At 44.2% G+C, this 144,179-nt stretch overlaps 2 protein-coding genes across 7 annotated transcripts; one reads left to right on the plus strand and one right to left on the minus strand.

The window, feature by feature from the left end:
* The first annotated feature begins 17,756 nt into the window (after positions 1–17,756).
* Positions 17,757–113,024, plus strand: LOC147896221 (zinc finger CCCH domain-containing protein 28-like). 6 transcript variants are annotated; one of them, XM_087382741.1, is made up of 12 exons: positions 17,757–18,168; positions 70,080–70,172; positions 93,495–93,558; positions 93,693–93,794; positions 98,374–98,472; positions 98,853–98,948; positions 99,114–99,212; positions 101,828–101,878; positions 109,310–109,427; positions 112,078–112,172; positions 112,285–112,489; positions 112,665–113,024. In XM_087382741.1, exons 1-11 carry the CDS (start codon positions 17,873–17,875, stop codon positions 112,483–112,485), a joined length of 1,314 nt encoding a protein of 437 aa, XP_087238867.1. In that variant the 5' UTR covers positions 17,757–17,872; the 3' UTR covers positions 112,486–112,489; positions 112,665–113,024. The 6 variants fall into 6 exon arrangements, with proteins under 6 accessions (XP_087238867.1, XP_087238865.1, XP_087238868.1 ...); XM_087382739.1 differs by having other exon boundaries at positions 112,706–113,024; XM_087382742.1 differs by having other exon boundaries at positions 112,709–113,024.
* An 18,591-nt stretch (positions 113,025–131,615) lies between these two features.
* Positions 131,616–134,336, minus strand: LOC147896222 (calmodulin-binding receptor kinase CaMRLK-like). The gene has a single exon (XM_087382139.1). It carries the CDS (start codon positions 134,128–134,130, stop codon positions 131,845–131,847), a length of 2,286 nt encoding a protein of 761 aa, XP_087238265.1. The 5' UTR covers positions 134,131–134,336; the 3' UTR covers positions 131,616–131,844.
* Positions 134,337–144,179: the final 9,843 nt, after the last annotated feature.

Below are 144,179 nucleotides of genomic sequence, written 5' to 3' on the forward strand. Positions count from 1 at the left end.
TCAAAGGAAGGATACGAGGAGCCATCTCAACACCTTAGATGCTTTGGACCCCGGGACTAATGGAAGGCTAGGCAGTGAGGCCTTGGTGGTCAGTCTATTTCTTTTATAATTTTTTATTCCATTTGTTTAATTACCCATATATGGTACTTCATCTGACTCTCTTAATTTAGATTGACAATGATTGGCTAAAATCCTACAAATGAGGAGTACATACATGCATGGGCAGTAGAAGCAAAGCCATTCCCTAGACAAATGGAATGCTAGAGACACCCCATTGATTGGGGGATGCGTCAATTTTACGAGCAAAAACCTATGAGCAGGTTTATCCGAGCGTGTTTTTCAAGAGATTTTTAAAAATGTTTTTCTTTAGGAAACATGGTTTTTACAATTTTATTTTCACTAGAACTAGATCCCTTTATCATAAAAATATACAGACTAGTCACTCATTCATTTTTACACAACATAATTTTCTTATTTAGAGACATCCCTTTGTACCCCTGTTATTACCTTAAAAAAGTGTTGATTCCTTTAAGAAACATTCCTCATAATCACTCTCAATGTAATAATACTATGCATATATAATTACTTATTAACACATTTATATCATATGGCAATATCTTTTTAGTGTTTTTATAGCATATTTATGGACATGTTTCTAAAGAAGTTTAAATTACTATAAATAAGTATTAACTTAGGCTTATATATCACTCTCATAAAATAAATGCAATATTTAATACTATATATGAAAGATTTTCCAAAATATAACTCCATAGATGTGCTCAAATGGGGTGTTCTGATCAATTTGAGTGGTTGAATGACTATATTTGGACATTGGATATGAAAGTTATGTCACTTTTAAAAGTGTTGTCCAGCGAAACTACCTTGGGAGACTTGCTTCAAAGGGGTTTCGCTGGCGAAACTACCTGGATGGCTTGCTTCAATGAGTTTTCTTTGAAGAAACTCTTTCATGAAGATAGGTTGAGAGAGGGTTTTCAATGTCACCCCCTATTAAGTAAAAGTTGTAAGAAGGATCATAAGGGAATTTTCATAGAGAAGTCTACTCTACATGTGGGTTTCTTCAAAATCCATCCCATTATGCTCTCACCATTCCTACAGATTCACCTAAAGATATTTGTATAAAATAGGCATTGCTATAATACTTTGCATATTTCTAAGTGAAACTATGTTTTCTTCTGATCGATTTTTGCCATATTTATGCATAGTTGGAAGATTTTTTTTTCCTTTGCTCGGACGCTCGGAAGATTTCGCTCAGAAAATGCTCGTCCCCTTGATTGGGCTATGGTGGCCGTTCATCACGTAAGTCTACTCCACCCATTGATTGGGCTATGGTGATCGTTCATCATTGTTGTTCATAAGCATGTATGCTTGTATAATTGATCTTATGTCAATTAAGTTGTAATCTCATTTTTTAAATTGTTTCATTCTTAGGGTGGTAGTTTCGACCCAACCAGAGCCTAGGTGATGTAGAAGAGGAGGAGCTTGCAAGTGGGGATGTGGGGGAGAGAGACATCAAGGGATCAGGTGGAGGCAAGGATGTGGGCTAGGAAATTCAGGGTGAGGATGCGTCTTACTAGTTTACCTTGAATTTAGCATACCTTTAGCAAGTTTACCATTTTGTATCTCATATTCAAATTTTGTACTACCCTCTTCGAAAGGGAAATTTTGTAATAAGATAGGATTTGAGAGTTTAACATAAAAGAAAATTGCATTACCTCAGATGGCATGTTTTAATACTTACCTTGTAATAAAACACATATAATAGTGGGGCTGAAACAAGCCCCATTTTGCCCCCATGTGTTTGCCCCACCAAGTTTTCTTTTTTGTCCTATTAAGCATTCGTTTATACCAACGGTTTATTAGTGTCAACTAGTATATACCGACGGCTTGGCATGTTGATATATACTGATGGTGATGTTAAATTATACGATGCAACAAAACAGAAACTGAACAAAGAATAGAAAGTACACAGTAAACTGGAGAGGAATAAAATTTTCCTTCAATACTGATGTAGTACAGATGATGGCTCCATCCACGCATGTACTCCCACAGTGGAGTAGATGGCGATCTAGATAGATACTAAGTGAAGAGCTACTAGCTGGAAGATTTGATTTGATCTGAACTGATCTAATGCAATGGACTGGAGAGGTTGCCTCTTTATAGCTATGAGGACGATAGTTGGATAATGTAGTCGGTGGAACCGACCAGTCAACCTAGTCGGTGGAGTCAACTAGTCAACCTAGTCGGTGGAACCGACTAGTCATTCATGGAATATTCAAGGAATATTCGTTATACCATCACCTCGGGGGCTCCTACCCCCAAACCCCTACCAGGGGGGCTGTTGGCCCTTCTAAGACCCCCCAGCTGGGGGCCAACTAGCCCCCAAGCCCTAGTAAGAATAAGGGGCTCCCACACAATCACCTTTCTACCATCAACGGTCTCATTGATAGACCTCATTTGACATGCAAGTCAGGATCCATTCAATGTCCCAGGCTCACACATGGCTTCTCCTCATATGGGGGCCTTACAACTTGAGCATCTTGGACCACTGCTCATTACTAGGAGGGTGGGGTGTGGAGCATATGTAATAGGTGATACTGACTAATCTTTACTGATGGTAATTCCAAAGGTAAAATCGACGCTTTTTCCTTTGGGAAAAAAATAAGTGTAGTTCCTATTGGCATTTGCATTGAAAATCAATCAATACCTTGTAGTGTAAATCTAATGCTTTAATTGATTTTGGGGTCATTTATTTACTAACATACTTTCATATTTTTCATGCCATTCAAAGTTGACCCTCAAAGAAATGAGCAAATTGCTTGCATGGAGAAGTCAACAAAATGAGAGGCTAAGACAATGCCAAGGATATCTTCAACAAATTTGTGTCCAAGCAAGTCACAAATTTGGCCACCGAGTCTTCCAATACCCATTGGAGTGCAATTAGAATTCAATAAACATTATATATATTCAATAGAAGGCTTTACAATTCTAGGTATAGGAAAATGATTGTTTATCCATTCCAAAGGTGCAACAAGGTGTGGATTTGTTTCCATACTATGGAGCACGGTTTGACTTCCATGCGTGGAAATATTTGGTCAATGCAATCCATGACTAAAGAAGTATCCACTTTGTGAGGATCATTGAATACAACCAAATGCAGAGAGGGTAATGATTGTAGGAGAGGTTGAGAAATTTAATGTGGCAAGTTATATTAGTAGCTCCAATAATTGTGTAGAGAAGACAACTGCATGTGGGAAATGTGTTCCATGCTTGGCACCATGGAAGCATTATGTAGGCACAACCTCAAATGACATTGGATACATTATAACACCATACCAAAAAATTTAGCTCTGAGAGAGGAGTTGTTTATGAATATGATTTCTAGGCATGTTCATGCCACTTCCATACTATTATATCACTGCTTTGTTATTGTTGTGGTGCTCATTTATTTTGTTTTTTGCCTTTTCTAAATGACCTTATGAATAATAAATAAATGAAAAATAGACTCTACATGTGTGTGAAATCATTTTATTAATACAAACACAATCTATGAACTTTCATAATTTCATCTCTTTGAAATACAAATAGATAAGATTTAATGCAATATATACAATATGAATAGGTACAAGTGAAATCTAGCATATATCTAGATTGAAGATGTGGGAAAAAGTGAAAGCCAAGCAATAATGAAAAGGATTTCTTGTATCTCTGAAGCTTTTTGGGCCAGTGGAAAGACAGGTTGTGTGCATCTTGGAAATGACTATGAATGTGACATAGTGGGAGCAGGTGACATAAAGTTTTCTTTTGCAAATGGGTCTGCATTTGTTTTGAAACATGTGAGACATGCGCCTAAGTTGACCAAGAGTCTTATTTCAATGGGTTAGCTAGATGATGCTGGTTTTCACACCACTTTTGGCTTTCAGAGTTGGAAAATTCAAAAGGGCTCTATGCTTTTGGCCAGGGGTGCCAAGTGTGGGACTTTGTATCCCTTACATGTATCAGGGGTATTTGATCATGTTGTTGCAATAACCGAGCAGCCAAGCACTTCTTTGTGGCATTGTAGGTTGGGGCACATGAGCCAGAATGGAATGAAACTCTTATGCCATTTGGGTTATGTACCGCATTTGAGTTTCTCTAATTTTGAATTTTGTGAGCACTGTCTCTATGGGAAGCAGACTAAATCAGCCCATAAAAGAAGGGGAAAGAAAGAGTTTGAAAAGCTTGATTTGGTGCATTCAGACGTATGTGGTCCCATGCCTACACGGTCATTAGGCGGGGCTGAATACTATGTGACATTCATTGATGATGCAACTAGGAAAGTGTGGGCTTATGCTATAGCTCGGAAGAGTAATGTGTTCCAGGTATTTCAGAAATGGCGGGCCTTGGTTGAGAATCAGTCGTGTAGAATGCTTAAATGCCTACGGACTAACAATGGTGGAGAGTATCTCTCTCATGACTTTCAGCATTTCTGTGATACACGTGCGATTAAGAAGGAGCTCACATCCCCTCGTACTCCAGAGCAAAATCCAGTTACAGAAAAGATGAACCGTACCATTCAAGAAAGGTTACAATGCATGCTTTCCAATGCAAGTCTTTCTGGTGGTTTTTGGGCTGAGGCAATGAAGACTGCAGTGCATGTGATCAATAGATCACCTAGTAAGAGTTTGGATGGTGGTATTCTTGAAGAGGCATGGAGTGGCAAGAAGCCTTCTTACTCTCATTTGCATATATTTGGGTGTGAGTCATATGCACATGTGCCAAAAGAGCTTCGAAAGAAGCTAGATCCTATGTCTAGGAAATGCATCTTTTTGGGTTATGGTGAAAGTGCAGAGATGGGCTATCGTCTCTGGGATCCAAAAGCAAAGAAGATCATACGCAGCCATGATGTGGTCTTCAATGAGAAGAAGATGCATAAGGCACCCATGAGGGATGTGGAAATGAGGAGAATCACTTTCCAGGATGTGAATCCACCTGCCTATGTTGATAGACAGCAAGCTGTCCATGCACCAAATGTGCAAGAAATGGTACCACCAAGTACTCCCATAGGTATACAATCAAGGGTAGATGATGGATCATCTATTGGTGGAAATGATGAGCCAAATGTGGCTGATATGCAAATGGGACAACAAGCTGAAATGCCCTTGAGAAGATCTTTTAGAGTGTGTAGACCACCTGATAAGTTTATTCCAGGGGTAGACTATGTGATGGTTACTGATTGCAGGGAGCCTTCTTGCTACAGAGAGGCTATGATGCGTGAGGATCAACGCAAGTGGGAGTATGCTATGCAATCAGAGATGAGTTCACTTATGAAGAATAAGATTTGGGACTTGGTTTCTTTGCCACATGGAAAGAAAGCATTGCCATGTAAATGGGTCTACAAGATGGAGGTCACAGGTGATGATGTACCTAGGTACAAGGCCCATTTGGTTGCTAAAGGTTTCAAGCAAGAGAAGGGTGTGGACTTTGATGAGATACTCTCTCCAGTTGTGAAGATGACCACACTTAGATGCATGCTTGGACTAGTGGCATCAGAGGATATGGAGCTTATGCAGATGGATGTCAAGACAGCTTTCTTGCATGGGGATTTGCACGAGGAAATTTACATGGTGCAACCGGAAGGCTTTGAAGAAAAGGGCAAAGAGCATTTAGTTTGCAAGCTAAAGAAGAGTCTCTATGGTCTTAAGCAAGCACCTAGAGAATGGTATCAGAAGTTTGATGCTTTCATTCGGTCCTAGGGTTTTAGGAGGAGTGAAATTGATCACTGCCTCTACACTAAAAGGGCTAAGGATAATAGCCTAATAATCTTGGCACTATATGTGGATGATATGCTATTGGCTAGCAAGAATACTTATGAGCTAGATGCATTAAACGCCAAGTTGCATGAGGCCTTTGATATGAAGGATTTGGGACTTGCAGGTCATATTCTTGGTATGCGCATCATGTGTGATTGGAGTAGGAAACTCCTTTGGCTTTCACAAAAAGAGTATGTTACAAAAGTATTACAGCGTTTCAATATGGAGGGGGGGAAGTCAGCGAGTACTCCATTGCCTCCATATGTGAAACTGAGTCATACAGATAGTCCCAAATCAGATGAGGAAAGGGCCATGATGGCCAAGGTTCCTTATGCATCAGCAGTTGGGAGTCTTATGTATGCTATGATAGCTACTAGACTAGACATTGCATTTGCAGTGGGAGTTGTTAGCCGGTATATGGCTAATCCAAGAAAGAGGCATTGGGAGGCAGTTAAGTGCATCATGAGGTACATGAAGGGTACTAAGGAGATGTGCATCTGCTTTGGTAAAGGAGACATGCGTGTACTTGGGTACATAGATTTAGACTATGCAGGGCATGTGGATAGTATGAGATCCACTTCTGGTTATGTGTTCACCTTTGCAGGTGGTGCAGTGTCGTGGATGTCTCACACACAGAAGTGCATTGCTTTGTCTACCACAGAGGCTGAGTATGTTGCAAGGAGGCTATATGGCTTGATCGGCTAGTGGGAGATTTGGGGATTCATACAAGTGTACCGACATTGCATAGTGATTCCATGAGTGTTATTCAGCTAGCACGGAATCCGGTCTTTCATGCAAAGACCAAATACATTGAGGTCAGGTACCATTTCATTGAGGACAAGCGCATAGAGCTTGTCAAGGTTCATACAGATGATAACCCTACAAATATGCTAACGAAGAGTCTACCTAGTCAGCCGTTTGAGAATTGTCATGTATTGATGGGCATTGGATAGTATGCTCACTGGTTGTTCTCCCTTAAAGATACATTGTCCTTTAAGTGGGAGGTTGTGGGGGTTAAAGGTCACTGTGTCTTTACCCCAGTTATGTACAATACTCAAACACATATATAAATGAATGAAAAAGAAGATTAGGGTGTTCTACACCCACCAAAACTTGTGTGGCTCTCTGTTTCTCTCTCTCCCTCTTTCGTTCTTGCTTCCATTGAGAGCACTCTCACAACCCCTTAGTTGGACTCATCTGACTCCTAGTCAAAATCGCATTCTATCAAACCTTTTAGGCTAGGTTGTGTCTATGAGGGCCTTTTTGGCCATGCCATATATCAAGTTAGACTGCCACCATAGGGCATTCTTGCAATCAGTAGTTCAAAACATCTCTTAGTTTACACGCCTAGCATCGCCCCTTGTAAAGTAGTTGTTGGTGGAAAAGCAAGAATATAAGGTGCATCATCCCTTGTAAAGTGGTTGTTGAACTCTAATTATGATGTAATACAAAGTATTCTCAGCTTTGTGTCTCCAGACATTGAGTGGTTAGACTCCACAATAGCACAGTGGTTGTATGAGTGATTAGACTCTGTAGTAGCACAATGGTCATATTCTACATGCATGCATCTAGATTTCCTTCCAGTTACCTGCTATATTCTTTTTTGTTCTTTAGGTTCAGCATCTGAGATCATGTGTTTTAACTGTGACTTGATCTGAACGTGTTGAGTTTCGCACTCTGACTCATTTGCTTCATTTTTGACTCACGGCATTGTAATTTCTACAAACATTATATCAATACACTAGTTAACAAAGTATAAACAAATACTTTAGCAGCTCCATGGTTTGTGATGCAAGCCCAACTAGCACAAGCCCAATTGTTTGCATCACCAAGCCAAAGCTACTACCACATGGACCGGAAGGACCAGTGTATGATTATGATGACCTTGATGCCAGTGTATGATTATGATGACCTTGATGGGAGAAGCTATTCCAAATGTGTTGCTCCATGGTGGCTCCAATGTGAACATTATGTCTGATGATATGTGTTCACAGCTTAGATTCTTTTGATGGGAGCTAGTCCAATTTGTGATTTCAATGGCATGTACAACCGATGGGCCTTCTCCATGGGATTACCATAATTGTTGCTAACCTCCAATTTGTCATTGCCATTGTCATGCTATCAATATAGTATATTAGTGGTGAAAGGTGCAAATCTTAGTCAAGGCAAAACACCTTGTACACATGCACATACAGGCCTTATACAGCCTTAAGTTGCTGAAGGAGTCAACATGATCACAATGGTTGGTGGATAGTGATGAAGAAGATGAGTTCCTCTACAATAAGCCCAACCTCATCAATCAACAATGGCTTAGAGTTAGCCTAGTTCTTGGGCCAGGTATGGTGGCATAGCCGAATGCTCCAATATCTTGCAGATGTGGCTGCACCTCTACACACCCAAGTACATACAAAGCCCTTCATATGGACCAAGAAGTGTCAGGTATGGTGGCATAGCTAGATGATCCAATATGTTGCAGACATGGCTGCACCTCTTGTTGAGAGTTGTGGTGCCATGAGCACTTGTAGAGAAAAGGTATGAGCAAAGGGTAAGCTGCCACATGGCATGGAGGAGATATCCCACATGTGAGCAAGCAAATGGATGTAAGTACCCTCACCTATAAAAGGGAGGTTCATTTGAAGTAATATAAATCAAGCACTTTGTACTATCTCAAGATTCTCTTTATGAGTCCAAGCTAATCTATCTTGGAACCTAATTGACTTGAGATACATGTCATGAGCACTCTCTTCATCATGTTTCCACACAGGTTTCATCCACCTTAGAGCGCTCCATAGATCCTGAGGCACACATGTTTTGTCATGGTATCAGAGCTTAGGTCTAGTCTTCTAGATTAGTTGTAGGCATGTCTTAGGAGCTCATGTTTTTTCTCCTAGGTTAGTTTTAGTTGTAGAAGGAGAGTTCTTATGAAACTTCCGTCTTCCCATTCTGAAAGAGAGCAATTCCTTCATAATCTTCTGTGAGAGAGAGAGAGATAGAGAGTTCCTTTTAAAGATCTATTTTGTGAGATAGATCTGTGAGGAGATTGTTGAGCCTCAGAGGGTGTCCCAGCAAATAGACAATCATGAAGGTAGCGTGAGTAGAAGCAATAGAAGAGCAGCGGGCTACAAAAGCAAGCTCCCACGACTGAGCCAAGTAGAGTTTGAGAGTTGAGCAAGAAAGCTTGCAGGGAAGCATGGGCTTGTGGAGAATGCAAGAATAGCCACGAGTCCATCAAGACACACATGCAAAACAAGGCTTGACTGGGAACAACTAAATAGAAGAAGCCTCAAACAACGATGGACAAGAAGATCTGAAGCACTGAAGTAGAAAGATCCAAATGATAGCAGCGACCAAGACCGTGAAAGGCAACAGTGGCTCTATCATTACCTCCCCAAATTTTGAACTCAGGACTGGCTTCCCTACGTGTGTAGCGAGTAGGCGAAGCTGTTAAGCTACCAATATCCTCATCCTTGTTTTCAAAGTTCAAGCTAGGACTCTCTAGTAGCAGGTGCTGTCCGCCATAAGATAGCCTACGACCGTCGGAATTGTACGTCGACAGACTGTTGCGAGTCTTTTGGGTAGCGCATCCAGCCGAAGAGAGAGCACGGTGATGATGGACATGTAGCATCTCCATCAAAGAGCTTCTCCACAGCTTTCAACCACAAGCTTCAACGTCAACAAGCTGGCTCAGCAACCTCTACACAGAGGGGTCTCCAACGACAATCAGCCATCCAGACGAGCAAAACGACTTGCAAGGGACCCCTAAGCTCCTCTCCCACGAGCATGCGCTTCAGCCCAAGTTCTCCGTTGCCATGCCCACGCCTCCAACGTCGACGCAGAGAAGCAAGATTTTCTTCTTCTCTAAGGTTCACCACATTTTGACACGTGGCAGATAAGTTTTGACCTGGGTTAGCTCCAAGCAACCATGGGTTAATTGGTTTGGTCAGTGCTCATTTGCACACGCTCCAAAAAGGAAAAGTGACCGTCTTTTCGACCTCTACGCGTCTATCAAGTCAGAATCATTGTATGCAATTAGACACTGCCAATATTGAAAGAAATCAATTGGTAAGACCTTTGCAACAAATGGATTAGTGATGCATGAATGCAAACATCGCTGTCATAAGCATGCCGAAAGCATAAGTGCATGAGATGACCATAGCACGAAGCATGGCATCCACACATACAGCATTAAGGCACATGAAAGAACAAAGCATCATGCATCAAGCTACATCGAGTAAAGATGCGAATGCCATCGACAACATGTATTGAGAAGAAACATCCTTGCCACCTTGAGCCCACACATTTGTAAATCAAACCTGACCACCTGAGAGTAGCTATGAAAGCACCCAGGGGAGGTATTGACATGTAAACCACACTTTACCACCTTAAGTAGCAATGCAAGCACTAAGGGGAGGTGATGGAATGTAACTCACATTTGACCACCTTGCAGTAGCCAAAAGATTATGGCACCAAGGGGAGGTGTTGAGAGTTGTGGTGCCATGAGCACTTGTAGAGCAAAGGTATGAGCAAAGGGTAAGCTGCCACATGGCATGGAGGAGATATCGCACATGTGAGCAAGCAAATGGATGTAAGTACCCTCACCTATAAAAGGGAGGTTCATTTGAAGTAATATAAATCAAGCACTTTGTACTATCTCAAGATTCTCTTTATGAGTCCAAGCTAATCTATCTTGGAACCTAATTGACTTGAGATACATGTCATGAGCACTCTCTTCATCATGTTTCCACACAGGTTTCATCCACCTTAGAGCGCTCCATAGATCCCGAGGCACACATGTTTTGTCACCTCTACATGCCCAAGTGCATACAAAGCCCTTCATATGAACCAAGAAGTGTGATCATGCATTCCAATACCTCAATATATCATGCTGGCAAAAGCTCTAGTCATTTAGCCTCCAGATTGAAAATTGTCCTTTGATGTGTTTGTGGATGCTTTTGATATAGCCATGTCTTGATGCAATAGAAGACAAAAGGGCGGTCTCGACCCCTTTACTATGCAAGTCAAGAGTTGTGCAATGCCCATAGTAATTATGCACAACCGAGACAGAAGCACTAAATATTATTTATGCCATCAATAAGTTTTAGCATTATCTACTTGACAACAATTGGTTCACATTCCATATGGACCACTCAATTCTGTTGTAGCCAAATCTGATAGTTAAGGTAGCTTCTTGGATGTTATTGTTGCAATAATTTGACTATCCCAACTGGAGAGTGGCAAACATGCTGGCCTATTTGTTTATGATTTCTTAGATGCAAACTTGTATGTAGTTGTAGCCATGGAACTTGAAGCACCCGCTGAGGTATCAAATGGAGCACCACTGTAATGACACCAGATGTGCACAAAATGCAAGACAACATTGAAGCCTTCATCTTGACATGGTACAAGGATATGTTCTAGTTTGTAAAAACCAAAATTCTTGGTAGACACTTGTCCGATGACAGGTGCAAGAGACTCGCCCTTTGAAGTCATAGATTTCCAATTATCACAAGTTCTATCCATCATCTTGGTTCCAAGAAAGTTCTCCAACACGTCAAAAGAGTGACGTTGTGCACAACAAAGATAATAAGCTTCATGCACCATAAGGGTAGAGGGAACAATTGTGAGCTGCATCCACAGGAGTGATTTCCTTTGGGTTGGTGTAGGCAACTTTGTAGGACCCATGATTTGCTTGCATAGGTGTTGGCATAAGGTTGCCACAAGATTGAGTAGTTGTTGAACTGACATGCTAATCTTTGCATTCTTTAATGCTTCTCATAGTTCAAAATCTAGATGCGAGGTTGAATCATCACCCACATGACTGGGCACACTTGGGGGAGTGCACGTTTGCTAAACTAACATGCTGATCTTTGCATCCTTCAATGCTTCCCATAGTTTAAAACCTAGACTTGAGGTTGAATCATCACACATGATTACCTCTAAATGCTAATCTTTGAGAGAGAAAAAATGGCTCTTACTACTTTCTTTTTTTGCTGGAATCATCTTTGTAGATCTGAAATCTCTTCTTACATTGCATATGGTCTCCATATGGTTTAAGAAATGATGGTGGAGCAAGGGACTATTCTATGACCTTTGATCCCTCCACACGCATAGAGCGAATCCCAAGCTTTGTTGTTGAGCTTCCGTCATACCTTGAAACTTGAAATTGCCAAGCACAAGGAGATTTGGAGAACACTTATTAATAAAGGGGAGGGAAACCAGATCGCTTTGGCTACAATCATCATGATGATCATCAAGCTAGGTGCATCCCACAACCAAAGGGATGAACTTTTCACTGGCAATGGGCATTTGGCAGATGATTTGATTCCTATGAGCTCACTCTCTTGGAAGATTTTATGATTCTTTCTTCTGTTATCATGTCTTAAATTTGTTGAAGTCAAAAACTAATTGTATCCTCCTCAAATCACTTTTTGGAGCAATCAAAAATCTGGTTATATTAAGGTTGCTGAGAAATTCAAGACCTTCAGTGAGTCACAATTAGTCCTTCAAAATGTTGGTTGTAAGAGGAACACTATGCATGTCGCTTTCAACATGTTGGATGCCCCAATAACTGGTCCCTTGAAAGACCCATCCCTCTCAAGTTACCTCTCAAAGGTTTTCTTGACCCATATCCAATAGATCAGATATGGAAACCAGGCATGTCATTCTCTTAGCTACTTCCTAGTGAATATCTCCTTGTGTCACTTTAATTTCTCACCATGTTTCCATCAATTTCTTGCATGTTATTTCTCCCTATCATTTGTAGGTCAATGGTACACTTACAATTGTAGGCGTAAATTCACAAAATATTCAGGCAGTTGGAGAAGGTGTCATGCATGGTCTATGAAGAAAATTGTTTTTCATAAAATACCCAAGCTAAAAGCCCCTGTCACAACTTTTGGAAGGAGCCAAAATAGAGGTCATTCTCAAAGACACCCTAGATGAAAAAACCCTTCAGCTTCAATCCCCATTTGTCTTCTTCCTAGCTTCTTGAAGAAAACACCCAATTCTTGACATCATAGATGTACAACTAAAAGGTGGAGGGGTGTTTCCTCACAAATATGTATGGATTTGTGAGTAGTTTTGTTCCAGCCAAGGCTAAGGTTGTTTATAAAATATCACATCTGAGATTGCAACATTTGTGTGTGAGAAATACATGTTGCAAAAGTCTTCTCTTCCATCCAGTATGTCGTTATATGTATTTCAAGTTGATTTCTTGGTGTGTTTCCAAGAGAAGTCTATTCAACTAAGTTTACTCAATTACAGAGTTCAGTATTGATGTTTGAAAAGTTCCAATAAACACTTTTGTAGATACCCTTTCATGTCTAGATTGTTGTTGTTGCTGTAAGAATATTAAGGCACATATTTCAAGTATATGCTTAAATGTGTATATAAAATTTTCCTTGATGATTCCAAATTGGTTCTCTCCACATTAGAATTTTATATACCCTTTCATGGGCTGATTACTGCTGATGCAATCAGAATTAAGGCATGTCGTCTTCTATACCTGAAATGTGCAAGGAAAATGTGCCTTGATTTGTACCTTTCTTTATTTCAAATTCGTTATTTTCTATATTGTTATTTCTACATTTTAAAAGTATAGATGCCTCTTTTGTACATAATGGAGAAAATTTTATTATACATTTGTAGTGCTTCTACATCTCGTTGAGATCAAACATGATATCATGAGTGTTCCATTTTGGTAACTATCAAAAGGATCATCTTTCCTTGCTGTTGTGGTGGTGTCGCTAAGAGCAGCTTCACTCCAAATAGTTGTTTACATTTTAATCCTCATATTGCTCAACATACTTCACTTTTTCAAGGATAGCTTCATGGTTGTGAAGGCCTATTACAAACAATAATAATTGATGGGACAAGATTGAATACATCAATGGCAAAAAATTTCATGTCTTTTGCACATCACATGGACGATCAACATTTGCAGCTACTTTTGTGATAGCATTGTGTATCTGCTCTAAAGCAAATGACTGTTTTTCTTAATTCACTTGGGAACATTGGCCTTTCATGTGTTTTCATATCACTTTCAATTCTACAATTTGCACTACATTGCCTTTGCATGCGATTTTTGTCCAAATGCTAGTATTGAGGATATTATCCTACAAGCTAGTGTTGTTCAATAAGAGTGAAAAAATTGTTGCTTTGCATATTCCTTAAAAGATAGATCCAAAATGGATGTCAAGTCCAACATGCTCCCTCTGAGTTCCTGCGCGCGCATTCGCGCGTCTACTGTGTACACCCGCGTGCATCGCGGACAGATCACCAAGCATATGCTTGGATGAGTTGGGACATGTCCGAATACCATGGAGGTTGTGGTATGTTCACCTGCACAGCCAGTTGTGTGAGGGCTAAATGCCAAGACATACCTCTTGGACCGAAAGATGAGGCATTGTTGGGTGGGGTCTAGATCTACCTATAAATTTTGCTACTTACATAGAGCTTTGGGTGCCCATGGATAAGTCAATCATTGCCTCATTGAGCTTGTCCTTTTCATGGGTGAGCTGGAGGATCTAATCCCACTCCATATTCTCCATTTGACCATGAGGCTTTGAAGTAGGTGGGGATGGAGGCGATATCAGTTAGACTAGAGGTGGGGTCATCAAAGCTAGCTTTGGACCGGGATGAAGTTTGGTTGTAGCCTTCTATAACTACAACCTATCCTAGAGCACACATTAGACTTGCTTCAACAAAAATATCTCCTAGTCCAAATCATGATCTTGTTTTCTTAAGGCGTTGCTCTTCCAGTTGAAGTGAAGTTTAATTGCCTCAAGCTCTACTTGAAATTGCAGTGAACAGGCCATAAATGGCCTTCCTTTCGTGGAACATTCGAGGTGTTTGTTCAGTCTGAAAGCAACAAGCCATTAGGAGGTTGGTCCGACAATATAAGCCAAAAGTTTTTGCAATATAGGAACTGAAAATAGGCCCACAAAATGTTGAAGGTCTCCAGTTAGCTAGTTACTCTTGCATCAATAACAACCCTTTTTTGGGTAGAGGAGGAACTGTGTTGTTGATCAGTGACTCTCTCTCGATTCTTGCAGTTCTAAGGGACCCGAAGGGAGAGTTTCCTCTAGTTGATGTAAAGCATCAGGGAATAGACTTCTCTCTCTGCTCGATTTATGCACCCAACACCTCTACATGGAGAGGATGCTTGCGGGAAGTACTTTGACTGGCTTTGGCTAACAAAGCAGCAGTAGTAATGGGTGATTGGAATAGCATTAATGACATGTAGGACAGGTCTCATGGAATTGCAAAAATCATGGTAACTGAGAGGGATGCATGGAATTTACTAGAAGCTTCGAGCGGATTGATAGATGTTATCAGTTTTGAAAGTGTAAATAACATGTGTATCTTCACCTCGCATAATAAGCAAGCAGGTAGTTGCTGGGGGTAGCTCAACTAGACAGACTGTATTTATCTCAAGGAGGATTTGGGATCAAGCCTTATCCCTAGGGAAAGATGATTCTAGAGGTCTTCGATTTTGATCATTTTTTCATTTTGGTATATTTTGATCTACTATCATTGAAATCGACTTGTAGAGGTCCCATTCCCTTTAAATGGAACATCTCTTTGATGGGGAGGAAGCACTTCGATGACACAATTATAGAAGAGTGGATTGATGCATACAAACCTTCAGTGAAATGCTGGAATAAATGTATGAGTGCAGTTATGAAGATCGCTAAAGCCTATGGTAGACCAAGGGCTCAGAGGAACAGATTTGAGGAACAAAATGCAATGTGAACAAGAGTCTCTTTATTGTTGGCCCTACAGGAAAACTCAAAAGATGCCTACGTTTCAACTTTTCTAAATGAGGCTGATCTGTTTATTAGAGCGCATGAACATTCTGGTTAGTAGCTGCTCGTATTCAAGCAAGGATGAACTGGCTAGAAGAAGGGGACATACCATCCTCTTTCTTTTTCAGAGAAGTTGAAGAAAAGAGGTAGTGGGAAACTATTTCAATGTTAGCAGATGATTGCGGGAGAATAGTCACATATGAGGAGGAGATTGCTAGAGTGTTCGCAAAGCACTTGGCAAGCATTGTGGGTGAGAATCCTGTGTTGCTTGAGAGATTTGATGAGAGAATTTCAGTTTTTCTTCCTAGAATGCCAACAAGAGTACAAGCTCATGAGGCATGTTTATTGCAATGACCATTTTTAGAAGAGGAGATAAAGCTCACTGTCATGCAAATGGCTAAAGAAAAGACATCGTGGTTGGATGGAATGCCTGTTGAGTTCTTTCAGCATTACTATTACACGTGCAAGAGTCAAGTGACTCAACCAGTTAACTGGTGTTGTGACAAGGGTCAGATGCCTTGGGAGATTAATGCTAGGATAATCAAGCTAGTACCGAAAGGGCCGAACAGACTAAGACATTTTGAGTGGAGACCTCTGTCCATGTTGAATACAATTTATAAAATTATAGCCAAGGCATTGGCCAATAGAATCAAGTTCTTGCTTGGAATATTGATTCACTTGAACCGGTTTGGGTTTGTTGCAGGTTCATTCTATTCACAGTTCTTTACTGATAATAACATGAATTTCCTTGTTGGAACGAAGAGTAACATATGCAATTTCCTATAAGTCTTTAATGAGATTGCTGCTTTATCTGATTCGAGGATCCAACAATGCTAAAACAACAGCAATCTGGTTAGGTTGGGAAGAGATGCCTGAGTGGGTATGCAACTCTCAGTTTTCTTGTTTGCCTAAAGGCCAAATCCTAAGATACCTAGGATGCCCCAGTGGAGTAGCAATGTCCTTTGAAGAAAAGTTTGAGTGGGCTTTCCAAAAGTTTAAGGACAAGTTGAGGAAATGTGAGGGAAAATCATCTCTCCAGCTGGGAGGTTTACAATTGCAAAACATATGCTTGAGTCCCTTATGGTATATGTGTTATCTGTTATGCCCTTTGCAAATTTGAACTTGAGAAAAGTAGATATTAAGGCCATTGCAGACTTTGTGTGAGAGAAAAGATGGCATGCTATTTTGTGGGATATTATCACGTCTCCTAAAGAAGGTGGAGGGATGGGACTCGTCTCTACGAAGGACAAAAGTGAGAGTCTTTGTACCAAATAGATGCTATGGTTGGGATGTGAGCAACCATGGGCTATAATTGCAAGATATTTGATATGCTGAGGAAAAGGAGGGAGGAGGAGAAGAGAGGAGGAGGAGGAGGGGAGGAGGAGGAGGAGGATTTAGAGGAGAAGGAGAGAGAGAGTGTACAAAGAGTAGTAAATGCAAATGGCTCAAAAGTCAACAAGATGAATTTCATTCATGTGGTTGAGAGAGAGAGAGAGAGAGAGAGAGAGAGGAGAGAGAAGAAAAAGAAGAAGAAGAGAGAGAGAGAGAGAGAGAGAGAGAGAGAGAGGAAGGAGAAAGAAAGAAGAGAGAAAAGGAGAAGAGAAAGGGGAGGGAAGAGAGAGAAGAAGAGAGAGAGAGAGAGAGAGAGAGAGAGAGAGAAGAGGGCAAAAGAGGACAAAGTCATCAAATGCATGCATTAAAGCCTCTTACAAGGAGCATACTTGGACCAATCACCTTAAAATAAAAAGAAATATTAAAAAAAGTACCTATTTTACCTCTGGAAAGCGAACAACCTTTCTTATACCCTTCCAAAGATAGAGGCCAAAAAGTGAATCTTGCCCAAATTGAGAGAGGGAGAGAAATGGAAGAGGAGAGAGAGGGAATGAATGCACGTCCAAAAACATGGAAGAGGAGAGAGAGGGGGAATGAATGCACTCCAAGAAAGCACACCCAAATTTGAAAGAGATACTCTAAAGTCAACACACCAACCAATCGAAGAATTTGAAAAAAAAAACACATTGAAAAATGCTAGAAATTATTTTTGACTTCTAAAGTTGATCACTAAAGGCAGTCCATAAACAAAAAAGCACTGAATCGATCCTTCTTTAAGAGTGCTAACAATAGAGTAACCACAGATTAATCCAACGTTGGCAAAAGTTCAAAGCACAAAATTGAACTTACCACGATCTTCCAGTAGGTAGTCGTCCCTGTCAAAGTTAGGGTTCCAAGCTTCTTGTCTCCATAGCTCAAGCTTTCATGGCTGATTCCTCAAGCCCCGTCCCCTCCCCGCACCGTGCAAGTGATCGAGGCTTTCGTTCCCCCTCGCGCTCGCCATCTCCCTCTTCTTCCCGCTCTGCTTCTGACTCTCCTCCTCCCCCTCGTGTCCGGCATCATGACACCGATTCTCACCCCGACTCTGATGGTGATTTCAAGCCTGGGAAGAAATTCGACCTCTCTGTCCCCATCTGCAGGGACTTCACTCGTGGACGTTGCTCCAGGCCTCCCACGGATTGCCGATACGCCCACCCCCCTCCTAGCGTTGCGATTGACGGGTGAGGGACCCCATTGAGGACTCTTTAGTTGCTCATGATTGAAGAGATTGAAGCTGAATGACAAGTATTCATCGCCTCTGTTCGAATAAACCAATTTAGCTCTCGAAATTCTCGTTGTTACTGATCACGAATTTCGTACATTGGCTCATCCAAACTCATAATAGTTAGCACCAGGTTGACCACACCTTGCTCAACATGGTACTCGATTCCGCTTTAAAAATCCGCATCTCTTAAGAGTTCAATCTGAGATACAGGAAGCTCTCAAAGCTAAAGCAAATGCTATCAAGGCTTCTCTTAGCAATTCTACGTATTTACCATTTTTCTACGGAAATCCGCAAGATAATATAATATCAGATTACTCAATTCTTTACCATTATGGAACATAGATATGGGCCGACCGTGGACCCGAACTGCTGCACTTGGCTGATATATGATGATCCATCAACTGGCTGACATGTGGCTGCTGCCACATCGCCTGCCAACCTGTTTTGTCATGTCACTGAGTCTCGGGGCTGGACTATTGCCTTGGTCCAATGTCAAGAAGCTTCCGCATGTACTCATAAGTTTTCCCAACCGATTGCCTTTGTGAAGATACGTGAAGGGTTCTCCTTGGTTGGACAGTATATGAGATTGATTTCCTTCAGTGATCTTTTCTTGAACAAAGTAGGATGGTCGAATAGTCTGCCCCGGAACCCATGTTGTCCAACATTCACCTGACCTATTTTGCTTTGCATGTCGCAATGCAAGAAGCTTGGTACTCTTCCTTGTCGAAGTGGTTGCTTCTTACTCAACCATGAGGCACACTCTCTGTCACCATAAAACTATGCCTAGAAGTAGACCTGCAGATGTCGTGCCCAATCTGAGTCATAGAAATCAATGAGAATGGCCTCATGAGCTGTACTTGGTGTGGTTCTAGATGAGGCTTTCCAATCAATGGAACATGATCTCCAGGGTGTTGGGTGTGCCATTGGAAGAACAGGAGGAATCTGTCGGATGCTCTGTCGCTCAAGACCGATACAAGTACCGTCGAAAAAGCCCCTCTTGGCACGAACCATCTCAGCAGGATCACTGGAAAAACCTGGTATTGCTGCTTCTAGGCCACATGTGCTAGGCATACTCCTCTGGTCTTGTGTTGCTACAATAATCGAACTCGTACAACAATCCCGCTGATACTACCTGGTTCGAGGTCTGCTTCTTGCATGGGCACTGTATCCCAGAGCTATACAGCCGCCTTTGAAGCCTCCTTTCAGGTCCAAACTGGTACACTTATCCCATCTGTGCTCCTAAAACAATGGACATCCAACTGCTCACTCGGATCAACCTGTGGTGTCCGTATTCCGGCATTTGCAATCATCTAACCCATCCAGATCTTCAGCTGCTCATAAGGCATGAGACAATAGCTGAGCACAAGGAAGCCCTCCGGATCCTCTAGGTCATGACGTCCAAGCAAATACATAGTGGTAAGCATATTGCCACGTGAGTTAGCGGAAACAACTCCTCGTGGCTTGAGGTCTCGTCGGAAAGCCTACCGTGATCAAACTCTCCTTCACCATTGCACTTGTCTAGCAGGTCCTGTTGCCACAAGCAAGCTAGCAATCTTCCATCCGGAACGAGAAAGCCTACTGGCAGCGCATCCTACCTCATGATACTAGAAGGGTGGAAAAAATTGACGTGATGGCTCCAGAATTTCCTTTTACTCACGGGTCCCCTCACTAATCCTCTGAAGGCACTTTTTGGTGCTGCCAATAGTGACCACTTAGTTGACAAAGCCTCTGAGTGAATGTCATAACTATGATCGATAAGCTTTAATATCTCAACAAAACAACAAAAACTTTGATAGCAAAAGTAACAATAAGAAATGCAAAGATAAACCGCGCGGAGAGAGAGAGAGAGAGAGAGAGAGAGAGAGAGAGAGAGAGAGAGACTATATTAACGTCCTTGGAAGACCTCACGGGCCTATGGGACTAAGTACACACCAAAAAGCTGCAAATACATCTGGATACCCAGAGAGTTGAGGGAGCGCTCACGGCAAGTCAGCCCTAATTATTAGATGCATAACTAAGTACTAAATTCTATCTTAGAAAGCCGGATTGAATAACATCAGTTTAAGACTTAGAGTCTTTGGGTTTAGATTTGAAATCTCGAATCAAAGCTAGTCCATCCTGAAGAGTATATGGTAAAACAATTTATTCAAAAACATCAAAATTTACATGCAAGACTGCCCATTTACCCTCCTTGCGTGCTTCCTTTACTTTAGTGAGTTCAACTTGTCTTCGTTTGAGCTGGGTTGGAGTGAGCTCCTCATATATGCAAATTCTTGTACCTTTCAGCTTGTGTGTGTGTCTGAGAATCTTGACTCTTGCTGCTCTCTCATTAAAGCATTTATGCACTTGTGTTCCTTTTAGAGTAACACTGCATACGTCGTTTTCATCCCAATCAATCTGTGGTATTTCTTTCTTGAGGCATGAGAGAGAGAGAGAGAGAGAGAGAGAGAGAGAGAGAGAGAGATGTCCATGGGAGACCTCGTGGGCCTATGGGACAAAGTGACACCAAAAGGGAAAAAAACTCATGCAAGCCACAAAGGGTTGGAGGAAAGGGCGCACTAAGGCCCTTGCCGAGTACTATGCTGAAATAAAGAGAGCTCAATAGCTCAAGAAGTACAACACATATCATATCATATCATATCCAATCATATCATGTGTGCTAACTGCTATCTGGAGCAAGTTGAGAGCATGAGCAAGAACTCAGAATCTGAACCTGCACTGTGGTGGCCCATCTATGAGCGGTGAAAATGTCTTGGATGTGAGTCTATTTGGCTGTCTCATGTTGTGGTGTCGGAGGGGGGCATGGTCTCCTCGATTTCTGAACCCGTTGAGCTATGTTCAGAGTGACCCCTCGCATGTGATAGGGTGGACCTCAGTCCAGTGTACTCTAGGCGCTCCCCATCTCGTGGATGGTGTTTGCAACCGTCTCTTGGTAATCCAGACTGCCCGCATAGCAGCTAGCTCGTCCTCCTCCACTCCATTGTGTCCTGGAGCTGACTCAAATTAAAACCGTAGTTGACGAAACAGCTTTGGCTTTATTTCTACGATGGAAATTAACTCTCCAAAGGCTCTCCCTCACTCCCTCTCTCTGAACATACACTAGGGCCCAGGACAAATTGTCGGGCTGGCCCCCCCCGAAGGTCTTTATTCATTTCAGAAAATCTATTACAGAAATTCAGCTTCAGCTTGGAGCTATCTCGTAAGTCTCTCTCCTTCAACGTGAAAAGAAATTCCTTCTTTTACAAGAGCTTCAAGCTCTATTCAAATTGGCAACATGCCACTTGTCTAAAATCTAGACTAAATTCTTTTACAAGCCTCTAAGGGCCATTCTGGAGTCTTCAAAGCTCTCGGTCACACGAACCGCCTCCTAGATGCTTGTCAGGCTCCCATTTCGCTTAGGAAAAATAATCCTTCCTAGTACCTGCAACAATTAATTAAAAGCGCACCACCATGGTACCCATTAATTGTTAGCACTTTGCATGCAAATAACACACTGTGGACTAATCCTAGTCACGGTGGGCGTCCCCACTGAACACATGTGCACATCTAAACAAATATATATACAATTAAATATATATATATTTTCTCTGGTTGACCGGAGTCAACACTCTTGATTATAATTAAAGAGCTTTGACTAAGGGTCAAGGCGCCTTAATTATAGCCAAGTCTCTCCAACCAGAGTTGGCACATCTTGGTTAACCGGGGTTAACCCTCTTGGCGCATGCCAAGTCTTGTTGACCGAAGTCAACACTCTCTGACCGCAGTCAGGTTTACTTGACTAGTGTCAAGTATCTTTGACCGTAGTCAATCCTTTGACCATTAAAATAACTCTTTGACCATAATTAACACATATAAAACTCTTTAATTATGATCAAATAAATGGTCAACTGTACTTTGACTTAGGATATTTACATTGTGGTGACATCCCCTCGGCTTCTATTCAGTTGACCTCAACTGAAAAGCTTCCTTGTCAACATCCAAAAGCTGTGGATGATCGGATAACATGTCTTCGTCCATCCACTTGGCATCTAATGCCGTATAATTCTTGAATTTTACAAGATACCTGCAAAATTCCTTACCCTGAGGGCCTTTACGTACAGTATGGTACACAATTTGCTCTGGCTGAAGGACTTCCTCCAGCTCATCCACTTCTGGTGGATCTTCAGATACTGGTTCTGTAGGCTCTGGTCCCTGGAATTTCTTTAGAAGACTCACATGGAATGCATTGTGAATCCTCCAATGCTCTGGCAATGCTAATCTGTATGCAACCTCATTTATTCTTTCTGTAACCCTAAAAGGGCCATAATATCTGGGAGATAACTTTGCATACACTTTCTGTTTGCCTTTAAACTTGCGGAGCCTAGCTTTTTCAAACCTCAAAAGTATCCAGTCCCCTTCCTTGAGATCTAGCTGTCTCCTATGTTTATCTGCAGCCTTTTTATGTTTCTCTTGAGACCTTTCAATTGCTGTCCGAACTTGGCTGTAAGTTGTCTGGAGGTCTCTTACAAACTGATCAGCTGCAAATATTTCATCTTTAGTCCTCAATATAGGTGGCAAAATCACCTTCCCATATATGACTTCAAAAGGGGCTTTCCCTGTAGAGCTATGTACTGTATTATTGTAAGCAAACTCTACTAAGGGTAGGTACTTTTCCCAGTCTGAACTCTGGTCACCCACGTAGCATTTCAGCATATCCAAAATGGTAGAATTTGCTACTTCACTTTGACCATCTGTCTGGGGATGGAAAGAAGAAGAAAAATTCAGATTCGTCCCCATGTTATCAAATAAAGCTCTCCAGAATAGACTGGTCATTCTGGGATCTCGATCACTAACAATGGACTTAGGCATACCATGATGTTTAAAGATCTGTGCCATGAACAGCTTAGCCATATGATCTGCCTTTATGGTTTTGCGAACCGGAATGAAATGAGCTTGCTTGCTGAATCTATCAATGATAGTCCAAATCCCATCATTCCCTGACTTTGATCTCGGCAAATCAAAAATAAAGTCCATTGTAATACTTTCCCATGGTGCCTGAGGCACGGGAAGAGGCATAAGTAGGCCAGGTGCCTTCCGTCTATCGTACTTTATCTTCTGACACGTAAGGCATTCAGTAACAAACTGATGTATATCTTTCCGCATTCCTGGCCAAAAGAAATACCTCTCTAGTGCTAGAGTTGTTGCTGTAATTCCTCTATGTCCAGCATAGGGAGGTGCATGGCATTCCCCCAAAATCTTTTTCCTCATCTCCTGGGTGATGCATAGGCAATCATCTTTCATTAAATACCCATCTTTCAGGGAATAGTGACTGGTAGATTGTCCTTCTTGCATCTGCTGTAAAATTTCACCAAAATCAGAATCATGAGCATATTGTTCCCTCATGCCTTCCAGGTCCTGATGATAAGCAATAGTTACATTATTGACCTGGGGTCTTCGGGACAAGGCATCTGCCACTCTGTTCCGAATTCCTGGGGTATGGACAATCTGAAAATGATACATTGACAGCATGTTTGCCCATTTCATATGCTTCTCTGAAAGCTTGGTCTGAGTCAAAAAGTATCTTAGACTTTGGTGATCTGTTTTGACAGTAAAATCTGCACCCAAAAGATAGTGTTTCCATGTATGGATGGCATGAATTACAGCTAATAACTCTTTCTCATAGATTCCTAAATATCTTTCCGCATCCCGAAGTCGCCTGCTTTCATAGGCTACTACATGACCATTCTGATGCAATGCAGCCCCAACACATTCTCCACAAGCATCGCAATCCACATCAAAAGACTGATACAGATCCGGAACTACCAGAATAGGCTCTGTAGTCAACTTTTCCTTGAGTGTATTGAATGCTTTCTTCTGTGATAATCCCCATGTGAAGGCTGCATTTTTCTTAATAAGGTCATGTAATGGAGCTGCGATATCAGCAAAATGTCTGATAAACCTTCTGTAGTAAGAACACAGGCCTAAGAAGCTTCGAACTTCATGCACAGTTTTCAGCTCTGGCCATTCCTGGATGGCACGGATCTTCGCTGGATCCATTTGTATCCCATTCTTGGATATTATATGCCCCAGATAGTGGATTTCTTCCAAGAAGAACTCACTTTTCTTGCTGTTTGCATAGAGCTGATGATTTCTCAGCTCTTGAAACACTATAGCAAGATGTTCTCTGTGCTCTTCCTCTGTCTTAGAAAAAACTAAGATATCATCAAAGAAAGTACCCGTAAAATGCCTGTACTTCCGGAAGATGCGATCCATCATTCTATTGAATGTGGCTGGAGCATTTGTCAACCCAAAAGGCATCACTAAGTATTCATACAACCCGAATGTAGTGCGGAATGCTGTCTTGTGCACATCCTGAGGCTGTATCCTCACTTGGTGGTAGCCACTCTTTAAGTCTATCCTGCTGAAAACTGAAGCTCCATTTAACTGATCCAGGACATCATCAATGCGCGGAATAGGGAATCTATTCTTGATGGTCATTTTGTTCAGTGCGCGATAATCGACGCACATACGGAATGAACCATCTTTCTTCTGTACTAACAGTACAGGGGAACAAAAAGGAGACGAGCTGGGCTGAATCAACCCTCTGGACAGCAAGTCCTGTACCTGAGCCATAATCTCCTCTCTCTGAGTCGCACTGACTCTATAAGGGGGTCTGTTTGGTGGCTCACTACCAGGCATTAACTCTATCTGATGATCTTCTGGTCTCTCTGGGGGTAACTCCCCTGGCAAAACATCAGAAAAGCAATCTTTAAAGTTTACCAGAAACTGAAATCTATCTTTGTCTGCATCATTCATTTCAGCATGCATATCATTCTCTTTTTCTTTTACAAAAACCATGTATGCAGAAATTGCAGACTTTATTGCTTTACCGCATGAAACATCAGATACAATGGGGATAGTATCCCCTTTATTCCTGGCAATCAAACACTGATTTTTTCCCCTATGCACAAACTCCAACACTCTTTCAGGAAGAGTCAACTTCACTGCCTTGCGGTGAAACCAAGGCATCCCCAAAACTACATCATAATGTTTCAGTGGAGAAATGAAGAAGTCTTCCTGATCCACATAACTCTGAACATGTAGACGGAGCTTCCCTATCAAGGGAGTAACTGGCACAGGATTCCCACAAAACATTTGATTGGCATCCAAAGCCCTGCCTAACTCTTCCGTCTTTATTTCCAGCCTCAGGGCTAGATCCTCTGATATGAAATTATCAGTAGCCCCTGGATCAAATAAAATTAGCGCTTGCTGGTCTCTAACTTTGCCCCATGATAGCAGCAATTCTCGTTCTTCTGGGTTCAAAGCATGACCCAGTATATCAGGAATACCCCCCGCCATTGGCTTTTGCGGTCCTCGTGGCTTCTCTGCCTCTTTTCCCTTCGATGATGAAGGCTTTTCTGGGCACTGGGCAGCCACATGCCCCTCTTTACCGCACCTGAAGCATTTCCCATCTCTACGGAATTCCGCTATCTGTTCAGGGGTAAATATAGATTTGCCCTTATAGGTCTTTGAGAACTGAGTACCCCTCGGCTTTTGAGTCTGAAACCCTTTCTTTTCAGCCTTAGGGGACTCTTTCTTTTCTGATTTTTGAAAATCAGTTTTCTTTTTATCAGCACGTCCTGCATGCAAGGATGGCACTGTAGATGGATCTTGTAGCGGCACAAGACTCGCTACTGAGGCTGAATGCATAAGATCTTGAATATTCTTTGCCCCCAAAGCATTCACTACTGCCTGAATTCTTGGAGTGAGACCTGCTCTGTACTTCCTCATCTGGGTACCTTTGGAGATCTTTTTGAACGGTGCAACCTGCAAATAAGCATCCCAAAACTTTTGGTTGTACCCATCCACTGTATCTCCTGCATCCATGTGCAAGCTGTCCCAGTCTTGAAGAACATGGTCTCTAAACTGTTTAGGCATGAACTGTTGGTAGAAGGCTTTCTTGAAGCCCTTCCACTTTCTTGGGGCTGATCCATCTGTGGTCAGTGCACTCCACCATGCACTAGCCGTTGTTGTTAAGTGTAGGCTGACCATTCTTAACTTGGAGGATTCTGAAAATTTCTCAGTACCGAATGCAGCATCAAACTGTCTGATAAACTGCAATGCTTTGTCTGTATGACCATACTGTCCATTGTAGGTCATAAACTTAACAGATTTTCCTCCCTCTTTAAATTCCCTAGTCGCTTTGGAAGACTTTCTCTTCCCAGACTTCTCGTGTTTCCTTCTTTTCCTGGATGGTTTATCTGATGAGGAAGAAGAAGACACAGAAGTCGAACTCGAGGTAGACGGTGATGGACTAGGAGATCGGTGATGACGCCTCGATCTCTTTTTACTATGGGACCGTCTCCTATGAGATCTATGAGATCTCTCTCTCTCAGACTGTACACGAGAGTGTGCCTCTGGCATTGGCACGTCATATACTGGATTAGGCATAGCTTCTGCTGGAAACAAATGCTGAGCCCTGGGATCCCTTTTAAGATTTTCCAGCTCTTGTATACGAGTGCGTACCATTTGTTCAAATTCTTGTTGAGTTTGTGGCACATTCCTCTGTCTTGGATGCACATCCCTATCTTGAGAATCCCACTGGATAGGTGATTGATCCATATTCTGAGATCTGCAGATTTTCTCACACAGTGCGGGTAACTGATGCACACTACTTTTGCTTTTCCAACAGAAAAAAAAAGTACCTCAACAAGAGGTGTTTTGCATTCACAATCTATGCCAGTACTGGCTGTCAGTTCAAGGCATATACCCACACAATTTCCAAAGCATCAACAATTTATATTCCCCTTTTTCTGGCTGCTGCAGATGGCTTCAAAAGGCATCTGTTTCCCCTTTTCTGTGCACAAAGGCATGCATACTCTTTTTTCTGCAAATCTCTGTTTTCTCTGCTTTTCTCTAGTTTTCTGCTACTTTTCTGACAGTAAAAGTCTGACAGGCAGGAGAAAATTGATAGCCAAAACTGTCTCTGCAACTGTCTTTTTTTTTTTTTTTTTTTTTGAAAGAACAGTAACCAGATGGGTAACTACTGGTTACATTAACCAGATCAGTCCTGTTCTGGTCTGGTTAGATGACTGTAACTTGGCCACTAACTGAAGCAAACTGGTTAACTGCACCAGTCCAGTCTGGTTAGGCTGTCCTCTGACCAAATCCCTAACCAGGGTCAGCTAACTGCAGTTAGCTTGAACAAGGTCACACTAACCACAGGTCTACCAGCCTGGCTGCCACGTGTCAGTGTGCCACGTCAGCTCTGAGCTGGATGCCACATCATCTGCCACCTGGCTAGGCGCCACGTCAGCAGTTGCACGGTCTGCCACGTGTCCTGCGCCACGTGTCCCGCGCCACGTCAGCCTAAGGTCAGAGACCGGGGGGGGGTTGCAGGCGACGGAATTCGTAGATCGTCACGCATCGCGCGTTACGCCCCTGGTTCACCGACGCATCTCCTTCCGTGAAGCGTCACAAAAACAGCCATGGAAGAATTTTTGTTGCTCGCGTCTATTTCATGACGAACACCTCAGAAGCTCTTCTCTTGCGGTTCACCAGTCTACACCCCGCGCTGGGCAACCGTCACTGCTCGCGTGAGAATATTTCTTTGGGGTCGTTAGCACCGAATTTAACTTCGCAAACCTCCACGTTGCTAGAAATTCCAAACAACGTTGAAAGGTCTCTGCAGGTCCTTTCGGTCATTCAGCGTCGTGAGACCACCCGGAAATGCATGCCAAGGTATGTGTCACGTGAAGACTTTACTCCACGGAGAGGTGTGTTGCTGCGTGGATGTCTCCGTCATCCAGCTCTTCATCAGACGCGTAAGTCTCTAGTGAGGGCGTGTCTACACCTTCTCGAGGCTTGACCACATATTCGCACCCCCAAATCTCTACCTGCGTCACAATTTCCTGTGCAATACTCTCTTTTTGCATACAACCCGTACTTGAATCGTCACACAGGAATTGTTTTCTCTGATCGTGATTGCCATAGAAGACAATTCAAACCTTGCTCTGATACCAATAAAACCGTAGTTGACGAAACAGCTTTGGCTTTATTTCTACGATGGAAATTAACTCTCCAAAGGCTCTCCCTCACTCCCTCTCTCTGAACATACACTAGGGCCCAGGACAAATTGTCGGGCTGGACCCCCCCGAAGGTCTTTATTCATTTCAGAAAATCTATTACAGAAATTCAGCTTCAGCTTGGAGCTGTCTCGTAAGTCTCTCTCCTTCAACGTGAAAAGAAATTCCTTCTTTTACAAGAGCTTCAAGCTCTATTCAAATTGGCAACATGCCACTTGTCTAAAATCTAGACTAAATTCTTTTACAAGCCTCTAAGGGCCATTCTGGAGTCTTCAAAGCTCTCGGTCACACGAACCGCCTCCTAGATGCTTGTCAGGCTCCCATTTCGCTTAGGAAAAATAATCCTTCCTAGTACCTGCAACAATTAATTAAAAGCGCACCACCATGGTACCCATTAATTGTTAGCACTTTGCATGCAAATAACACACTGTGGACTAATCCTAGTCACGGTGGGCGTCCCCACTGAACACATGTGCACATCTAAACAAATATATATACAATTAAATATATATATATTTTCTCTGGTTGACCGGAGTCAACACTCTTGATTATAATTAAAGAGCTTTGACTAAGGGTCAAGGCGCCTTAATTATAGCCAAGTCTCTCCAACTGGAGTTGGCACATCTTGGTTAACCGGGGTTAACCCTCTTGGTGCATGCCAAGTCTTGTTGACCGAAGTCAACACTCTCTGACCGCAGTCAGGTTTACTTGACTAGTGTCAAGTATCTTTGACCGTAGTCAATCCTTTGACCATTAAAATAACTCTTTACCATAATTAACACATATAAAACTCTTTAATTATGATCAAATAAATGGTCAACTGTACTTTGACTTAGGATATTTACATTGTGGTGACACAAATGCATAGAAATCTGTGACATGCCGCTATGTTTGGTCAGCCTCCGTATCCTGTGGTCTAATCACGTCTTGCTGCTCTCTGATCTGTCCTAGCAAGGTTTCTTTGTGTTGGCGCATCTCAAGCAAGTAGAACCCAATGCAGACTTGGCCATGAAAGTGGATCAATTGTGATAGTGGGCCGCAACCACTCCCATCCTGATAGAGACAATGGTATTGCCCCCGGATTTCGTAGTAGGTTGCGCAGCCGTAGAGAGAATGTTCCTCTGTCTCAACCACTATGAGTGTGCATAGCGTGCAGGTTCCCTGCTCTCTGGATATACGTGCTGCTCTTCCTGTCTCAATCCTCAGATGATGGGATGAAACCCACATTTGGCCCAATGGCGATCCTCATTGCATGTGAGACTCAACACCCCCTCTCACCGTCACATCTCGGCCCAATGCCAACATGTCGATGACGATGCTCCAGTAACTCCGTGGTCATAGTCCTCTAGAACACTTGATGTTGAAATCTTTTCTTGGCTTTTCATCTAGTGGCTCCTGCTCCACCAGGTTTGGTTCCACTTCCGCACACCATCGTGATACATAGGTCCCATTTCTGGTAGCACCTCCTAGCACCACCACCTTCAGTCACGTTCTCGCCTTCGAACTCGAGCAATCCAGCGGTCTCGATCTTCCAGTTGTCCCCCTCATAATGAGTGAACAACCTAGAGTCTTCTAGGCACCATGCTTTGAGGGTCTGTTTCAACCCGTCCTTGCTTTGGCAATGTCCGCAACAAATGAATATCTCTAGATAACATGGACCACGAACTCTCACGGAGCTCTCAAGCAAGTACTCTCCTGGCTTCAGTACACTTTGTCCATCACCTTCCAGCAATTTGTGTATGAGATTTGAAGACGCAACCATACTTCTCCTTCTGCCTTTGAAGAAGGCCAATTCCTTCCAATCTCGCATTACCTGAGACAAATGAAGAGTAGAGTCTCTCCAAAGCACGCTATAAAGGCTCAAATGAAGAACATCAAGTAGATTGTCGTACTGCCTGTGTGCTTGCTTTGAAAGTAAACCATGCACCTCATCGAGGCACATGCCAATAGCCTGTGTAATCTTGTACTGTCCCCTTCTGAAGTACAGCGTCCATCTGAACATGAAACCCCAGGGCACTCCATGGAATCCCCCCTTGTGTCAGTGTCAACAGCCACACACTTGGAAGATACCAAGCACTCCATGCTGTCCATCACCTTCACAAAGGCATTTGACTCCTCGTTGACTCACATCTCAATGTTAGACATCATCACTATGGTTTCTAGGTCGGCATATTTGACATCAGTAACACACGGAGATGTCACCAAGAACAACTCTTCGATTATCACATTTGCTTCGGCTTTCGTGTCACCCTTTGAATCTGAGTTGGATTGCTTCCCCTTGTTTTTCTGATCCGCGTTCTTCTTTTTGCAGTCCTTCGCAAAATGGCATGGTGTGTCACAATAGAAGTGTCATGACAAGAGAAATGATTATTTAGTTAATTAATAGTCATTAGAACTTTACTATTGTTAGGCGCCAATTTGATGGTGCGGTTATATGTTTGTATTTATGATAGATCAAGCGGTGTAAATAGTACCGCCAAAACTATGTAACATTGGCCAATGATTATTAATAAAGATGTGCACACACGTGTCTAGGTCCTAGGGGCAATAGGAAAGGGAAAGGGTGCATTAGAGTGCATTGAATGGTAGGTGCATGGGTCATAGGCTAAGGGTAGGTGTAAATGGGAAGATGGAACTTGAGTGATCTCAAGGGACATTAATGAAAGGGTATCACCCTTTCATTGTGAATCTCACGTAGCATTCTTTCTACCACATTGCATTCATCCGACATCTCTCTCCCACCTTGCATGTAGGTCGAAAAGAAACAAGTACTCTCACGAGGGCGCTCTTCCCCATTGGAGGGCCAATCGGCATTCAAATTCTGCATGCATTGCACACATTTGCATTTTCGAAAAGCGTGGATTTTCACATTTGGTATCAGAGCGGCGACGATCCACGAGCGGAACGAGAAGAGGGCGACAGTTGTGAACGACGGAAGTCGCAAGAGAGGTTGGCGGAAAAGGATCACGATCGACCGATCTCGAGGTTCTGAGACAAGGGGTTTTTTCTGAAAAATTTTGGCCTTCAACGGCGAACGGCGAACGGGGTGTTCTCTTTTGCCCCCCCCCCAATGTGAATGTACCCTTAAACCGTGAGAAAAAGGGATTCCCGTTCTACCCAACCGGAAGTCGGATCGGAATAAGATTTTAAGGGAGTGATCCACCCATCAAGTAACCCCTATAACGGTATCTAGAGCTCCAATCCGCTCAAAACAAGTAGCCCAAATGGAGCGTACCAGTTTACAGCAGAAATACAAGAAGAAAAGCTTCAAAGAGAAGGGAAAGGAGGTCATTTTAAGTGTCTTCTCAACACAAACGAAGCGGGAGTCGGATAAGTACCACCACCTCTACAACACTTGAAGTTTGCTGTAAAATAAACCTTCTTTTTTGAAATTACAGCAAGACATTTTCTCTCTTGTATTAATAAAAGGAAAGAATGGAAGGGGAAGGGACATATAACAATGAACTTATTCCTTTTCCTCCATTACCCCAAGGAGAGAGAGAAAGAACACCTTCACCCCCTCTTGAAGAGGATGGATTAGGTGAGAGTTATACACATCTTGAGTATGATAACCCACAAATAGATTTACAGCAGTCTCTCCTTCAAGAACCTACTGATAGGGAGTTCTCCTTTCGTAATGAAAGAAGAAATGAGACCAGCCAAGAACAAGGTGATGAGTTCACGCCTTTAACTCAAAACCCAATACACATGGATTCTAATCCAAGTGCAAGAGGAAGAGAGGAGACTCCTGTTGATAAGCTGGTTTTCCAGCTTAGCAATATGATTGAGCAGTCCATTATGACAAGATTAGGGACTAAGAGGACTTTAAACTTCGGGGATGAAGAGTTGAGTAACCCTTCTAAGAGGTCCAAATTCCAACCGCGAGAGAGAATTGAGTTCCCCAAATATGATGGGGCAAGGGAGGCTGACAAAATCCTCAATTGGATTCGTCATTTTGAGCTATACTTTGCCCATCAAGACAAGACCGAGCAAGAGAAGCTTGCTCTTGCCACATTGCATCTGCAGAAGGATGCTCTAATGTGGTGGTCCTTGTCACAAACAGGAAAAGAGCCTATTCATGAATGGGCTAAATTTGTGGAGGAACTAAAAACCACTTTCATGCCACCGAGGCATGAAGAGAACCTAACCTTTCGTTGGGAGAGGTTTAGGCAGTTCGATAATGAGAGTAATGCAGATTTTACAGCCAGATTTTGGAAACTCTCTCTAGAGTTACCCGAAAAGAGTGAGGAAGACAGGAGAAAGAAGTATTTAGCAGCTTTAAGCCCAAAAGTAAGGTACGAGGTTGAAATGTTTAACCCGACCACGCTTAAGGACCTCACTAAGCTGGCTGAAATAGCCGAGAGAAAATTGAATCCTCGTAAACCCTTCAATAAGGAGTATGGGTCATCATCTAAGACCAATAATATACCCACTTTTAGGAAACCAAACCGGTTTAAGAATAATAAAGGAAAGGGTAAAGCTCTTGTAAGGAATGTGAATAGCCAATCACGTCCTGGATGGGTGCCATTTCCTTCTATGACTGACGAAGAGAAGAGGAAGTTGATTAAGGAAGGAAAATGTTTCGGTTGTAAGAAACATAAGCCAGGGCACGTATGGCATAAGTGTCCCGTTCTCTTGGCTAAGATTGCCAAGACGAATTCAGTAAAAGGGAAAGCCAAGGCATCCAAGCAGGAGGGTGAGGCTTCTACCTTGTCACCCTCGAAATCTACTGTGACTATTGAGCCAATAGTGAATGCTGTCCATTCAGCCAATACCTTTGGGCCTCATGATCTTTTTAAGGTGTATGGATTCGTGAATGGACAGAGAATAGTGGTTCTCCTAGATGATGGATGTAATTATGACTTAGTAAGTGATAGATTGGCAAAATTACTCCATCTTAAACCAGAACCTATAAAAAACATGTCGCTTTCAGGAGCTTTTAGGGGACACAATGAAGAAGACACATCCATAGTACGAAATATTCCTTTTCGTATACAAAAATATAGAGATTGAAGGGATTTTCTAGTAGCCCCTTTACAAGACGTTGACATGATACTAGGTAAACCATGGCGGTATGATTTTAACCCTGCTATTCATCCTCATACTCATCATTGTTGCTTTGTACATAAGGATGAAAACATAAGGATCGTAGGGGATCGGGACGTGTATACAATTCCATTGATTACTCCTACCCAAGCCAAAAGATTGGTAAAAAGAGGGGTAGATTGTAATCTTGTGTATATACGGGATTCACGAGATCTTCATATCTCAAAAGAAGATCGGAAGAGAAATGAGTTCCTTAGAGCTTATGAGGATCGATTTTCAAGAGATGACTCATTCGAATTGCCCAGGGAGAGAGAAGATGATCATGCCATAGACTTAGAGCCAGGAGCTTCCCCTCCATGTAGAGCCCCATATAGGATGAACAGGATAGAAATGGAGGAGGTAGAAAAACAAATTGAAGATCTGTTGCAAAAAGGCCTGATTCGACCAAGCAGTTCTCCATTTGGAGCACCTGTATTATTGGTTAAGAAGAAGGATGAATCATATCGTATGTGTATAGATTACCGTGCTTTGAATAAACTTACGATTAAGAACCGGTATCCGATTCCAAGAGTGGATGATTTATTGGATATGCTTAAAGGTGCTAAAGTTTTTAGTAAATTGGATTTGAAATCTGGTTATCATCAACTTCGTATGAAAGCTGGGCATGAACATAAGACAGCTTTTCGCACTCTCACTGGACATTATGAGTTTTTGGTCATGCCTTTTGGCCTAACTAATGCTCCAGCCACTTTTAGTAGGCTGATGAGAAGGGTTTTGCGACCCTACTTGGGAAAATTTGTCATAGTCTTTTTTGATGACATTTTAGTGTTCAGCCAGAGTGAGGAAGAGCATAAGGATCACCTTGCTAAGGTGATGGAGCTCCTAAGGAAGGATCGATTGTTCCTAAATATCAAGAAGAGTGAGTTCTTCAAGACAGAAATAGAGTATTTGGGACACATTGTGTCTGCCGAGGGAATTCGGGTTGACCCTAAAAAGGTCAAGGCCATAATTGAATGGCCAATACCCAAAAACTTACATGAGCTGAGATCCTTCCTAGGGATGTGTAGTTATTATCGCAGATTCATTAAGAATTTTGCACGTCTTGCTTCCCCACTAACAGATTTGTTGAAGAAGCATTCCTTGTATGAGTGGGGAGAGGTTCACCAAGTAGCTTTTGAGGAGCTTAAGAGAACATTAGTGACTGCACCAGTGTTAACACTTCCGGACATGGACAAAGAGTTCTTTGTTGTATGTACGGATGCTAGTGGTACCTCGATTGGGGCAGTGTTGATGCAAGGAGGGCATCCCATTGCTTATGAGAGTAGAAAACTTCAAGGGGCTGAATTGAAATATATCACGTATGAGAAGGAGTTATTGGCAGTCATTCATGCTCTAAAGTTATGGAAGCATTATTTATATGGTTCTGCTTTCAAGATTAAGACTGACCATCAAAGTATCAAGCACTTGTTCTCTCAACCCATTGTCTCTTCAAGACAAATCAAATGGGCTGAATTTATTCAATCCTTTGGGCAACCAAATATCGAATATCAGCCGGGAAAGGAGAATTTAGTAGCTGATGCTTTGAGTAGACGGCCCCAAGTTAATCACGTTTCTGTGATTAAGGAGAAATCATTAGGAGCAATGGTTGAAGCTTATCCTTTAGATGAGGACTTCGCTGACATTTATGGGAAGATTCAACGTAATGAGGTTGGGGATTTAGAGGCTTATTCCATCGTGGATGGATACTTATTTTTGGGACGTGCCATGTGTACCCAAAACATTTCGGTATCTAGTCGTGAGTGAGTTACATGCGAGTCCATATTCTGGACATAGAGGTATTAGAGGAACCATTGACAATATTGAGAGATACTTCCATTGGCCTAAACTTCGCAAAGAAGTTTCGACCTTTGTTCAACAATGTGACGTATGTCAGCGCATTAAATCTGACACAAGTAAGACTGCTGGTCTTTTGCAGCCTTTGCCGATTCCTTCGGAAAGGTGGGAACACATTACAATGGATTTTGTGTCTGGTTTCCCCAAGGTTGGTCAGTTTGAGCAGATTTTCACTGTTATAGATAGGCTGAGTAAACAAGCTCATTTTATTCCCTGTAAAAAAGAGTTGTTTGCTCCTGAAACAGCAAGGTTATTCATTAGGGAAATCTTCAGGTTACATGGGTTACCAAAATCCATTGTATCCGATAATGATGGCCGTTTCATTAGCAACTTTTGGACAGCTCTATTAGAGAATCTCGGAACCAAACTGAAATTTACTACAGCCTTCCATCCTCAAGGAGATGGACAAAGTGAGAATGCCAATCAAACCATAATTACTTTACTTCGAGCTTATGTCCATGACCAACCTAGAAGGTGGCCAGAGTTCTTACCCATGTTAGAGTTTGCTTATAATAACATTGTACATACTTCCACCAAGAAAGCCCCATTTGAAATCATCTATGGGCAATGTTTACCCACTCCAATAACACACTTGGGGGAGCGAATTTTTGCTGCTGACCAGTTTGCTGAGGATATGTCACAGGTTATTGAGCAGGTAAAAGAACATATTAAGAAGGCCCAGGTTCAACAATCCAAGGCAGCCAATAAAAAAAGAAAAGAAGTTTATTACAAGGAGGATGATTGGGTTTTATTGAAGATTGATAAAAGAAGAATCAAGTCAGTGAGAGGAAGTACCAAACATGTCAAGCTAGCACCGAAGTTTTATGGTCCATTTCAGATTTCAGCAGCTTTATATCCAGAAGAAGGATCCAGAGCATATGAGCTGAAGTTACCAGCCCACTGGCGTATGAAGAACATCTTTCATGTGAGCAATTTGAAGAGATACCATGGCGATACTTTTGCGTTTTTGGATACTCAGCAGCAAGAAGAACCTGAACTTGAAGATGGGACTGAAGTTCTTACTCCGGAACAGATCGTATACCATAAAGAGAAGAGTACTCGTGGAAAGAAGAGATATATGTATTTACTGAAGTTTAAAAACCAGCCAGCTAGTGATGCACAATGGATGGAAGAAGAGTTCTTTACAGATTTTCCACAGATACTCGCAGATTACAAAGAGGCGATGCAATAGCAGAAGTAACAAGAGAAAGTGCACATAAGAGGAAGAGACAAGCAATAATCCAGAAGAGGACTTCTGCTCATTCAAGCAGGAGGGAGTGTCATGACAAGAGAAATGATTATTTAGTTAATTAATAGTCATTAGAACTTTACTATTGTTAGGCGCCAATTTGATGGTGCGGTTATATGTTTGTATTTATGATAGATCAAGCGGTGTAAATAGTACCGCCAAAACTATGTAACATTGGCCAATGATTATTAATAAAGATGTGCACACACGTGTCTAGGTCCTAGGGGCAATAGGAAAGGGAAAGGGTGCATTAGAGTGCATTGAATGGTAGGTGCATGGGTCATAGGCTAAGGGTAGGTGTAAATGGGAAGATGGAACTTGAGTGATCTCAAGGGACATTAATGAAAGGGTATCACCCTTTCATTGTGAATCTCACGTAGCATTCTTTCTACCACATTGCATTCATCCGACATCTCTCTCCCACCTTGCATGTAGGTCGAAAAGAAACAAGTACTCTCACGAGGGCGCTCTTCCCCATTGGAGGGCCAATCGGCATTCAAATTCTGCATGCATTGCACACATTTGCATTTTCGAAAAGCGTGGATTTTCACAAGAAGCACTTCTTCTGCTTCCTCTTGGAAGTGTCCTCATCATCAGAGTCGTCCTTCTTGGACTTGCCACTGTTAGACTTTCCCTTTCCTTTGCCAGCGTAATCCTTTGCCAGCAACACCTTGTCATCTTTGTCATTGTTGTAAAGCTTCTCCCTAGCTTCTTCTTGTAGCAGTAATGGGCCCAACTCCTCAAAAGTCAAAGGTTTGGTCCTCTGTCCTGTTGTCACAGTCGTAACAAAGCTTTTCAAGCTTCGAGGTAGCCTCTTCAGTACCATCAAGGCCAAATGGCACGAGGCCACCTTCTGACCAACTGATGCCAATTGATCCCTTACCACCTTGACCTTCGTCAAGTGGTCATGTACCAAATCTCGCTCATCCATATCAAGGTTGTAGAGTTGATGTTGAAGAAGCAAGATCCGGGATGTGTTGTATGTCTCGTACAGATCCTTGAGAATGACCCATGCCTCTATTGACGTGTCAGCCAGTTGAATGTGAGGAAGCACAGAGCTCGCCGTAGTCACTATGATCAATGCCAGGGCATGGGCATCTCTGTCTTCCCAAGCTTTGAGCTCCTCTCCGTCTACTGCCATGAGTATATTCCCGTGTCTGTCAATGTCCTTCGGCTTCGCCTCCACCCCCCTTTGCAATTTCCACAGCTTCCGAGCTACTAAATGACTCGGGATCTTCACCTTCCAGATCGGGTAATTTGACCCATCCAGTTTCCCAGACTCTCCAAAGGAAAGAATGAAATCTGGGGGAGGAGGAAGGGAGCGCAGGGGTTGAAGAGGCTGAAGAGGTTGACATCAATGCTGCTGAACCACACAGCAAAGTCGAACAAACTCAAGCTTCAGTAGGCAAGAGCTCTAAACGCACCTGACTGAACCTGAGTCACCCTCCTTCTCGCAAGGGCACTGTCCTCCAGTCGTGGAAGTCGATTCCCAAGAGCCTCTAAATCAAATCAGGGTCGTCCTTCAGCAAGGTCCCTGCCTTCAGGCTCCCATACCTGTGAGCCTCCTACTTGGGCTTTGATACCATGTTAGAAATGACCCAACAGAGGGTACACACAACAAAAGACTGATAGAATAGCCCAAGAGCTCACACAGTGTGCTGTGGGGTGTGGAATCACAAACTTCTGAAACTTATGTGCATAGGATAGATGTGTAGACTCATCAATAGACAATGAACCAGCCAGATATAGAAGACACCAAAATAATATATTTCTGTCCAAAGCTATGGACACAATACAAAAGAGAGATCGAGAGTCCCACCAATGGTGTGGTCCTCGTATCTTACCACAAGGTCCTTCTACTATCTGCCGGCTATCTCTAGACTCGAGCCCGCGTGCTCCACCTCGAGCTTCTGTAGACTTTCCGTACACCTTGCTGTCTTTGCACTAGCCTAGGTGGGCAGCACTCCGCGGGTCTTTAGAAACCCAGTATAGCTGCTTATGCTTGGGCACTAATGACGACATAAGTGTTGCTTTGCTTGCTAAGTATGTCTTCTTTTTGTTTTTCATAAATGTTTTTGTTTACCTCTTTTGTCTTCTCTTTCATTTTCTCTTTTATTTTAACAGCCCACTTGTCTCCTTCTGGATAGAGGCCCACAGGTGGCTGATCTGCTGCTCCTTCTCCCTGAACTGCTGCTCTGTTGGATGATGAATGAGGGCTGGAGGCCCTCCTTTTATAGGCCCTTCAAGGGCTGCAAAAACTGACCAGGCAGGCTGCCTATGGCCGACCCAATTAGGCCGACCAGGCCCTGCCCTGGTCTGCTATAAATGCCCCTTTGGGGCTCACTTTTCCAGGACCTTTGGCCGACACTTTAAGGCAGGAGCACAGTCCCTATGCAGGCCGACTTGTGCCCTGCCTCCCCACTGCCCTGTGGACTATAAAACCAGGGCCATGCCATTAAACCTTGTGGGGTCCAGCCCCCCCATAGTCTGCCCTTGTTCCAGGCCTGGTAGGCTGGCTGTGACCAGCCCTATCAGCCTCCAAACAGGACCTGGCTGCTGGCTCCTCCGCCATCTCCCGCCATCTTGCGCCATGTGTTAACCATGATGCAGGTCGTGTACCTGCCTCCAGCCTCCCGCCATGCTGCACCATCTGTCCGAGATACCCCTCTCACTTTGATTCTTGCCCACATGGCAGCCATGCTGCTGCTCATGTGTCAGTCTCTCAAACCCTAGGTTCATCCCCCCATGCTCTCCTCATATGGGGGCTTACAAATGGGGAGGTGACCTTTCCAACAATAGGGGTCTAATGATGAATCCCTCTTCTGAGACATTCAGGAAGTGGTCGCGGTAGAACTGGGTCTTGGTGGGGAGCTCCTGATCGCCCCCCCAAGCCCGAGATGTGTGGAGCTGCAAAAGATCTAACCCTATGATACGGTTAATTTCATCTCACGGGATCGACTCAGGGGGTGCATCCATAGTATACTGAAAGGGATGGAGCCTGTCCATTTGAATCCCGTGTGTGGCACACCATGTGGATATCTGTGCACACCATGTGTCTACCCCACCCTCAGCTAGTCGTTGGGATCCAAAGAGTTGAGGTAGTGCTCAAGGCAACTCAGCCCCAATTATTTAGATGCATAACTAGCTACTAATTCTATCTTAGAAAAACGGCTTGAATAACATTGGTTTAAGACCGAGAGTCTTAGGGTTTAGATTTGAAATCACGAATCAAGGCTTGTCCATCACAATATACTGCCCATTTTCCAGCTTTGCGTGCATACTTCACTTTAGCAAGTTCAACAGTCCTTTGTTTGAGCTGAGTCAGAGTGAGCTCCTCAGATATCCATATCTGTGTACCTTTCAGCTTGTTTGTCTGTCAGAGACTCTTGGTTCTTCCTTCCCTCTTCGGGAAATAAACTTGTACGTGTGTTCCCTTCTGAGAGATACAACTGATGTAAGTTTCATCCCATTCTATCTGTGGTATCTGTAGGAGAAATGGGGGAGAGACAACGCTGAAACTGAAACTGAAATGGGAGCAAGACTAGAAGGAGACACAAAGCATAGAGATACCTTGAGATGAGTGTAGACAAGACACAAGATTGATACATTCATTGATGTGACACCCACAATATATAGGTGAGAAGTACAAGATAGAGTAGACTCACTGACTTATGGGACAATTATAGAGGTGCCACATGGCACTAGACTAGACTAGAAGTACACCTAGTGTGCACTTATCTCCAACACCCTCCTTAAGTGGACACTAGAAGGAAGACAGAAAGATAAGACTATGACATGACAAAAGATAAGACCAAGACAGATAGACTAGTCAAGGACTGAGAGACAAGCAAGAAGACAAGATAGACAAGATCCTGAGACACCCCTCCTCAAGTGATATCCTCATATGGGTCCACAAGGGTAGGGACAAGAGTGGATCATAGACAAAGAGAGAAAGAAAGACAATTAGCCAGTAGAGAGGTCCCACAGAGAGAGAGACTATCAGATAGACATGAGAGAGTCTGACATATAGAAGATAGATGGGGACATAGACAGAGCATGCCAAGAGAATGTGGGTAGCTAATCCACAAAAGATAGGCATATAGACAAAAGACAGAGTGTCAGAGACATGTGACTATAATTTCACACAAGACACATGAGAGTGAAGAGAAGACTGACTGATAGTAGACAGACTGGACCTTGCAGACAATCCCTCCTCAAGGTCAACCCTCTTGCTAGAATGTGTGATGCAGGGGTGCCTCTTGGATAGGGACAAATGGAGGTCCTGAGAGTGACTGACTGAGATAGACAGAAGATGAGATGGGAAGGTCTTACCATTCCTGGCAGTGTCTAATCCCGTACATGAGAGACAGGTAGATGAAGGGAAGGTCTTACCACTTGCTGAAATGCAAGGGCAGTGTCTAATCCCATGAAAACTGAAAAATAAATTTTTATATTTTGAGTTTTTTGAAAGTAGAAGACTGAAAATTACATCTAGATATCCTGATTTGATTACTCCAGCTTGAGCAGGTCTTCCCTCTTTCAAAACCATATCTTTGACAGTCTATCCAGAGGGGTAAACCATGAATGCTGAAAGTAATCATGAAGCATGAAGAACTTGCTAGTCGTGAAAGTAAGTGGGCATTAGTGCCAGGCTGAGGATTGTTAAACGAAGAGCATCCATACCTCGAAATTTGCAGAACCAGGAGCAGCCTGATAAACTAAAGATGAAGGGGCTGTCCCATGTGAGAAAACAACAGCATAACATGATCCAATGAGGATTCAGAACCGTAGCAAAGTGTCGAGCTGATTCTGACCATAGGTGAGGTATATCCATGGAGTTGTGCAGCCATGAAGTGAGTGGACAAGTTGCTGGAATTGAGGCAACAAAAATCTGAATGTATGCGGGCTGCTTCATGAAGAAAGGGAGCAGCAAATGAAGGCGATGACAGGCTGACTGAAATCGCCCTGAGCCCATGAGATGAGGCCCAAAACTGACGGCAAGCTGATGTAGAATGACGTGGAGCTGAAGCTTGAAAGCCACGAGCTAAAGATGAGCTGTCATGAGGAATTGCGCCACACTTTGAAGCTGAATATGAGCTGCCATGAACTGAAGATAGTTGTCTGGGTGAAGTAGAGTAACCACGAGCTAAGAAACGTTGAGGAATGAGGTCAAGAGAGCTGAAGTAGAAGCAGAGAGCTGAGGCGAGTTGAAGTGGGTTGAAGTGAGCTGAAGCTTGAGGCAAGGATGAGGGGAGCCAGGCTGAAACTGAAACTGAAATGAGAGCAAGACTAGAAGGAGACACAAAGCATAGAGATACCTTGAGATGAGTGTAGACAAGACACAAGATCGATACATTCATTGATGTGACACCCACAATATATAGGTGAGAAGTACAAGATAGAGTAGACTCACTGACTTATGGGACAATTATAGAGGTGCCACATGGCACTAGACTAGACTAGAAGTACACCTAGTGTGCACTTATCTCCAACAGTATCTCCTTCTTGAGACATGTGAGCTTTTCTTCTTCTATGTATCCCTCAGTAAAAACATCAAACGGACAGCCAAGGCAATCCCCTGGCAGCCCCACAATGCACAATATTTTATTATTTTTTGCTATGTTTTCCCGCTCTTTTACCTCTGTATAAAGACCTGCTTTGTTGATTTTGTTGTTGGCTATAATAGCCATCTCTTTCTTGGTTGAGCTGACCTGAGTGGTAATCATCTCTTTGACCATGGAGACAAGTGTTGGTGCTGGTGGAGATGAGCTGCATTTTTGTTGAACTTCAGCAATGATCTCTTGCTTACCATTATTTTCCATCTCCTTCACTTTCTTCCCGAGTGGTGCTACCATAAGCCTGAGCTCTCTTAATTCGTGCTATAGATAGTAGGTTTGCTCTTGCGGGTCTGATCCAATCCTTCGCTTAAAGTATAGTGCATATGGGCTGGGTGTCGCTGATGAGGCTGCAATATCAGAGTACGAGGGCTTGCTGATTGGTGTGGTGATGGAGAGAGAGAGAGAGAGAGAGAGAGAGAGAGAGAGAGAAGTAGAAGTAGAAGTAGAATTTATTAGCGTCCTCGGGGGGCCAAAAAATGACCCATGGGACCCGTCTCGATACAATGTAAAAAGAGTCTCCTCAAGGAGAGGGGTCAGGAGTCTATGAGTTCCCGACGACAGGTAAAAAGACGAGTGACAAAAGATCCCAATGCTGCCGGAGAGGCAGTGAAGAGAACTGATGTCAAGTGAGCGGAGTCCCCCAGTATTTTTTTTTGCCGAAAAAACAGTGCTAATTATATTACTTCGAGAACAAAATACAAGAGGTCAGCTTATAGCTGACGGGCTGCGTTCACAAACCGGACGCAGCCCTAAAAGGTAGCATAATAAATCATACTCTCACGGAGGGATATGCTGAGTGTGAATGAACAGCCATCGGGGTGGTGAGTAGTGCCACCGAAGGCCCTGCGTAGTCTGCTCGAAGAAGAGGCTCTGTGTGTCCCAAGCCTGGAGGAAGCGTCTCCGCTTCTCCTGACCAGCCCGGGAGTCTCCCTGAATCTGGTCCCACTGGCCTCTGAGGGTATGAATAATCTCACTCCATATCTCCGCCATGATCTGGGCAGTCGATAAGGAGGTGCCACCGAGGGTCTGCGCGCAGCGCGAGGTCCAGATGTGCCATCCTGTAATGCTGCTGATAATCTCCCAGACTGGCTGCCTCTCCCGAACTCCTGTATCAGCCTCTGCTAGGTGCTGTGGGATACCCTCGAGCGGCCCCCACGTCCCCTGTGTGATAAGGAAGGTGGGGTCCTGCTGGCATGCCTCGAACAAGTGATGAAGACCAGGTGCGGTGCTGCACCAACAGAACGCGCCCCAAGTGATCACTCCTAGCTCTGGTGCTGCGCGGGTAAGAAGCCCGAAGGTCCACCTCCACACTTCCTGGGCGCGCGTGCAGCTCCACAGGCAGTGTTTTGGTGACTCCTCATCCGCATGGCAAATCTGACAGCAACCGTCCTGGCCTATCTGCCTCAACCAGCTCCCCACTGGAAGACCTTTGTGGGCAAGAAGCCACAGGAAGTATGAGATCTTCCGCGGCCGCCAGCTCTCCCACAAGGCCTTCCAGAATGCCTGCAAAAAGAACCTGGAAATACCCTGTGCGTACCAGCTAGGTCGCTGGGTGGGGGGGCGGCTCTGCATCCTCCCGAGAACTCGCCTGCCCAGAGTCGTGCTGTAAGCGAAGAAGGAAGTCGGCCCCTGTCTTGTCACAATCTCTGGCCACCACCACTCTCTTGGGTCCCACTCAAGCTCTGACAAGGCCCGCCCCTCCCATAGCCAAAGACGCCAAAGCTGCAACTGGTCCTGCTCGATACTAGGGTCGGTACGCCAGACCTTCCCCAGAAGGCCTACGACCCTAACCCTCTGCCACGGGAGTAGGGGGTCGATGAGCGCATCCTCTCTCCTGAGTCGTCCATCCCCTGAAACCGCGAAGAAGGCGATAGAGGAGTCATCCAAACGTCCTGCGACCACCAGTGGGATGCCACGGGGGGTGAACTGTCCCAGCCAACGGGTGTCTCCAGGCATGAGGACCTGAGGCTCAGGTGGAGCCAACCAAGCGGCTGGGATCGCTCCGTCAATCTCCGTGCGTCTCGCTTGGACTCCATGTGCACCTCCAGCTGCGACTGCAAGATCGGTCATCTCCAGATGTCTGTACGTATCCCTCCAAACTCGAAGGGACCGGGCTGGCCCCCTCATCCAGCCGTCCCACATGATATGTGATCTCTCCCCCAACTGAAGGCCCTCGGCGTCTCTGACCTGCCCATTCCAGACGAGCGGCTGGCGATCGATCTCCTCCTGACAGCTGGGCTGGGACTGTATGAGACTGAGACGGAGCCGCCTCCAAACCATGAGGAGGCTACGAACGAGTGGAGAACGGGACTGAGTGAGCGGGGCAGAAGTGAAGATCCACCTGAGGGACGGTGTCCACTCTCCACCTCGGCGCGGGACACAAGAGCCTACTCCCTGCTGAAGTAACATCTTCCACGTCTGCCCCCCCGGGGTCAAACCGCGGATGACAAGCTTGCCTAACAAGGCCTGACTCTGAAGCTCTGGATCGATAACCCCCAGGCCACCCTCAGCCTGCGGAAGAATGACTGTCTGCCAAGCAACCCTGGCTCTGGTATCTCGAAGACCATCCTCCCCAGACCAAAGGAAGTTCCGAACCAACCTCCTGAGCTGTGCCACGCTGGATCTCGAGAAGCACCAGCATGAAGCCACATACCAAGCCGTGGCTAGAAGGACCTGGTTAACTACCAGGGCACGACCTGCAAGAGACAGCTTAGCAGTACTCCAGAAAGCCAGCTTCCGTCGGATGGAGTCTAGCACCGGGAGAAACTGCTGAGCTGGCGTGATGTCTAGGCCAACCTGGAAGCCAAGGTATCTAGCTGTCTGTCCTCGTGGAATCCATCTGAAACCCAGAAATCGCCCCCACTGAGAACACGCCCCAGGGTCTGTGAGAAAACCAACTGACTTGTTCCAGTTGATTTTCGCACCAGCGGCCGAGCAGAAGACCTCCAAGGCCATCCGCACCCTCTCTAGCATCCTCTCATCGTCCTGGACATAAAGGGCTGTATCATCTGCGTACTCCGAGTCCAGAAGCTCCGTGTCCTCCCGAAGTGGAAGGCGAACCCCCCGGATCCCGGTAGACCTCGCCCGAAGGTAGTAAGTCATGGCCTCGGCGAAGAAAAGAAACATGTAAGGAGCAAGGGGGCAACCCTGACGCACTGATCTCTCCAAGCTAAAGCGCTCACCCATCCTGCCTCCAATGATGACCCTGCTAGACGCTGTCCTGTACAAAGCTGAGATACCCTGAATCCATCCTGCCGGGAAACCTAGCCGCTCCAGAGTCCCCTCCAAAAAGGCCCAGTCCACGCGATCGTAGGCCTTCTCAAAGTCGAGAAGTAGAATGGCAAGGTGTGATCCACTGTGCTGAGCCCACTCCGCCGCCTCTGAAAAGGTGAAGACATTATCCAAGATACTGCGATCCTGGACAAAGCCTGTCTGAGTGTCATGAATGAGGTCTGGGAGTAGAGGCCGAACTCTGGCACTGATCATCTTGGCGAGGATTTTGTAGGCGGTAGTAAGGAGAGTGATCGGACGCCACTGGCGGATCTCCTGTCTATCTCCTCCCTTCGGGATGAGGCAAATCAGTCCCGAAGAGAGGCTCTCTGGCATCAAACCGCTGCTGAAAATCCCCTGCAGAGCTGCAAGGAGGGGCTGATGGATCTGGTCCCAGAAGGAAGTGAAGAAAGCTCGGGGAAGCCCATCCTCTCCTGGGCATTTCTGTCCGTCGATAGCCATTAAGGCCTCCAGCATCTCATCCGAGGTAAACGGCGCCAACAACATCGCCTGCATGCTAGGCTGGACCAGGGATGGAATGTGCCTCCACACCTCCTCACGGGCACGACTAGCACAAGGGGCAAGCGGCTCCTGCTGGAAGAGGGTCCTGTAGAAGTCAGTGGCCAACCCCAGGACCTCCCCCGAATCCGTAACGATGTGACCATCCGCTGTCCTGAGACTCCGAAGCTGATCACCTGCAGCTCTCTGGCCATGCGTCCTGAAGAACTCCCTGCACATCCGATCACCCTTCCGGGCCCAGAAGGAGAGAGAGGCGTGATAGGAAAACTCTGAGCGGCGCTGGAGTGTCTCCTCCAGGAGGGCTCTGGCGCGAAGGGCCTGGATCCGAAGCTCCTCCGAGCCCGGGGAAGCCTGCTGGAGTCGCTGAATGGATGCGAGGTCCCTCCGAAGAGCTCTCTCTCTACTCCACCACTCCTGTCGAACCTGTAGGGCTGCTAGCTGGCAGATCTGGCTGGACTCCTGCAGAGCCTGCGCAACTGAGTCCACCAAATCCGTGCACTCCCCCCAATCTCTGTCCCAAAGACTGCAAATACTGCTACGCACGTCCTCCCTCGAGAAAATAGAATCGGGAATCCTGCATGACCGGGGGGGAAGGGTCTGGGCTGCCGAATCTAATGAGAGGAGTACCGGCGCATGGTCGGAAAGTGTCGTCCCTGGAACTATACCCGCCTGACCGCCTCTACTGATGGCCCAATCACTGACATAGAATCTATCAAGCCTCTCCAGGAGTCTGCCTCCTTCCCTGCGGAAGCCGCAAGAGAAGTCCAGGCTCCCGTGCCAACGCCGGAAGGACGGGTCTCTCCAACTGTCCCTACCTCCTGTCGCGAAGATGGAGTCCCAAGCTGACTGCTCTGCCTGAGCCATACCTGTGAACTCCGGACCTCTGCCCTGCTGGTCCTCCAATGTCTCCAGATTGTTGAAGTCACCTCCAACAATCCAGGAATCCATGACTGGAAGAATCCCTGTAAGTGTCCTCCAGAAAGTGACTCTGCAGCGGAGGTCTGTAGGAGCGTAAATGTTGAGTATTCCAATTTTGGATCCCTCCAAATCCAGGCCTACCCAAAGGGCTTGGCCTGGGATCAACGTGCCATGACCGAAAACTCCCTGGGCTAACTGCTCGCACACGGAGGTACAGACACCCCCACTCCTCCCCTGTGCGCCGATCGAGGGCTCCCAGTAAGTGTAGGAACGTCCAGGGAGAACCTTCCCGCAGCTACGGGAATGAGCCGCAGAGAGCTTGTGCTCCTGGAGCAGAAGTACATCCAAACGACCAATCACTGCAGGCTGAAGTTCCTGTCGCAAAATGAGCTTCCTGGGACCACGGGTGCCAGAAGAGTGAAACCCGTTCACATTCCAGGATACGAGGTGTAGGCTCATGGCGAGGGATGGGGAGCTGCGAACAACTGTCTGCTCGCGGTCGAGGTCGATGAAGAATCAGGCATGTCGGAATGGAGGCGCTGCCGCTTATGAGAAGGTTTGGAGGGGGAGACGGGATCGTCCTGCCCGTCCTTCAACACCTTCAACAAAGGCGAGAGGCCTTTGGTGCCATGAACAAATGCTTTCTCGAGCCAGCTCGAGATCTCTGAAGTGGTCATCCCATAGAAGGTGCGGAGTTTCTGATGGGACCAAGCTCTGACATCCTGGGGGAGAGGCCATGACAGGGTAGGTCTGAGGATCACAATCAGTCGGAAGCGTTTGGCGGCGCAGCGCCACCGCAAGCGCACATCGCCCTCGGACCACTGAGTCTCGAGAAGCTGCCCACCGGACGGGCCTATCCAGGAACAGACCTGGGCGTGTGTCTGCTCTCTGAGCGCCTCCCAAACCGAGTCGTCTGTCCAGGTCTCGGTGCCATCGCTGAGGAACGTGAAGGCGAAGCTAGGGCCATCCCTAGGGGCCAAGGCGACAATCTTCCCATCCGCCCCTTTGCGGAGCAGGAAGATGCTGATGTCGAGATAAGCCGGGAAGGTCCCAAGGTCAGCCACGTCCAAGTAGTCCCAGGGGCCTGATCTGTAAAAGTCTCGAGGAAGCGCTCTCTCCTGAGGCTGAGACCCATCAGAGTCTGCCACTCAGGGGCTAGCGGCCATGGAAGCCTGCTCCGGTGGTGGTGTAGACTCCGGGTGTCCTGCCAGCGGGGGGGGAGGGGGAGGAGGCTGAGGGGTAGGCAACTCGAGCTCCACGGAGGCGACTGGCGGAGCAAGTGGAGGAGGCGGAGCGGGGGCTGCCCTCGACTGGGAAGCCGAGGGTGCAGCTAACACTGTAGAGGAGTCGAGGGGAGCGGAGGGAGGGGGGGGATGGGGACGCCTCTGGAGCTGGGGCTGAGAGGGAGGAGGAGGAGACTGAGGAGGAAGAGACGGAGGCTGAGGCTGCGGGTCGGGCGAAGGGAGGGGAAACTGGGGAAGGGACTGGGACTGAGTGGAAAGGGGCGGGGGAGCGGGAGAGAGGGGGATCTGAGGCTGTGAAGGGCGGCCTGCCGTCGACGAAGAAGCTCTCCCAGGTCCCTGGGGCGGCTGCCTGTCAGGTCTCTGGGGTGCTGCTGCCGGAAGGGTAACCTCTGCCTCCTTGCCTTTATCCGAGATCTTCTTGTTCTTTCCTCTTTTCCTTCTAACCTCGGTCCAGCCACCTACTAACTCTGGACTGGGCTCCGCCTGCCTCGTCTCCTCCTGACGTGACTCTCCGGGGGGGGGGCGGGGGCGGGGGCGGAGGAGGCGGGGACGGGGGGGGGTCGAGATGAGCTGGCGAAGCGTGGGCACGCAGCCGCCAAGTGCCCAAAGCCGTGGCACCTCAGGCACTGACCTGGCTGTCCGGTGACTATCATGCTCTGGGTGATGCTGCCGGCATCTGTCACAATCTCGATCACTGCGGGGAGGGTCGCAGGGTCTGCCACAGCCACTCGGACACGGGGGGCTCTTGCCGTGGTCACCGCATCGGCGAAAGTGTCGTGCATAACCCATCCAAAATGGGAGCCCAAGTCCCCGACAATCGGCCGCAGCTCAGCAGCAAGCCCTGGAAAAACTAGTGTCACTGGGTGGCGAGGTATACGGAACCGAACATCAAAATCTGCTGCGCTGAATCCACGGTACCACGGGACTATCATGATAATCTTTCCATCCACCGATGTGGGGGAACCGGCAATCAGGTTGCTCGCAGCTTTCTCATTGGAGAGTTTGAGCCAGAAGATGCCCCTTCCCATAAGGGCCACCTCCTCAATATGGCCATCCTCTAGCAGGAGAGTGGACTGGAGCCAGTCCCTGATGGCTGCTCTGGAGGGAGAGTGTCCAATGACTCTACCGTAAACAGAGGTACGGGCAAAGTCAGTGGCAACCTCCTGCACACGAGATGATTGTTGCTCTGTTAGGATAACGCGGTAGGCATTTGGAGAGGGAGGGTCCGACTGGGCCTCCGGATCCGGGCAGGGGGCCGCCATACCGCCAAGACTAACTGCAAGCTTCCGATGAAGAACAGGCTGCCACCACAAAAGGGGAGACGAAGCGGGAGGGTGGCGCCTGGGTGTGGAAGGGATGGTGGCGGAGGTGGAGGGTGGAGGCGGGGTGGGGAAGTGAAGCAGAGGGGCGGGCGAAGCGAGGTGGGTGAGGGGGGGGGGTCGGGCGAGGCGGGGTGAAGGGTACGGGGCAGGCGGGTAGCGTGGGAGGGCGGGGGGGCGGGGGTGATGTGGCGGGGGCGGAGGGGTGAATCGGAGGGCGGGGGAGCGGAGTGGAGGCGGGGGGGGGCGAAAAGGGCGAGTGGAGCGGAAGGAAGCGGGGGGGAGCGGAATGGAGGCGAGGGGGGGCGGAAGGCGGAGTGGCGGAGAGGCGGGTGAGGGCGCGGGGGACGGGGGGGAGCGGGATGGAGGCGGGAGAGTGAGGGGGTCGGGTGGGGTGAGCGAGGCGGGTGAGCGAGGGGCGGGTCGGGTGAGCGAGGGGGGCGGGTGAGCGAGGGCGGGCGGGGGGGCGAGGGCGGAGAGGCAGGGGGCGGGGGATGGGAGGCGGCGAGCGAGGCGGAGGGATGGGGGGCGGGTGAGCGAGGCGGCGGGTGAGGGGGATAGCGAGCGGGAGGCGAGGGCGGAGAGACAGGGGGCGGGGGGTGGTCGCGGCGGGGGGGGGGGGGGGGGGGCTAGGGAGTGGAGGTAGCTTAGCGATGGGGAGAGGGAAGCTCGCAGGAGCTGGTCACAAGCAACAGGCCACCACCTATCATAGCATAGACATTTGAACCATAATTAGTCCCCCAGTATCTGCTGGTAGTCCTCCCTGATATGTGCATATCGGGGGCATTGTAGAGCTACATGTGCCTCTGTCTCAACTGTCTGCATGTCACAAAGGGTACAGACTCTAGCATGTCTGGGCTGGTGTATCCAAGCTCCCTGCTCAATGGCAAATGTATGAGATCTGGTACGGAACCTGGCGATGTTTCTGCGATATAGAAGGGGGATAGGTGTGCTAATATAAGACTGAGCATGAGTCTCTATGGACATGTATGTAGACCAACGTGTGGGATTTATGTTGTCTTGGTAGTATTCCAGCTTTACCCTCTTTTCACTTGTCAACCAGTGATTCCGCAAAGTGCTCAGTAAAGACAGTTGAAACTCTTGCATGTTGACCTTTTCAGGCGGCATGGTCAAATATGCTTCCACTTTCCATCTGCTCAACCATTTTCTTATGTCGGTTGCCCATCCTGTGCAGATGACCTTACTTTTGTAGTTCTTTTGAAGCTTTGTGTTGGCATTCCATGCTTTATGAGGCAGCCTATCAGGTTGCATTTGCTGCACCTCTATTAGGTATTGCATAACTCTGATCAATGCATGAAATTCAATCGGTCTCCTTCCCGTTTCCAACAGAATTATTGAGTATGGAGTAGTGGGTTTGACACCAAGGTGTCTCCTTAAGAAAGCTTTTTGCATTTTCTCAATATCATTCCATGTAGAGGCTGAAATGCTGCCTCCCCATACTTCCACTCCATATAATACTGTCTGCACTACATATGCATCAAACAATACATTTCGAATTTTCCAGTTCCTAGTGTCGGTGTGCCTGCAATCATTCTCAAGCTGGTAGTACTTCCCCCAACCAGTGTCCATCCTTCTATGTATACATTGCCACCATCTGTGATCTGCCGGGATATCAACCCCTAAGTACTTGAAGGTGTTGACATACTCAATGATCTGTCCATCAAAGGTGATCTCAGGGGATGTTCTGGCTGATTGATACAGATTGCCATCATCTTTGTTTTTCCGACATTTACTTGCAGCCCGCTTTCCCTACAAAAAGTCTTAAGCACTTGTAAAAGTTTGTGCATAGATTCCGGATCGTATGCAAAAAGAACGACATCATCTGCGTATAACAACAATAGCACTGTCCAAAGCCCCAATTGTGGTCCTTGCAACCCTTTCTCTACTGCAAATTCATTGATGAGTTCCTCCAGTTGGTCAGTGCATATTCCGAACAAGGTAGGCGGTAGAGGGCATTCATCTAGGTATATGCTTCTGCCGTATTAGCGGACATGCAAATTTCACCTTGTGAAGTTTTCGTCCAAGTTGCGGCCTGCTGGTATTGTGATAATTGTTTCTATGTTAAATGGTGCGTTGCCCTATCAGCTAGATTTAGATTTAGATGCTCGTTGGGGAGAGACTAAAATGAAAATGTTTAGACTTCACAAGCAATTGTAGCTTGAATGAAGAGATTTTGGACTACCTTTTGATTAGCCTTCTCCTTTAGTGCTAGCCTTCATCATGGTTGAGTCTACCCTTCACCTCCGGAGTGCTGACAGAAACTCAGTACGAAGACTTTGTATAAATGGATGCTCAAGTATGTGTGGGTGTGTGGATTTTTATGTGTGAGAGCATATTTTTATACTATGGTCCACACCCACTGTTGGGCGCTGATGACGTCAGTGGGGATGTCATAGTAGCTAGTCCCTGCTATGCATGATGGAGTTTATGGTTTTCAACCTTGTGAGTGACTATCATGAGAGGATGAGTTTGGGAATGTTCCTGGATTCATCTAGGTATATGCTTCTGCCGTATTAGCGGACATGCAAATTTCACCTTGTGAAGTTTTCGTCCAAGTTGCGGCCTGCTGGTATTGTGATAATTCTTTCTATCTTAAATGGTGCGTTGCCCTATCAGCTAGATTTAGATTTAGATGCTCGTTGGGGAGAGACTAAAATGAAAATGTTTAGACTTCACAAGCAATTGTAGCTTGAATGAAGAGATTTTGGACTACCTTTTGATTAGCCTTCTCCTTCAGTGCTAGCCTTCATCATGGCTGAGTCTGCCCTTCACCTCCGGAGTGCCGACAGAAACTCAGTACGAAGACTTTGTATAAATGGATGCTCAAGTATGTGTGGGTGTGTGGATTTTTATGTGTGAGGGCATATTTTTATACTATGGTCTACACCCACTGTTGGGCGCTGATGACGTCAGTGGGGATGTCATAGTAGCTAGTCCCTGCCATGCATGATGGAGTTTATGGTTTTCAACCTTGTGAGTGACTATCATGAGATTGAAACTGCACTATGTTGTGTTTTTAGAGGATGAGTTTGGGAATGTTCCTGGATTCATCTACGTGTAAGGTAGGCGGTAGAGGGCAGCCTTGCTTCACTCCCATATTGCTCTCAAATACATCAGACATACCTTGTGTTTGTTTGAGTCGGCATAATACCTTTTCATAGATGCGAGAGATGCCTACCCTTAAGGCCAAAGGGACTCCTATTTCTTGCATTCTCTTCCATAATCCTCCTCTTGGAACTGTGTCAAATGCTTTCTTGAAATCCACAAAACAACAAAATAGAGTGCCTCCTCTCAGTCTGCATTCATCCATGAGGACCCTTAAGGTAATAAGGTGGTCGGCTGTCCTGTGCTCCTTGCGAAAGCCTGCCTGTCCGGTGGCTCTTTTCTGTGCCTCTTCTGCCCATGAGCTGATTTTCATTTCAAGCACTGTACTGAAGAGCTTGGCCAATGTAGAGCTGACCATTATAGGTCTGTAATTTGTGACTGAATTTTTGTCTCCACCTTTGTGTAAAGGCTGGACCCAATTTTCTTGCCATTCCTGAGGGAAACCATGGTGTAGAGCATGTGTTAGGATGTGTGAGAGCCATGTTCTTGCTCGGTCTCCTGTCCATTTCACAAATTCTGCCTGTATCTTCATGTGATCTGATGCTTTGCCATTAGCCATCTTCTTTAGTGCAACTTCAATGTCTTCGAAGGTGAAAGGACTAGTGTATGTGACCGATAGATCCTCCTTCCCCATTTCAGTAGCAAGTGCATGATTGTACAACTTGGTAACATAATTAAGCATGGTTGCATCTGATATATCCCCTATGACCTGTTTCCGTCTGCCTTTCACTTGTTTCCAGCCCTTTCTTGGATTTTTGATGAAAGTGACCAAATCAGATTTCTCTCTTTCCAAAATATATTTTCTTTTCTTTTTCCTTGTGAGGGCATTGTATGTCTTCTCCAGTTGTTTATGCCTATCTGCATCCAATATGTATTTCAGCTCTTGGCGTAGTTGTTTGCATTCCTCGTCATACCATTTCTTGTGTGGTAGTCCTTTGACCTGTTTCTTTTTTCTTGTAGTTGCTGCTCCAAATGTTTGTGTGGCTGAGGCAAGTATTGCTTCCTGCAAGGCTGTCCATGTGGGGTTGGTTATTGCTCTCAGCTTTGCATCCAAAGTGTCTGCATAAACTTGGTGTTTGTCTGGGTCTACTTTGAAACCTCCTGCATGTGCTGAAAATTTCTGCTCCCTATGTTCAAGGTGTATGTCAAGATCCATCCATATTGGGAGATGGTCCGATTCCGGATATTTCATCCCTATGTTGACGCTTTTGATAATGGGTATAGTATCCACATGTACCAAGGCATAATCTAGCACACTCTGTCCTCCGCTGGCTGAGAGACACGTCATCTTGTGGGTGTTAGGGAATAATTGCATTCCATTCAAGTCTGTTATGTGCAGCCCATTAATCATGCATCGGAGTGCTATGCCTTGTGTGTTGATGGTGTCGTCCTCGGATCCTCTCTGCCACATGATGTCCGCTTCTGTGACTGCTTCTTTATCCATTTCATCATGCGTAATGGGCTGAAATTGTAGTTGACCAATTCTTGCGTTAAGGTCTCCCATCACGACTTGGCCCTTTTCTCTGAGTTCAGCCACATCAAGACATAGTGCTTCAAACGCAGCACTTGGGTCCACTCCGTGTCTACTGTAAAAGGGTGACTCATGGTGAGGTATGTAGCAACTTGCAAGAAAGATAGGGCATTTGCCAAGTTCTATTTTCAGCCACATGTATCTTTTGTATTTGTCCACTTTATGAAGGCTGACTTTTTTTGCCATGTGTTCCTGTATCATGCATGCAACACCTCCTTGCCCTCTTTTCCCCACTTGCCGTTGGTATATTGAGTGCACCACATATCTCGGTATCTCTGGGATCCTGCATGTTTCACTTTCCCAAGTTTCTCCTAAAAGGATGATGTCTGCATTGTGAATGAAGGCATTTATGCTTATCCCTTTATGCCAAGGGAAGCCCCTACAATTCCAAAACATGACTTGTAAGCATTTGTGTGTCCCATGGGTTGCAAGCCCCTATTTCACATTTTGATTCCCATCTTGTGTTTGGGGCAGCTTTCCTTGTCTCATTAGTCTTTCCGTGTATTGCTTTCTTCGCACTTCCTGGTGTTTTGGGGTGCGGTCTTCACTGACATAGAAAGGTGTGCCTTTAAGATACACTTTACTGCTATCCACGATAATCTCCCTTTTCCGTGGATCTGCTACAGTGCACACAATAGCCCTTTTATTGGGTTTGTCCTCTCGTGCTTTCCCTACACGATGGGCTGCACATACAGTCACTTCAGGCATCGCAAAGTGTTCTGAAAAAAATTCAGTCACCTCCTTGGCTAGAGCGAGCGAGCGAGAGAGAGAGAGAGAGAGAGAGAGAGAGAGAGAGAGAGAGAGAGAAAGAAAGTTTATTAAAGTCTTCGGGAGACCGTGAAGGTCTATGAGACTAAAGATAACTGATACAATGAGCATAACGGTGGTGGTCTCAAAACGGGCCAACCAACCGTTTCTACAAAAAAAGAGGTTATGAAGGACTATGTGTCTAGTCCTGATACAAAAAATATGTGTCTACCTCCAGGTGATACAAAGAAGAAGAAGGGGGGGGCACAAAAAAGTGGGGCAGAGGGGGGAGATACAGTATACATGTGCAGGTGGTGATCGTCAGAGACCAATCATAGAGGGGCCGTCAAATGGGAAGTCGGAAAAAACCCTGCGATAGATGATTGGCCTCTGACGTCACGCGGCCTAGTCGAGCTCGGTCATTGGGGGCGGCGGGTGGCCCTGTGGATGAGGGCAACTGTAACCCCAGTGGGGCGGGCCGAGAGTAGAGACGAGATGTCATGGACCTAGATGTGTGAATCTGTCCGCTGACGCAGCTGTCTTCACTCTGGCTCTTGCTCACGTTCGCGTCGTCGGCTAGACTGAGAAGAGGTATCCTGTGGCTGAAAGAAGTCAGTGATAGGCCGCTGGATATCCTCACGCTGTGTGTGCTGCTCGTGTCGCCGTGCTCGGAGAGAAGTATCTCGGTGGCGGGTCATCTCATGTAAGAAAGCGGCAAGGCACCGCTGATCCGGGAATTGTAGCATGTGTGAGAGGGAGCCGAATCCGTTGCGGAAGAGGCAGTGGTATCGGCCTCGAATGGCATAATAGATAGGACATCTGAAAGCAAAATGCTCCTCCGACTCGATCTCCTGTAAGTCGCAAAGTGGACAAAGGCGGTCCTCTCGTGGGATACCCTCTGCGCGTCCACTCTCGATCCGTAATCGGTGTGACGAGACCCTAAACTGACCGAGGGAGATCCGGAGCGCATGTGGTAGATGAAGTTGTGTGAGAGAGAGAGAGAGATGGAGATGTATTAACCTCTGCGGGAGGCCTCCTGGGCCTATGGACAAAATGCACAGAATAAGAAAACTCATACAAGCCTCAATGGGCTGGAGCAAAGGGCATGCTAGGGCCCTCTAATCTATGCTAGCAAAATCATAATCAATCAAGTACAAATTGAATCAAGTCAGTCTATCAAGTAGAAACTGAATCAAGTCCCTGGGACTCAGAAACCGAAGCCGTATATGCATTTGTCGAGCTGCCTCATGCTACGGCGGGGGGACTATGATCCCTCGTCTTTGTCGGTCTCCCTTGAGGAACGCTGTGATAGGTCAGACCTCAATAGAATGTGCTCTGGGCATTCTCAATCTCGTGCGCGGTCTCTGCGTCTCTCTCGGCGGCATCGTGTCGGCTCTTTGTACTGGTCCTCACTGCCCTCATGTTAGCTAGCTGCTCCTCCATTTTGCTGTGTCCTTGGACTGACTCAAATGTATAGAAGTCTGTGACGCGCCGCTATTGTTAGAAATCGACCAATAGAGGGCACAATGGAAGATTGATAGAATAGCCTAGTAGCTCACACAGTGTGTGTGGGGTGTGGAATCACAAATTAACTTATGTGCATCACATAGATGTGTAGACTCATCAATAGACAATGAACCAGGCAGATATAGAAACCACCACAATAATATATTTCTGTCCAAAGCTATGAACACAATACAAAAGAGAGAGATCCAGAGTCCCACCAATGGTGTGGTCCTCTGATCTTACCTCCACAAGGTACTTCTCCTATCTGCCGGCTATCTCTAGACTCGAGTCCGCGTGCTCCACCTCGAGCATCTGTAGACTTTCTGTCCGGGTCTCGACATCTTGCTGCCCCAGAAAACAGCCAAGGTCCTGCCTCTAGGGAACTTCTGCAGCATACCTTCCACTCTCCTTCACCCCCAGTGTGACAAGGGAGTGGCTTCTGGCTGCTCGTGTCTGCTTCTGCTCTTGCTGAATGGTTGGATGATTAGTGAGGGCACAATGGCCCCTTTATATAGCCCCCAAGGGGCTGGAGAGAAAACCGACCAGCCAGCCTGGTATGCTGGCCGACTGGGTTGGCTGGTCCAACCAGCTCTATATAAGGGCCTATGACAGGCCCTTTTGGCTGCTGCTATTGCCATTTTAGGAGCCTCTTGCTGTCCCGTTGCCTGCCCAATGCCTGTTAGAATTATTGCTATAATTTAGTAGTGACCAATGTAATGTAATAAGTAGGTTAGGGGCACTTTTCCCTCACTTAGAGGTTTTTCCCCCTAACCACAGTTAGTTCACTAACTATGGTTAGTGAAGTGATAAGGTTTTGTCACTTGGACAAAACCCATCACTCCATTTAGTTGTAACACTCATCTATTTGCAACTAAGCTTTCAGCTCTCACTCTCTCTTGCTTCTTGCTCTCAGTGTTTCTCTCTCTCCCATTCTCACTTTTGGTATCAGAGCGGGTTGACCCTGCTCTCTGCTTCTCGCCTCCAGCTCCAGCCCAGCCCGCAAGCTCCAGCTCCATCCGTTCACCGTCCGTACGATTTGTACGGACTGATTCCATACAGTCCCGAATAGTACATGCGCTGCCATTCGTCATCGTACAGCTCTGTCTGCTTCCGTACCATTCCGTACAGCATTCGTTGGCTGATTCATACGTCAGTACAACTGCAGTGCCGTACAAATGTAGTACCCGCTTCCGTACTGTACCTGCGCTAACTTCCGTACAGCTCCATTGCCATCGTCGCAGTACAGCAGAGCTAGTATAGCAGAGCTGTACAAGTCGTTGCTAGACTGTACGGCTATCCGTACAGCTGCGTACAGATCGTCCGTACAGCACGTGTGGCGCCGTACATCTGAGTCCTCCGTACGTCGCTGGCTGCTGCTTGCCGTACAGTGCGTACGGTTGTTCATACATCTTCCGTACATTTTCGTAAAAACTGCCGTACAGACGGACTGACAGTTCCGTACAGTTTGAAGGTGGACTTGGAAATTCGCATTTTTTGCAGGATTTGCTTTGCAGGAGGATATTGTTTGGCAGACATTTCTTTGCAGGAAGCCATTGTTTGGCTAGGCAGGTTTTTGGACAGATTTGAGCACATTTGTGAATTGGGCATTTTGTTAAATTTGGGGCTTTTGTCAAACTGCCCCAAGTTGTGCTCAATTTCAATTTGAAGTTTGGGGCTTTTGTCCATTTTTTGGCACACATTGCAAGCAAATTGCAAAGATTGGCCAAGAAATTGGGGCTTTTGCAGGAGATTAGCTATTTGGGTGAAATTTGGCTCAATTTCAACTCCAAATTTGGGGCTTTTGTTCAGAAATTGCAGATTTGGGGCTTTTAGTAAATTTGCCCCTTTTTGGTTGCAATTTCAAGCCACAAATTGGAGCTTTTGTGTTGGGAGAGCAATTTGACAGGTTTCAGTTCACATGGCCTTTGTGTGAGTGCTTTGAAGCGCTTTTGGCAGGTTTTGGGAGAGATTGAATGCTCTGGCAAACTTCTGACAGAAACATTACAGAGATTTGAGTTGCATTGTTAGCCAGTGTTTGGCTGTGTTTTTTTTTTTTGGGATTTGTGCACTCCATTCCTAGCAAGGGAATTCAGATTTACATTTGCTGTATTTTCTTTCTCAGACATGGCCCAGCAAAATCAGAATGATTTCGGTTTCAGTGGTCTCTCACAAGAGGACAAGCTGGATGGTACCAACTACTCCCTCTGGAGTTTTATGGTACGCAATATTCTGATTTCTCGTAATTTGTGGGACTATGTAAGTGGGGATGAGTTCCGGCCAGCAAATGTGGCACCTAATATCCCTCCCCAACAAGGAGGAGGCAGAGGTCGTGCATAGGGTACAGCTGCAGCACAAGTTATTGGTGCAGTTATATCTACCACTCCAGAGCAGAAGAGATGGGATTCACGTGATGCTTTAGCTTTGTCGTGTATTTCTCTTTCAGTGAAAAGATTCATCATTCCGCATATCCGGTCGTGTAAGACCTCAAAGGCAGCATGGGATATTTTGGAGAGCATGTATGCAGCTCGGAATGATGCCAGGGTGTCTTTTTTGAAAAGAGAAATGTCTCATACACATATGGAAGAGGGTGACTCCATGTCAGTGCACCTCACAAAGCTACAGGATTTACGAGAGCAGTTGCTGAATATTGATGAGATCATTCCTGATTCAGAGATGATTACCACTACTCTGAATTCTCTTCTTGAGTCTTATCTTAGCTTTCATACCTCGCTGAATTTGTCTTTGAAGGGGGGTGCAAATCCTCTCACTTTTCACGAGTTGATAGGACTTTTGCTGCAGGAAGAGTAGACCAAGAAAAACATGGCTTCACGAGGAGGTGAACATGCCATGCTCTCAAAATTCAAGCCTAAAGTAAAGGGACAGGCAAAGACTTCAGCAAATCAGCCTTCCAGTGGTTTAGGACAGCCTTCTCAAAAGGCTAAGGGTGATGCAGGTAAGCCCAAGAAGAAGGGAATATGTCATTACTGCAAAAAGCCAGGTCACTACATTGGAGAATGCAAGAAAAGGCTTGCAAAAGAAAAGAAAAACAGCTCCGGTATGGCTGTCTCAGATTCAGCTCCTCATGCATCTGACAATGAGCAAGCCACAACCAACTTTGTGGAGCACGACTATGTCTTCTTGTCTTGCAATTCAGACTCTTAGTTGGCTGCTTGGGATAGTACAGCCACTTGTAATGATGACACTTATGCTTTTCTGACATGCAGTTATGATTCTTCCAAGGATGCATCAGCTTTCAGTGTCAATGAGACAAATAATACATTATTTTGACAACGGTGCCTCAAAGCGTATCACTTGCAGGAAGTGTCTCTTCACATCTCTGCATCCACCACCTGTTGGTAAAAAGGTCACATGTGCCAACAACTCCTCCTATTCAGTCCGTGGTACAGGAGAAGTTGAACTTACAGCCATTGATGGTTCAACATTCAGAATTTCTGATGTCTTGTATGTGCCTGGTATCACAAAAAATCTACTTTCAGTGTCCACTCTTAACAGAGCTGGATTTCAGGTCATTTTTGAAGATGACAAGTGTGCAGTCCATGATAGAGAGCATGACTATGCCTTGAGATTGTCTGGCACTCTGTTGCGTGGTCTATTTCAGCTTGACATGTATGAGAAAAGACCAGCACATGCTCTTGCAGTTTCCAATCCTACTGCGGCTATGCAGAATGCGGAGTTATGGCACGCGAGATATGGACACATGCATTATGGCAGCTTGATGACGCTTCAAAAACATGCCATGGTTGATGCATTGCCTCCTCTTGAAACACCTCCTCCACATGCCTGTGAAGGGTGCATTCTTGGTAAAATGCACAGATCTCCTTTTAAGAAGGATGGATCAGTTAAAGCTGCTCGAAAATTACAGCTTATCCATAGTGATGTCTGTGGTCCCATGAGGACTCCATCATTGGGTGGTCATCTTTACTTTGTCACTTTTATAGATGACTACTCCAACTACACTTGGGTTTATGGGCTGAAACGCAAATCAGAAGTGTTTATGGTCTTCAAACACTTTGCAGCCATGGTTGAGAATCAATCTAGACTCAAGATACAGACATTACGCACAGATAGAGGAGGGGAGTACTTGTCTGCAGATTTTGATGCTTTTTTGAAAGACAGGGGCATTGTACATCAGCTTACAGTGAGGCTAACTCCTCAGCAAAATGGGAAAGCTGAGAGAAAAAATAGTACTCTTATGGAGATGGATAGATGTATGCTGAAAAGCAAAAATTGCCTCACAAATTTTGGCTTGAAGGTCTCATGTGTGCCAATTATGTTTTGAATCGGGCACCCACAAAAGCTTTGAAGACCAAGACTCCCTATGAAGTTTGGCAAGGGAGAAAGCCTTCTGTGGATCATTTCCGTGTCTTTGGATGCCTTGCTTATGCTCATGTGCCTGTTGAGTTTCGGCATTTAAGTTGTCTGATAAGGCAATCAAATGCATTTTTGTTGGGTACAGTGCAGAGAGCAAGGGCTACCGTCTCTACAATCATGTCACACGCAAGATCATTGTCAGTAGAGATGTAGTATTTTCAGAAAATTCAGCTCACACTCAAGCTGAATTTGAGATGCCTTCTTCTTCCGGTGATGTCTTTGAGGGGTTACTACCCATTGCCTTGGGTTCCCCTGCTGATATATCTGATGAAAATCAGAATTTTCAGATACCTCCACATGCTCATTCAGCCACAGGATGCCATACCACCTCCACAAGCCGCGGAAGAGGTTGTTCAGCAAGAAATTGCAGATATACATGCAGCAAAAACAGTCCCAAATTGGCTGTTACAGACTCTCAGGGAGAGTAAAATTGATGCTCCATTACCTGGCAGAACTCGGAGTGCAGTCCATTCAGAACCAGCTTATGCAGGTACTCTTCTTGATGAGGAGGAACCTGAGACATTTGAAGAGGCACAGGATAATGTGCATTGGATGAATGCCATGCGCGATGAGTTGCAGTCCATTCAGAAAAATCAGACATGGGAAGTTGTCGATTTGCCACCAGGTAAACATGCCATAGGTACACGGTGGGTTTTCAAAGTTAAAAGAAAGCGCGATGGCACCATTGACAGGTACAAGGCAAGGCTGGTCGCAAAAGGATATGCTCAGAAAAAGGGCATAGACTATGAGGAGACTTTTGCTCCTACATCCAGAATGACAACCATCCGGTCAGTCATAGCAATGGCTGCAAATTTTTAGTGGAATGTTCATCAGTCGGACATAAAAACAGCCTTCCTTAATGGAGACTTGTTGGAAGAGGTTTATGTTAAACAACCTCCAGGCTTTGAAATTTCAGGAAATGCACTTCAGGTATGCAAGCTGAATAAAGCTTTGTATGGGCTGAAACAGGCCCCACGTGCATGGTATGCAAAGATTCATGCCTTTCTGACCAGCAAGGGGCTGCACAACAGTGCAACTGAAAGCACCCTCTACATCAAGAAGGATGGGGGGGATATTTTAGTCATCATTCTTTATGTAGATGACTTACTGCTCACAGGGTCAAATGAAGATAATATTGCAGATTTTAAAGCTGAATTGCAGACCACTTTTGACATGTCAGATTTGGGGCTGCTACACTTTTATTTGGGGATCCAGTTCACTCAAGAGCAAAGTGGCATCGGTATGTCTCAATCCAAGTATGTGCAAAAACTCTTTGGATAGATTCAACATGCAGGATTGTAAGCCCATAGCTACTCCCATGGAGCCGGGGCTGAAGCTTACAATGCATGAAGCAGGTGAATCATTTGATGTCACACTCTACAGTCAGGCTGTTGGATGCCTCATTTATCTCTGCAATACACCTGACATTCAGTTTGCAGTTTCTCAGGTGAGCAGATATATGCACAGCCCAAAAACTATGCATTGGCAGGCTGTAAAAAGCATCTTCCGTTATTTGCAAGGTACCAAGTCGTTTGGCTTGATGTTTACAAGGGGGGGTGACTTGCAGATGCATGCCTACAGTGACTCAGATTGGGCTGGAGATTATGACACTAGGCAGTCCACAAGTGGCGAATGTTTCTTTCTGGGGAAAGCTTGTATTTCTTGGTTAAGCAAAAACAATCTACAGTGGCTACCTCTTCATGTGAAGTTGAGTACAGGGCAGCTTTCACAGCGACAGTTGAATGTGTTTGGCTGCGTCGTTTATTTGCTGATCTTCATCCTTCATTGGAGGGTCCTTCTCCAATTCTCACTGATAGTCAGAGTGCTATTGCAGTGGCAAAGAATCCTGTGTTTCATGCTCGCACGAAGCACATTGAGATTCACTATCACTACGTCAGAGAGAAGTTGCATGCAGGAGAGATCAACATGATCTATGTGTGAACACATGACAATGTTGCAGACATTTTCAACAAAGCACTTCCACGTGAAAAGTTTGAGGCATTTCGCGGTGCCCTGAACTTATCTCCTTTTGGTGATTGATCTTTTCCTTGTACATGACATTGGCACTGCAGGGGGGTGTTAGAATTATTGCTATAATTTAGTAGTGACCAATGTAATGTAATAAGTAGGTTAGGGGCACTTTTCCCTCACTTAGAGGTTTTTTCCCATAACCACAGTTAGTTCACTAACTATGGTTAGTGAAGTGATTAGGTTTTGTCACTTAGACAAAACCCATCACTCCATTTATTTGTAACACTCATCTATTTGCAACTAAGCTTTCAGCTCTCACTCTCTCCTGCTTCTTGCTCTCACTGTTTCTCTCTGTCCCATTCTCACAATGCCCCCGCCTTTTGCAGCCCTGTGGAGGCACCCCTTTGGCCCGCCATGCTGCGCCATGTGCTAGCTTCATTTTGCCCCCTGTGCGCCTTTGTTAGAGACCTGTGCGCCTCTGTCAAAGGCCCATTCCAGCCTGTACATGCTGCACCTTTGTCAGCCCTCTCCCAGGCTGCTGTGCTGCCCACATGGCAGCTCATGTGCTGCCCATGTGGCAGCCCCTTTTCTTCTCTCTTGGATGGGAGGTGCTGCCCATGTGGCAGCCCCCTCCCCCTCTCTTTTCTTGTCTGATCCCTGACCTCATGGCAGCCATGATGCTGCCCATGTGGCTTTCTCTTAAACACTAGGTTCAACCCCCCATGCTCTCCTCATGTTGGGGCTTACAGATGGGGAGGTGACCTTTCCAATAGCTATGCCCGGTCAGCCTCTAGTCCAGAAGGGTGCTTCATACATGGCAGTCGGCCGCACAAGCGTATCGAAAAGCCAGCCCGTCATCAGTGGATCTTGGAAGTGCGCTTGGAAGCACTGTTGCTCTAGTCGAGGCAAAGCACTACGCCCTTGTGTGAGTCGTGCTTGAGCTGCATGGGTCATAATTAAGTTCGCTTACAAACTCCCTTCTTTCTTCTGTTCTTTCGCTTGTTCTATTAAATAGGACAATTTGTAAGAGTGGATATATTCTAGTCTTATGAAGGTATATATGTACTTGGATGGCAATAAATATTTTGGTTGCCAAGGAACTTTGTTGGGACTTAGTTGTTGGCGATGACGTTTGTCCCGCTCCTATTGCCGCAAGCGGTCCTCCGCATCAAAGGGGGGGGGGTGGTGGGTAATGAACTCCACTACAAGCACAAGCACTTGTTGGTATCACGCCTAGAGTAGAGAAGATGGGATGCACGCGATGCACATGCTGTTAGGCCCATAAAGAGGCAAGGGTCTCATATTTGAAAAGAGAGCTTGATTTGCTACATATTCATGAAGGAGATTCAATGGCATAGCATGTCATGATGATTCAGGACTTGCATGAGCAACCTTTGAACATTGATGTAGTCAAACCATATATGCAGCTTGTCTATACTACACTGAACTTCTTACCGCAGTCTTGTCTTTCATTTCATACGTCACTCAAAATTACCTGAGGGGGAATCCCTACCCTCTCACCTTTCAGCAGTTGATGGGACTTGTGTTGCAAGAAGAGCAGAGTAGACATAACATGTCATTGCGTATGCAAGGTGGAGAGCAAGTTTTCGCTGCAAAAATAAGGAAAAAAGTAAGTATCAGCCCAAACATGTTGCAAGACAGACCTCTAGTATGGACAGAAAGGATGCTGAAAATCCTAAAAGGAAAGGAAAATGCCGCTACTGTAAATAGCCTGGTCACTTCAATCATCAAGGCCAAGAGAGATTTACAAAAGAGAAGAAGAAAGAGTGTAGTCAGTCACAAATGCATGAAAAGATGATGCCTCATCAAAATTTTGTAGAACATGATTGGGCCTTCTTCACATGTAGTTATGATGCTTCTATGGATTAAAAAAAACCACACTAGGGACTTGGTGGACTTGCTTCTGAACAAGAAAGCAATAGGCACGTCGTCGAGGAGGGTGTCTTGGTCATCCAACTTTAGGACTCCATCGTGAGAGAGTAAAGAGGTTGCTGACATTGGGGACTTAGTACTATCCTAAAATAGGCCCCAAGTGGATGGGAGGATGGACTTCTACTCCTTCAGGAGAATTGGAAACGAGAGTGTCATTGGAAACTTGGGCACATGATGGGACTCTGGCGAGTCCATGTCATCCATAGTGAACTCATGATTGGGATAAACTAAATCTGCTTGGGACCAACATTGGGTTCTGCCTGACAAGTGGCTGGATGATCTTTGAACGAAGCAAACTGTAAGAGAAATACTGCTCTTTCATTGCTATAAGCTTCTTTGTATCCAATCTCAAATCTAGCATTTGGTTGGCGTTAAGCCAACAAAAGGTCCCATTAGTTCTCTATTCGGTAGTTCTTGTACTGCTTGCTGAATCTGTTGCTCGTCTTCAAGAGAGATGATGGGTTGTGGGTGTTGAAGATCCTACTAATACTTTGAACAGATGAAAAGGTCATTTTCTGAAAAGCCTCTCGCCGAATTTTGATGACACCTACTTGGAGAGGGAGTGGAGGGAAACAAAGGCGGAGAGAAGGAGGGAGGGAAACAAAGGAGACGATTTGAGAGTAGAAAAGGACACCAAATTGGTGGTAAGAAGGAAAAAGGAGGGAAAACCCCCGGGCAGTCAAGGGGTTGTCAGAGGGCTGGGAAGGAAGCAGATAGTTGGCGAAATGGAAGGAGGGGGAGGTGCTGGTGGGAAAGGGGCAGGCTGGCGAAAACGGGCCAGCGAGACAGCCTGTTTGTGGGCTATTTGCACTCAGAAAAGGTTGGAGAAAGGCAAGGAAGGTGGAAGAAAGGGAGGCCAAAGAGGGAAATAGAGGGGCGGAGGAGAATTGGGGAGGTGGGGGCGGTGGAAATAAGAAGAACTGCAGGGCGGGTAGGGTGAAACAGGATAGAAGAATTGGAAGAGGGGGGGGGGGGGGACGGAGGCAGGTAGTAGCTGCCTGTTGAATTGCTGCTACTTGCAGCAAGCTGCTCTAGCAGCTTAGCGGGGGCAGGGGTGAGGGGAAGGAAGCAAGGGCTAGGGGGGAATGAGGTGGAGGAGTGACGAGGAGGGAGATGCAAAGCAGGGGTCGCGGGAGCTTGCATGCAGGTATCACGCGAGATGTATTGATGTGGAAACAGTATATCAATTGGTCAGTAAGGCAGGGGTTTTTGGGATTTGGTCTGCAATTTCTTGTTTAGATTGCAGTACATTGGGTCAGATTGCTGGACATTAAGTCACATTTGCAGGACATTGGGTCAGATTGCAATACATTGGGTCACATTTGCAAAATCTCAGAAAAATTTGGGCCTTTTCTGTATTTGCCCTCTTTTTGGCCTATTTGCCCTCATTAAATTTGGGGCTTTTGCTAGATTTGCTGTTTTTTGCAGTGAACATTGCCTGACACAGTCACATTTGGGTCATTTTTGACAGCCATCTCTTTGCAGTGATGGCCTTGAGGCTTTTGTGTTTACAGGTCTCTTCTTTTCAGGGTATCCCATTTGCAATGGCTGGCAACAATCATGATCTATTTGGCATTCTTCGTGAAGATGATAAGTTGGATGGCACCAACCATCCGATGTGGTCTTATCTCATGAAACATATTCTTGTTGCAAGGCATTTTTGGAATATTGTTTCTAGCCAATGCTACAGTGGCTGCCCCTACTGCTGGTCTTCACAAGATATTGCTGGGTATATGCTTTAAAAGCCAAATCTGAAGTGTTCTCATGCTTTCAGAGGTGGTTGAGTATGGTTGAGAATGAATCAGGATGCAAGCTTGTCACCCTCAACACAGATAGGGGGGGAGAGTATATGTCAAAGGAGTTTGATGCATTTTTGTCTTCACGGGGCATTGTTCACTCATGCACTATTCTTTACACTCCTCAGCATAATCTTGTTCCTGAAAGGAAGAACAGGTCCACTATGGAGATGGCCAGATGCATGCTTAAGGCCAAGTCCTTGCCCAATAAATTTTGGCTTGATGTAGTGATGTGTGCCAACTATGTGCTGAATAGATCACCTACAAGGGCATTGAAGACTGTTACACCTTATGAGGCATGGAAAGGCAGGAAGCCTTCACTTTCACGCATGAGAGTTTTTGGGTCTCTTGCATATGTTCATGTACCATCTCAGCTGAGACATAAGCTTGATGACAAGGCAATCAAATGCATATTTATTGGTTACAGCTAGGAGAGCAGAGGGTATAGGTTATACCGACCAAATACTGGGAAGATTATTGTCAGTAGAGATGTAATCTTTGCTGAACATTCGGCTTCTCCTCTTGTGGACTGCAAAGCTAAGCTAGAAGTTGACATGTTTGATGCCTTTGACTCTTGGTTACCTCTTCCTTCCTCAGAGGGGGACTTTGACCAGCAACATGAGCCTCCTGTAGGCCCTCCAACAAGCAATGATCAGCCTATACCCCATGCTGATTTGCAGGTTTCTCTTCCAGCACAAAATGATCCCACTATTCATGATGCAGTGATTGAAGAAAGAGCTGTCAATAGACAGCAAAGGCAAGCTCCCTGATGGCTTCTTGATACATTGAGGGACAGCAAACAAGATCAACCTTTTGCTGCCCGGACAAGATCAGGGAATAGACAGATGCATGGTCACTTTCTTGAGTTTGCACTCCTTGCTACAGCTTGCAATGAAGAGCCTTTGTCCCATAAAGATGCTTTTGACAACAAAGAGTGGATGGATGCAATGAGAGCTGAGTTACAATCTATTGCGAAAAATGACACATGGGAATTAGTAGATCTCCCTCCCGGCAAGCATGCCATTGCTACCCGGTGGGTCTACAAATTGAAAAGGAAATCTGATGGCAGTATAGATCGACACAAAGCCCATCTTGTTGCAAAAGGGTATGCCCAACAACAAGGCATTGACTTTGAGGAGACCTTTGCTCCCACATCTAGGATTACTACTATTAGATGTGTCATTGCCATTGCAGCCCATCACCATTGGCAAGTGCACTAGCTTGATATCAAGACTGCTTTTCTTCATGGGGATCTGCAAGAAGAAGTTTATGTGACACAACCTCTTGGCTTTGAAGTTGTTAATTCTGAAAACAAGGTATGCCGGCTTAGAAGAGCCCTTTATGGTTTGAAGCAGGTACTTTGGGCATGGTATGCCAAAATTCATGCACACTTACTATCCCTTGGTTTTCAGAATAGCCCCACAGAGCCCACTGTTTATGTGCGTGGGAGTGGATCTGATTTTTAAGTGCTGATTTTATATGTGGATGATATGCTAATCATGGGCCTAGATACACAGCATATTGCAGCTTTCAAGGCCGATTTGCAGCAGGCTTTTGAAATGTCAGACATGGGACAGCTACACTATTATTTGGGCATTCAGTTTGCTCATGTTGAGGGGGTATCATGATGTCACAGTCCAAGTATATTGGATAGCTCCTTGATTGTTTTCAGTTCGAGGATTGCAAGCCAATCTCTACTCTAGTGGACCCTGGCTTCAAATTTTCAGCTCATGATGGGAGCCCACCATGTGATATCACCCTTTATCACGAGGTTGTTGGATGTCTCATTTACTTATGTCACACTAGACCCGACTTACAGTATGTAGCCCAGCTCAGCAGGTTCATGCTCATGCCCAGTTCACAGCATTGACAGGCAGTGAAGAGAGTCTTTAGATATCTCAGAGGCACTCAGGATTTAGCCCTCTTCTATGGTAATCAAGGTTCACTTACCATGCATGCTTACACGGATAGTGATTGGGGAGGTTGTACCGACACCAGAGTGTCACATACCGGCAGTTCATGTATCTCTTGGCTCAGCAAGAAGCAACCAACAATTGCCACATCTAGTTGTGAGGCTAAGTACAGGGCAGCCTTCACTGCTACAGTAGAGTGTGTCTGGCTTCAACAGTTACTTACAGATCTTGGTATTCACCAGACATCCTTCACCATGGTCTACATTGACAGCTAGAGTGCTTTGGCCATTGCGCGTAATCCAGTGTTTCATGCGCGTACCAAGCACATTGAAGTTCACTATCATTATGTTTGAGAGTGGTTGTCAGCAGGAGACATAGAGTTGTCCTACCTTCCCACAGAGGACAACATAGCAGATATGTTTACAAAGGCACTTCCTCGTCCAAAGTTCAAAGTCTTCAGACATGCGTTACGCTTGGTTCCCTTTGTTACATGATATGACATACCTTTGTACATCCAGAATACTTCAGCCCATACCATGGAGGGGGGTTTGTAGGCCATCTTCTCCCGGTTCTAGTGATGCCCTATGGGCCATGGTATGTGCCTTGTAGGCATAGTTATAGGCACTTAGTGCCTTTTATGCCACATAGGACATTTAGTCCTATGTGACACCTAGGACACTTAATCCTAGGGTCTACCTTCAAGTACTATGTACTTTTCTTTTTTTCCTATCTAGTTGACATGACGGTTCACACCTTTCGACTCCTGTACTTGCTCCTTTGTGCATCGCCCCTACACAGTACAGCGAGAGTCCGAAAAAGGGACAGAAGATCCAGAAGATGGTAAAACGGACAATAGGGTGGGAGCAACCGACTGGGGGTCCAAGGGAAACGAAGGAGACAACGGGGCTGCAGGCGGACAACAAGAAACAGCAGGGGACGAGGAGGATACAAGAAGGTCCATCTCAAAAGCTCTCCCCCCTCCCCAACCCCCCTCCACCCACCCACCGACCCCCCCCCCCCCCCCCCCCCCCTTTTCCCCCACACACACTTTTTTTTTTGGTAACTTTCCCCCACACACACACACATTTTGACCCATGAGGGCTTGGATCCCGTTTAACAAATGTGAACGGGTCTTTCCTTTATTTTTGAAGCATTGGTAGAAACTTAGTCCAAGGACCGTTATTATTCTTTTATTATATTATCATGTGTGTGAGATAGTAGACTTATTTCTTGGTGGCAAATGTATGGAAAATTGTGAATTATCTTTGCATTATTTAGCTTTGAGAGCCCTGTCTCAAGTTTTCACTTCTGGTCCATGGGAGAGAATTCAAACACCAACTGTAAGTGCCAATATATAGCAGGGTGTGTGGATGGGCATATATAGATCACCCTGATGATTCCCTGGTGAAAACATCTGCAGAGAGAATGCCATATGAACGTTCCTCTTCATGTAATAACCACGGTGATTGATTGTCCAAAACGTTGGTAAAAGCCAAACATTCTGCTCAAAATCTCAAGGAAATTGCAACAAACGAGTCGGAAAGCATGATAAATTTAGTATAATGATTATAGTGTGTTATTCAAAGAGAATAGAATAGTCAATTTCACTGATATTAATTGGTTGAAGTTTTAAAGTGATTAAACACGCACCCCACTGTAAGGTTTTTTTGTGTTGTTTTCCCTTAGGAAACCGTGTTTTTATAATTAGGAATTTATGGAAAGAGATACTGCAGGTTCTCTTTTCTCTGGCCACTTTTCACAAAGGGTGTCTAATACAGATTTTCTTATCCAGGGAGCAGGCAACAGTCTGCTATGATTCACTTCGTGATCGCTGTTCTCGTGGATACGGATGCCGATATTACCATCCGCCCCCACACTTGCGCATGTAAGTTAGGGACTTGAATGTGTGCCTGAGTTTTTGCAACTGTGATTGCATATTGCTATCTGTGGAAGAAATGCTAAACAAAAAAAAGGGCAGAAAGAGAGAAATGCTAAACAAAGTAATGTGGTCAAATTTTCTCGGCTTTACAACCAAAGTGGTGATTATATTACCTCCATCTTAGGTCTTCTCATCCTCTTAATTCACGTTATACATGGTTTGTGTCATTTTCATGCGATTTTTTACTATTTTTGCACTATGGAATAGTATACCTCGGGCTGTATCACGGGCTTCGATCAAATCGGGTCTGTCACCAGACAAGGGGAAGTTACTAAGTTACCACCAAGTCTCCAGTTCAAATGTCAGAATGGCATGTGTGGATTTGAATCGATTGCGTGTCTGGTAGGAAGACAGGATAGTCTCAATGTATGCTATCTTTGGTTTCTAGTAAGGAATTCTAATGTACCCTTCCATACCAGTCCAGTAAGCGGGGAGACGGGGATGATTCTTCGTGATCAAATGTTTCAAAAGCAAGCATTTGTTGTTTGAACTACTGGGAATGGGAAATATAATTTGTATTGCAGGTATGGAGCTTAGCAAGTCAGAATTTCACTCCATGGGATATGGGATTTTCCACTACGACTCCTGAAAGAAATAATTTTGATATGTTAATGATATGTCATTGGATAGTCACTGTTAAAGAGCTTGCTGGAGTTCAAGCAGCATGCATTGGTAGAGCGTGGGCCAATTCAGCGGGAAATTTTACTCCCAAAGAGAAAGGAACTTCCATTTATGCTTGAAATAGACCACCATACAAATCAGCAAAACCAAACCAGTACCGACCATGAGAAAAAGAAAAAAAGAGAATTGGTTGTCACCAATAGAAAGGCCAACTTGTTTCCTGAGAACCCAGCACACTGCGTAGGGAATCTCTAGAACATGGGCTAACAACCAAGGCGCTGGGCTATACAACCACATAATACCTCTCGTGGTGAGAAGATAGAAGATGCCTGCAAGCCATGCCTTGCAGAAACGCTCCTGCCTTTCAGCGGTTGCTCTGTAACCTGGAGTTCCACGCTCCCAAATGGCACGTAGGGTGTAGAGGATGTCCTGCCATATGGCGACAAGAGTGGCCACAGGAGTGTTCTGCTGGCCTGCTTGTTGGCAAGTTCACCTCCCCATCTGTAAGCCCCCATATGAGGAGAGCATGGAGTGGGTGGACCTAGGATCTGAGAGATGGTCACATGGGCAACATGATGGTTGCCATGAGGGCATGGATCAGCAACATGATGGTTGCCATGAGGGCATGGATCAGACAACAATAGAGAGAGGCATGGGCAGCACCTCACAGCCAAGAGAGAAGAAAAGGGGCTGCCACATGGACAGCACACAGGCTGTCATGTGGGCAGCACAAAGATCAAAGCACTAAGGTGGAGGATCCCTGAGGGAACAGTACGGAACAGCAGCGTCTCTAGTATGGGCGAGTACACGTGGCTGTACGGGACTGGTACAGATCCTTGGATGAGTGGACATGCCTAGCAGAGGGCGGAACCAGCAGGTCTTGGAGGCGCTTGCATGGAGGCCAGGTGGAGCAGCAAAGAAGGGCTGCTAATGGGCAGTGGCATGCCCTTATATAGGGCGAAGCTGGCTGGTTGGCCAGCACACAGCCCTAAGAGGTGGTGGGGTTGGTTGGAGGGGCAGTTGAGTCGGCCAGCACCCTGTCGGTCAACTTTGAGGAGCCATTTGCCCCTATAAAAGGGTCCCCTTGGAGGGGCATAATTCATTCAACAGATCAGCCATTAGAGGAGCAGCAGGAGCAGCTATACTCACACCCTCAGGCCTACATCCAGGAGGCAGAGGAGACTAGGAGTTGCTGCAGACAGAGTTCATCTAGGGCTGGAACTTTGCTGTCTTCTAGGGAAGCAAGGTTTTTGGATCTGGACGGAAAGTCTACAGAAGCTCGAGGTGGAGCACGCGGGCTCGAGTCTAGAGATAGCCGGCAGATAGGAGAAGTACCTTGTGGTAAAATCAGAGGACCACACCATTGGTTTGACTCCGGATCTATCTCTTTTGTATTGTGTCCATAGCTTTGGATGGAAATATATTATTTTGGTGTCTTCTATATCTGGCTGGTACATTGTCTATTGATGAGTCTGCACATCTATGGACAAAGACACAGATTGGCCCCAAACCTTGGCGCCCCTTTTCGGTATTTCTTTAATTAAGTCAGAGGCCCTGAAATCCAGGTTACATAAAGGATACACTCCTTACAACTGCGGCATTCCACATCCTAGTGAGCAAACAAATACCCTGCATATGCCCCTTATTGCTCACCGCTCTCACTACTACTGTCAGTAGGTCTCCATTCCTAGTCTAGGAAGCTTAACTGCAGTCTGGAACTGTCACTAGTACCACAATTGGCCATATAGTTGCCCATAGCTGCTACCAGTGCCCAATTAGCCATCCATCTGGCCAATTGCAGAGAAAGAAAGCATACGTACGCTCTCTCAATCGTCCAGGACTGCCATGACCAATAGTCTCTCACCCTATGGGTCGCACATATCGTGATACAATAACTTATCTAGCATCACAATACAGCAAACACTATGGCAGTCACACCCGTACCATCCCTCTCGGGGTTCCAAGGATACTTCCCATTTCAAGCATGGATTTCCTAACCCTTGTCTACTCAACAACGAGGTTGTATCAAAGATGTGCCATTTGCCTAGCAACCATTGCTTGCATGTGACCTATCTCCTAGAGAAGCCAAAAACATATTCCCACACTGAACACGTTACCAGCCAAAGCCAGCAAATAAGATACATAATGAATTCAAACCCGCTTGCATTCAGTGCTCTTCCCAGTCTCAGTAGGCATCAATATCACAAACATTAGCCCTGCGGGCCTTTGCTCTCAGACCCATGTGACTATCGGAATCCATTCATAGTGCAAACACATGCATTTAACGTGAGAGCGTTTACTAGCAGCCCAAACAAGGCCACACGCTCCCCAGACAATGACAAGTGTCTACTGACTCACTGGGATACCCAAACAATGGGTGAAAGCATGATTGATTTGCACACAACGCTCAGAAGCATGAACTTGAACTGCAAGCATTCATTGTGAATCACCTTGCCAAGCAAGACTCTCCAAAACAATTCACAACTTTCTACATTTGCCCTCTTTTTGGCCTATTTGCCCTCAATAAATTTGGGGCTTTTGCCAAATTTGCTGTTTTTGCAGTGAACATTGCCTGTCACAGTCACATTTGGATCAGATCTGCATTTGCCCTTTGATTTGGGTCAGAAATTTGCAGATATTTGCTGTCATTTTTTGGGACAGCCAGCTTTTTTTTGCAGTGATAGCCTTGAGGCTTTTGGTTTTTCGGGTCTTTTACAGGTTATCACAGTTGCTATGGCTGGGAACAATCAAGATTTATTTTGGAGTTCTTCGTGAATATGATAAGTTGGATGGCACCAACTATCCGATGTGGTCTTATCTCATGAAACATATTCTTGTTGCAAAGCATTTGTGGAATATTGTTTCTGGGGCTGATCTGAGGCCAGCCAATGCTACAATGGTTGTTTCTACTGCTGGTCCTTCTGCAGGTAGTACTCCTCCTGATGCCTCTTCCTCTAGCACTCGTGCTGCTGCTCTTCCAACTCAAGAATAGTCAAGATGGGATGCAAGAGATGCAAATGCACATTCATGCATTGCTTTATCATGCAAGAGAATCATTATTCCACACATCCGGTCTTGCAGGACAGCAAAGGATGCTTGGGATAAATTGGCTTCTCTCTATTAGATACGCAATGATGCTCGTGTTGCATATTTGAGAAGGCAATTACAGGAAGTGAATATGAATGAAGGTGAGTCAATGGATGCATATTTGACAAAGGTCAAAGACCTCATGGAACATCTTGCCAACATTGATGAGGTGGTGCCAAATTCACAGCTTGTCAGTACCACATTGAATGGACGGCCATATACATATCAAGGGTTTGCTACAACCCTTCGATTAGTGGCCATGGGTAATCCAGACCACTATTCTTTTGACCAGCTAGTTACTTTGCTTTTGCAGGAAGAGCAAAGTAGAGCTAAGAGAGAAGCCATTATTCCTGATCATGCATTTGCTTCACAGCAGACAGGAAGAGGCAAGGCTTCCAAGCCTATGGGCAAGCCAAAATCTGCGCATAGCAGCTGCATTTCCTCTACACATAGCAGCTGCAATTCCTCCCATGCATCTAAAAATACAGCAGATAAGGGAAAGAAGAAAAGATGCAACTATTGTCGCAAGCCTGGACATGACATTTCAGAATGCAGGAAGCGCATTGCTTCGGAGAAAAAGAAAGCAGGATTGACAGTTAATGCCTCACATGCCATTGAATCCCATGAGCCAGCAGATGCTTCACATGCACATGCTCTTCAGGATGATTGGGCATGGGCTGTCCATTGCTCATTTGATCCCTCCAAAGTTGATGCACTCTTTACTGCTAATGATGCTGAGTCCTGGTACTTTGATAGTGGTGCTTCCAAGCATGTCACATCTTGCAGACAGTTGTTTCATTCTCTGGTTGATGCACCTCGAGGGGGGACTGTTACATGTGCTAATAATGCTCCATATGCTGTAAAAGGAATTGGAGATGCGCAGCTCACATCCAAAGTTGATGCACTCTTTACTGCTAATGATGCTGAGTCCTGGTACTTTGATAGTGGTGCTTCCAAGCATGTCACATCTTGCAGACAGTTGTTTCATTCTCTGGCTGATGCACCTCGAGGGGGGACTGTTACATGTGCTAATAATGCTTCATAGGCTGTAAAAGGAATTGGAGATGCGCAGCTCACATCCATTTCCAGCCATCCTGTCACTCTGACAAATGTTCTTTTTGTGCCTGGCATTGAAGTCAACTTGATTTCAATTTCAGCAATTGCTACTTCAGGTTTCAGAGTAATTTTTGATGGCTACAGATGCCTAGTATATGATCTTCGTGATGACAATGCCATAGTTCTCACTGGCACTTTGCAAAAAGGGCTTTATCACCTTGATCATCATTCAGCTGCACTTTCTATTGAAGCATTGGCTATCTGTGAGAGAATGGAGAGTGAGAGAGAGCAAGAGAGTGAGAGCTGAAAGCTTAGAAGCTGAAAGCTTAGTTGCAATAGAAGAGTGTAGAGTGTACAACACAATGAGTGAGAGATAAGGTTTTGTCCTAGTGACAAAACCTTAGTAGTCACTAACCATAGTTAGTGAACTAACTGCTGTTAGGGGGAAAAACCTCTTAAAGAGGGAAAAGTGCCCCTAACTAGCTTATTAAATTACATTGGTCACTGCTGAATTATATCTATAATTCTAACACCCCCCTGCAGTGCCAATGTCATGTACAAGGCTGATCAATCACCAAACAGATATAAGTTCAGGGCACTGCGAAATGCCTCAAACTTTTCACGTGGTAGTGCTTTGGTGAAAATATCTGCAACGTTGTGAGAAGGGAAGCGAGGTGGAAAGGGAGCAAGAGAGTGAGAGTGAGAGACACACTATTGCTACACCTCCTCTCGACAGGACGGCGGTGTTTTTCCTGTTCGCAGGCTGCTAGGGCATCAGAGCGGCGCACTTCGAGGGCATCAGAGCGGCGCATTTCGAGGGCAACAGGGCGGCGCAGGCGGGCGCATTTCGGCGCAGATCTGCAGGCTTTTTCCGGAGCAGGTCGCTGGTCGCGGGTGACTCCTCATGAGCTGGTCGCTGGTCGCGGGTGGCGCTGTACACATGAGCTGCTAGCTGCAGCTCGTGGCATTTGCATCCAGCAGCAGCTGCTACTAGGCGCAGGCGTCGCCAGCCTGCTGTAGTCCAGCAGCATAGCTGCTGTTTTATTCAGTACGTCAGCTGTACGGACTGTCCGTACAGTCGTACGGAAAGCCGTACACTGGTACGGACGACAGACTGTCCCAGGTACGGACGACAGTCTGTCTGCAGATTGCACAGGGGTTGGCATCGAACGCAGGACTTGGTGTCTTTTGCTGCAAAGTTTTTTTTTGGGAAGCGCGTACTACAACAAGTACAGCAGGACAGCAGGAGTTTCTATGCATTTACTGAGGAAAAATCTCAGTTTTGGGTGAAATTATCAAAGGGCTTTTGCCTAGATGTGTTTGCAGTCTATGCCTTGAGGCAGTGTGTAGCCAGGGAGCACACATTTGCTTTCTTTCCGCAGTGCATTTGGTGACATTTGTTGCAGGTCACATTCTTTGTACACACTCTGAAAATCTCAGTTGAGCCACGCTTGGTCAGGGCGCATCGAGTTTACTCGGTCCCTAACTGCCCATCGTTGACAGTGCTCAAAAGATTTTCTTCTGGGTGTTTGTACTTTGTGGTTTGTGTTGTTACTGAGTACACAGAGGCAGTCTATGCTTTGCACATTGTCAGGTACAAGAGTCAGAGAGATTTTCATATTGCATGCTACCTCATTGTTGAGGTGTCCTCCACTTGATTCAGGTGTCAGATCAAGGGGCTTTTGCCCAGACTTTGTTTGATTGCACTTGGGTTACCGACAGAGATCTTCAGATGCATTTTCTCCCCTTGGTATAAGGGTGATTGCTTGGGATTTATCCCATTTCCTGTTGCAGGTTTTGTGTGACAGGCTGAAGAGTCATTTACTGTTTTTGGGGTGTCAGTCAAGTATTTTCTGCAATTTGAGACAGTGACATACCTCATCTGAGGTGGGAGAAGTGATCAGTACAGTCAGTACAGCAGTGTTTACAGCAGTCTGAGTGGTTTTGTCAGATAATTATGCACTGTTAAGCTCTTGTTGAGCAGCAGCAGCAGTCTGTAATTACTGTTTTTTATGCCTCTTTGAGCACAGAACAGTTTGTCAGAAGGTACAGTACTTGCAGGGACATTTACTGTTTTGCTGCAGATTTTACTGACAGTAAAAACAGCACTTTTGAGAGTGCTACTGGCTCTTGAATAGAGCAGGCTTTTCTGAGAAATCAGAACTTTATTATTCAGTCTTTTTTACTTCCAGGGAGTCAGGTATTTTCCTCATCTGATATGGCATCAGGAGGAGGTGATTCTTCAATTCTGAACATAAAGAAACTGGAAGGAGCACATAACTATGCATTATGGGCAGAACAGTGCTTGAATGTTCTTCTGTTAAAGAAGATTGCTAAGCCCATAAGGGTAAAGGGTGTCAAGCCATCTGATATGGCAGCTGATGATTGGGAAGAGCTTGATTTGTCTGCGAGGGCAGCTATTATGCTTACTATTTCAGACACTCTTGTGTTCAATGTACAGGCTGAAAAGACCTCTTATGGTCTATGGCAGAGACTAGAGGAATTGTATGCCCAAAAGAGCTCAGCCAGTAAGGTTTATTGGCTGAAGAAGCTGGTCGATCTTCGCATGAAGGAAGGTACAGCTATGACCTCACACTTGAGTGAGTTCAATGCTATCTTTACACAGCTGATTGCACAGGGGTTGAATCTTGATGAGGAGTTCAAGGCCACTTTCTTGTTGTGTACTCTTCCTGAGAGTTGGGACACTTTCAAGACCACCCTGTCAAACTCAAATGCCACTCTTATTTATGCTGATGTAGAGAGCTCTCTCCTTATGGAGGAGATGAGCAGGAAGAATAATGCGGGCAGCAAGTCTTCAAATGCTTTGCAGGTACAGGATAGAGGCAGGAATCAGCAGAAGGGGAGATCTGCTAGTAAGTCCAAATCCCGCAGTCAGTCCCGTGGCAAAAAGGACATTGAATGCTTTTATTGTGGCAAGAAGGGACATGTGAAGTCGAAGTGCTTCAAGTTCATACGGGATCAGAAAGCCAAGAAGGCTGAATCACAGGATGCAGGAAATGCAAGCAAAGGCAAAGGCAAGGCCACGCTAGTTGAATTGGATGCAGTCAATGTTGCAGCAGAGGACAGTGACAGTGACATACATGATGTTTTATGCTCTTCTGCTGTAATAGCACATGCTTTGGTTATTGATGGTCATGACATGCACACCTGGCTCTTGGATTCAGGTGCCTCTTTTCATGTTACACCTCACAGGGAGTGGTTTACTTCCTACACAGGTACTCATGGAGTTGTTCATCTTGGGAACAACTATGCATGTCAGATTGCAGGGATTGGCAGTATACAGATAGTATTTCCTGATGGACAGTCATTTATGCTTGATGGTGTTCGCCATGTGCCGGAAATCAAGAAAAATCTGATTAGCACTGGCTTATTGGATGACAGTGGTTACCACACCACATTTGGAGATTCCAAATGGGTGATTACTGATGGCCATACTGTAGTGGCTGAGGGTTTTAAGAGTGATACCTTGTACCCTCTTTATGTTTCCAGTGTGGGTAATCATGTTGTTGCCATAACCGAGCTGCCAAAGGTTTCATTGTGGCATAGCCGGTTGGGACACATGTCTGTTCAAGGAATGAAAGAACTGTCACGTTTGGGTTATCTGCCGTCTCTTTCATTTTCAGATTTGCCTACTTGTGATCATTGCATATTTGGCAAGCATTCTGTGACTCCTCATAAGAGGAGGACTCCCCAGAATAGAGCACCACTTGATCTAGTGCACACTGATTTGTGTGAGATGCCACAGTTATCACTAGGGGGTGCCAAATATTTTATTACTTTCATTGATGATGCTACACGTAAGGTGTGGGTCTATTTCTTGAAGCATAAGGGAGATGCCCTAAATGCTTTCAAGAGATTTGTCGCTCAGGTTGAAAATCGGACAGGTCGTAGGCTGAAATGCCTAAGATCCGATAATGGGGGTGAGTATGTGTCACATGCTTTTGTGCAGTTTTGCCAAGCTAAGGGCATCAAACAGGAACTCACAGCTCCTCATAATGCATCTCAAAATGGTGCCAGTGAGCGGATGAATCGAACTATTCAGGAGAAGGTTCGATGTATGTTGTCTTATGCTGCATTACCCCATGGCTTTTGGGCAGAAGCCGTGCAAACAGCAGTTCACATTATTAACAGGTCACCAAATAAGGCTTTGGAATTGAAAGTGCCAGAGGAGGTGTGGTCTGGCAAGCCACCCTCATATAAGCACTTACGGGTCTTTGGCTGCGAGTGCTTTGCTCATGTACGCAAAGATCTACGCACCAAACTGGATCCAAAGTCTATCAGATGCATCTTTATGGGATATGGTGATGAAGGTGAAATGGGGTACAGATTATGGGATCCCGTTAAACGGAAGATTATACGCAGCAATGATGTCATCTTTAAAGAAGATAGTGTACACAAGGAACCCGTTCAACCTGTGGAATACAGGCGGGTTATTTATGATGATGTTGGACAGCAAAGAATGCCCATTTATATGCAGCAGCAGCCTGCTGCAGATCACCCTGTTCAAGAGGGTATACAGGCTGAAAATCAGCCAGAAAATTTTGCCAATAATGCACCACTAGATGTGCCAACTGATGGGGCTGTAGAACAGCCAGATACGGTGGTACAGCCACCTGTTATGCATGAAGACCAGGCTGGACAGCAACCTAATCCGGAACAGTTTGTTAGGAGGAGCACCCGTGCACAACGGCCTCCTGTCAGGTTTGTTCCAGGAGCCAATAATGTGGCTGATTTTATCATGCTGACAGATTGTGGTGAGCCTTCCAGCTTCAAGGAAGCTATGGGAAGAACAGAGAAAAAGAAGTGGGAGAAAGCCATGCAGTCAGAAATGGACTCTCTACTTCAGAATGATACATGGGACTTGGTGCAGTTACCTGCAGGCAGAAAAGTTTTGCCATGCAAGTGGGTTTACAAAGTCAAAGTGGATTCAAATGCTTTACCTCGGTATAAGGCCCGATTGGTTGCCAAGGGATTTAAGCAGGAGAAGGGCATTGATTTTGATGAGATTTTTTCCCCTGTAGTCAAGATGACTACTTTGAGAGCAGTGTTGGCTCTTGTTGCTCATGCTGACATGGATTTATGTCAGATGGATGTGAAGACAGCTTTTCTTCACGGAGATCTCCATGATGAGATCTATATGAGTCAGCCAGAGGGATATGCTGTTAAAGGGAAAGAGCAGCTTGTGTGTAAGCTCAAAAGGAGCTTGTATGGACTCAAGCAGGCACCAAGAGAATGGTACAAGAAGTTTGATGCATTCATGCAGTCTCAAGGGTATCATAGGTGTGAGACCGATCATTGCTTGTACACCAAACGGGCAAAGGATGGCAGTTTGATGCTACTCATTCTATATGTGGATGACATGCTTATTGCCAGTAAATCTCAGCATGAGATTAGTGCTTTGAAGAAACAACTGCATAAGTCTTTTGACATGAAAGACTTGGGTGATGCAAATCATATTCTTGGCATGCGTATTACTCGTGACAGGTCCAAGGGACTTTTGTTTCTGTCACAGAAAGAGTATATTGACAAAGTACTGCAGCGATTTAAAATGGAGGGGGGGAAGTCCATTAGTACCCCGTTGCCTCCACATTTAAAACTCAGCAGTAAGGACAGCCCCAGATCAAATGATGATAAGGCTGAAATGGCCAAGGTTCCGTATGCATCTGCAGTTGGATCTTTGATGTATACCATGGTTGCCACTCGTCCGGATATTGCTTTTGCGGTGGGAGTTATCAGCCGGTATATGGCAAATCCAGGCAAGCGGCATTGGGAAGCAGTGAAAGGTGTCTTGAGGTATCTCAAAGGTACCAAAGACTTGTGCATATGCTATGGTAGGCAGGATGCTTTGGTGCATGGTTTTACAGATTCAGACTATGCAGGGAATGCAGATAACCGGAAGTCTACTACCGGTTATATTTTTACATTTGCAGGAGGTGCTATATCATGGGTGTCTCGGTTGCAGAAATGCGTTGCACTATCAACCACAGAAGCTGAATATGTTGCAGCCACTGAGGCTTGCAAGGAAGCAATATGGCTTACTCGGCTGGTGGGAGATTTGGGCATTACAGGAGATATGCCAGTTCTGCATTGTGATAGTCAGAGTGCTATCATGTTGGCAAAGAATCCGGTCTTTCATCAGAAGACCAAGCACATAGAAGTGAAATATCATTTTATCAGGGAGGTACTGGAAGACAAGCGTCTTGAGCTTGTGAAAGTACATACTGATGATAATCCTGCAGATTTGCTCACTAAGAGCTTGCCTACAGAGCGGTTTGCACATTGCCGCCACATCATGGGATTAGGATGAGACCATTCTTACTTTATGGTCTTGTATACAGTAACTGTATATTGCTGTATTTTTATTCTTTTCTCCCCTTTAGGCACATTGGCCTTTAGGTGGGAGGTTGTTGGGGTAAAGGCACATTGCCTACCCTTATATTAAAAGAATTAAAGTTAGGACACCTATGACTGTCTTAAGACAGTCATAGGGTAAACCTAATCCTAATAAAACTTAAGTGAGTTTGTGGTGTGGCTCACTCATTACTTCACACCCGCAATAGTGTGTCTCTGATACCAGTTGAGAAGGGAAGCGAGGTGGAAAGGGAGCAAGAGAGTGAGAGTGAGAGACACACTATTGCGGGTGTGAAGTAATGAGTGAGCCACACCACAAACTCACTTAAGTTTTATTAGGATTAGGTTTACCCTATGACTGTCTTAAGACAGTCATAGGTGTCCTAACTTTAATTCTTTTAATATAAGGGTAGGCAATGTGCCTTTACCCCAACACGTTGTCATGTGTGGACACAAAGATCATACTGATCTCTCCTGCATGCAACTTCTCTCTGACGTAGTGATAATGAACCTCAATGTGCTTCGTGCAAGCATGAAACAGTGGATTCTTTGCCACTGCAATGGCACTTTGACTATCAGTGAGAATTGGAGAAGGACCCTCCAAAGACAGATGAAGATCAGCAAATAGACGTCGCAGCCAGACACATTCAACTGTTGCTGTGAAAGCTGCCCTGTACTCAGCTTCACATGATGAGGTAGCCACTGTAGATTGTTTCTTGCTCAGCCAAGAAATGCAAGATTTACCCAAAAAGAAACAATTGCCACTAGTGGACTGCCTAGTATCATAATCACCAGCCCAATCTGAATCACTGTAGGCATGCATCTGCAAGTCACCCCCCCTGGGAAATAGCAAGCCAAAAGACTTCGTGCGCTGCAAATAACGGAAGATGCGCTTAACTGCCTGCCAATGCATAGTTTTTGGGCTGTGCATGTACCTGCTCACCTGAGATACTGCAAACTGAATATCAGGTCTAGTGTTGCAGAGATATATGAGGCATCCAACAGCCTGACTGTAAAGTGTGGCATCAACTAATTCTCCTGTATCATGCATTGTGAGTTTCACAGCCCCGGCTCCATGGGAGTAGCTATGGGCTTACAATCATGCATGTTGAATCTGTCCAAGAGTTTCTGAACATACTTGGACTGAGACATAACAATGCCACGTCTCTCATGAGAGAACTGGATCCCCAAATAAAAGTGAAGCAGCCCCAAATCTGACATGTCAAAGTTGGTCTGCAAATCAGCTTTTGAAATCTGCAATTTTGTCTTCATTGGACCCTGTGAGCAGTAAGTCACCGACATAAAGAAGGATGACTAAAATTTCCCCCCCATCCATCTTGATGTAGAGGGTGCTCTCAGTAGGACTATTGTGCAACCCCTTGCTGGTCAAAAAGGCATGGATCTTGGCATACCATGCACGAGGGGCCTGTTTCAGCCCATATAAAGCTTTGTTGAGCTTGCATACTTGAAGTGCATTTGCTGTAATTTCAAAGCCCGGAGGTTGTTTGACATACACCTCTTCTAGCAAGTCCCCATTTAAGAAGGCTGTTTTTATGTCCAACTGATGAACATTCCACTCAAAATGTGCAGCCATTGCAATAACTGATCGGATGGTGGTCATCCGGGATGTAGGAGCGAATGTCTCCTCATAATCTATGCCCTTTTTCTGAGCATAGCCTTTTGCAACCAACCTTGCCTTATATTTGTCAATGGAGCCATCTGGCTTCTGTTTGACCTTGAAAACCCATCGTGTGCCAATGGCATGTTTACCTGGTGGCAAGTCTACAACATCCCAAGTCTGATTTTTTGCAATGGACTGCAACTCATCGTGCATGGCATTCATCCAATGCACATTGTCCTTTGCCTCTTCGAATGTGGCAGATTCCTCCTCATCAAGAAGAGTACCTGCATATGCTGATTCCTCTGAATTAGCACCTTCCATGTGCCTTGCTGCACTGCGAGTCCTGCCAGGTAACGGAGCATCAATTTTACTCTCCCTGAGAGTCTGTAACAGCCAGTTTGGGACTGTTTTTGCTGCATGTATGTCTGCAATTTCTTGCTGCACCACCTGTTCCACTGCCTGTGGAGGGGGCAAGACATCCTGTGGCGGGACTAAAGTATCTGGAGGTGGCTGTAAATTCTGATTTGCATCAGAAAAATCAGCAGGGGAACCCAAGGCAATGGGTAGCAACCCCTCAAAGACATCCTCTGAAGAAGAAGGCATTTGAAATTCAGCCCGAGTGTGAGCTGAATTTTCAGCAAATATCACATCTCTACTTACTATGATCTTGCATGTAGCAGGATTGTAGAGACGGTACCCCTTGCTTTCTGCACTGTACCCAACAAATATGCACTTAATGGCTTTATCTGACAACTTGTGCCTAAATTCAACTGGCACATGAGCATAAGCAAGGCATCCAAAGACTCGGAAGTGATCCACTGAAGGCTTTCTATCATTCCAGACCTGATAAGGAGTTTTTGTTTTTAAAGCCTTAGTGGGAGCCCGATTCAAAATGTAATTGGCACACATCAAACCCTCAAGCCAGAATTTGTGAGGCATGTGTTTGCTTTTCAGCATACATCTGTCCATCTCCATGAGAGTTCTATTTTTCCTCTCAGCTTTGCCATTTTGCTGAGGGGTTAGCCTGACTGTGAGCTGATGCACAATACCTTTGCCTTTCAGAAAAGCATCAAATTCTGCAGACAAGTATTCCCCACCTCTATCTATGTGCAATGTCTGTATCTTGAGTCCGGTTTCATTTTCAACCATGGCTGAAAAGTGTTTAAACACCGTGAACACTTCTGATTTGCGTTTCAGCCCAAAAACCCAAGTGAAATTGGAGTAATCATCAATAAATGTAACGAAGTAGAGATGACCACCCAACGATGGAGTCCTCATGGGACCACAGACATCACTATGTATAAGCTGTAATTTGCGGACAGCTTTAACTGAACCATCCTTCTTGAAGGGGAATCTATGCATCTTGCCCAAAATGCACCCTTCACAGGCATGTGGAGGAGGTATCTCAAGAGGTGGCAATGCATCAACCATGGAATACTTCTGAAGTGTCATCAAGCTGTTGTAATGCATGTGGTCATATCGGGCATGCCATAATTCTGCATTTTGCATGGCAGATGTAGGGGTAGAAACTGCAAGAGCATGGGCTGCTCTTTTCTCAAAAAGATCAAGCTGAAAAAGCCCACGCAGCAGAGTACCAGATAACCTTAAGGCATAGTCATCTTCCCTGTCTCGGACAGCACATTTGTCATCCTCAAAGATGACCTGAAATCCAGCTCTGTTAAGAGTGGACACTGAAAGAAGATTTTTGGTTATACCAGGCACATATAAGACATCTGAAAGTCTGAAAATTGAGCCATCAATGGCAGTGAGCTCAACATCTCCTGTGCCACGTACTGAATATGATGAGTTGTTGGCACAAGTGACTTTCTTACCAACGGGAGGTGGATGCAAGGAAGTAAAAAGACACTTCCTAGAAGTGATGTGCTTGGATGCACCGCTGTCAAAATACCAAGTGTTCAGTGTTTCATTGGCATTGAAAGCAGATGCATCCGTAGAAGAGTCATAACTGTAAGTCAAAAATGCATATGTATCATCACTGCAAGTGGCTGTACTGTCCCGAGCATCTAGAGCAGCCAGCCTAGAATCTGAAATGCAAGATAAAAAGGCATAATCCTGTCCAACAAAGTTGGCTGCAGCATCCCCATTGTCAGATGCATGAGGAGCTGAATCTGAAACAGCCATACTGGAGCTGTTTTTCTTCTCTTTTGCAAGCCTTTTCGTGCATTCTGCAATGTGATGACATGGCTTTTTGCAGTAGTGACAAAAACCCTTCTTCTTGGGCTTACTTGCATCATTTTTAGCCTTTTGTGAAGGCTGTCCTGACCCACTGGAAGGCTGATTTACTGATGTCTTTGCCTGTCCCTTTGTTTTTTATTTAAACTTTGAGAGCATGACTTGTTCACCTGCACGTGAAGCCAAGTTTTTCCTGGTCTGCTCTTCCTGAAGCAGAAGTCCTATCAACTCATGAAAAGTGAGAGGATTTGCACCCCCCCTCAATGATAAGTTCAGCGAGGTATGAAAGCTGAGATAAGACTCAGGAAGAGAATGTTGAGAGTTGTGGTGCCATGAGCACATAATTAAAGGCTAAGGTATGGTATAGGAAATAATTAAAGTAGCCACCCTAGGATGTGGACTACATGATGTGGAGGTGTGGATTGAGGATATCCACAAGGAGAGATGTGGATGAGAGGATCCCACATAGTTTGACTATTCTAAAGGCTCTCTCTATATAAGAAGCCTATCATGTATTGTTGAGTACACACATTTGGAATAGATTGAGTATTGCCTACCCTATGTCTCTCATGGAGTTTCTTCTATGGTTTGATCCCCCTTGATCTTTTGTTAATTCCACGTTGCACTAGGAGAGCACAATCCACACTTTCACATGGTATCAGAGCTTAGGTCTAGCTCTCTTAGATTAGCTTTAGACATAGTTGGGTATTCTCCTTTTGTATCATTTTGGTTGAAAATTTTTCCGTCCATTGTTCTTTCTTTGTGTGTGAGAAAGAGATAGGGAGAGAAAGAAAGGCTGAGTGTTAAGATATGAGGGTCTTTAGTTTTCAGCTTGAGAGGAGTCACAGAGAAGGAGATGACCTTCTACAAGCCTAGAATATTCTCTAGGCGCATGCAATCCTTGCAACTCTAGCCAGTAGGGCCTCATTCTCTTCTACAGCAAGAAGCCACGACCTCAACAATGAGCTTCGATTTCGAGCTTCACAAGCAAGCTCCAACACGACCACGACAAGCAAGAAAAAGGCAAGTACTCTCTGCAACAGACTACAGCAAGCAGCCAAATCTCCTGAATGCAAGTACCTAGCAGCCTATCTATGAGAAGCCTACTATGGCTCCCTCGGCCTCGACCCTCTACAATCTCTTCATGATACTCCAATCAACAGCAGGTTTGATGCGCACTGTCTACTGGTGAGCTCTATTGATCTTTGTGCCCACCATAGCCAAGCCTCGGAGCTTTGCTCCCATTCCCGCCGTTGCCTCCCTTTCCTGCCTTTTCTCCACCAGATCTTTTGGTGGTTTCTCCAACCTTGGCACCGTCAGCCCAATTTTCTGAATTCAGGGCCTCTCTCAAGAAACTGTCAATGCTCCAACAGCGAGAGCTAGAGTTCTTCCGGCGAGCAGGCTCCATGCAATACAATGGGCCAATAGTTCCGTCAGCAACCTATTGCGAATGCCTCTCCAATGAGCCACTTCATCTACAAAGCTCCAGACGACAGGGCGACTCCTACACAACGAGCAGCATCTACACCAACTGCGTCTACAACCCCTCCAACGCTTTAGTAGCTCCAAGCTTCAGCCGCAAGCACACCCAAGCCTCCATCGACGCTGCTTCCCCGGGCTCCTTCATGCATCGCAACTTGTGTCTACCCACCAGCCAGCCCCCTGACGACTCCGCGCTCCAACTCCGTCATCGAAATTCGTCGTCGTCGCCATCACGATCGACATCAACTCCGTCGTCACCTCAAATCTTTTCTTTCTCCAAGGTTCCCTTAGATTGACATGTGGCAGATAATAACTAACCAGGGTTAGTTAGAAACACCCGTGATTGAGATGGTGGTCGCACTAGGGTTAGTTCACCTTTGGTCAAATGGGTAACTATGGCTAGGGTAACATTAGTTAAGTGCCTTCTAAGCACACAGCCCCTGCCAAGCACAGTATGGAATTCAGCATGTGAATCCCTGTGCCACATCATCAAAGGCCCTCTTCTTCATAGAATCTTTGACAAGCCATAACTTGCAATCCAAGAAGAATTTGGACACGCTCCAAAAAGAAAAAGTGATCGTCTTTTCGAGCTCTATGCGCCTGTCATGTCAGAATCATTGTATGCAATTAGACACTGCCAATATTGAAAGAAATCAATTGGTAAGACCTTTGCAACAATTGGAAAAGCAAAGCATGAATGCAAACAGCGATGTAAAAAGCAAGCCAAAAGCACAAGTGCATGAGTTGACCATAGCAAAAAGCATGGCATCCACACAAAAAGCATGAAGGCACATGGAAGAACAAAGCATCATGCATCAAGCTACGTCGAGCAAAGAAGACAACGACATCGACATCAAGCATTGAGAAGAAAAAACCTTACCACCTTCAGCCTATATGTTTTGTAAATCAAACCTGACCACCTGAGAGTAGCTATGAAAGCACCCAGGGGAGGTATTGACGTGTAAAAACCACACTTTACCACCTTAAGTAGCAATGTATGCACTAAGGGGAGGTGATGGAATGTAACTCACATCTGACCACCTTGTAGTAGCCAAAGGATCATGGCACCAAGGGGAGGTGTTGAGAGTTGTGGTGCCATGAGCACATAATTAAAGGCTAAGGTATGGTATAGGAAATAATTAAAGTAGCCACCCTAGGATGTGGACTACATGATGTGGAGATGTGGATTGAGGATATCCACAAGGAGAGATGTGGATGAGAGGATCCCACATAGTTTGACTATTTTAAAGGCTCTCTCTATATAAGAAGCCTATCATGTATTGTTGAGTACACACATTTGGAATAGATTGAGTATTGCCTACCCTATGTCTCTCATGGAGTTTCTTCTATGGTTTGATCCCCCTTGATCTTTTGTTAATTCCACGTTGCACTAGGAGAGCACAATCCACACTTTCACAGAGAATTCAGAGTGGTTGTAATCATCTCTGAATCAGGAATAATTTCATCTATATTTAACAATTGCTCTCTGAGATCCTGTAGCTTTGTGAGGTGGACTGACATGGAGTCACCCTCTTCCATATGTGTATTACTTAACTCTCTTTTAAAGAAAGATATCCTTGCATCATTTCGGGCTGCATACATGCTTTCTAAAATATCCCACGCTGCCTTGGAGGTCTTACACGACCGGATATGCGGAATGATAAATCTTTTCACTGCATGACAAAGCTAAGGCATCCTGTGAATCCCATCTCTTCTGATCTGGAGTAGTGGCTATAGCTGCACCACCAACTTGTTCTGCAGCTGCCCCTTGTGCACGACCTCTTCCACCTCCTTGTTGAGGAGGGGTATTAGGTGCCATACCTGCTGGTCGGATCTCACCCCCATTCACATAATCCCATAAATTGCGAGAAATCAGAATATTGCGTACCATAAAACTCCAGAGGGAGTAGTTGGTACCATCCAACTTGTCTTCCTGTGAAAGACCACCGAACTGGAAGTCATTCTGATTTTGCTGGGCCATATCTGAGAAAGAGATTTAAGCAGATACAAAACTGAATTCCCTTACTGGGAATGAAATGCACAACTCCCAAAAGACACAGCCAAGCACTGGCTGTAAATTCAACTCAGATTTCTGTACTTGCACTGTCAGAAATCTGTCCAAGCATCAAAAACTCTTCAGAATCTGCCAAAAGTGATGCAAAACACTCCAAGAAAGGCAGCATGAACTGAAAACTTCAGAAATTGCTCTCCCAACACAAAAGCCCCAAAATAGGCCTGAAATTGCAACCGGGAAGGGGCAAATAGATCAGAAGCCCCAAATGTTGCAAGAATTACGCTCTGTCTGCAAAATCCCCAAATTTCACTGCGAGATTGCAGTGTAATTACAAAATCCCCAAATTTCTTCAAGAAATTGTATTGTAGAACTGAAAGCCCCAAATTTCGAGCTTGATATTGCAACCAGAAAGGGGCAAAAGTACAGAAAGCCCCAAATTTTGCAATTTCAGCAGAAAGCCCCAAATTTCAGACCAAATCTGCAATGTTTGCTCCAAGTGTAGCTCCGAAGCTACAAAATGATTGCAGTGTCTGCAACAAACAAAATGCCCCAAATGTACTCCCAAAAAACTGAGCCAAACAATGGCTGTTTGCAAAATGTGCCTGCCAAAGATCACCTGCGAATTTCTCCTGTACGAAATCAAAGGACTACCTGCTGTACGGAAGCAGATCCAGTACGGAAGTACTATACGGAAGACAGTACGGAAGTGTTGTACGGCTGACAGTACGGAAGTACTGTATGGCTGGCAGTACGGACGAAGACAGCTAGCTGTACGGCGAGCTGTGCGACTGGTACGGCACTGTACGGTGAACCGTACAGTCTGATGACGAACTGTACGGTCTGCAACCTGTACGGACGACCTCTGCGACCTGCACGGACGGTACGGTACGGCAGGTACAGTACAGTACGGACGCGATGTACGGACAACCTTTGTGAGCTGTACGTAAGGTACGGATGCAGTTGGAGCAGTACGGCAGGTGCAGACGTGCAGGGACCAAGTCCTGCTGGCGCTGCTGTACGGATGACCAACCGTACGGAGTACGGTTGACAGTTGATGGAAGATATGAAATCTGTATGTCGCTGATAGAGGTACGGACGACTTGCAGTTGCCACACGTGCGGCGCAGTTGTACGAAATCTGTACGTCGCGCAATTGTACGGTGAAGTACGGACGTGCGACGAAGGTACGGCTAATGTACGGGTTGGCGCAGATGTACGGAATGTTGGCAGGCTAGTCGTTGGTACGGATACCATACGGAATGTACGGAAGCAGACGCGGTTGTACGGACAGCGAGAGCTCCGTGAGCTTGTACGGACCTGACGACGTTGTATGGTGGTGCAGGAGTTGATACGGCGGTGCAGGAGCTGAGTCCGTACAGATTGTACGGATGGACTGTACGGACGATAGGCTGTACGGACGACGAGCAGGAAGAGCAGGGAGCAGGGTAACTGGGCAGTAAGCTTGCGGGCAGGGAGCAGGGAGCAGGGTCTTGCTGCTCTGATACCAAATGTTAGATATCAAAAGAGTGAGAGAGCAGGAAGCTAGAGAGCTGAACGTAGTGTTTGCAATAGAAGAAGTAAGTGTTACAAGAAGTGGGATGGGTTTTGTCTAAGTGACAAAACCTTATCCTTCACTAACCATAGTTAGTGAACTAACTGTGGTTAGGGGGAAAAACCTCTAAATGAGGAAAAAGTGTCCCTAACCTACTTATTACATTACATTGGTCACTGCTGAATTATAATAATAATTCTAACAGCTTGTCCATCTGGATACCGTGCTTGGCAAGCCATGTAGATATGCGTGCATACCATGTGTCTGCCTCGCTCTCTTCGAGTCGTTTGGATGACTCTAGGACCAACCTCAGAAGTCTCCAATGAGGTAGGTCCTAGACTTTGTGGATGAAAGTCACTGTCTGAAAGATGGCATCAACCTGGAGAGGTGTCATGGCGAACTTTGCATGTATGATCTCATGTGCAACTGAGGGCTTACATCAGATCATCCTGGATCCCATCATCACCTGTAGCTGCTCGAAGCTCCTCCAGTCTGCCCTCGGAAGATCGGACCCTTAGAAAGGTGCTGCATACATGACAATCGGCCGCACTAGTGTGTCGAAAAGCCAGCCCTTCGTCGGTGGATCCTTGAAGTGCGCCTGGAAACACTGTGCTCTAGTCTAGCCAAAGCACTACGCCCTCGTGTGAGTAGTGCCTGGGCTGCTTGTTTCATCATGAAGATGGGTCCTGTGAAGACTGCTCCCAAATATGTGTATGACTGCACTATCTCCACAGGTTCACCACGATAGGTGAAAGTAAGTCGGTTAGTCACTACTCGTGAGGTGTTGAAGATCATGACCTTAGTTTTCCTAAGGTTGACCGTCAGATCTCTCTCTCTCTACAAAACACCTATAATGCCTCCAGATCTCTCTGCAGCCCCTCCGCTGAAGAGGATATAAGGACTATATTATCGGCATATAACAATATCTGTATGAGGAGATCCCCTAATAATGAGCCCTCGCCACCTAGGCGATCTATGAAAGATGCGATCTCATCAATGTAGAGTCCAAAGAGAGTCGGTGAGAGAGGGCAGCCTTGCTTTACCCCAATTGTGCTCTCAACCCAATCCGATAGACCGTCTGGGGCATGGACCCTACCTCTGATTGACTCATATAAGCTCATCGTACCCCAAATCAGCATCTCTGGGATTTGCATCTCCTGTAGTCTCTTGATCATGCGGGATTGTGGAACAGTGTCGATAGCACTAGAGAGGTATTTCTTTTGGCCAGGGATGTGAAAAGATATACATTAGTTTGTTACTGAATGCCTTACGTGTTAGAAAGTGAAATATGATAGACGGAAGGCGCCTGGCCTACTTATGGCTCTTCCCGTGCCTCAGGCACCGTGGGAAAGTATTACAATGGGCTTCATTTTTGATTTACCAAGATCAAAGTCAGGGAATGATGGGATTTGGACTATCATTGATAGATTCAGCAAGCATCAAATAAAGCTCTCCACAATAGACTGGTCATTCTGGGATCTTGATCGCTGACAATGGCCTTAAGCATACCACGGTGCTTAAAGATCTGTGCCATGAAAAGCTTAGCCATATGATCTGCCTTTATGGTTTTGTGAACCCGAATGAAATTAGCATATGGGGACGAATCTGAATTTTTCTTCTTCTTTCCATCCCTAGACAGATGGTCAAAGTGAAGTAGCAAATTCTATAGCATTGGATGCTACATGGGTGACCAAGGTTTAGACTGGGAAAAGTACCTACCATTGGTAGACTTTGCTTACAATAATACAGTACACAGCTCTGCAGGGAAACCCCCCTTTGAGGTCCTCTATGGGAAGGTGATTCTGCCACCTATCCTAAGGACCAAGGACGAAATATTTGCAGCTAATCAGTTTGTGAGAGATCTCTACACAGCTTACAGCCAAGTCCGGACAGCAATTGAAAGGTCTCAAGAGAAGCATAAAAGAGCTGCAGATAAGCATAGGAGACAGTTAGATCTCAAAGAAGGGATTGGGTACGTTTGAAGTTTGAGAAAGCTAGGCTCTGTAAGTTTAAAGGCAAATAGAAAGTGTATGCAAAGCTATCTCCCAGGTACTATGGCCCTTTTAGGGTTACAGAAAGAATAAATGAGGTTGCATACAGGTAAGCATTGCCAGAGCATTGGAGAATTCACAATGCATTCCATGTGAGTCTTCTAAAGAAATTTCAGGAGCCAGAGCCTACGGAGGCAATATCAGGGGATCCACCATAAGTGGATGAGCTGGAGGAGGTCCTTCAACCAGAACAGATTGTGTATCATACTGTACGCAACAGCCCTCAGGGCAAGGAATTTTACAGGTACCTTGTAAAATTCAAGAATTGTACAGCATTGGATGCCAAGTGGATGGATGAAGACATGTTGTCGGATCATCCACAGCCTTTGGATGTTTACAAGGAAGCTTTTCAGTTGAGGTCAACTGAATAGAAGCCGAGGGGATGTCACCACAATGTAAATATCCTAAGTCAAATTACAGTTGACCATTTATTTGATCATAATTAAAGAGTTTTCCATTTGGGTTAATTATGGTCAAAAGAGTTTTTCTATTGGTCAAAGAATTGACAATAGTCAAAGATACTTGATTTCGGTCAAGTAAGCCTGCGGTCAGGAAGACTTGGTTTATACCAAGAAGGTTAACTGCGGTTAACCAAGATGTGCCAGCTTCGGTTGGAGAGTTGTGCCAACTTCGGTTGGAGAGACTTGACTATAATTAACGCGCCTCGACCCTTGGTCAAAGCCCCTTAATTATGATCAAGAGCGTGACTCTGGTGAACGAGAGAATAAATATATTTATATATTTGTTATGTGTGCACATGTGTTCAGTGGGGACGCCCACCGTGACTAGAATTAGTCCACAGTGAATTATTTGCATGCAAAGCGCTAACAATTAATGGGTGCCATGGTGGTGCGCTTTAATTAATTGTTGCAGTTACTAGGAAGGGTTATTTTTCCCAAGCGTTATGGAGCCTAACAAGCATCTAGGAGGCGGTTCGCGTGACCAAGTGCTTCGAAGACTCCAGAGTTGCCCTTAGTGGCATGTAATTAGGAAAGTAATGCAGAATTTGCGATGGGTGAAATTTTATTTTTTTCTCTTTCGAATAAAATTATGGTGGTTTTGCAAGTTCTATTCTACATAGTACGTGGTATTTTTCTTTTCATGTACTGTCCAACTGATTTTGGGCCTGATTTCTGTGTGAATCTGTGATCTTTATCCATTGAAAGTTTCACATGAATCTGTTGAATGTGCCTGAGTGCATTGTATGTAAACTCTTTCAGAAAAATGCAGGAAACTATTGGAATTCAAGCTGCACAAGCTCCTGCAGGATATCAAGTAGATCCAGTGAGTCAAGCAGGATCTTGAATTACATGGAAGGCTCAAAGTTAATGAATGCTAGAATTGTTAGAAGTGGTGTGCTAGACTGCTTGATATTTTGGAGATTTATTCTTGTTGTATTGTCTACACCATTCTTTCAGATGAGGCCTTCTGATATCCTTTATGGTGCGCATTCTTTGCCTCCCCCTTTGCCAACATCAGTACCAACTTCACAAAGAGCCTTGAACAGGCCTTCCATTGAGGTAAGAAGTGTCCTAAATTGCTCCCTTGGTACAGCTGTGTAGATTCTATTTTGCGTGCGAATTTTCTTCATAGGTAGCAAAACTTGTTGGAAAAAGTTACACAGTTTCTATTTGCTGAACCCTTTTTTTATAGGTCTTTTTGCTTAGGCCCATGAATGCTTTATTGCTCCATTATTGTGGTAAAATTTGAAAGTCCACAATTACTTTAGAGTCATCTTTCTGGCCCTTTCACCTTGTCTCTAATGGCGTCCTCTCATGCCCTCCCAAATGCAGAATGGGGTGATGTGTTGGTGTTGGTCAGGTAACATCTTGTCTCCCAACCCTTGCCTCCCCAATATCTTGTGAATTGCCTGGAGATAAGTGTGTCAATTATTTCGTTCTTCAATGGCTCCATATGAACCTATACTCCCCAAAAGATGTGCATTTGCTTGACCTTGCTAACAGAATTAGGTGTAACTTGTTTTGAGGAACAAACCTTGCTAACACAAGTAGGTGTAAATCGTTTTGAGTTGGGAATTCAGTAACCTGTTTTCTTGAATTCCAAGTTTAAGGTTCTTAATGTATGGATTAGTGTGTCTATTTATGGGTAGTACTGACACCTATAGTGCAACTGAGTAGCCGTCTGAAATGTTGAGCTAGTTCTAGGACCCCAGCCTTCAAATACCTATGGAAGAGGTTGTCCTCGGTAGGGATTTGGCCTTGGAGTCCGAGGGAAAGGGAGGTCGAGTGACGTCGGGTTTGCCAGAAGGTCAAAGGAAATCCCCCCTCAGTCATTTGAGGTTGACCCTAGCAGCCTGCTCCTGCGGTGTGGGGGCCACTGAGCTTGCTGGTGCTTGGCATCTACGGTCGTTCACGGCATGGTTGCCCCATTTTCTCCGACCCACCCAAGTCCAAGCTTCCTCTGATGGCTCAACCCAAGGAGGTTTTTGATTGCATGCTGTTGTCTATTAGAGTGCAGAGGTCTACCTCCCACGCCCCTCTCGTATTTTTCTATGCATTACTACTTGATAGCGAGGTTAGCCGCTTTGCAGAGATGCAGGGGCTAAGAGCAGAGGGGTAAGCTGGGTTTCGACGTGACCATGGGACCATGGATCACATACACTCAGGTGTATCATTCTAGGAGGCCAGGGCATGAAATCAGAGGGTTAATTGCTGCTTCGTGGATTTTTGCAAAGCCTTTGATACGGCATTGAGGGCCTGCCTCATTAGACGATCGCAGGATGTGGGGTATGACTAGGAGATCATTTGGACTGTCATGGCACTTTTCGAGAGAGTCTAGACATGTGTCGGATGGATAGAGACATTATGAGTTACTATTGGGGTCAAACAAGGGTGTCCTCATTCACCCACCCTATTTGGCCTCTACATAGATGAGCTCGAGACCTTTATGCAGGACTTTGAGAGGGGTTGGATGCTCTTTTGCTGGTACTCTGATTCATATCTTGCTGTGTGCTGATAATATGGTGCTTGTATCCCTCCTTTGTAGAGGGCCTCCAGAGAGATTTTGATGCACTACAGTCCTTTTGTGAGTCAAATGATTTGAAGGTCAACCTTGGCAAAACCAAGGTTATGATCTTCAATATCTCCGGAGTAGCCATGCATAGAGAGCAATTCACCTTTGATGGATCGCCGGTTGAGATTGTCTTATCTTATACATACCTTGGGGTTCTCTTTTCTGGTCCTATTTTTACGAGAAGACCGGCTATGTAGGCATGTCTCAGCAGAGGATATGCCTCCTCAGCCAGGTTGGAGAGACTGCCAAGTATCAAAATCACCAACCCAATCTGAGTCATTGTAAGCATGCAAGTAAAAGTCACCCGCTAGGAAAGAGCAAATCAATAGACCAAGTGCCCTACAAATATCACAACGCACGTCGTGCCAATGACCTTCTTGCCGGTAGGCAAGTCCACCAACTCCCAAGTGTGGTTTTTCTTATTAGAGTCACAAAAGGAAGAAATGAGCAGTTCTCTGAAAAAAAGAAGGAAGAAATGAGCAGAAGATTAGAAGAAGAAATGCAAAAAGAGAGAGAGAAAGAAAGAAAGTTTATTGAAGTCTTCGGAAGACCGATGGGTCTATGAGACTGTGAGAAAACTGATACAAACAAGCTGAAAGGGTGGAGCTACTAAGCAAGCATTGACGCCGGGGCCTGGTTTGGGGCAGGAATAGAGACTGGGGCTGTACATGGCCTAGGCTTGTGGCTGCATGCCACGAGGTCAGGTGGGCCAGTGAAAGGCTGGCCAGGGGCAGCCAACCAGGTCGGGCCCCACAGACCAGCAGGTTTATCAGCCAGAATAGGCTGCTGGGTCGGCTCATTTCAGGGGGCCATTGGCCCTATAAAAGGGGAGTCTATTGTACCTTCTTCCATGGATAGGACATTGAGGGGGTGTTAAGTATCAAGGCTTCTGCCTTTGGGTCCTAAGTCAATTTGTAGTTGCTCTAATTTTCAAGCCTCATATAAGGAGAAGCTAATGAGCATATCAAGATAAAGTTGAGGGAACTTGGCAGATCAGAGGGAAACTATATGCGAGGCATAATGCCATGCATTGTAGTGAGAATATTTGGTGGAGATAAGCCACAAAGAGCAGATGGCTAAAATTCCAATGTGCCAGCCATGATATGGCAGGGATTTTGGCAGACATTTGGTCACTAGAAGTGGGCCATTATATAAGGGAAGGTTGGGGAACTGCCAGCAAGTAAATCATCTACCTCTACCAATCCATCAAGAAGATTACATCAAAGAGCTTAGGACGGCGCCAATCAGGTTCTAGATCCAACTTGCTTATCCAATCTTCACTAATATCATGGACACGGATCATATTAAGGTACACGTTAGCGAGAAAAATCTTGCGTGGTGCAACATAAAGAAATCTGATTATGGACTACTTTGAGGATAGACAAGATCAAGCATTGGGAGAATGCCTTTTTGTAATCTTGATGAACTGGTTGTTGGAATATAGCTGGTCACCTCCCCATTTGTAAGCCCCCATATGAGAAAAGGTGTGGGGGAGGTGGCCCTTGATAGGATGAGGCTGCCACAGGGGCAGCACATTGGCTACCACGTGGGCAGCATACAAACAAAGAAAAGACAAGAAAGGGGTTGCCACATGGAGGACCAGGAGCTGCAAGGAAGAGGCTGAATGCTGCAGACATAGCTCAGAAAGTGCCTTCATCCTAGGCTGTATACCAGGGTAGCAAGGACGAGTCATGACGGATCAAAGGGGGAGCTTGGGCCTCATCATGGCTGCATTCCAGAGCATCAAGGAGATCAAGCATCCAGGGCAAAAATTTGCTTTACTAGTGGCTGTCTGGGAGGATCAGCCTGAAGGTGTGTTTGTGGGGCATGACCATGAGGCCCACCTAAGCTCATTAGGAGCATGCAGGCCGAGTGTTTTGGAACTGCCAGGGATGTAGGAGAACAACTGTTTTGTTTATATACAGGGGCGTACATCTAGATAGCACTTTACTACTAGAGGGTGACACACTGGACATTGCTTTTGTATTGTGTCTATTGTGGCCATAAATATAAATTTCGCTGGTTCTACATCTAGAGTGTATTGTCCATTTAGTTGCTGTAAATCTATGCTAAGTACACATAAGGAAACAAGTTTTTTGGATTCCACATATATTAAGCACCCCTGTGTGAGTTCCTGGGCTGTATTAGTCTTCTCTGTGTATAACCTCTGTTGTCTTTTTTTCTAACACTAGTTATTAAAAGGGATATTAAGATCACCCTCAAATTTGTAGGGGACACATGCTACTTTACACTTGGTTTGTAGGACACACATCAGGACACTTGTTCATCATGGATGAGCTCTACCAGCGTCTTGCAAATGTAGAATTGACCTAGGGCACAGGTTTGGGATCATCATGAGAAACTTCCTAGGTGTCCTGGATCTTGCTTATATCATTTGCGTCCAGAGAAGTCTCCATGCTACGCTCTCATTGTCTCTCTGTAGTTTTCTGACATTCTGGGCTCAAGAACTCAGCATATTATGCCAGGGAGCTCTTCTTTTAACTGTGTCTACTTAGGTACCGTTCAGGTTCCAAACTGGGTCAAACCGACTTTTAATGTGTAAAGCAGCCCAGCTTCAAGCACAGTAAACACTAATGTGGAGGAGTCAACGTCTTCTGTCATATATCTATCTATCTATCGATCCATCTACACACACACACACACACTCTCTTTAAGTAAGCATTACCTTTGCAGTGGGTTCAGGTACAATGAATCGGTCAATAAATATAAGGAAGGTGTGTGTATGTGCCCTTGCAGGAATGAAGCCTTCGTAGTTTATGTTACGTCATGTAGGAAATGCTCTAGTTATTTAGTTATTCAGACTTCTTAGAGATGATGTCTTTGTAGTTATGTCTAGATATCAAGCAAAGTTGGCAAAAAAGCTATTGCAGTTTTTGTCAATATAACATTTGTGGACTCTCTGACATTTTCAGAGTTAAGTCATTTCTTTCTTTTTTTCTTGAGGTCTACCTAATAAAAAATTTTATGGGTTAGCATGCCTGCGCGCAGCTATGCCAGTGTCTTGGTATGAGTGGTAATTTGCTAAAGCAGGTTATGTGATTGTAGGTCTGCAGGGATTTTGTTCGTGGACGCTGTGCAAGGAGAGCAGAAGAGTGTCGCTTCGCTCATCATTCTCCGGCTGGTGGTGATGGTGATTATGTAATTGTATGTTCCATTGCTTGTGTTCTTAAAGAGGCAGCATAGTTGGTGGCTTCTGTTTTCATTTTATGGCTAGAAAAAAACTATATCATAGTACCCCCGCAAAATCCAATTCTTTCCAAAATCTCCTCTTATGTTCCTCCTTTTTCCTTTGGATTGTTCTTTTGCATTCACACTCTGGCTCTCTTGAATCATCATCACGTAAGCAGAGATGCTGTGATCTTATGCCTGTATGATCTGAAGCTGTTTTGTTAAGCTGAGCATAAAAGTCTTCATTAGTCTCTTGTAGATGCTTTTGGGGTGCAGAACTCTTTTAGATCCTATATTATGCAGGCTTGATTTCAGTTTCTTGATCTAGGTATTTGAGGCAATGCATTGTTTTGCAGGTTTGTCAGGATTTTCTTCGTGGAAAATGTCAAAGAGATGTGTGTCGCTATTTTCATCCTCCTAGTCATCTGAGGTCCCGAGTAAAGGATGTATGTGTAATTCATGATATTTATGTACTGCTGTTGAGCTTTCCCTACATTTTTGCAGAAGAGCTACAGGCCTCTGTATGTGCTTTTTTATGCAGATTGACTAACATGGTGTTTTGATGAAGCTGTTGCTTGTCTAAGGAGATGGATGCTGTGTGACATGCCTATTTGCAGCTGCCAGTGGGATCTGCTCCAGTTGCTGTTGACCATGGGGGCCATAATACAAGTTTTGAAGGAGGCTATGGTTTCACAGGAGCATCGTATGAGCAACAGGTATTCATATTTGCAAAGCTCTGTGTTTGTGTTCAAAAGAAGCCCCTTTGAAGGAATATTGCACACCTAATGGAAGCACATTAGGGTGTGTAAATTTGGAGCAATGTGTGTGAATATTCGAGTGGATAGATTTTATACATAATCGTTGTATAAATTTATCCGACTGTTGTGCACTGCAATTCATTTTGCTTTCGATTTATTTGAACAGTTATATAAGACATTCTTTGGGTATTTGCGGTAAGAATAAATTGTGTCTTGTATTACCTTCTGTCATGATGGCTTGAGTGCAAGGTCTATCTGCTGGCACACATTTAAAAAGTTATGCCTTCCATAGATGTGCTGGTTGTGCATTCCGGAGGCTAGATGTAGGATTGAAAGCCTTTCTTGAGCAGTGAGGTATGACTTCCCTTTTTGAATTCTCACTATGACATGAAAGGAACACCAGTTTTGAAAACACGAACTATGTTAGATGCAAGATAGATGAGGAATTGGAGCTAGTTCTATGAGTTATCACCAAAAGGCAAATAATCATTGGCTGATCATATTAGGGAGATTATTCGGTGCTGGTGCGTGATATGTGCTCATGAAACTTCTCTTTATAGGTGTTGATAGTCATGACACCAGAGAAGTGTGTGAGGTTCATTCTCTATGCCAGCTACCCAGCTACTTCTTACCTTGGAAGTAGCATATGAGCTTGAATCCTGACATTTCAGCGAGGGTACTGATGTACTGCATACCTCAGATGGGGTTGAGATCTCTAAGGGCTGCTTTAATATGAAGATGCTCCAATGCATCTATCTCTCAAAAGTCCATCAATTCGATCCTTGCCTGGTACTATCCCTTGCACTTGGTCGCATCGTGTGCTTTATATGGGAGTCCATGGTTACTCATTTTTCATTTTTGGGGCCATTTATTCTTTTTTGTGCACATGCTTATTGATTACGTGTGAGAGTTTTGTGTGAGTTCATATCCAGACTCACACAACAGCCCTACTGATCCCCAGTGCAATAGATGAAGTCAAGGCCAGCCATGGCAATCATGCGCCATCCAGATGTCGTGGTGCCTAGGCAGCGACCACCTGAAAGACTGCATCACGCTATAGAAGAGCGTAAAATTTGCTAGTAGAATATGATGTGGGAGTGATGGCTTGCTCTGGATCATCTGACCAAGAAGCTTAACTTATATACCAGTTTGTCTCTGGTAGCTCTGTCCCTCAGGAGGGACTATTATACATTCCCCCTGGGTGGACAAGCGAGTCAAAGAGACTTGGCTTTGGGCTCCTGAAAATGCGCGTGAAAGCATTGATGCTTGAGTCTGGCTAGTGTGGCATACCCTCTGCTCAAACGGGCCTGCATGGCTGGTTGCATTGTGGAGATCGGGCTTGAGAAGAGAACCACCCGGTATGTATAGGATGCAACAGTCTCCATCGAAGCCCCGTTAAAGGTAGGGCCTCTACATATAGTAGACAACTTCCGAGTGTGACAGAGACTACACGAGAATATCGTAGCCTCGTGCGTCCGAAGAAGAGAGACTTTATCTGTTAGAATTAGGAAGAACTACTGAACCTTCTGTTTAGTAACAACTCCAAGGATTTTTTGCGGAAGTTTCTTGAGTGGAGGTTCACATCTCCTATCAACCCGGTCATCTAGCACACCTATGCATGCACACTCTGACATTCCTCACTAGCCCTGACCACACCTCCTACACCTATCACACCCTACTTCAAGTGGACTCCTCACTACTAATGATATCAAACAGGCCACCCTCAAGCTACATATGGCCGAGCAGCAAATTGTACGGAATACATTGCACATGGTATTAGTATAGTAGCCCCGATTTTGGCAAAGCTATTGATTGAAGCAATTTGCACTGTTTTTTCCTGCACCTAGACCTCAACACACTATTATTCCAATTCACAAGGCAGGGGATCCAATGGGTCCCAAGATTTATGCAGCAGCACTTGACATTCATGTTACCCGAGAGGCTAAGTGTGCCACACCTTTAAATTGAGGGCTATCATTGAGAAGGTCCAAGCACAGAAGCAAAGAGTTTATTGTGGCTTTGTGGATTTCTGCAAAGCCTTCAATATTGTACTACGAGCCCGGCTTTTCAGACACCTACTTGATCTTGGGTGCAGTCAGGACACTATATGGGCAGTTTGGGCACTATATGAGCAGGTATGAAGTAGAGTCGGGACCTCGACTGGGTGGACAGAAGAGATCACGGGCACAATCAGAGTCAAACAATGTTGCCTATTATCACCGACCTTGTTTGTCCTGCACATCAACGAGCTTGAGCCAACCTTTTTTGGCATGTATATTGACAACCTTCATCACGACACTAGGAGACACAGGTTCTTCATTCGCTGGCTCATTTGATTCCGAATCTGAGTCATGGCGCAAGGCGTTACACCATCATTGTACGGAAAATCTCGAACAGGCCGAAGGATCTATGAGATTGAAAAAACCAGATACAATGAGCTACTGTACAACGGTAGATGTAGCTAATGCATTTCTTGGTGAAGTTTATTGCTTGAAGCTCTGATTCTCAAAATGATCAATATATGTGGGTTATTATCTTAGTGTTTATGTGGTTGTGTCTTGTTCTTTGTATAGGTTGCAAAGCGTATGCGTATTGATGATGTTCATCAAGGAAATCCTGGTTTTGTAAGTTACCGAGTTCTCCCTCTTATTTTTCCTTCATCAGCTTGCCAAGGCTTATGGCTGTTCTTTCACTACTTTGGGATTTTCTTCAATCTTTAATAATTTGGTTTTTCAATTTTGAAAATTTAAACATACAGATTCATGCTTCTTGTGTGATTCTCAATTGAAGTAAACCTATGTTGTGATTGAGTATTTATTATTGGCATTTTGCTGAATGCATATTGTAAGCAAGTCTCAAATGCGATGTCATAAGTTGTAATATTTTGGGAAGGCATTCATTTCTTGATGCCAAATCCAAAACCTCTGCCTGCTTTCAATTAAAATAAATTTCGAATTGGCATTGGTCTTAAGGTGTTGGTGGGCCTTAGGCAGAATTAAGTGGGATTGCAGTTGCTGAATTTGATTGTGATGTGTGCTGGGAAGAGCAGTGTAGAGAGACCTTACAGAAAGTGAATACGAGGGCATCTAATGCACAAAGGGCAGCCATCTTGGGACTGCTCTCTCAGGAGGAACTGTGGGAGGCTGTTTGTATGATGAAGCTTGAAAAGTCTCTCAAGTCCAAATGATTTAACTGTGAAATTCAGACAGTCTAGGACGACCTTATTAGCATGATTAATCATGCACACTCTAGAGGGTCCTGCCTGAAGATGTGAAAGCTGGTTTATTTAAGATTTTCCTGAAGAGGCTAAACAGGTTGACAGTCGGTGATTGGATGCCAGTTACAGTGCTGAAATACTTTGCACATGATTATGGTAAAGGCTATGGCAGCTAGGAATAAGGGAAATCTGTAGATCTTTAGTTGACAGAGAGCAGAACGGATTTGTAAAAGGTAGGGACATCATACTAAATGTGTCCTTGGCCCTTGAATATCTAGTTGACAGAGAGAATAACTGATTTGTAAAATGTAGGTGTCCTTGCCTCCAAACAAAAATGCAATTCGTTGTATGTCCGGGTAGGATTTAATATCTCCATCAATTGGAGATCCATTATTGCATGACTCAGTAGCCAAGTTCTGCATATGACAGGATCTTCATCAATCGGAGATCCATTATTGCACCACTCAGTGGCCAAATTCTGCATATGACAGGATCTCTTAGCAGTTTATGTTAAAGGTGCTGGCCCACTTCGGGCTTGGGTACTCTTCTGTTTCTATGGTCAAAATCCTTTTGGGAATGCATCTACTATCTGTGCGTTTATGGCGGCACAGTAGGGAGGTGTGTGCTCAGAAGATCGGTTAGGCAAGGGTGTCCACCCTTACTTTTTGCTCGGGTGACTGTCCCCTTGATGGCTTTGCTTAAGGATGCTGCCAGGAGGTGTGGAAAACCTAGACCCTTGTCTAGTTTCTCCATGCATCGGAAATAGAAATGTTTAAGGTGTGTGCAACTGAAGAATCTCGAGAGAAGTGAAAGGAATGCTTTAATACAAAATTTAAATTATGTGTCCACAAGAGAGAACTGACAAGTACTATCTGGGCAGGTTTACTCTCTTCTACAGCTCCTTTGGCAGCCCTAAATCCTGGACTGTGTAGCTGCCCACATGGTAGCCTACATTGCTGCCCACATGATTGCATTGTGGCTGTGCTCTCCTCATACAGGTCTTACAGTTGGGACACTGACCCTATTTTCCAAGACGCCCTCTCATTGTCACATGGTGGGCCCACAATGACCCGAAGGCGTATCCACTCCATCTCCTCTTGTTTAGAAGCTCTTAGGAACATACTGAGAAATGTGTCAAAATTAAGCATACCGTTTACCTCCATGTTAGCTCCGCTTCATCCTCGCTTTTCAAGAACCAAGCCGGTAAACAGGTACAACCACAATGGGAGTGTCAAATATTGTCACGAACACGCCAGACACGCCAAACAACTGAGGTGGTACATCTAGTTGTCCCCCTCTGAACTTCGGAACCATCCAGAGCATGAAAAGTACCAAGTCTCTTGGGTCTGTTTCAACCCCTTATGCTACTTGCATGATCCATAAGACACACCTAGACATCGGAACTACTCTAGGCTGTCTTCAGACACAAGCTCTAAAGGAGCTCGTCTCAGTTTCAAACATAGTTAGGAGGAAACGTTCTTCGGAAGCTTTCCAGAAACAGAAATGGCATTTCTGTGGGAAAATGTCTCCTCAGGGGGGAACATAGGAAAAACTCACTGTTTTTGAGTTGACCGTGAAGAGTATAATTGCCATTGATTGGTGATGCGATTAAATGGCAACGACAGGGAGCATCAATCTGCATCTATATCTTGACTGAGGTTTATAGGTTGGACACTGCAAGAACAGAAAGAAAGAAAGAAAGAAAGAAAGAAATTTTATTAGTGTCTTCGGAAGACCGATGGTTCTATGAGACTGAAAGAAAACCTGATACAAATCACAGTAAGGGTGGAGCTACTGAAGTGAGCATCATCACCCGTGCTGAATCCTAAGTCTGATCATACATAATCAAATACATCTGGATGTAACAATGAAAAGAAAAGGATTGGAGCGGAGCGGAATCCTCCGTATGTCATGTTGCCCTGGCTGGTGCATAGCCGGTGATGGGACGCTGGCGCCCGTCAAGGGGTGCTGTGCGTCTCGGTCTCCTGGACGAGGCTCGACGCAAGACCAGAGCCACCGTGACTCCCGTGGGACGTATGCGGGGTCTAAACAATGAGGGGAGGTCCCCCAGAGTGATCTTTGTGTCCCCTCAATGTGTCGTGTGTCGTGCTGCAGTCGTCGGGTCGGGGTCTCTGTCACGTCTGCGGCTAGAGATTGGACGATCAATGTCACTCGATGGGAAGAATTCTATGATCCTGCTATGAGAGGTGTCTGATAATGTGGCCAAGCCTCGTCGCCTGAGTAAGTACACTCTGTGTCGGACCCCCTTGTGAATGAAGGCTGTGAGGCATCTCTGATGTGGGTAGGCGAGGAATCTGGAAAGGAGCCCCTCCTAGTACACTGGGCACGTGAAAATAAAATGCTCCTCCGACTCAACCTCCTGACAGTCGCACAATCAATCTCTTGACAGTTGCACAATATGCATAAGCGATGCTCCCTAGGAATCCCCTCTGCTTTGCCGCTCTCTATGCGGAGGCGGTGTGATGATACCCGAAACTGTCCGATGGAGATCCGTAGTGAGTGAGGCATATGAAGCTCAGTGTACCCCAGTGGTGTGATGAATCCCTTCTCCGAAATACGAAGACAGTAATCTCTGTAGAAACTCAGCTTCACTGGAAGCTTCCTCGGCTCCAACCAGGTCCTAAAGGTGTGTAGCTGCAGGAGAACCTCTTGAATGACCTAGTTGGTGTGTGGCTCGATCGGGATGCGAGGTGGGAGTACCGGAGGGGCATCTAAAGTGTACTGAAAAGGAGGTATCCTATTGATGTGAAACCCTAGTCTCACAAACCATCTGTGAGTCCGTGCATACCAACATTGCTTGTCTCCCTCTATTGCCAACCTCATGGAGAAATCGAGATCCAACCATGGCAACCTCTGTCTCCTTGATGTGCAGTCCCCATATGATCTAACTATGTGATGGTCTGAAAGGCTGCATCTAGCTAGAGTGGACAAGCACCAAACTCGGCCTGAATGATGTGATGTGATACAGAGTGTTTTCCCCGGATCATCCGTGAGAGCAAGAGGATTTGCAGGCGCTCCACCCGTGTCCACTCTATCTCTGACATGTCAGGCCCCCAACAAGGGCTGCCACACGTACCGGCTGGTCGGACCAAGGAGTCGAAGAGAAGAGCCTTGGTCCGAGGGTCCTGGAAGTGGGAGTGGAAGCATTGTCTCTCTAGCCGAGCCAGTGAGGCGTATCCCCTACTCAGTCTGGCCTACATCACTGGTCTCATCGTGAAGATCGGGCCGGAGAAGATGACCCCCAAGTAAGTGTATTGGATACGATCTCAACTAGTGACCCACTGAAAGTGATTTGCTTCCGTTTCATGCTTGCTCGAGAGGTGTTAAAGATCATGACCTTGGTCTTGCCAAGGTTGACCTCCAAATCATGGGATAAACAAAAAGCCTGCAGTGCATCTAGGTGTCGCTGAGCCCCTCGAGTGTGGACGACAAGAGTGCCACGTCATATGCATAAAGAAGAATCCTGATGATGATACAGGCAAGTGAGCAACCGGTCCCTCTAAACACCCCCATGAAAGTCTCAAGCTCATCGATGTAGAGGCCAAACATGGTTGGTGATAAAGGACAACCCTGTTTGACCCCTATGGTACTCAAGATCTCATGTGTCCAACCTGCGCCTGTCCGAACATGGCCTGAGACTCTCTCATAATGTGCCATGACTGCCCAGATGATCTCTTGATCAAATCCCAGTGTCTGTAGGCGTGTGATGAGACGAGCGCGAGATACTATGTCAAAGGCTTTGCGGAAATCCACAAAGCAGCAATATACCCTCTCCTTCCGTGATCTGGCCTCCTCCATGACGCTCCCGAATGTGAGTACGTGATCCATAGTCCCATGGCCTCGCCTAAAACCGGCCTGACCCACTCCTCTGAGCCCTCTCATCTCTGCGAACAGGCTGACCGACGCATCCAATACAGCTGCATAGATCTTGGACATCACATGTCCAATCATGATAGTCCTGTAGTTACTCGGGTCCATGGGATCCCCTGCCTTGTGGATGGGGGTGATGGTGTTGAGTGTCCAAGTGCGGGGAAAGCCAAGGCAAACAACATCATTGAATAGCTTTGCTAGGATCGGGGCTAACGTGTTGATCCCATATGCGATAAACTCAGTGCATAGCCCCTCGTGATCCTTAGCTCGGCCATTGTGCAGTTTCAATGTCGCGTCCTTGACTCCCCCTCTGGTGAACAACGTGCAAGTGGTGGGGCGAGTTGTGTGTATGAGATTTGGAGTGGGCTGGTGTGGGACATCATAAAGATGGTGTGCATACGTGTGCCAGACTCTCGTGTCAGTGAGGGGTGATGGAGACCTACGCTCAAGGAATCTCCGCCAAAAATTTTTAGAGTTGTTGCTGTACAAGATGTTCAGCAGCTCCTCATTTTGACGAAGAAATGCTTGCTTCTTTCGACGTACGAGACGTCAGTACTTGCGTACCGTGTCTGGTGTGTTCGAGAGGTGACATCTGGTTTCAAGTCGGAGCTGTCGGCGATGAGCCTTTGCACTACACATCATACCAGTTGTTGCAAGGGATAGAACCAAGAGGTGGTCTAGTGAACCGTGTGGCGTGGGGAAAGATTTAGAGGGCAGCCTCGTAGTGTGCAACTAATCAGGGCAGCATAGTCCTCTATGAGTGGTATGTGATCGATGTAGGTTAGGAGTCTGTTTAGGCATCCAGAGTAGGCCAGTGAGAGGCTGTGATCAAAGTGTATGTCGTGGTAGGTGTCGTGCTTCCTATGTGGTGTGGCTAAGCGTGGGGTGGCGTGTAGTGGGGGAAGGGGGTGGAGGGGGCAGGTAGCGGGGGAGGGGGCTGAGAGGAGGCGGAGAGTGGAGGAGGGGGCAGGTAGTGGGGGAAGGGCAGAGGGAGGAAGCGGGGAGAGAGGTTGAGAGGGGCGGGGCTGAGAGGAGGGAGCAGAAGGCGAAGAGGGGTGGAGAGGGGGCAGAGGGCTGAGGGAGGGGAAGAAGAGGCTAGGAGCAAGGAGGCAGCCGGGGAGGAGAGCAGCTCTTGGATGACAAGATCCAGGTTTCGGAGAGAGAACTGCATTTCAGATTACTTTATCTTGCATCCAATCTGCGTAGAATCTATATCCCTTTGTGGGTGTTTGAATAGTTTCCTTCTTTTCAATGATATATTTTTGGATATTGGAATAGTTTCCCCCTTTTCGATAAGTTTGCAAGTCCCGATATTTCATTGGCCATCCCTACCTCACATAATCTTTTCATGAGGTTGCTAGAAATAGTACACCATTCTAGATCTCTTTCCAACTTTAAAGCTGTTGCTAGAAACAGTACTTGATTCTAGACCGGGGCATGACGAGGGCGTGATTTGGTGAATGATCTTATGAACTTCACAAAAATTATGTAGGTCTATTGGAGCAATATTCTCCACTGCCATCGGACCGACGTGTGAGGATACGCAGACTAGTCTGAGTCTCAACCAAGGCTTTGAACAGTTGGAATTTCTGTGTGAAGCTGAGGCGGGAGACCACCATCATCATGGTTGCTAGCTCCTGTTTTGGAATCTCTATAGGCGATGAGCCATGAGATCCGGAAACGGGTGTTTATTCTTGTAGCTGGCAACCTGTTTCTTTTCTTAGTTTTCATCAACAGCCCTTTTGGAAGCTGGTTGTATTAATAGAAGTTACCTTTTTCTGGGGGAAAAAAAATATTATCGTAAATGCATTATGGAGCACTAGGAGGGGCGATGAGGAGAGATGCAGTGGTAGTTACAAGGGGAAATGGTCAGAGGGGGCTTGAGTAAGGTGGGTAGACTAAGTGAGTCTTTCCACCTGTTTGAAGAAATGTTAAGGGATGACATGTTGCATTGTGCAAAAATGGCAAATGTTGTCTTTTTCATGCAATCTCAAATGCGAATACTAATTCTGAATGGTCACTGGTGCCTCCTTTTCCCTCCCTTGAAAACACCTTGTTGAGGTGGCATTTTCCATTTTTGTCCCCCCAAAAATTTCTGGTCCCCATATCCGTTTCTGTTTCTGTTCAAATCATGAGGCCACCAAGGTACAATAGTACTCTCTGTCTGTAGATGCCTTTAGTCCTCCTTGAGAAGTCTTCATCGTGAGCAACACCTGTAGGTAACAAGTCCGTAGAGTTCTCACCACTCTGAGGTCCATCAACCAATTGAAAGATTTTTCCTCCCTCCATCCTAACAAGCGTTGAGTGCCAAGTATTGTATTTTAATCTTCATATAAAAACACACAGATTACATACCCTTGGTTTTTAGCTTGTTGCTTGTTGTCAAAACAAGCCAATTACCTGAATGAAGTATTCCCATAAGCACATTTGCGAGTTCCAGTCACCAATCCAAAATCCATCTCAGAGCCTGTGTCTTAGATGCAGTATGGCTAGTTCATGTTTTTAGGTAGGAGTCGGGATATGGCTGCTGTGCTGAAGTGTTCCTAGCTCTTGCACGAGTACTTATACGGGATGCTGTTAGGCTAGCTGATAAAGTGATAATCTGTCTGTTTGAAGAGGCTAGGAAACGCCGCCTAAGTGTAATATGTGCTTTTGCCTGTGCAGGCCATGGGTGGTTTGTCCCCTAGTACATCTAGCCACACTTTGTATCATTGGTTTCTTTTTATCAGGCTGATCACCCTGTAATAAATAGAATAAAGTTCTCTCAAAAAACAAAAAACAAAAAATACTATAGGCCCAAAAACAAGATCTTAAAAGAATTGTTATGAAAAATGCAGTTTTTTTTTGGGTGGTTGGAAATTCTTGCTCTTAAATATTACTTGAAAATTTTCATGATTTGACACTACCTGTGTGTATGTTTCGTTATGGGTGCTGGATTGCAATTCAGTATTATGGTCAAGTGCAAGGAACATCTTTGTATCCAGTTTCAGCATTACCACCGCCACCGCCACCACCATTACCACCTTTGCCATCTCATCCCATACAACAGCCACCCGTTCTCAAAGGTAATCCTTAGTTACTACTTGCAATTTTTACTTCTCTCTATAAAGTAGCATTTTGAAGTAGTTTTGGTAGTCCACGGGTGCAATTGTAGATACTTTCGACGTTGTCTTGTACACTTTTTGGTTGTGGCTTAAGAAAATTATAAGAGCAAATGTTTGTGTTTCTTATATAAAGATTTCTTCACACTATGAAATAATTTGCTTGATTGTTCAAGTAATCAAGGCTTCCTTTTGAGATAGTTGTTATCTGATTTCCTCTCTGTGTCCTCTGATTTGTTTTTTTTCTTCCTAGAATTGTACCAGCTCCTGCCAATGAGAGGATCTAGTGGGTTAGCTAGTTTATTTGAAAAGGCTTTTTTTTCTTTTTTTTGGGGGGGCACGGGGGGCAGCAGGGGGGGCACAAGGAAACAATCATAAGTGGCATTACTTTTGAGTTGGAAATTTTCTCTTCTTTGTGAAGGCTTAGGCTTGACAAAGCTCACCATTCCTTAGGTGTCGTTTTTTGGCTGCGGTGAATACGGCCAAGTTCAGACAAGGAAATGCTTCAGGCTTTGAGAGAGTGTAGGATGGCTGTTAGATCTAGAAACTTTCTACATCAAAATCATGGGTGCCAAGCTACCATACTCAATAGCTTGCAACAAGGAATACACCATTTTGTTTTTAAGATGGAGAAGGATTAGAGTTGAAGCATTGGATGTTGATGCTTAAATAGTATTTAGTGCTCTAGGGCAAGTCAGGAAGGGGGGGTGGCGGAGGCTTTGCAACTGTTGTGGTCCATGAGCTATAGCAATAGCCATTTTTCTCTTGCAATCTTAAAGAACGGTGTTGAAGTGGTGCATAGTTGGATGTTCTGGTGATTCCTTCTGCTGATGCTGGCTCTAAAAGCGAGGTGACTTGCAATAACCGTACCCATGAACTTAATTACAGGACAGCTTTGTTATCATTGAATGGGCCCTGCTTGCTAGGCCAAGCCCAAATTAATATATATATTGGAGAACTAGTAGATTGCTAACTCTCAAGATCATGCATTGATATGGTTCCTACTGTGCACAAGCATGTATGATAAAACCAGACAGTGAGATACAGCATCCGAAACTGTAACACATATGTCCAAAGATGAAAATAAAATGTCACTGACAGGTACGCCCCAATTTTCACCCTTGCTAGTCCTTGGAGTGCCTGTTTGTGCCGGGAGCAGTGGCTGCCAAGTGTCTTGAACTGGACTGTCCTGAATTCATCCTTCTGAGGCATTAACTAATGGAGGCGATATAGAGTGCACAAAGCCCCCTTAAACTGGTCTGCCTGATGACCAACCAGACCAAGGGTGGGGGCCTATACAAACGTCCACCCCTTTGGTGGCTGGGAGTGGGGTCCCAGCTTTACTGCCTACGATGTGGTCATCTGCCATATGCAGGCTAGTGTGCTAGCCCTATCTTCTCCACATGTAGGGCCCACTGCTCTCTGCTGTCCAGCCCAATATAAGGGACCATGTGTGGCCCAATGGGATGGCTAACAACATCGCTGTCCTGTGGACAGATAGGCCCTGATGGATGGATCATAAACTAATACAGGAAGGAAGCCCGTATGCTGGCAGCCTCTTTGTCCCTCATAAATCTCGCTCCTCATATCAAGGTAGTTCGGGTACAGTGTAGTATGGCATGTTCCATATAGTACAATACATGCACGGAATGATTATTATTATGATATTATTATTTTTGGGTGGGTGGGTGGGTTTGGGCTAGGGGGTGTGTTAAAAAAAAGAAAATTTTAAAAAATAGGTGGGGTTCAAATGTGCCCCTTTCCTTTACATGTGTAAAACATAGCTAAAATCCCTTTGCGAAACTCGTTTGTGTACATGTGCCACCTGTTCCCTTCTCATCCTACCTCAAGGCTGGTTTCTACCCCTTCTTGCAGCCCACACAGTTCCCTCTGCATATCCTTGTCTTCCAAGCCGTAGTCACTCCCATGGTCCACACAGCCCCGTAGACTCGTGAATCATTGCTCTAGTATGCTTTACAAATTTTGATCTAGTAATTGGGTTCAACTTTGATATTTCAGTTTCGATTGAATCTATGATGTATGTACATCAATAGTCAACTATGGTAAAATCTACTTGATTTTTGATGGTGATTAATCGCATTGCATTCGATGGACCCCCCTTCTCTCTCTTCGGTCTTTTGTATACGTTAATAAACTTTCTTTCTCCCTTCCCTCCCTCTAATAATAATAATTTACAAAGCTGGCCTACCTTATGTACCATATTTTTTCCATATGGCGCAATGTACTGATTCTTGTGCCGTATGTATAGTACCCAACCCTTGGTACCACCTGGCCTCATATGGGGGCTTATGTTTGAGGATTTGATCCTTATTCTCCAATAAGCTTGAGGGAATATTTCACAGCAATAGAAGTTTAAATATGCAATGCAATGGGGGATTTCCGAGGGGGCATGGATAAGTACTGGGAAAAGCTCAAAAGTTAGGCCTGTACTTCAAGAAGAATTCACGCAAGCCATTGCACAATTCAAATACAATTGTAACAGTAAATCAAATAAGCTGGAAATACAATGTGAACAAGAAAGGATGGGAATCTTACTTTTCTTTTCTGAAAATTGCTAGCCAGAGAGCTTATAGAATATTCAACATTTTCACAGATGAAGACAGGTTGCCAGTTTGTAGGGATTTTCTGAGGGGTATTTGTTCTCGTAACACCTCCTGCCGATTTGTCCATCCTGAACCTCATACACAGGTAAAGCTTTCTTGGCCAATTCTCTGGTAGAAAGCTACTGGTAGCAGAATTGACAAGCTTGAGTTACCATTCTATAATAAGAGGTACTTAAACTAGTTAAGTGGGCTTGCAGGTGGTTGATAGTTTTGTCACAGTATGTCGTGATTCCTTGCGTGGGAAATGCAACCGCGAACGGTGCCGTTTCTATCATCCACCCTCCAAGACTGGATTTAAAGAGGAGAATGGTGGATCGGGTATCGATGTGAGCCATTCTCACTCTCCAGAGAACGATGAAAATTGGGATCATTCTGGAGACTCGTCACCAGATCGATGAACAGGTAGGTATTGGGTTTGTTTCTTGTTCATGCTATAGATGCTTGCATAATGCGCATGCCTTGATTGTTGACATAAGTGGGGTTTGTTATGACTGTCTCTATGCTGGGTTTACATGTGACCCAAACTAAAACCCCTGCTCTGATGCTGCACCTATTTCCAATTGTTTCTTTCTCTAAGGTGAGGTGCTTTACTCGCTGTTGGCTTGCATATTGCTACAGCAGGCTGCTGTGACCTAGTGCTGCGCAACCCTCTTGCTTCTCGCGCTGCGGCTGGGGATTTGCTGCTGGATTCAAGAATGCGCTTTAATATGCACCACTGATGGATTAATGGAGTCATCCGCATAGCTTTCAGCCATGCTTTGCTCAATGCCAGTTGGATAAGAGAAATATTGGGTTTTGTGTGTGCGTCCTTCTTGCTAGTGCAAGGTCGCATTTTGTTTTGTCTTTGGTTAGCTTTTGGCATATGCAGCTGCGAATGCATCCCAGGGAAGGTTCTTTTGGTGATAGGTTTGCTGAACATTTTCATGGTGTTGTCCAATACTTCTCAATGTGTTGCTTGGGTTTAGCTTATAGATAAAATCCTCTGATTACGGTAGTGAATATAATATTTTGGATTGAAGCTTCTTTGGAAGACTACATGAACAAAGAATTTAATGCACTATAGGTCAAACTAATTTGGATCTGTTCACTAATTCACGTACTTGCCTTGCCAACCTTAATGCTAACACACTCATAGAAGGCCATGAAAGCGATTTCTGCTTCCTTGCATTTTAGAACCTATTTGTCTGGCATACCTGGGCTTTTGTTGAAGCCCACTGGGATCTAGTCCGATTAGATCAGAGCCAGTGCAAGGACACAGCCTTTGTAGTTGTTTAAATCGCAGTTCACAGTGGGGTTTATTGCTAAATCTGTTGTATATTCTGGTTCCCCATGGAAACTGGCAGTTTGCTTTTCTAATTATTCAGCAACATATGTTTAATGCTACTCGGACATTAAGTTCCTTTTAGAAATCTTAAGGAGTTTTTCTTAGGTTTACAATAAATATGTCTAACTATTTGGCCTCGCTTTCATTTCCTTGTTTCCCTGAGAGGCCTTATTTCAGGTGATAGTTTAAGGTCAAGAAACAACTTTGTGAATTGATAATTTATAAGTGCCTGTTCGTGTAAAATTTCTCATGCGTCTTTGTGTGTGGATTTGCATGATTCATATATCCTTCTTGACCATCTTAAGGCATGAGGTAGTGTTGCATGCTTTGTTCTAATTATCCATGAGCTCAAGGGAAGTGTATGGAGTGTATAATGGAAGGTGACATGTCAATTATCATTGGTCTGAATTTATTCAGTGATATCTTTGACCAAGTTTTGGGATTATGTGAGGATTTATGAAAAGATTATGTCCAAGGCATTTTGAAGGCGGAGGTGTTGTGCCAGTCTCTTAGCTAAGATTTGCCTTATTAGGCGCAAAATCCCTTGTGATCATGAGTCAATGGTTGTAAGGATTCCCCTATCACCTAGTGTTTTAAAAAATTCATCAATGTGTTTGTAGGTTCATGATCCATTGCAGCATAATCTAACGTAACACTAGGGTGTTTATTACATTTTTAGGAGCGTCATTAAGCTACTGACGCTCATAGTAATTTACATGGTGCAGTCTTAGAATAAATCATTTTAGCATCTACCATATTACACGTGTACAACTTGATAGATTTGAAGCTTAAGGTGTTCATAGCGTTAGCAAGCTTATTATATTCCACAATATGGATATAAGTGATAAAAAATACGTGTTTCCATGATATTCGTAGTCTCTACAAACACATTTGTATTGCAAGCTATGACATTTCTCAATAACTGTGGCCATCACACGCGTGTTCATAGAATTGAAATTACTTTAATGGTCTAGATAAATTATCAAATAAATTCTCCCCCAAGTGTTAAATGCATCGGATATGAAGCTAAATTGGAAGCTAAGGAATTGAAGGCTCCATGCAAGGCCTTGTTGAGTTTGTATGATATTTGACCTAAAGAGGACTCTTTGAGTGGAGGTTGCTATGTTATAGATACAGGTACTTGTTGTGTAAGTTTGAAGAATGCTGCATTGAAACCTCCTTTTTTTTCTTGGTAAGTCTTGATATTTTGCTGGCTTGTTCCATGTGGCGTCTCGTATTCCTTGTTCTAAATATTATTTTGAAATGGATTCTTCATCTAGTGATATAAGTTTTATTGTTCCCATATTCAACAACAAACCTTGTTTTTAAAGAGGTATACATAGAATGAGTCCATAAAATAGGGATTGGAGTCGTATGCAATTTTTTTCTGTTGCATGCCATTTCAAAGGCAAGGCATGTATAAATGAAAATGGTTTATAAATTTTGTTACTAAGCTCGAGGGCGTGAAATATAGTCGAAATTGTTAAGACCTTTAATCTTTGATAGTCTAATTCTACAATTTTAAGATTGAGCAATGTAAAACTTGAAAAGTGTGCTTGTAAGGAACCCTATTGTTGCTTGAGACCGTTTTCTATCTTAACCTTAAGTAGATGCTTGGATTCTTATGCTTTAGCTTGCCGCCCCACCTATTTATGACAGTTCTTATCCTTAAAACTATCGTGAAAGATTAAGTCTTGATAGTTCTTATTCTTTATACCATTATCGACTTTGATATAATGAAAATTCGTGTTGTTAGCTCAGGTTGAGACCAGTTACCCTCAATTAGATGCTTGAATTCTTGTGCTTCAGCTTGAGCCCCTCCTTTTAATGGTAATTCTTATCGCTTACGCCATTTTTGATGCTCCCTCTCACCTTGAAATGAGAGTTTGCAAGCACGAGTCTCCATACCTCTCAAGCGCAGTACGTGTCTTCCTCTTCCAAGCAAATTATTGAGATAGTGTTTGGAATTGAAGAGGTCCCTATTCTGTGGCTTGATTTTACTTACGTGATTATGATTTTGGAAGAAATTAATGCAAACAAGGTTGATGGCTGATATCTTCCGAGATGCCCATGTAGTGTAGAATGCTTCAAGAGTCTCCTTCGGAGTGAATTGTTGATTTTGGGGAAATGTGGCCTCTTTTTAGCTTTATGAATATTGCATCTTTAATCAATAGAATGAGTGGTAGAGCTATTATCACCAACTAGTATGGTAGATGTGTTGTTTGAAGGAGATCATCCATGGGTATCGATTTGGCCATTCATGCACCTACTTTAATGGCTTCCTCATTTAGGGCGACCGATGACATGTCCAATGTAAGGCTAATTGTTCCTCCTCAATTCTTATAGCATATCAAGATAAGCATGAAATTGACACATGAACATGTTCTACCTCGACTTGTGAAGCTATGATCCTCTTAATTCTTCATCGCATTGTATCCCCCTTAATCTTGCCTCTTAACGTTGGGAGTTGAGATTTTGAATCATATGAGGGATCGAAGGATTTTAACCTCTTGGGTGATTGTTGTTAGAAACTGGTATTAGTTGTTTTGTTTTCATGTATATTTCTAGATACACGAGTCATGTATTTATTATGCGCATATAAATGAGGATGAAATGAAGTCTACCCTATGACAACATGGCTACCAAAACAAAGCACGTGGGTTGCATGATCTTGTCAATAAAATGCAATTTTATTGAGGGGGACATAGCATGGGCATGTGAAGACGAGAGGAATTTCTCGGTGAGCTTTCTATGGTGAGCTATTTGGCGCTCTCTAAGTTTTGGTGAGCTTTTTGAAGCCCACAATTTGGGGAGAGCATAGAAGGCTCACCAATATTAAAGCTCATTTAATAATTAATATTAAATGTCTTAACTCAAAATTATAAATGTATTCAATGGCAATGCATGCTTGGGAATAAATTGTATTAGATGTCTCATCTCAAAGTTATTATATTCTATGCACACTGGCGGTGATTCTTGTCGACGATGCTACTACATGTCTCATGATGAGAATCAATAGGGAATATAATACTATATTAGCCCTTTCTCCAAACAATGTGCCACTATTGGATATAAGAATAAGGTTCTATTCCAAAATTGTGCCTTTTGGTTTGTTTCATGCTCCTAGTGAGCTTCCTCTAAGGCTTTCCAAAAGTAGGGTGATATTGAAACTCTCTATTAGAAGCCAATTTTTTCAATGCTCACTCCCTATCATCATCCTCAATATAATTATAATTAAGAAAGACTACTAGAAACTTAGAGATTCTACGTTGCAAAGCTTAGAGATGTTGAAGATGGTCTTCCAAAATTAATATCGTGTAGTTTCATCATCTCCTTTAATAATTTTTGGGGTGTTTGGTTACAAATTGCTTAATGAGTGCTTAATTGCGAAGATGTACGACACTCTTTTTTATTTTATCTAGATTCGAAGCATTCGATCCCTACTTTGTCCTTAGAGGCTAAGAGGTCCTTATTTTATTCCATTCCTCCTTCCTTTTAGACAATCTTGGCCAATTCAATGTCGAGAATGGGGCAAAAAGACATTCATGGTTTTGTCGACCCCTACTTTGTTCCCCTTTGCCCTTCCCAAGCAAAACAACCAAAGAGGAGCAGCTCCAACATGACAGAGGGAGTCTAGCCAATTGAGTAGGATGAATGGGGACATAAGTTAACAAAAAGAGTTCACAATACATGATACAACCATGATGCCAAGGAAGTGTTTCTTCACACTACTATGACTTAACTATGATCCCATATGTGCTTCACAATACGTTGACTCTTTGGCGACTAAGTATTGAGACAAATAGTGCACTCGAGAGGGTTGGTTGGTGTACAAGCATATCTTGGGTCTTATGGAATCCTAGAGTATATAAGAACATATAATACAAATGCTTACAAGCTAGGTATGGTTTTTGGTCAATTCTGTTTTTTGGAAATCGAGACACTACACATTGGCTCTGCTTGTGCTTGTTCGCAATTCAAAACATGCAAATGCTTTGGAGGCTTAATGGTCATGTGGGGAAATGTAATTGAACTCATTTCCTTTGAATTTGTAATTCTCTTGTCTGTCTCCTTCAAAATTTAATGTCACTATTTGGAGGATCTGGTAGCACTAGTTTTGGCACTATTGTGGTTGTGTTCTCCAAGGATCTGTGAGGTTGCATGAGTGGATGCTAAGGTACTCGATACACTTGAAGATGCCACGTCAACCTATGATGATTTCACATTTTGGATCTTGAACCTAGCTCTTCGCAAATGAGGTATCTTTGAAGATGTAATATGTGTTTAGACAACTAGTTGACACTGTAGCGCAATTCCAAAATGAGCATGAAATAGAATGGAAATTAGACTTACCTTGGATCATACACTTGACATGCCATCGTAGTCCACTCGATGAGTGTATGATACCTTGTTGAGAACATTCGGTTTTTCTCAATGCCCAAGACACAAAGGGTATACTGAGTCGCACCAAGGAATTTCCTTAGTAGCATCATCATAGAGACAATCCATCTCCCTAATGTGGTTTGCGTGCAGCAAGGGGTAATCGTATTTCTAAAGCAGGTCGAGATTGGATCCTTGAAGGATATCGTCAGCCTCATTGACCAAACTTGTAAAGGCATCGATAGATAGCTCTTTGGAGGTAATCCACACCATATAAAATGGTAATGCGAAGACAAGGAGGGTTGGGGAGATTTTTCAAATTGTGGATATGAAGTTAACGATGTACACAGTGTGCATGAGCTACTTATCCTAATCCCATGCTAAATTGAATGTTAATTGTCACGATTAGAGTAAATGGAGCGTACATGCTCATAACTCACTCCTCTATTAACAAACTAGTACTTCACGTCTCTTATCTCACTCTTGTAAATGGAATGTACATGATTATACCACTACCTCTTCAATCATTCCTTGATTAACAAAGTGTTACTTCACCTATCATAATTCTTGGAGATTACACGAATTTCTTGGATCATAAATTCAATAGTTTATTATAAACTCCTTCATGAGGACCCTTGGTGTGGTAGAATGGTGGTACCAAAATCCCATTCTAAAAAAAGCAATGGGAGTTAGTAAGCTTTTAGGGCTCTCCCCAAATGTCCTCATTGAGAAATCTCACCACCTAGAAAGGTTATCGAAAAATCACATTGTAAGAAAAACCACAAAATAACCATCAAGCTAACTTTGCAAAAAACGATAAAAAGTTATACCATCCAATCCCACATTTAGGAGAACCATAAAGCAAGTTCATGTGTTAGTTCCCTTTAAGGATGCATTTAAAAGATTAAAATTAAAAGTAGCAATAGATATAGAATTATGGCAATTGAGAAGGTATGCCATTGATTAAGAATACGGTGATGAAAAAGCACCACCAAAATTAACATAGGATCACAAGAGTAAACATGTTTAAACGTTGATATATGATATCCATAAAGCAAGTTGATAAGCTACTCCCTTTTGAGGATGCATTCAAAAGGTCAAAAATGGATATAGAATCAGAACATTGAAGAGGGACAGATGGTATTGAGGCATAATCAAAGGCTCTTTTAGCATAGCACAACAAAGAACCAATGGAAAAGAAGAAACAAGACATAAGAAAGAAAAAGAGAATAGAAATCAAGGATATTAGCAAGACATGAAAAAAACACCAACGAGATTATCATATGAGAAAAAGCAAAACGATGTAGAAATAACTAATCATGCTTTTATGACGACAACCATAGAGCAGCGTGAAGAGTGAGTTTCTTTTAAATGCATGTGAAAATTTAAAACTCAAGTAACAATAAAAAAACTAGAAACAATGTTTAGGAAATAACATATAGAAATTATGTGATGTATTGGGAAACAAATATGATATAGTACGCAACTTGATAGAGAAAATGAATTGCAACAAAGACAATACGAATGTAAAACACAAAGTAAGATTGGTGGCAAATGTTTTAATGATAACATGGAGAAAATATGAATACACGTATGCAATAAGTAGCTAAGAGTGACACTATAATTCTTAATCTCTGGTAGGCTAATTAGACATATACTAGCTAGATATTCATAGTTCATTTTTTGTATGACTATTTGGATGAAGAAGCACATATCCAAAAACTAGAAAGTTACAACATGAAACATATTATTCATTAAGGAGAGCCTTGCGTGCACTTAAGCAACTAGATTTTGATCCTTGACCACCTCACTTTCATCAAGTTTTTATACCGTCTTTAATTTCCATTGCATTGTTCCATTTCCTTTCATGCATGATGCATGAGCATATAAAATGTGCTAGTGATGTATGAACCAAACCATTTCTTGAGCTACAATAATCAAAGAGAATAGGTCATATTGGAACTACACTATATTTCTGCTTAGCATGACAAGAAGCACTTTATCTTTGATAATTTCACTCAATAAACATCTATTTGGTGAATTTAGCTTGGGAATTAAATATTTTGGACTCGGAAATAAATGTCAAAAGGGTAAGGATAGTTTCTTCATTAGCCAGCACAATCATACAAACATCATCTTGGAGATATGTAGAAAGCAAAAATGTAGAACCCATGGATGCAAAATTGAAAAAAGAAAGACAACCTAACGATTACAATACACCAACTCAATAATCAGTAGACCATGTATATTATTTGGAGAGATTTCAATAACACAATACAATTAAAACACCCAATAAGAAAGTTGAAAGCAATAAAATGTGGGCTCCATGTAACAAAAGAAGACCATTCAAGTAAACATCTCTCTCTCTCTCTCTCTCTCTCTCGCACGCACGCGGTGGCCTTCCATCATGAGTTCGTTTTAGTGCTTGTCTCCCCACTTTGCATCCGTGCGCCCTCTTTGGTCTCCAAAAACGGAATTTCATCACCACCTAGTTGAACATAGATGATCCACATTGCCTTGATCTTGAATAGAAAAGAGGGAATTAAATAAGGGCTCTTCAGGGATCGTCTTATGTGCCATAGATTCTCTTTCTTGCTGTGGACTTATGTTTTTTAGACTATTATATAGATACTCTAAATAAGTGGAGTTGTTCTTTTAACTCCTTGGGACTTGCCATGTGGCCTCCCTAAGTAGATGCACTAGATGGTTCTTTGTTGTCCCATAGCCCTGTTCGTTTCCTGTGGACATTCTCTCTCTCTCTCTCTCTCTCTCTCTCTCTCTCTCTCACACACACACACACACACACACACACACACACACATCCCCTTCCTACGGGAGGATGAGGAAGGTGAGTGTGAAAGAAGTGCCTCTCGGCAAGGCTTCATGATCCTCATATTATATAGAGCATCACAATATTAGTTATGTAGTATTACGGGATCCCTGAATCACTCAATAACCCGTAAATGATAAGGGACGTATAGGAAGTATTTGTTGAGAGGGGCCGATAATGGTTACATGGAGGATCATTAGGCCTCTAGTTAATTAGTTGGTGGCAAAATCATTCGCTCTATGGAATTAGGAAACGCGAACAACATGGTGAATACCAAACAAAGGACCCCTGGGTGACCAATAAGCCACATGGGAGTCACCATACCATGGTTGGAGAGCACCCTTGTTGATTAAGGTAGCGTATGGACATAACTAAATACATAAGGGAGCATCACTCTACACGACCCAAAAGAGTATCCGAATTATGCACACTATTACCCCAAGATGGACACACATGGGATTGGTGGGGTAGAGTAATATTCGGGTCACTAGTAGGGAACATGAGGGTATTAGGGGGCATCCTAGCATGGGACATAGGCCCGTTGTAGAGCAAACACGTGGGAATCGTAGCAGGTACTGAGCCAACATCATGGAAGGAAGGCATGAAGTGGATGGTCTGCACTTTGGTGCCAAAAACGAAGTGAAGATGTAGAAGCGGCGTGTATTAGCCTGAGTATCGATTGATACAAGGCATTTGCTCCAACATGAGAATTGACAGTACTTAGGGAACCTTGAAAGTAGTTTGGTCATTAATTAAGTGACGTTAAGAGAGTGAAGCCAACATTTGTGGAGGACTACCCTTCCCCTTTAGGGGACCAGGCTCCCCTCCCCCTTTGTTGAACCTACATGGACACTCATTTTAACTTGTTCCCACTTTTCTACACTTTGGTTTGGGTGGCATGAATGCCACGATGAGAGCTGGCTCATGCACGCATGAACATGTGGCAAGCATGCACGTGTTCCATGCATCCAAAAGTGCCACGTGGCTAATTTTTGCCAGCGCTGATGGAATCAAAGCGAAAAGCAGGAAAGAACAGCAAACGAGTAAATGAGTTCCATTAATTAAGCTACTAAACATCGAGTAGTGCGTCTGATGCCTCGAGTGGAGCACCCTGACGTTATGGTGGAACATGCTCTTCTAACCTACACTATGACTGCAATTTGAAGTTTATGAGCATATCAATAGAGCCTATGTCCAATAGATGGCGATTATAAAAGAAGGATTTATTGCCCTTGGGTCAAAATACATTAACTAGTGTAGCATGCAGAGAAATGATAGGTACATGAGCCGTGATGCACGCAGTCTATATGCCACGCTTAGTGTTAAGTGGTTATCCTAGTACAGAGGTTGTTCTTGTAGCAGCATGGGGAAACATTAGAAGCTAGTTGATACTTAGAATTTCAGTAATCACATTTTCCACTGTTAATACTAGAAATTTTGGCAAACTTTACTTGCATTTACGTCATAAGAAAATGTGCTGGTATGGGCAATGACCCAATAGTTGTTATGGGGAACATGCTGCTTTTATTTTTAAAAAATCCAGTTCATAAGCCTATAAATCTAGTAACTTACTACATTGGTTGTAGTGGGAGCTTGTGGGGGGGGATTTCTGATTTCTAGTGGGGGTGACTTCTGATTTCCAGTGGGGGGTGACATGGATAACAACTGTTTAGGGGCATTGAGGCCTGCCTTCCCAAATTAAGCTAACTGTGTTTATTTGGATGGTGGCAAGTGAGTCCCTTTACTTCTCCTCACGGTTTTTGGAGTCACACTTCTGATGGAGCCCGTGGGTGCCAATTTGGAGAATCGCAAGTGAACAAGCAGCTCGACTACCTAGATGGACTTCTCCATTTCTCACTTAATATTCTGAAAACAACTCTAATATAGAATGTCCTTGTTATGGTTTCAGTTTTTATCTGAGTTTTAGACACTTATGTGACAGTCCCGAATTGGAAGTCCCTTTCACATATGGATTACTTGACAATGTGTAAACATGGGGATCTAAAGCAATTTTTGGAAAGTATGGATAGTATGTGGGAACATTTTAAGCTAGTTTACTTTGATTATTCCTTCGAAGTTTATAAAACATGGCCTGGGAATTAAAAGTTGTTCTTTTCTATCTTTTGAGATAGGTTAACAGCCTGTTGGGGACTGCTTTTTTTTGAATGACTATAAGGATGATTAGTTCAACATAGCAGTAATTTGAATTCTAAATGGCCTGAATGATAAATAAAGCAAAGAAACCCTTTATGGTTAATGAAGGAAGGCCTGTAATAGTGATTTTTCTGCATGAGAATCTATCGAATTAAATGAAGCTTGAAAAAGAAGGGGTTTCAATTCAATAAGGAGCTTTCACTTTTGGGGAGTATGATATGATTTTTAACAGGCTCTGACTGCTGGAAATTATGCACTTGGTACATATGATAAGGGAGACTAGAAATGGTTGGTGCATTAACTAGCTTGGCAATAATCAAATAATTGTTGGACTGAGAAGGTAATTTAAGGTAAACAATGACCAATGTTTGTATTTCCAAGGCAAGTAGTAGATAGGGATAAACACACACACACACACACACACACACACACACAGAGGATCTTTGGATTAAAGGGGGTGGAAAAAAAGGGCTCTTTGGAGCCCCATTCTGATGTCCACTAGTGTGCATCCAAAGTGTGCTATTTTAGATGGAATTCCAACCCATTTTCCTTGATCCAAAATGGCAAAGGGGGTAAAATTACTAATAAGGCTCTCTTTAGAGCAAAAGGGTTGGAAAAAAGAGGCTCTTCAGAGCTCCCTTTTGATGTGCGTGACCACATCCAAAATGAGCCTCAGAGAGTCCCTAGTTTAGACCCCATTCCAACCCATTTGCCTTGATTTGGAAGGGAAAAAGGGGGTACAATTAGGAGCTCTTTGTAGCAAAGGGGTGGAAAATAGGCCCCTCTTTGGAGGCACTTTTTGATGTGCACTAGCGCACATCCAAAACAATGTTTGCTGAGGGTCTATTTCCAAACCATTCTAACCCATTTGCCTTCATTCGGAATGGTGAAGGGGGGTACAATTAGGAGCTATTCAAATTGAAGGGGGTGGAAAAAAGAGGCTCTTCAAAGTCCCATTTTGATGTGCACTAGTGCACATCTATAATGGGCTTCCAAGAGCCCTTGTTTTAGACCACATTCCAACCCATTTAAAGGCCTTGATCTAAAAGGACAAAGGGGGTTAAAATAAGGATCTTTTAGGGTCAACGGGGGTGGAAAAAGGGGTTCTTAAGAGGCCCATTTGGACGTGCACTAGCAAAACACATCCAAAATGGCTATAGGGAGCCCCTATTGTAGACCCCTATTAAAGGGGCTTATGGCACAGTTGGCCTCTATAAAATCAAACATCGATGAAGAAAATACAATTGTGGTGCGTTTTAAGGCCCCGAATACATCTATTCCAATTTGGTCACGACCATAAAAAATGTGCCTAATCCAACACTCGAAGGGGTCATCTCTTCTCTTCTTGATGACGAGAAGTAAAGCAAAACCACGGGAGTATCTACATCAGGCGCAATCACCTCTAATGAAGCATTGTACACCAAATCCATTCTTTTAAATGCTCTTAGTGTAAAAGGAAAGGCCATGTTGAAGCTAAATGCTTCAAGAAGCACTGTATCCGAAAAAAATGTGGTAAATGTGGTGAGCAAGACCATTTTAGTAGAGAATGTATAGGGAACTTTGCCTCCTCTTTCGTGCCTCATACATTCTCTAAATTTCTTGTACTTATTACCATGTCTCTGTAATAATCCAAAGCCTTGTAATAAAGCCTATTACTGATAAAGGATTTTCCTAATTTTTTTTCATCTGATGTTAGTGCAATACTCCTACCTTCCTATTGAGGGGGAGTGTTTACATTATTACATCAAGGTGTCTAAAGAGGTAGAAATATCCATCATCTTGATTTATTAATGTAAATCGTGGATAGGATTTGGATAGAATGATGGAGGCTTGGGTGCCTATATGACAGTTGGTACCTTGTGGATCTAGTGGATTACAAAGAGCCTTGCATGTGAGGTTGATAGCACTTTGATCGACATCTTCCTCACGTCCTTTTTTTGATACACTTTCAAATATCCCCATCTCCCTCATGTCCCCTTTCCCAAATCCTTCTAAAACACCCTTATCTCTTGCATCCTTCCATCCCCTTCTGAATTTTTTAAAGAAAAGAGAAGGAATATGGGGAGAATATAGGATCTCGTATGACACCCTTCCCTTCTCTATTGTTTACACTAGGCCTTCAGGTGAGCATGTCTTTAACTAACGGATCAGGATCATATTTAGTCCTAAAGAGGTAAGATGACAACTCCGATGGGCATACTAATGAGAAGGCCGAGAGGGCCATCCATTGGTTATCTCTCTAAATGGGAGAGAGAATATAGAGAGAGATGGAGATAGTTGAGAGGATCATAAGCCTCTGATAAATAGAAAAAGTTGTAGAAGATCCTAGATTGCAAGAAGTAACTTAAGGCAACAATGCAAGTGAGGCTATACAAGTTTGTGCCATCCCACTCGACAAGAGGGGTGACTCGATTCCATGTTTTCTTTTAATGATTTGTCCTCTTCTACCCTTTGAATCAGTGCTATGTCATTAATGGACGCACTCTCTAAATTGATTATGTTTGTTAAAGCATGTTGTTTGATGGATAGGAATGCGTGGATAGGAATAAAGGTGGGCCAATAATGCACTAGGAGAAGTATGATTATGTATACTTGCATAACATAATTGAGCTTTTCATTAGATGGTGGAGAATTTACTTCAATGATCTTCTCATTGATGTAAGTACTTAGGCCATGATTTTCCAGCTCTAGCTTTTGTTTGCAACTATGTCCTTGAATTCAAAAGTCAACCTTTGAATTGGTTTTGAGCACGAGAGGACATGGGATGGGTATCTCAATGATGCACATAACGAGACTCAAGAAGGAAGCGGGGCTGATATAAACATGTGGACAAGGACTACAGGTGAATTAGTAATAGTGGCAAGCATTGGAAGATGCAAATTTCGCCTAAACTCACATCCTCAAGTTTAACAAATGTAAAAAATTCAAAAAATATTAATGTGTTATGGATGATAAAAACACATGATCGACACTAAAAACTTTTTATACCAAGCATAAAAGGTCTTCACTACAAGATTGACCCAAACAATCTTGACATGTGATACTTTTCAAAATGATGGTGATCTCGATGTCAAAATATAAAATTCCTTGTGCCCCGCACAAAGAAGGATCACTCTGTAGCATTACATGCACATGTGCATGCTCCATTGAGGCTCAACTCTATCACTCTCCTTATGTTCTATTCTTGCACAGCCTCCACCCAAGGTGCTTCTCAACTCAAATAGGCCAAGTCTCCTTGTCATGCTCCCACTAGCTGGTAGCTTACATCCTCAATTAGTGGGGTCCTTGCACCACCCATGTCGTCATTACAACATTTTGTTTGCCTATTTTACATTGAACGCTAGTACTTATTGTTTCATGTTCTCTTGACATTGATTTGCACCATCCATGTGTCATTACAATGTTTATTTGCCTATTTTCAATTGAACCCAAGCAATTATTGTGTCATTAGGAGAGAATTGGGGTCTCAAAAGGGCCTCATAAGGAATGGGTTGAGAAATGGATTAGGCCTAATGCAAGCCCACTTGTGGGGTCCAAGGGAGTCATAACCCCACCCTACCTAGGTGGGTTAAGCCCAGTTGATCCCACCTCTTACACCTCATACACCTAGGAGGGGGCAACCTCTTACACCTCTTACACCAAGGAGGGGGCACTTTTCCCAAAGTCAAAATTTTGAAAGTTGAATTTGAATTCCCTCTCTCTCCCTTCTCCTCCCATCCTCCGAAGTCAAACTTTTGAATTTTGAATTTTGAATCGGAATTCTCTCCTCCTCCCCCCATCCTCCTCCTTGTCTCCCTCTTCCCTCCTCTTTCATACATCCCATTCCTCCTCCTGCTCCTCCTCGTCCTCCTCCTCCCTCCCCTTGCCTCCCTCCTCCCTCCTCCCTCCCCCCCTCCTCCTCCCTTTGTCCACATGCGTCCTCCTCCCTCCTCCCACATGCGTCCTCCTCCTCCCCCCTGCTGCTTTTTCCTGCTCCTCGTCCTCCCTCATGCTCATCCATTCTTCTCTTCTCTCATGCTCATGCTTACTCCTCCTTCCTCCTACTCATGCAAGCTCCTCTTGCCTCATGCTCATGCTTGCTCCTGCTGCTTTTACCCGTCCTACTCATGTGTATTCGTCTGCCCTCATCCTCGAAGCCTCTTTGTAATACAATTTGAAACACACAGTTTTACTTCTAATAATATTCTTCTATCTAAAGCTAAAATTTTTCATGTATTTATGGCCAAATGGTGAATCTTTTGTTATGTCTAATTTAATTATCTGTTGTTTTTAATATTGCATCTATTTTTATATCAGCTTGTACATAATAGTTCTATCACATTTTGAATTAACTTGCAAGTCAATAGAATGTTGTTTGCCAAGTTTGGCCATTCCAATTTCATATGTAGAAGGGATTGGACCATGGCAACACATTGATTAGATGGAGTGTTAAAAAACCAAAATTTGAGATTTCCCTACATCACCTTGTAAAGTATTGATTCATTTCATGATTTTCTATGAAGAAATATAGATTTTGAAGGGGTAGATGGAGAAATTTAACAACTTTGGCCATTTCAATGTCAATTTTTGCAAATGTAGGAGGAATTTGACTGCGACGGAGAAGGCAAAGTTGGTTGGGACATCATGGGGTGTCCAAAAATGCCAAAACCTGCCATGGCGCAAATTTGGCCATTTGGACACCCTCCAAATGGCCAAATTCGTGCAGTGGTGGGTTTTTGCATTTTTGGACACCCCATGACATCTTGACCAACTTTGTCTTCAGTGCCGCGATCAAATTCCTTTAACATTTGCTAAAAATGGACATTGGAATGGCCCAAATTGTCAAATTCCTTCATCTACCTGATTGAAATCCATGTGTCTTTATAGATGCATTAACTTCAACATAGATAAACATGGAAAAGAAAATATTTAAATGCTTACGTGATGTGATGCTGTGGGGAGGACAAACAGGTCCTGGCAAGCCTACCACTCTAAAGTAACTTAGCAAATGACGGTTGGCCAATATGACAACTTATGCGCCTTGTAGCACATCTCTGGTAAGACCCTTAGGCAATATATTTTCTATATAATTTCTTGCGCTTTGGAGGAACCTTGTAAGTTGGTTATGTCAATGTAATTTTTTATTTAATCCAAAAGACTTTGTTCTTCCACTACATCACCTTGTAAATTTTCATTTTCTTTGTTTATCTTGCCTTTGGAGCCACCTTTTAGGTGTGGCTATGTCAATGAAATATTTGATTTCATATCACTAAATCACCTTGAAATAATTTGATGCATTACATGAGAAAATATATATTTTAAATTTCATTTTTTATGTTTTCTTGGTCATGGAGGTTGTCTATGTCCATGTATCTTTTATTTTAATTTTTAGGTTGGCTACTATATCACTTTGTAAAGGATTGATGCACTTCATGATTTTCTATGAAGAAATATAGATTTTGAAGGGGTAAATGAAGGAGTTTGACAACTTTGGCCATTTTGATGTCTATTTTTGGCAAATATAGGAGGAATTGGACCACGACACAGAAGGCAAAGTTGGTCAGGAAATCATGGGGTGTCCAAAAATGCCCAAACCCGCCACGGTGCAAATTTGGCCATTTGGAGGGGGTCCAAATGGCCAAATTCACGTCGTGGTGGGTTTGGGCATTTTTGGACACCCCATGATGTCCTGACCAACTTTGCCTTCTGCGCCATGGTCAAATTCCTCCTTTATTTGCCAAGAATGGTCACCAAAATTACCAAACTTGGTTGAGAGTATTGTTTTGACTTGGAATATTCATAATATTTTCCCAAATTAATTTTACAAAAATATATATACAAGTAATAGAACTTAATTGCATGGAATATGAAGAGAATAGTAAAATAGCTATAACTTTTGTGCTATAACTCCGATTTAGTTCAAAATCGAGAGCATGAGTAGCTCTATGCTATTTGACCCTATTTTCCTTGAATGTTCAAATTCGATGTAGAAGACCTTCAAAAATAAGTCACAAGTTTAGGGGGTTAAATTTGTAATTAGTATGGATACAAATGAAGGAAAAGGGACAAGTTGGCATATAAAAGGTTCACCTCTCTACACAACAAATTTGGAGATGGTGTATTCAATACTCTACAATTCAAGGCGATATTACCTTATATTGGATTAACAACACATTCAAAATTTCAACCATGACTGAATCAAAATTATTGCTTATGACATGGTATCTTGCAAGGAAGAGAATGTGATAAAATGTATACTTTTATATTATCATATCTCCATTCAAGTACAAAGACTCTTCATAGCCTGTACCTCCTCTTTTCTACCACTAATACATAGAAAAAAGAGGCTTTTGAAATCCCCAAGTAAGATCCTAGAATACTAATAGCATTAAGGCTCTCCTCTTAGGGTAGCCAAGCACAAAGTTTTTTACACCATTGCCAATGGGATACAATGCAATAGGCGAAGCCATGTGATGTGGATCACAATGATCAAGCTTTCAATACTTTGATGCACTTCAGTACTTAAGTAGGCCATTCTAAATATTGGATGTAGAAGACCACAATCCTCAATATAGTGCACCAATGAGTGATATCAAATGCCTCCTGCATCAATTCAACAACCATTACATTAGCAGACCTAAGAAAGCACATTACATTAAAAGACAACAAAATATAAATCAATACATAGGATGCTTTCCATCATGGCATTGTCTCCTGATGCAAGAAAGGCAAATAGGTATAAACTGTTAGCTTTAGAAATGAAAACTTTAGGCATGAAAACTTTAGACATATTACTTGAAAACTTTGGACACGAAACCACACAATAAAACCATCAAAAGAAAATTCATCAATGTTTTTAATGTCCTCCAAGTCATGAAGACAACCTATGCAAATTCCAAAATGCCCAACCTACAACCTACAATTTATGGACATCTTGTACTAGTCAAACACATTGTTTGATGCTGCACAAGGGATAAAATGGACATTTTCATGCATTTCTCTAGGTTCTTGCCTACTATATCACCATTTCAAGTAAAGTTGAAGGACTATACATTTCTTTTTCCATGACTAAAAGGTATTCTTGCACATAACTGACAGACAGTCCATTGTCAGTTATATCAAAAATTCCACTACTTCCCACTCCTATATTAAAATAGGATCTTGTAAAGAAGATAGGCAAGGAAGGTACATAGTCTAAGAAATACATCCTTCCTCTTGGGAAGCTTATGTGGACCCTTAGCAAAACCTTCCATGACTATCTAGTTAGTCAAACTGTAAGTTCAAGTCATCCAATGCATTTTTCATGTTCTAAAACACACTAGAGCTCACAATATTGTCAACTTCTATCACTTTCTTCCTGACCATGCCTCTAGAACACACTAGAGCTCACAATATTGCCAGCTTTGGTCACTTTGATCCTGACTATGCCTCTACAACACACTAGAGCTCACAATATTGCCAGCTTTGGTCACTTTGGTCACTTTGTTCCTGACTATGCCTCTACAACACACTAGAGTTCACAATATTGCCAGCTTGTGTCACTTTCTTCCTGACCATTCCTTTAGAACACACTAGAGCTCACAGCATTATCACCTTGTGTCACTATGTTCCAGACCATGCCTGTTGGGAAAACAATAGCTGTAGGAGAGGAGAGAGTAGTTGTATCCTGTATGAGAAGGAAAAGAAAGAGGGAAAAAGTGCCTGTAAGAGGGCAGAGTTGCTGTAGAAGAAGGAAACGTGCCTGTAGGAGGAAAAAGAGAACATGTACCAGAAGGAAAAGTGCCTGTAGGAGGGAAAAGAGCACCTGTACCAAAAGGAGAAGTGCCTGCAAAAGGGAAAGAGAACCTGTGGGATATGGCAGTTAAGCAAGAGGTCATAGAGCAAGAGAGGGCAGATCAAGAGAGGAAAGAGAAGGTGGAGGTAGAGCATGAGGGGATAGAGCAAGAGGAGGCACGGAAAAAATGAGAAGAGCAGTAGAGAGAAGACCAGTTGTCCCCAATGTAAGAGGAATATCCAATAGGGGATCTCTGCATGCCTACCATCCCTCCACCTCAACATACCATTGCCCCACACAAAGGAGCACTCTCATTGGTACACCTCAAATACCTCTTTAATCCCTTAATTGGAGGCGCTTTTGAGACCCCCTTTCTCCCCTAATGCATGTTTCCTTGACATTGATATTGTGCATTGCACTCATGGGGATTTCCTGCTAGTCGAATCCAAAAGCCCATTGATTTTGTATCGGTTGGTCACACAATTCCTTCTACTCTTTGGCATGGCTCTCAAAGTTAGGTTGATGGTTTTGGCATATTCATATTTTCAAATTGTAAATTAGATGTTCATGTGAATTAATGTGGATCTTGCTTTGTTGCAAGCAAAGATGTACGAAAAGGGGACAACATGCATTTACTTCATTAGTTGCATAACGCGTGTTTAAAAATGTTAAAGAGAATTAAGCATCAATTTTTCTAAACAATTAGTAGGTAGGAAGTTTAATTAAACCTTAAAGCTTCAATTTTACTTATCTACCCTTCTTTGAAAATTCATGTTTGACAATAAACATCCTTGCTTAGAGGTTCTCCACTAGAAAAAAGGATTAAGACATGTCTTAAGATTACGACTCATTCCCTTAAATATTCCTTCAAAATTGGTACCATGGTCTACCAAGGTAAGAATCTAGATCTTTACACCTACTAGCATGAATATCGAAGTTGGCCTTTCAAAAGATCCCCTAAATCTCCAGTGGAATAGCCATATTTTGTTCTCAGGAATAGGAGAGCCATATTTTGTTCTCATGAAAATGCCTTGTGAAGAAGAGAAATTACCAAATGTATTAAGTTGGTTGGAAGTCAAGTAGGGTATTGAGCAAGAAAACACTGGAAAACATACCAATGGTAGTTCTACAACATAAAAAAATATTTACATCCTTGGGGATGGAAGATGCATATAACTTGATCCAAAGGGGATTGGGGGAGAAGAAAAAGTTGTCAAAACTTTAGTGCTTTTGAAAGGCGAATAGGATGAACCCATTGAGTTAGGACTCTATTTTGTGTGTAAGATTCACCCCCCACAAAATAAATATACAAGGATTTATATTGTAGATGATGTGGCTAGATCCTTGAGAAGTCCGACAACCTGCTGGATAGAAGGGCGTTTGGCGGCATAGTCGGCGGTGCACAAGTATGCTATATTTAGCATGTCAAGGGCGAGGTTAGGGAGGTGGAGCCGGGCGTCGATGGCCACGTCGGCGCGCTTCTCCTTGACAAGCTGGCGCACCCAGGCCACGAGCGTGGCACAACCGGGGGCATAATTACCGAGGGCGTGTCGGCCGGTGGCGAGCTCCATCAGCACGACGCCGAGGCTGTACACGTCACCTTTGGCGGTGACTCTATCGGGCGACTGTTCGGGTGCGACATAGCCAGGCAAGGGAGAGCGACGGAGGCCGAAGCTACCACCGTAGTTGGCTAGTCGAGCCTCTACGACAAGAGTGTCGCCGACGACAACAGGCTCCAAGAGGATAGTGGAGGGGTCGACGGAGCCATGGGCGAGCGGGTGGGAACAACCATTGTGCAAATAAGCGAGAGCTCGAGAGACTCCGAGTGCCAAGGTGAGTCTAGTGTCCCAAGGGAGCCCTTGGGTCAAGTTATCTTCTCCACCTTTCTCCCATGTATCCAAGCTCCAATCTTCCACCTCCAAAACACCCCCAGGTAGCTCGTGCATAGCCTCCTCCAAACTCCCCCCCTCCATGTATTTGTAAATCAATAGCTTCTCCTCCCCTACCACACAGTAGCCCAATAGTGGCACCAAATTCTCGTGCTTCATCCTCCCCATCGCCTCAAACACCCTCACCGCCTCCCTCTCCTCCATTTCCCTCCCCCCTTCCACCACCTTGATTGCCACTGACCTTGCCCCCCCTCCTCCCCCCCCCCCCTCCCCCTCCCCCTCCCCCAGCACCCCCGGTAGCTTGCACTTGTACTCCACCCCCCCCCCCCCCGATCCCACTTCTGCATTCCTGTCGAACGAGCCCGTCGCTTGCAGCAGGTCCGCGAACGTGAGATTCAGTAGTGGCTTCTCGAACATCACCACCCCCACCGCCGTCGGGTTCTTCACGTCTGCTACCCAGGTTCCTGAGTCTGCTTCGAATGAGAACGGGCCGATCTCAGGCACGTGCTTGTCGCCATGTGGAAAAGGCAACCGTGGCTTGCTTACCACCCATTTCGTTCGTCGCCTCCTCCTCTTGCACAGGATTGCCGACGTGACAGCGATTGATATGATTCCCAAGGACGCACCCACAACAATTCCCGCAAGAGCAGCGGCTCCTACTCTCAAAGAAGCTTTGCGCACAGATGGAAATGCTAAAAGATGGGAAGGAGGTGGGGCCAAACTGGGAGCGGGAGCGGGAGCAGGAGACGGACAATCTGTGCAATGGAACCCCGAATTATTGAAGAACGATGATCTCCCAAACTTATGAATCGCATTGGAATCCACTGCAACTGTCAAACCGTTGTTGGATATATCTAATCTTGACAGTTTGGAAAGATTTCTATAGCCCTGCTGATCTTCATTGAAATTCCCATTCAAGTCGTTGAAAGACAGATCGAGAATCGTGAGATTGATCAGCCGCTCAAGACTCGGTATTGTTCCAGCCAGTTGATTATGTTTCAACTCTAGAATCATCAAGGAAGTCACCTGGAAGAGGTTTTCTAGAAGTGTTGATCCATTCATTTTGTTGAAAGAGGCATTCAAAATCTGCAGACTGGTACATTGGGAGAAAATCCCTGAATCGATACGGTTGCAGCTGATTTTGAGCACGCTAAGGTTGGTGAAGGAAGTGCAGAAGTTTTTCGACAGGGAACCACCAAGATTATTTGCGGATAGATCCACTCTTTGTAACGGAAACGCGCCTGACAATTTTCCGATACTGTCGATTCGCCCTTGGAAAGCATTCGATGAAAGATTAACATAGGTGAGGTTTGGTAACCTCCAAAGTGTAGGCGAGATCGAGCCGTTGAAATTGTTGCCTGAGAGATCGAGATGGTATAGCCTGCTGGAGTTCCAAACATCCTTCGGGACGTCGCCTGTGAAATTGTTGTGGGACAGATCAAGGTAGGTCAGATTTTGTAATCCTCCGATTGTGCTGCTCGCGATCGTCCCGTTCAGCTTCGATGCGTTCAAGTGCAAACGCGAAATACGTTGCTGTATACAATCTACAAACGCCCACTGGCAACAATCAGAAGTGTTCATAGAGGGCAAGCGTTGCGAACCGAAAAAATTTCTGAGGTGGGAGCAGTCGTCGGTAGAGGAGACGAAGCAGCCCATGCAAAGAAAAATGGTTGCAAAAGCGGGCCAAGCGACTGGGGGAGGACGGGGCTGCATCTGGGAGGTGTAGAGGAAGTGAGAGGAAGCTAGCAGAGGGGGGAAGGAATGTAAGGGGGGGGGGGGGTGCAAACGTGGGGAAGCAGGGAGAAGAAACTGGTAGCGAGGAAAGCCAAAAGGAAAGGCTAGGATGCGAGTGAGCAAAATGAGAGATGGGAGGAGGAGGGGAAGGAAGGGAACAGTAAGCTATTGAAGCAGAGAGAGAGAGAGAGCTGGGAGGAGCAGGCAAAGCTGTGAAAATGGAAGGGTGTGTTGACTGTGGGGAGACGTGCAAAGGTTGGCAAGGTCGAACTTTGGCGGGGACGGTGACGCAAAAGACGGATGGTTTGTCGGACGGCGAAATTTGACCGGTGCAAATTTCACGTTTTTTTTTTTTGACGACGTGCACCCCGGATAGCTCCGCCCGTTTGGGTCTTCTCCTTCCGTGACGTGCTCACGTGAACTTTCATCCACTCCCTCCGTCTCATTTTCATCAACCCACTTTCCTGTATTCTGCCGGAATGGTCCTCGCGAGACGCACTTTCCGGGAAGAAACGCACGGTAGCGATCGTCGCAAGCCCTCGTCGCGCACTTTCCCACCCGGAAATGGCCAACCACTAGCCATTCCTCCATGTGGCGAGTCCTGACGAGGCGGTTGGAATTTACAAAAATCGCATTGTGGGTGTCTAGGAGGTACTTGTTGCAGTGGCGGAGGGCCACGTCACGGAATTGACTCACCTTAAAGCGCCACCCATATTCCTATTCTTTGATCCAACAATTGAGATTTATCTTAATATAAGTGGGACCTTTATGTATTCTCCTTTGCAAATTCATTACTCGTTGGGAACTTGGCCATGTTCCACCCACACCTTCACCCTTTCATATATTCTCCTTTTGACATTAGTTACTCGGGAACTTGGCCATGTTCCACCCATACCCTTCACGAACGCTTTTCCCAACCTTCCCAACTAATCTTTTAAAGCCCTGATGACATGATGGGAAAAGGCTTCTCACTTAAAATTTAATTCCCCATGTTAGATATCTTGAAAAATCTGGATTTATTGTCTCTTTGAACCCTCTTCACAAATAATATGTTAGGTGAAAATGTGGATGTAATGTCTTTTTCAACCCTCTTCACACAAAGTAGTTTTCTCCACGAAACCATTGACCTCAAGAGCAGTGGTTTTGTGGGAAGAAAATGGGAAAAGAAAGGTGGAGGACCCACCATCTCCTTGAATTTTCCATCGGAAAGGCGAGGAGTTCAAGGCATGTAGGTTGGACAAGTTTTATGCCCTTTTGCCATAAGGCAACTGCATGTCAGAGCTAAGGAGCTGGACAATGAATACAAAGAGGACAAAAGGAGACTTGGGGGTGCCCTGGTGGCGACCAATCATGCCCTTAGAGCCACCATGTAGGGTTCAGAGCGGATGCAATCCTCTCGACTTTATTGGTTGAGGTAGAGTCTGCCATGAATGTCAGAGAAATGGAAGAGGCCTAGTTTGTAAGGGTAAGAGCCTTAGCTCTGGTTGGAGGTAGGTGACTGCCCGACCAAGCTCTTCTTCTAGTCCTATAAGCAACGTAGACCAGAGAGCTTGTGGATAGGGTAGAGGATGCTAGAAGGTAATGTTGTAACAAAGTACTGGCATGTGACCGACATTTTTCAGTAGATGGTTGGTGAGGATGCCATGCAAGATGCGGACTAGTTTGGTAGCCTGCAAACGGCTCTTCATAGCCTGGATAGCAATGTATTGGATTCTCAGAGGGCGACCTTGGTGGGCCCATTCACGACCAAGGAGCTGAAGAAAGCTCTAGATGCAATGGAAAAGGACAGAGTTCTGGGCCGAGATGGCTTCACAATGGAGTTCAGCGAGGATTTTTGGCATCTGTTGGGTGTTGAACTTACAAGCATGGTGAATGAAGTGACCAAAAGGGGCTTCCTATCCGAACACATCAATGCACGCCTTGTCAAGCTCTTTCCCAAGAAGCCGAACAGGATCAAGGTGCGAGATAAGCACCCCATCACCATGCTCAATGTCTCGCATAAGATCATCATTAAGACAATAGCTCTCAAGATACAAAGATCTCTATGCGACAGTTACAGAATGGCTTTGTTAGAGGCCATGGAATATATTTATAATGTGTCTCTCACTCTAGATTTCGCCTATAAGATGGGTCAGTAGGTGCTTTTCTTCGGGATAGATTTAGAGATTAGATAAGGCCTATGATCAGATTTGTTGGGATTATCTTCTGGTTGTGATGGATCGCCTTGGCTTCAGGCAAGGGTTTCTCAGGTTAGTTCAACCATTGTTTGGCAATGCCTTTGCAGTTTTATGTCTCAATGACTTGTAGGATGTCTTTCTTGGATACTTCATCCATTCCATGTCAGAGGGGGCACTAAAGGGTATAAGTGGGCTGGTATGATCTCAAGAGGTTGGTAAGGCAAGGTTGCCCACTTGCCCCCTTGCTGTAGTGGGGACTGTAATACACATGTTCAAAGAGTCGGTGGACTCGAGCTGAATTAAAGGGTGAGGCTGTCATCAGGGAGCCACTTGGCAACATAGCTATTTGCAACACTATGTCCTTATCCATGGAAGATTGTGATAGTGTGAAGCACCTTATTGACACCATCGAATAATTTTGGAAGGCGATGTAGCTGGCAGAAAACTTTTGTGCTTAGCGTGAGTGATGACCCGCCCGTAGATTGACTTTGTGAAATGTAGTTCCAAGCAGTACCTAAAGGTAGATTGGTAAGGTATCTCAGGGCTCCCATTGTCTGGGCCACTTCAGTCAGACATACATTTTTGTGGTTCAAAGAGAAGATTGATGCTAAGCTTAGGGCCTGCCCCAGTGTTTGAGCTTGGGGTGGAATGCTCACTTCCTAATCATTCAACAAGTCTTGGTAGCTACTACTACCTACATGTCTTCAATATGGAACTTAAAAAAGACACACTGCATGGAGATCAAAAGGTTGCTGCGAGTCTTCTTATGGATGGAAGAGATAACAAGAGGAGAATGCACTATATCCTGTGGGAGTTGATGAAGTTGCCAAAACAATAGGGCGATTTGGGCCTTCCAGATGTAGGCAGTAAGAGTGTAGCCCTGATAAGCAAATGGTTTTCGAAGCTCTTCACAAAGGGTATCTCTTGGGTTGAGCTCATGAAATACTTTATTGAGCAAGGCAAAGGAAAAGGGGTTGGCTCGCTGGCTTTGTATGACAGACGATCGTCAGATTTTTCGATTTGTATTGTAGGTTAGATTTAGCTACAAGTCTAGTGGCAGAGTGGAAGACTTGTATGAAGCACTTGATGTGGAATGCGCTAGTCTGTGTGAATTTTGGTGGACTCATGCCTTTAGAGGGAAAGGCGAAGCCTTTGGTTGGCATGGTGTAATGCAAACCAAAAATCTCTTTAGAAAAGGAGTCAAAGGAATGTGAGTCAGGTAGTCTGGGTATCTCTAGACAAGCTCAGATAAGGTTTTCCCTTACCCAAGGGGAAGCTAATCTGATGGCACCTACTATGCTGGAATAGGTTCCCAATGAGGAGTGGCCATCCAATTATGTGGCCGCGGTGGAATGGAGGGCGTCGCAATGGAGGTTAGGCAAAACCCGCCTCCAGATTCTGGAAGATCTCGGCCAAGTCCACATTAGTGCAGGGTCAATCCTTGTGAAGGAATTGAATAAGATGTGGTCGGTGTTAAAGGGGGCCAAAGTGGTGCTAGAGGAAGATTCAAAGAAATATGGAAACAATGTTCACTTGGGAAGGCCCGTTTTTTACTATGGAAAGTCATTCATCAATGGCTTCTAGTCAGGGGTCGTCTGGCCAAGAGGATTAGCACCAACCCTTTAGGGGTCATCTAACCAAGAGGATTACCGCCAAGCCTTCTAGTCAGGGGTCGTCTAATAAATCCAAGCAATTGACTAGGTAGGCATGGTCAAGAGTAAAAGCCACAATCAAGGTGGCAGGTTTTATGGGGTGCTTCTATCTGGGGGGTAGCTGGCGTAGGGCCTTACTTGAGGATAGCTCTAAGCTCCCCTCCACTTTCGCCACCTGTTGGCCATACATCCACGTGACTGTTCTATTGTCGATCTAGGAGGTTCGCAATAGCATCATGTTTTACCAGTAGTTTGGCCTAGGTCTGAGGGAGTTTACTTTATTGAGATTGGTTAGAAGCTATCTGAAGTATTTTATTAAGTTGTTGGTAGAGAAGGATCAAAGTGTGAATAAATCCCTTGCTACAGTTGAGGCTAGTTTGTCTGTGTGGTAATAGTCTGAGCTGCTTGTAGCATAGTTCATGGGCCTAGCCCTCTTTTTTGACCAAATTTTGTATGCGGTCTTGCAATTGGGGCTAACCAACCTCGAAATATATATAAAACCTTTTTTGTAAAAAGAAAATGCCATAAGGGCCGTCGTTGAAGCTCTAAGTAATGAGCATTGTCTATGCCTATAGGACACTTGCATGAGGTGTCTTTGCTTTTTCTTCACACTATCTAATCAAAGCCATAAAAAGGTTGTCCTTTCAAGCCCCACCGTAGCTTTGCATGTCTTCATCAAGGACTACTAAAGGAATAATAGCCTTTTCCAAATCTCCATGTGAATGCTCTAGATCCGATGTGCAGCATAGAGTTGAACTGTGTCTTGGTTGTACATGGCTTGTAGATTGAGCTAAAGAGATTGCTGTATCCCCTTTTACTGAAGTTGAAACAAATGATGAAGTTTATTGGAATATGATTATTATGGGTGCCTTAATGGTGGTGGACATGTGATCGATCATAGTGCCATCTTTGTGTGAGTTGTGTTGCCATTTTTAACTTGTCATCTACATCAAATCTTTCGAGTCTTGATAAGATAGTTGGGTCATTAAGACACCAACTAGCAACTTGCAATACAGGAAATCTGTTGTAGTTCCTACCATGCTCTAAGGCCCACATATGCACCAGCTCTAAAACAAGGTGATAAATACCATAATAGCCCCACCAATGAGTAGCACACAAAGGAATACAATTGAAATAGCAAGAAAATTAGAGTTGCAATGTGGAGGATAGAAATGGGAGAGTAGAGGTTGAGCCTATTTAAATAATATAATAACTTATATCTACTACAAACCTTTGGTTTCTCTAAAATATTTTGAGGATTATTTAATAACTTGAGTGCATTTTCCTATGTAGTGCTATGCCTTGTGAAGGAGGAATGTTGGATATTAATAACCCACGTGTGAGCCCCACAACAAGGAGGAAAATGAGGGAGTAGTGGATTCTCAATGGAGATGGATATCAAATACTAACCTCATAGTAACCTTGAGTTGGATCCAAATGAAGACCCAAATTTAGCTCCAAAAGAAACCCTGATTAGGTTTTGGTAGGAAACCTATACTAGGTTTTGGCAGGAAACCTATACTAGGTTCTAGTAGGTAACTCGTATGTGATCCAAAAGGCAATAGTAGCACTAACAAGAAGTTTGAAATACATTGAAAAATGCTAAAGAGAAACTTTCAAGGTGTTTCCTAGTACAAATATATTCAAATTATTGAGAATGTACAAAGTGGGATCCACATGATTAGGTAAACCTGTTGATAACTCGGATGATGAATCATAGCATGGATTTTGGAGGTTGGCTTGTTATCATCCAAGTTTTCATGGCTCAATGGATCTTGGAAGCCATGAAGGTCTTCCAAATTGAGGAAGTAATGGAAATCCTGAAACCAAAAGGTATTCTTTTCAACACACAAATTCACCACTTAATCAATTGGAGAAGAAGAGCATAGTCACACCACGAGAACGACAACAGAATGGGTACAATCTCCCCCCCCTAGATGAGTGGCTCACGCTTCCTCATCTAGAGTATTTATGATATTTCATAAAAAGCACCAAGGAGCCAAAATTATCCCTCTCATCCAAAAATGAGGGATTTGCTTTACATAGCCATCTTAGGGCCCAAAAAATGAATTATGTCCACTGTAAAATATATTACTCAAACTTGCAATAATAAAGAAAATACAAAATTGGCCCATGGCCACATATAATGCACTATGCAACACCTCGATCAGTACCCTCGCACTAACTCCAATCCTCGCTATGAGTTCCATCACCTATACTCAAGCTGCCAATTACATTAGTTATTAACAATCGATTGAATGAATCACTGAATCAACCAATTCCAACATAATCGCGCTCAAAGCACAATATCAAGCACAACATCAATAACACTAGCAACATCAACGTTAACATGGAATCACCCACAATACCGACCATCTAGCATGGCAAAACACAAGCTAGTCAGGCATCCCCAACTAACCACACAAAGTATCCACTAGGACCCCTGCTGCGTCCGGTGTGCTCCTATGGAGTACTTTGCCAAAGTCACACTTGACTGAAATAATAATGTCCAAAGCAAGATATATTAGAAATATAATTTTCATAACAGATCCATAGCAACAATCAAAGTGGCATTATGATGGTGTCCCATGCTAGGACACAACAAATCCATATTCATTGCCGCTTCATCAAGGATCAGATCGAGGATAGGCTAATAAAGTTGATAAACTCCCAAGTGTCAGAGGAGAATGCTCTCATATGGAAAACCCTATTTATCATGTGCATTCAAGTGATATTATTAAATCCCCCTTTTTGTCAATTGTAAGGCTTCAAAATGGCCCCATTTCTATACAAACTTACAAAATTGGAAAACCAATTCTTTTTTTAAGAAATACAAATCTTGGCTACTTGAAATCCCTATTAAACCCATATGCTATATTTATATATGTTGAGTGACTCCCCCTGAGAGAATGCTAGCAATATCTTCACCAAGGCTCTATCTTGGGAGTTGATAGAGCACCTCATGCAATGATTAGGTGTAGATGCACATTCGCTCAGTGAGAGAGGGTGTTGAAGAGAATTGCCCCACATGATTCGAGGGATGCATTGCTAAGAAACCCTATGTATCCTGTGCATTCAAGGGGTATTTAAAAAACCCCTCAACTAAATTCCCCCCTGAATAAAACTACCCCTCTTTACTTATGAACCAATGTATTTTTTTTCTAAATTTGAGCTGAAAAAACTTTCCTATAATTGCAATTTCCCCCTGAGTTGAATTTAAAAACTCCTTTTGAAGGCATGTGGTACACTAAAATTTTGTAACTCACAATGTGAACCTTCTTAACCCACATGTGAGTCCTTATATGAGGAAGACTTGGGGAGTTCACTAAGAAATATGGAAGACAACACATGAGTTCAACAAAAGGGGTTTGATTTTCTTGAAAACTTAGAAAGAATACACATACAGAAGGGATACTTAAAACTCCTTATATTGAATACATGTGATGTAGGGAAACTTTATATAGTGAACTCCATGGGGAGGAGGACAAGGAGACAAGCGATGGAGTAGTCAAGATTCAAGATTCTTAATGCAATTGGATATCAAATGTTAACCTAGAACATATCTAGATGAAGGCTTAGATTTGGTTTTAGAATAAGCCTAGACCATGTTTTGATAGGAAATTGAGACTAGTTTCTGGTAGGTAACTAGTTGTTTGAGAGAGTAGGAGTCCGAACTACGAACAAATGACAATTAAACTTGCTAACAACTCGAATGACAAATTGTAGCATTGATTTTGGTGTTGAATTGTCTGGCAAAAAATAAGGACCTAATCTCCATGATTGTCAAGCTAATCCTATGCATCAATCACCACTACCATTTGCATAACGGTGAGCAAAAGAGAAGCTTAATAGGATATCAATTAGCGATGAATTGCCACCATGAGCAAAAGAGAAGCAAAGAGATTTATAATTTAAAATTTTTATTCTAGGTGGTGGAGGAGAGTGTTTCATATTTTTGGCATCAATTTCTCATAAAGAGAGAAGAAAAATAAAGAATATGTTTATACAAGAGCCCATACAGCTCTTCTCTAGATTGATGGTTAATGAAGGATTATAGTTGTCCTTTGTTCCCATCAATAAAGTTTGTGCTTTGATACATAAATGTCTAATGAGTCAAGAAGGCACAAGATCAAGGAAGTATGAAAGATGCAAACCCACAAAGATATGTTTGAATGAGGAGTCAAAAGCATAGTTTAGCTGGTGCAATGCGATGAAATCCTCATGTTGAGGATTAAGCTCGGGGGGTATACTACTAAAAAATCCTATGTGTAACACACATTAAGGTATTAAAAAGAGCCCTTACTAGAAAAATTTTCATGAAATAAATTACCCCTTTTTATTTATAAACTCATGTTTTTTTTTAAAATTCAGATCAAGAGGAAGACACTAGTAAGTTTGTATAAGATTTACATATAAGGGGTTTTAATAATACCCCTTAAATGCACATGATATATAGGGTTACTAAGTAGTGATCCCCTTGGGTTCAATAAAAAGTATTTGAAGTACCCCTTAGTCCCCTTCTGTATGCGTATTTTCTATGACTACACAAGAAATGAAACCTCTTCCATTGAGCTTACATGCATCTTACATATTGCTTAGTAAACCCCAAAAGTAATGGTCATTTCAAAACTCTTTCAAAATTGAAGAAAAAATGCACAATTTCTTACTTTTGAAGGGAGTATTCCATTTAATTTTCATTTCTATGCAATATTTATCACTTTATACACAATGGTGTTTGAAGGAAAGCTTAGAAGAATACTACTATACTATTATGCTTCTTTCCTATTATTATAGTTTTGAATAAACCCATACAAACCTTAACATTGAGTAATAAACATGGAGTACAGGTAGGGTAAGAGCAATGTGGAAAAAAACTCAAAGAGATTTAGAAAATCCTTGGGCCGCCCGTGTTGGAAACATAATAGGCAATTTATTAATTAGTTACCAAGTAATTTAAGGAATCCATTGCCCCCCTATCCACATTTCTCCTATATATGAGTTGAGATATCTTTTGTACTCCCTAATTCTAACTTCATTTTAAGACTATTTGAGAGTGGTCGAGAAAGTAAATCTCTTGAATATGTGCATAGAGTGGGATGAAATACATTTGTTATGTAAATGGGCACACTCAATGCCTTAATTCGATTGACCTAATCCACTAGATTCATTATTCCATTTAAGAAATCAATCGAATTCATTAAAGTAATGGCTATGATCTCCAACTTAAAGAGTTGATAAAAATTTGACATCCATGTCCATAGATGAGAAAGCAAAGGAGGGCACTAAGGCCTACTTGATAGTGAAGGGCCTTTGTTTGCAAGCTCAAAAAGTAAGAGGAGTCAATTTATGTTAGTGAATGTGTAATGCTAAACCCTTTGAGTTTGAACTTACATCTTTTTTGGCCTCTCCTCTAATAAGCGTATTTGATGTGAAAAAGGGGTGCTTCAATAAAGGCCTACTAATTTCGATAAGAAAAAACTCTGACTTGGTAGCATTACCCTCAATGCCGTGGCAAATGGAAACGTTTCATGTTTAGCCCATAGGGACTTTAGTTCTACTATGTGGAAATATGCTTTATTTGTGTAGGTAGAAGCAAACTAAGGGTAGGTCCATATGTGTGGGTGTTGTGGTAGGCAAACTTAAGTGGCTTCGTTGGTGATTCTTACCTTGATTTTTTTTTGGGTGGAGAGGCCTACCCCCACTTTTAGACGGCATTGGAGGTCAATTTCGAGTTCGTCCTTTATCCGTGCGAGTTCTTGTTCCCTAGTGACATCCTTATTCTTCACGATTTTGACGCACTGCATGCGTTCCACATCCCTCAAAATTATCACCAACACAGTCAAGAATACGTCCACACTTTAGAGCCGTGCGCCCTTGCTTTTGTCTCGATCGCATCCAAAGATGGTCCGCCACTCTGTGAAAGTGATCTGTGAAAGTGATCGTCGACACCGCCTCAAGACGACTCCTCCTCCACTTGTCTGTCCCCTCCCTTTCCTGGATTTCAAGATTCAAGACGCCCATCACCTCGTATCACGTAAGCTGCCGAAAGCAAGCTTCCACCAGCAATTACTTTAATGTCGTTCGCTTTTCTCTTATATACGTTCATGCATTATTGTAAAAGAAGGATTTACTCTGGGGTATTTCCCTCTGGACTCTCGTGACGTGACGAGTCCTCTCTTTAATTTAGTGTACGATCCAC

Source organism: Dipteris shenzhenensis, chromosome 12 (assembly GCF_047967505.1).
Source record: "Dipteris shenzhenensis isolate YYH24624 ecotype China chromosome 12, Dip_SZ_1.0, whole genome shotgun sequence".
NCBI lineage: Eukaryota > Viridiplantae > Streptophyta > Polypodiopsida > Gleicheniales > Dipteridaceae > Dipteris > Dipteris shenzhenensis.

Excerpts from the sequence above, each read along its gene's own strand:
- LOC147896221 (XM_087382738.1), top strand. The coding sequence starts at position 17,873 with ATGGCTGATTCCTCAAGCCCCGTCCCCTCCCCGCACCGTGCAAGTGAT. Across the intron at positions 93,559-93,692 it reads CAGGATATCAAGTAGATCCA|ATGAGGCCTTCTGATATCCT; the intron begins GTGAGTCAAGCA and ends CCATTCTTTCAG. Across the intron at positions 93,795-98,373 it reads TGAACAGGCCTTCCATTGAG|GTCTGCAGGGATTTTGTTCG; the intron begins GTAAGAAGTGTC and ends ATGTGATTGTAG.
- LOC147896222 (XM_087382139.1), bottom strand. The coding sequence starts at position 134,130 with ATGCAGCCCCGTCCTCCCCCAGTCGCTTGGCCCGCTTTTGCAACCATT.